Raw genomic sequence first — 104,062 nt, forward strand, 5'->3', positions numbered from 1 at the left:
AGCTAGTAGTGAAGACAGAAATCAGGGCTTCTTGATTTGTTTTTCCAGTGAGGGACCAGGAGGAAGCTTCTCTATTGTAGAGGGTTTAGGAGGGAGCTAGGATAAATGTACTGGAAGTGATGAAAGCCAGTCAAGGTGCATGCATCAGAAAGCCTCAGGGGTGCCTGCACTGGAATGCAACCAACATCTGTTGGTTCCATCACTGGCAAACAAAACATATAACACACATCCATGCTTCCCATGCAATCAGTTGTAAATCATGGTTCAAGCAAATACTGGAGTTGATCTGGGTCCCACTTTTATTTTGACAGAAGTTGTGATGTCCAAGAGGTGTACCCAATAGACAACCTGATCAGAAAAAATACTAATCATTCAAATTCATTATAACTTAATAGAGGATTGAAGACTTAAGACATGGTTAGTTTCAGTTTGTGCTGCTTATTGGTTTCTCTCTTAATGCTTTATTTGATGAGCTGTTAACTTAGCTGCTGAACTGACTAGGCTTTACTAGCAGGCAAAACGTGTTGTGATGACCGGTACCGGTCCCACGCATCAGGCCTCCAGTGCGCCTCCACAGTCCAGAGCTTCCGGCGACAGTTCCCAGGCCGGAGCTTCCGGCAACAGTTCCCAGTCTGGAGCTTCCGGCGACAGTTCCCAGGCCGGAGCTTCCGGCGACAGTTCCCAGTCCGGAGCTTCCGGCGACAGTTCCCAGGCCGGAGCTTCCGGCGACAGTTCCCAGGCCGGAGCTTCCGGCGACAGTTCCCAGTCCGGAGCTTCCGGCGACAGTTCCCAGGCCGGAGCTTCCGGCGACAGTTCCCAGGCCGGAGCTTCCGGCGACAGTTCCCAGGCCGGAGCTTCCGGCGACAGTTCCCAGTCTGGAGCTTCCGGCGACAGTTCCCAGGCCGGAGCTTCCGGCGACAGTTCCCAGTCCGGAGCTTCCGGCGACAGTTCCCAGGCTGTTATGCCCTGACCATAGAAAGCTGTTTATTCTCTATGTTTGTTGGGGCGTGATAGTGACTATGGTGGGTCATCTAGGTGTTTTTGTATTTCTATGGTGGCCTGATATGGTTCCCAATCAGAGGCAGCTGTTTATTGTTGTCTCTGATTGGGGATCATATTTAGGTAGCAATTTCCCCATTGGTATTCGTGGGATCTTGTCTACATTTAATCAAAGTTGAGAGGACTCTGTCCTAAAGCACCATGATTTTGGACCAGTGGGCTTCTGTGTTACGTGGACATTCCAAAGTGAAGGGTTCCAGAGGACCTCCTGGGCGGAGGTGATGTCACTCTAGGAGAGATGTATAAAAAGAGGCAGGAGAGGAGACAGATCCCACTCTCTCTGACTCTCCAAACCCTGCTGCAGGAGCCTTCCCTGGTCCTACTTGAAGACGGGGCAGAATTTGGATAACCTGGTTGAACCACACCAGACTTCACACAGTGGCTCCAGACTTCACATACCTTTACTTGTCAGTTGCCGTAGAGAAGTCTAAGGGAAAATAAGAACATGCTGTGGATCCTGGTGTTGGTGATTTCTCTCAGTGTGAGCAGTGAGCTAGTAGCTGGTCAGAGAGGTATGTCTATAATCACTTTAGTATCTTTAGTGAGAACTTAATATATACTTGTAGGTCAAAAATGTTGGAGATTTGAAAGTCTGGTAACACCTTATAATAACAGTGACGTGAATAAGGCATTTATAAATTAATGATTATAAATTGTATAAATGATTACGAATTGTAGTGCTTATAAATGCTTATACATGTTTATAAATGTTTACAAATAATTATTTCTATACGTGAGTTATTATTAATAGTATATAAATAGTTTATTAATGCTAACTTATTGGAAGTTATTATAAAGTGTTACCACCTTTACAGATCAAATTATTTTGGGAGCCTGTGATAAATGTAAAATACATGTCTTGTCAATGTCACGTAAAATTATATTTGTCTAAAATGCTACGTTTATATGATAATCATCCCAATTGAATGTCACTGTTTTTATTAAGCATATTCCTTATTTTCAGCATTCATATTCAGCATTCATTTACACATCTGAAATGCTAAGTCCTATCATCTTCATGGCCAATGGGCTGATTCATTCAGCAGCTTATGCTGTTGAGCAACTTGTCAAATCACACTGGTAGTGTCATTGTAGTGTTCACACCATTATTTCTGGAGCCTGTTGCTAGGAATTCATACAGAAAACATGTCAGCTCCTAATGTGAAGACCACACTTCCCCTCCTCCATGCTCAAGAGATGTTGACACAACACAGATCCCTAAGGAGTTGTCCTAGGTCAAATAATATATCTAGTAGGTTCCTATTGGAGCAGCACAACAGTCCCCACATACCAGGTTATCCCAGCATCCTATTCATCTGGGACACTTCTTCCTGGGTAAGGCCCAGACCTCATGCCCTGTAAATCTAATATCCACAGGAGTCCATAATTAAGCCTTAAAGTGAGTGACCTTGCCATGATTCTTGCCAACAACTGTGAAACTTAACCAGACTCCAGTATAGTATCTGCTCTGTTCTTTCCAAGCTCCTATTCGATATCTTTCACATTGAAATTAGTTATCGATCCAAATTTGAGACAAATTGGTTTTGCAGCAGTAGGAAAAAGCATTTGGCACAAACCCCACGACATGTAAGTCTCTGTGTTTGAGTATGCATGTAATTCAGGCCAACGGATAGTCTTGGAATGCCAGCTCTTGTGGCAGGGGGATAGTAGCGCAGAGGCAGAGAGCCCACTCAGGTAGTAAAGATGATGAATGGGGAAGTGGATTATGTTGTTTTATAGAAGGACATCTGCATAGTTCATCCCCAACTCATTGCTCACTGATGACTTGAGTCCAACACAGATGTGCTTCCAAAACAATGTCACAAGAAGAGGAATGAGGTAGAAAAAAAGGTTTCTGAAAGGTTTCTTCAGCTGTCCCCACAGGATAACCCTTTTTGGTTCAAGGTAGAACCCTTTTTGGTTCCAGGTAGAACCCTTCTGGGTTCCATGTAGAACCCTCTGTAAAAATTATTCTATATGGAACCCAAAAGGGTTCTACCTTAAACCAAAAAAGCATTATTCAAATGGTTCTCCTATGGGAACAGCCGAAGAACCCCTTTAGGTTCTAGATAGCACTTTTCTTTTTTAAGAGTGTACGAGCAAGAGCTTTGTGATGTGACGAACATTCTGTTGCAACATGAGGAGGACTTCGGTGGGGTTGACATTAGTTTGAGTTGATCTTGGCATCCTATGATGATAACACCCCATTCACCTAAAATGTCTATTCTTACTATCAACTGACTCGTCCTTTGACTTTGGTTGAAACGTAGTATACTGGAACAGGAAGTATGTTCTGTCCATTGCCAATGTGTCGCTAATACAGTATTATGAAATATTTAATTTTCAGATGGAGAAATCCTCAATCAGATCAAGGGAACAAATCAAGCTCTGGCTGAGATCAAAGAACTGCTGAAACAACAGGTAAAGCCACTGTTTGGACGTACAGGGCAACTCTCTGTGAGGATTTCAGGTCCAGTATATGGTCCCATACAGTTTAATAATGTGAACTAATCGTGTATTTGTACCTCCATGCAGATCCAAGAGATTGTGTTCCTGAAGAACACAGTGATGGAGTGTGAAGCCTGTGGTGAGTAGCCTAGGCCAGCCAGCAGAAATAGATATGCCAGTTGGATGGCAGTAAATACTGTGGTGTAGCAGGCTAAAGCTCCTTCAGGCACATAAAACAGTTACTGTATTTTGAATACAGTACATACATTAATAAGTACATATTTAATATATAATTATGTATACATTCCACATAGAACATTTCACCAATATATCAACAGCATGATTGCTATCTCTATTATATGTAAATATGGTACATTTATCATATTATTGGCTTTCATGTACTTTTGAATATATACAGTACATAAATCAACATATTCATATTTAATGGAAAATGTAAACAACTAGAAAATGCCATGTTTTTTTATTTTATTTATTTTTACCAGATAAGTCGACAGAACAAATTCTCATTTACAGCAACTACCTGGGGAATAGTTACAGGGGAGAGGAGGGGGGATGAATGAGCCAATTAAGTTTCATTGCCTCCAGTAGATGGAGACATTGTATGGGAGAGCGCTACAATTCAGAACATTAATTCAGGTGGTCTACTTGGCTGATGGATGACTTATCACCCCCCCTAGGCATGCAAGGTCCCTCTCGCCCCTCCTGTGACCCTAACCCCTGCCACCCGGGGGTAAAGTGCATTGAAACGGCTGGCGGCATCAAGTGTGGCCCCTGCCCCGAGGGCATGGTGGGCAACAGTACCCGATGCATGGATGTGGACGAGGTAGGACACTTGAGCAAACACCCCCACCTCCCCCCAAAAAACAAATTCACCTAGTATTCTGTAGTGGGCCTAAATTGAAACACGATCATGTACTCATAGTATGTGTTATTGTGTATTGCACAAGTTATTGTGTACGTTGGTTTTAAATCAACTGTTAAAGTGTCTGATTTCATGATATCTCAATGGCAAATTCTAATATCTATTGAAGAGTCACATTTCGAACATATTAATACACTCTCTCTCCTCTGCTCCTGTGTAGTGTGTGGTGAAGCCTTGCCACATGGGTGTGCGCTGCATAAACACGTCCCCAGGTTTCCGCTGTGGCCCCTGTCCAACTGGCTACACTGGCCCTCAGGTGCAGGGAGTAAGCCTCTCCTACGCCACTAAAAACAAACAGGTAGGCATTTTGGCTCAAGCAAAAAGCTTATGAGCTTGGCATTGGCAACATGTAAGGTTTTGTTTGAAGATATATGCATTATGGCTTTCTTTTTTTGTATTTGAATTGTACTCAGGTCTGCAAGGACATCAATGAGTGCGAAGGACCCAAGAATGGAGGTTGTGTGGAAAATTCCAATTGTGTAAACACACCTGTAAGTATAAATAATAACCAATCAATGCCACTCAATACTGTATATTTGAAAATCCAGAGGTCTTTCCTCTGAGGTCTTGAGGAACTAAGTTTACAATGTGGTGGCGGTGTTTGTTGTTGTCAGGGCTCGTTTAGGTGTGGCCTCTGTAAGGCAGGCTATGTTGGGGATCAGCGCAAGGGCTGTAAGCCTGAGAGAGCATGTGGTAATGGCCAGCCCAACCCCTGCCATGCCAGCGGAGAGTGTATTGTCCAACGAGATGGGAAAATAGAGTGTCAGGTAATGGGATACGATTATGTTGCAATGGATCAATATGAATATGAATACAACCTAAATGTATACTGCTCCTTTTAATACATGTTGTCTATAGCATTCTGTTGGATGCAGATTGCCCTTTATTGATTCTGCTGAAATGGAATTGAATGTTAATTGACATTTCATGTACAGTCCATAACTCTGTCTTTATCCTGATTCACAGTGTGGGGTGGGATGGGCTGGCAATGGCTACTTCTGCGGATCTGATATTGACATTGATGGCTTCCCTGATGAGAAACAGGAATGTGCCGAGAGGAACTGTGCCAAGGTAATACACTATTATCACCTTGAAAAGACAAAGGAAAACTGTGACTATACTATTTCAAACAGACAGAAAAATCTAAAGCAGAAAAATTAAGTCACAGTCATGTGCTTTATATAGGATAACTGTCAAACGGTACCCAACTCTGGCCAAGAGGACGCAGACAAGGATGGTATAGGAGACGCCTGCGATGAGGATGCAGATGGGGATGGAATCTTAAATACACAGGTTACTGGTCTCTCTCTCGCTCATGCTTACTACAAGTATTTACACCCTATTTTGTATCTTAGTGTAAAGACAGGCTCTGATAAGACTCTGATGCCTCTATGGTAGGACAACTGTGTGCTGGTACCAAACGTCAACCAAAGAAACGTGGACGAAGACGACTTTGGAGACGCCTGTGACAACTGCCGTATGATCAAAAACAACGACCAGAAAGACACTGATATTGATAGACTGGGTGACGAATGTGACGAAGACATTGATGGCGACGGTCAGTATGCATGGACAGTATTTGACCGTGACAAGACTAATTCTACTATTGCTGTAATACATGTCAATTGACATATGACAAAGATAATATATCTTCCCTACTACAGGGATCCCCAATAACCTGGACAACTGCAAAAGGGTTCCCAATACTGACCAGAAGGATCGAGATGGGGACAAAGTCGGAGATGCCTGTGACAGTTGCCCTTACGTTCCCAACCCTGACCAGGTCTGGTTTCGTATTGGCTGTACTTGTACACATTCTAGTCATTACAACATGTTGTACGTAGCAGCACAACCAACTTTGGTTTGTTTGAATGATATTTATGTTTCCACAGTTGGATATGGACAACGACTTGATCGGAGACCCTTGTGACACCAATAAGGACAGGTATAGTAGTGTTACTAACTAGCTTTCTTTCCACCTCCCTGCCTTTAACCATTGTAGGCCTGTGCGTGTGGATCCAATCTATTGGTACTCCATTATTAAAAATTACCTTCCAAATATTATTTTATATGTTATGTAATGACTTTGGATCAACACTTAAACTTTCATAAACCCACAACAGTGAGAACTGTAAAATGGTCTCCAATGCTGAATCCTACCCCAGCCAAATCTCGGTATTGGTCTCCTTGTGTTTTTCTCTACTATTCTCAGTGATGGTGACGGTCACCAGGACTCTCAGGACAACTGCCCTGCGGTCATCAACAGCGCCCAGCTGGACACGGACAAGGATGGCCTGGGGGACGAGTGTGACAACGACGATGACAATGATGGTATTCCTGACCTTCTGCCCCCGGGACCGGACAACTGTCGCCTCATTCCCAACCCTCTGCAGGAGGACTCTGACGGTGAGTCTAGCCATCTTTCAGCCCAGTTTCAAAACAGTTCTTCAATATATCCGTGTCATTTTGATATTAATGTTATCCTGTGTCTTCAAAGTCACACATTTCTTTCGATTTTCTTGTTACAGGTGATGGGGTTGGGAATGTGTGCGAGAACGACTTTGACAACGACACCATCATCGACAGCATCGATGTGTGCCCGGAGAACGCTGAGGTTACTCTCACAGACTTCAGGGCCTACCAGACAGTGGTGCTGGACCCGGAGGGAGACGCACAGATAGATCCTAACTGGGTGGTGCTCGATCAGGTATTGATGCATGCATTAAATCTAATCTAAGTCAAAGGGTGTTACAGTATATACAAATAATTGCCAGGAGACATGTTAACTGCTTAAGTTCCATCATTTTATCTGATTCTCTTTCCACAGGGTAGAGAGATCGTCCAAACTATGAACAGTGACCCTGGACTGGCTGTTGGTAAGAACAGCAATCACACTGTGTCTCACGTTGGATTCATTCAATAAACCAATTTATGTACCTTTAGAAACACACCCTGACCCAAACTCACGCCATTCTCTCAAGGTTACACGGCTTTCAACGGCGTTGACTTCGAAGGGACGTTCCATGTGAATACGGTAACAGACGACGACTATGCAGGCTTCATCTTTGGCTACCAGGACTCTTCCTCCTTCTACGTAGTGATGTGGAAACAAGTTGAGCAGATCTACTGGCAGGCCAATCCGTTCCGAGCTGTGGCAGAACCAGGGATACAACTGAAGGTAAAACAAAATCCTATACGCACATACTATATATGACTTATCCAGTCGTAGTAAAAGTCAAGTTCATATACAAATTCATGCCAACACACCACAACTCGGTCAATAGTCTGGCCTACACACAACTCACCCTTTGTAGGGAATACCCATAGGGCCAGTTTCTTAGACCAAGATTAAGTCTACTCCTAGACTAAAAACCAGCTCAATGGAGAATAGATACATTTTCCAGTTTCTTCCCCCTTGAGCTGAACTATTAAAACACCTGCCCAGATTGATACATTGGAAGAGATCCACAGTTATGTAACATTGGTGCCTATGCAATTGTGTTGACAACTAGGCTGTAAAGTCCAACACGGGACCAGGGGAAAATCTACGTAACTCCCTGTGGCACACCGGAGACACCAGTGACCAGGTGAAGCTGCTGTGGAAAGATGCCCGCAACGTGGGCTGGAAGGACAAGACCTCCTACCGCTGGTTCTTGCAACACAGGCCCCAAGATGGATACATCAGGTAGTAGGCTGCTGTTAGACACAAGTCATAGGTGTTTGATGGCCTTTGGCGCAGTTTGACATTTATGACATGACATTGTCCTTTGATAATACACTCAATTTTAATTTGTGGCATTACGTGTACAACTGATTGAACTGACAACATTTTATAAGAACACATACTGTTGAACTTGAACAACACAAAATTATTTTCATGCATGTTTTCTCTTATCATATAATCCAAATGGTATTCTTTACCACAATAGGAAACATCTTCCAGTTCTAACATACAGTACCAGTCAAACGTTTGGACACACATACTCATTCAAGGATTTTTATTTATTTTTATTATTTTCTACATTGTAGAATAATAGTGAACACATCAAAACTATGAAATAACACATATGGAATCATATAACACATATGGAATCATATAACACATATGGAATCATATAACACATATGGAATCATATAACACATATGGAATCATATAACACATATGGAATCATATAACACATATGGAATCATATAACACATATGGAATCATATAACACATATGGAATCATATAACACACATGGAATCATATAACACATATGGAATCATATAACACATATGGAATCATATAACACATATGGAATCATATAACACATATGGAATCATATAACACACATGGAATCATATAACACATATGGAATCATATAACACATATGGAATCATATAACACACATGGAATCATATAACACATATGAAATCATATAACACACATGGAATCTCTGGTGACTATGGTTTCTCGTTCAAGGGCTGTCTGTAAATCCAAATGTTGTAACCCTCGATCTAGACTTGCCATTATCTTGCTGCTTCTATTGTCTGGAAATTGTCTAACCCAGGTCCTGACATTCTTACCCCTGTCGAATTAAGTAGTCAGAGTGGCCTGAAGTTTTTGCATATGAATGTAAGAAGTCTTCTGCCGAAGCTTGATTTGGTGGATGTATGGATAAAAACTGCCGACCCTGATGTATTTATGCTTTCTGAAACCTGGCTTAAAAAATCTATTACAGACAAAAATATTGGCATAAATGGTTACAATGTTTTTTGTACAGATGGTAAATCTATGGGTGTTGATGTTGCTGTATACGTAAAAGACAAGTTCCCTGTGGTTTTCTGATTTCTGTTACTAAACCTAAGCAATTTGAATATCTGTCTTTCAACCTAAACCTTGGTGCATCTTTAAATATTGTTCTATCTTGTTGTTCTAGACCTCCATCTGCTACTGTTGGCTCTCTGGATTGTATTTTCAAATTGTTATCACAGAATGTCAATTCTGAGTTTTTCCTGATGGGTGATCTGATTCAGGACTGGCTAACATCAACTCAAAATTCTATGCAATACCTATAATCTCACTCAGATTGTCAACAGTGTAACTTGGTTGAATATAAAATATCCTCTTTGATTTATTTGATCTTAACCAATACTCCTCATCGTTTTAATGCTTCTGGTATTTTTGCAAATGACAAGTGATCACTGTGCTATTGCCTGTGTGAGAGATGGCAAAATTCCTAAGAAATCTCCACGTGTCATTACGAAAAGAAACTGGAAGCGGTTTGACATTCAAAGTTTTTAACATGATGTATATAGCATTGAATGGAATGGAATTAATCCCTTATGTTGAACTAGCCATTTCTTACTTCCACAACACATTCCAGGATGTATGCACTAGGCATGCCCCTGAAAATAAAATCAGGAGTAAGGGCAGAGAGAACCCTTGGTTTACTAAGGAATTTACACAAATTATTGTTCTTTTCTTTTTTAGTCAGGTCGGTAAAATAAATATCAGTTACAGTCCCATCCTCATTTGCTTCAAACAGTACCAAAAATTAGAACAGGTCATGGTAGAAATAGTTTTAGTTACTTAGCTCCGTAGTCCTGGAATTCTCTCCAGAACATTTTAAAATTTGATGATCTAGTCTCATTGGTGAAGTTTAAACACTTGTTCGATGTTTATATCATAGAAGAGTGTAATTGTCTCTAATGTAGTTGTTGTACTGTATCTGTGTTTATAGTTTTGTTTAATGTTGTGTTAGTGTATGTAAGTTGTTTTGTCTGAAACATTGTTCCCCCTGCTGCTATTGGACCAGGTCTCTCTTAGAAAAGAGATGTTATCTCAATGAGAAAAACCTTTATAAAAAAAGGTCAAATAATACAATTTAAATGTAGTAACCAAAAAAGTGTTAAACAAATTAAAATATATTTTATATTTGAGATTCTTCAAAGTAGCCACCCTTTGCCTTGATGACAGCTTTGCACACTCTTGGCATTCTCTCAACTAGCTTCATGAGGAATTCTTTTCCAACAGTCTTGAAGGAGTTCCCACATATGCTGAGCACTTGTTGGCTGCTTTTCCTTCACTCTGCAGTCCAACTCATCCCAAACCATCTCAATTGGGTTGAGGTTGGCTGATTGTGGAGGCCAGGTCATCTGATTCAGCACTCCATCACTCTCCTTCTTGGTCAAATAGCCCTTACACAGCCTGGAGGTGTGTTTTGGGTCCTGTTGAAAAGCAAATAATAGTCCCACTAAGCGCAAACCAGATGTGATGTCCTATCGCTGCAGAATACTGTGGTAGCCATGCTGGTTAAGTGCGCCTTGAATTCTAAATTAATCACTGACAGTGTCAACAGCAAAGCACCCCCACACCATCACACCTCCTCCTCCATGCTTCACGGTGGGAACCACACATGCGGAGATCATCCGTTCACTTACTCTGCGTCTCACAAAGACACAACGGTTTGAACCAAAAATCTCAAATTTGGACTCATCAGACCAAAGGATAGATTTCCACCCGTCTAATGTTCATTGCTTGTGTTTATCTTGGCCCAAGCAAGTCTCTTGTTCTTATTGGTGTCCTTTAGTAGTGGTTTCTTTGCAGCAATTCAACCATAAAGGCTTGATTCATGCAGTCTCCTCTGAATAGTTGATGTTGAGATGTGTCTGCTACTTGAACTCCATTAAATATTTATTTAGGCTGCAATCTGAGGTGCAGTTAACTCTAATGAACTTATCCACTGCAGCAGAGGTAACTCTGGGTCTTCCTTTCCTGTGGAGGTCCTCATGAGAGCCAGTTTCATCATAGCGCTTGATGGTTTTTGCAACTGCACTTGAAGAAATGTTCAAAGTTCTTGAACTTTTCCGCATTGACTGACCTTCATTTCTTAAAATAATGAGGGACTGTTTTTTCTCTTTGCTTATTTGAGATGTTCTTGCCATAATATGGACTTGGTATTTTACCAAATAGGGCTATCTTCTGTATACCAGCCCTACCTTGTCACAACTGATTGGCTCAAATGCATTTGCCAGCAGCATACCACCCTGCATACCACTGCTGGCTTGCTTCTGAAGCAAGCCCTGGATGGGAGGCCAGATGCTGCTGGAAGTGGTGTTGGAGGGCCAGTAGGAGGCACTCTTTCCTCTGGTCTAAAAAAATATCCCAATGCCCCAGGGCAGTGATTGGGGACGCTGCCTTTTGGAAGGGATGTGAAACGGGTGTCCTGACTCTCTGAGGTCATTAAAGATCCCATGGCACTTATTGTAAGAGTAGGGGTGTTAACCCTGGTGTCCTGGCTAAATTCCCAATCTGGCCCTTAAACCATCACGGTCACCTAATAATCCCCAGTTTACAATTGGCTCATTCATCTCTCCCCTGTAACTATTCCCCAGGTCGTTGCTGTAAATGAGAACGTGTTCTCAGTCAACTTACCTGGTAAAATAACTGAGAAATAAAAATATTAAGAAGGAAAGAAATTCCACAAATTGCCTTTTAACAAGGCACATCTGTTAATTGAAATGCATTCCAGGTGACTAATTCATGAAGCTGGTTGAGAGAATGGCCAGAGTGTGCAAATGGTGGCTTCTTTGAAGAATATAAAATATATTTTGATTTGTTTAACACTCTTAGTTACTACATGATGCCGGCGCCGACAGAGATGGCCGCCTCGCTTCGCGTTCCTAGGAAACTATGCAGTTTTTTTTTTTTTTTTACGTGTTATTTCTTACATTAGTACCCCAGGTCATCTTAGGTTTCATTACATACAGTCGAGAAGAACTACTGAATATAAGATCAGCGTCAACTCACCATCAGTACGAACAAGAATATGATTTTCGCGACGCTGATCCTGTGTTCTGCCTTTCAACCAGGACAACGGAATGGATCCCATGCGGCAACCCAAAAAAACAACTCCGTAAAAGAGGGAAACGAGGCGGTCTTCTGGTCAGACTCCGGAGACGGGCACATCGTGCACCACTCCCTAGCATTCTTCTCGCCAATGTCCAGTCTCTTGACAACAAGGTTGATGAAATCCGAGCAAGGGTAGCATTCCAGAGGGACATCAGAGACTGTAACGTTCTTTGCGTCACGGAAACATGGCTCACTGGAGAGACGATATCGGAGGCGGTGCAGCCAGCGGGTTTCTCCACGCATCGCGCCGACAGAAACAAACATCTTTCTGGTAAGAAGAGGGGCGGGGGCGTATGCCTTATGGCTAAGGAGACATGGTGTGATCAAAGAAACATACAGGAACTCAAATCCTTCTGTTCACCTGATTTTGAATTCCTCACAATCAAATGTCAACCGCATTATCTACCAAGAGAGTTCTCTTCGATTATAATCACATCCGTATATATTCCCCCCCAAGCAGACACATCGATGGCTCTGAACGAACTTTACAAACTGAATTGGTCCACTCACACAGACAGCATCGTGAAGAAGGCGCAGCAGCGCCTCTTCAACCTCAGGAGGCTCAAGAAATTCGGCTTGTCACCAAAGCACTCACAAACTTCTACAGATGCACAATCGAGAGCATCCTGGCAGGCTGTATCACCGCCTGGTACGGCAACTGCTCCGCCCACAACCGCCCACAAGGCTCTCCAGAGTGTAGTGAGGTCTGCACAACGGATCACCGGGGGCAAACTACCTGCCCTCCAGGACACCTACACCACCCGATGTTACAGGAAGGCCATAAAGATCATCAAGGACAACAACCACCCGAGCCACTGCCTGTTCACCCCGCTATCATCCAGAAGGCGAGGTCAGTACAGGTGCATCAAAGCTGGGACAGAGAGACTGAAAAACAGCTTCTATCTCAAGGCCATCAGACTGTTAAACAGCCACCACTAACATTGAGTGGCTGCTGCCAACACACTGACACTGACTCAACTCCAGCCACTTTAATAATGGGAATTAATGGGAAATGATGTAAAATATATCACTAGCCACTTTAAACAATGCTACCTAATATAATGTTACATACCCTACATTATTCATCTCATATGCATACGTATATACTGTACTCTATATCATCTACTGCATCCTTATGTAACACATGTATCACTAGCCACTTTAACTTTGCCACTTTGTTTACATACTCATCTCATATGTATATACTGTACTCGATACCATCTACTGTATCTTGCCTATGCTGCTCTGTACCATCACTCATTCATATATCTTTATGTACATATTCTTTATCCCCTTACACTGTGTATAAGACAGTAGTTTTGGAATTGTTAGTTAGATTACTTGTTGGTTATTACTGCATTGTCGGAACTAGAAGCACATGCATTTTCCTACACTCGCATTAACATCTGCTAACCATGTGTATGTGACAAATAAAATTGGATTTGATTTGATTCCATACGTGTTATTTCATAGTTTTGAGGTCTTCACTATTTTTCTATTTTTTCATTGTAGAAAATAGTAAAAATTATGAAAAACCAGTAGGTGTCTCTAAACTTTTGACTGGTGCTGTAACTATTCTGGTTCGAGATGGTCATATTTTGGCTGCATTTACACAGACAGCCTAATTCTGATCTTTGCAGAATTATTGGGAAGATAATTGGTCTGCCTGTGTAAACGCAGCCTTTGTCATATTTTTGTGTTCCTTACTGGTCTCCCTATGTGTTTGTGTGTGCCATGTTCAGGGTGCGTTTCTATGAGGGTCCTCAGCTAGTGGCAGACACAGGCATCATCATAGACACCACCATGAGAGGAGGCAGACTGGGCGTCTTTTGCTTCTCTCAGGAGAACATCATCTGGGCTAACCTACGCTACCGCTGCAATGGTGAGCAGCACACTAATGCTGACCCCCCTTTAGAATACCCTTTTAACAAGCAGGAAGTAGAGGAGAATGAGGACCTTAGGGAATCAATTACGGAATGATTGCCTTGCAGCATCCCGATAATATAATTCCTGTATTGAGAAATGGATTAAACTGGTCTCTGGCTAAAGGGGAACTGCATTTACCTATATTTTGTGCCTGCTTCTATGCCTTCACATTAGCATGAAGTGATACTGTGGCCGCATTTATATAGACTCCATCTAAATGTCCTCTTGGCACACATACGACTAGTTTGAGGTTTTAGAGAGAAATACATTTGAGGCAATCAGCAGTTGAAACAATGAAGTGTTTTCCCCACCCCTTTTTCGGTTAACAGCTGAGGGATGGGACTAGAGGAATATAACCACTCCAAATTCATATACACCGCTATGGATGCAAGGACTGATATCCATGATATCAACATTATAGTTTCAAACATGGTTTGAGGCTATATAGTATGTTTACATTTACTTTGTTTATAAACAGAGTAAAACAGGCTTATATTTTGGTTTCTGATGCAGTACGATAGTTGAACTAAGCTTAAGTTCTAAGTTATATTCTTTAAGAATCAGTGGGTACATATCCTTAATTTATGAAAACAAATGGATGCAGCAACTGCAGAATGCCCCTTTAATTATATTGGTCTGTTGGTTGTGTGGTATTGTAAAGAAATTTGGACGTACTACAGACACCAACTAACTTACAGTATGACTCATTTACAGTAGGTTGGCCTATTGCCATGCACAGATTCCATATTGACTTATCTCGCCCGCTCCCTTTAGATACAATCCCTGGGGACTTCGATACATACCAAGCCCAACAGGTCCAGCTGCAGTTCTAACAGGGCACGCACATCTGCCCAAATGAAGACTGAGAAGACTACATCTACAACCCCAACATTCCGGAACACATCTCCCAGATGAACAGTACAGTGTTGCTTCTTAAATGGCACCCAATCTCCTATATACTGTACTACTTTTGACTAAAGACTATATAGGGAATAGGGTGCCATTTCACACCTACCCAGTGAGATTTCACTCAGCAAAATGGCGGCTGACATATTGATCACCACCAGCAATGACAGAGGATTTTCCTGTCTTACATTCGCTCCCCAATAATTCCAGTTCTCAGGGGACTTTTCTGTCTACCATTACTCTGTCACCAATATATAAATGTGAAAATGTATTTTTGTTTAATAATCAGGGTGTTGCCAGTAAATGTGTTACATTGTGAGGGGACCCTATGAAAATAAAAACATTTGATATGCATTAGATTACATGTGATCAATTATTACTGTTGAGTGCCCTATAAATAAATGTTTAACTACGCATCTTTATTTTGCTTTAACATATGCTAGAAGACTTACTTTTAAGTCAAAACAGTGAAGAAAAGTTATACTACTACTAACTAGACCGAAACTGTGATGAAATGTTCTACTAACTAGCCCGAAGCTGTGATGTAAAGTCCTACTACTAACTAGACTGAAACTGTGATGAAAAGTCCTACTACGAACGAGACTGAAACTGTGATGAAAAGTCCTACTACTAACTAGACTGAAACTGTGATGAAAAGTCCTACTACTAACTAGACTGAAACTGTTATGAAAAGTCCTACTACTAACTAGACTGAAACTGTTATGAAAAGTCCTACTACTAACTAGACTGAAACTGTTATGAAAAGTCCTACTACTAACTTGACTGAAACTGTTATGAAAAGCCCTACTACTAACTTGACTGAAACTGTTATGAAAAGTCCTACTACTAACTAGACTGAAACTGTTATGAAAAGTCATACTACTAACTAGACTGAAACTGTTATGAAAAGTCCTACTACTAACTAGACTGAAACTGTTATGAAAAGTCCTACTACTAACTTGACTGAAACTGTTATGAAAAGTCCTACTACTAACTAGACTGAAACTGTTATGAAAAGTCCTACTACTAACTAGACTGAAACTGTTATGAAAAGTCCTACTACTAACTAGACTGAAACGGTGTTGGAAAGTCACCCTATACTAACTAGACTGAAACTGTGATGGAAAGTCCTACTACTAACTAGACTGAAACTGTTATGAAAAGTCCTACTACTAACTAGACTGAAACTGTTATGAAAAGTCCTACTACTAACTTGACTGAAACTGTTATGAAAAGTCCTACTACTAACTTGACTGAAACTGTTATGAAAAGTCCTACTACTAACTAGACTGAAACTGTTATGAAAAGTCCTACTACTAACTAGACTGAAACGGTGTTGGAAAGTCACCCTATACTAACTAGACTGAAACTGTGATGGAAAGTCCTACTACTAACTAGACTGAAACTGTTATGAAAAGTCCTACTACTAACTAGACTGAAACTGTTATGAAAAGTCCTACTACTAACTAGACTGAAACTGTTATGAAAAGTCCTACTACTAACTAGACTGAAACTGTTATGAAAAGTCCTACTACTAACTTGACTGAAACTGTTATGAAAAGCCCTACTACTAACTTGACTGAAACTGTTATGAAAAGTCCTACTACTAACTAGACTGAAACTGTTATGAAAAGTCCTACTACTAACTAGACTGAAACGGTGTTGGAAAGTCACCCTATACTAACTAGACTGAAACTGTGATGGAAAGTCCTACTACTAACTAGACTGAAACTGTTATGAAAAGTCCTACTACTAACTAGACTGAAACTGTTATGAAAAGTCCTACTACTAACTAGACTGAAACTGTTATGAAAAGTCCTACTACTAACTAGACTGAAACGGTGTTGGAAAGTCACCCTATACTAACTAGACTGAAACTGTGATGGAAAGTCCTACTACTAACTAGACTGAAACTGTTATGAAAAGTCCTACTACTAACTAGACTGAAACTGTTATGAAAAGTCCTACTACTAACTTGACTGAAACTGTTATGAAAAGTCCTACTACTAACTTGACTGAAACTGTTATGAAAAGTCCTACTACTAACTAGACTGAAACTGTTATGAAAAGTCCTACTACTAACTTGACTGAAACTGTTATGAAAAGTCCTACTACTAACTTGACTGAAACTGTTATGAAAAGTCCTACTACTAACTAGACTGAAACTGTTATGAAAAGTCCTACTACTAACTAGACTGAAACTGTTATGAAAAGTCCTACTACTAACTTGACTGAAACTGTTATGAAAAGTCCTACTACTAACTAGACTGAAACTGTTATGAAAAGTCCTACTACTAACTAGACTGAAACTGTTATGAAAAGTCCTACTACTAACTTGACTGAAACTGTTATGAAAAGTCCTACTACTAACTAGACTGAAACTGTTATGAAAAGTCCTACTACTAACTAGACTGAAACTGTTATGAAAAGTCCTACTACTAACTTGACTGAAACTGTTATGAAAAGTCCTACTACTAACTAGACTGAAACTGTTATGAAAAGTCCTACTACTAACTAGACTGAAACTGTTATGAAAAGTCCTACTACTAACTAGACTGAAACTGTTATGAAAAGTCCTACTACTAACTTGACTGAAACTGTTATGAAAAGTCCTACTACTAACTAGACTGAAACTGTTATGAAAAGTCCTACTACTAACCAGACTGAAACTGTTATGAAAAGTCCTACTACTAACTTGACTGAAACTGTTATGAAAAGTCCTACTACTAACTTGACTGAAACTGTTATGAAAAGTCCTACTACTAACTAGACTGAAACTGTTATGAAAAGTCCTACTACTAACTAGACTGAAACTGTTATGAAAAGTCCTACTACTAACTAGACTGAAACTGTTATGAAAAGTCCTACTACTAACTAGACTGAAACTGTTATGAAAAGTCCTACTACTAACTAGACTGAAACTGTTATGAAAAGTCCTACTACTAACTAGACTGAAACGGTGTTGGAAAGTCACCCTATACTAACTAGACTGAAACTGTGATGGAAAGTCATCCTTCTACGAACTAGACTGAAACTGTGATGGAAAGTCATCCTTCTACGAACTAGACTGAAACTGTGATGGAAAGTCATCCTACTACTAACTAGACTGAAACTGTGACGCCTTGAGCAACTGCTTTGAATGCTGATAAAAAGTTAGGAACAGAAATCACGAACATGCACAGGTATTCCATTAAAACACATACAGAAATATAGTTTACAAAATAGTTTACAAAATATAGTTTACAAAATAGAAATAACAGAATAAGGACAATATATATATAGTTCAAATGTCACACATTTAGTAAACCTTGGTGAAAATTAGTTTTATTTGATATTGAGACTATGTACAGGAAAAAGATGCCATCCACATTCAAGTTTCATCTTACAAATGGGCCACATACGTAGTTTCACATAGCAACAAAGAAATACATCTCTGAATATGATTTACAGGACAATGGTTAAATATGTGATACCAAAGCTGACCAAGAAGAGATTTTCTTTACATTACTAACTGAAAATACTTTCCAAAAGTGTAATTTTAGTTTTTCCAACATCAACTGTCCTAGAGGCAATTATATGGATTCATACTAATGCATTTAAAGTATGGGTAACAAAACCAAATTCTTCATTCACTTGAGATTAAGTTCCTTTGCAATTGCTCAATGTTTACCTTATTAGTTGAGGGAATTTGTGGTGACAGGTCCTCAGGCAGTGACAGTATACTTAGTGAGAATCAAGATAACATTCTCACTTCAGTCAGTTGATTTCAATAACTACTGTCAACACAGGAGTCCACATCACCTTATTAGATTTCCACTTCCCATGCATATGCAGAGCAGTATGGTATATTGATCGACAATATATTGAGTGCTATTTTTTTTGTTAACACGATGGGAAAACAAGCTGCATTGGAATAAGCCCTTTCTGGTTTTGCTTCCCAAAATAAGGAATATGCTTCCAAGTCACATTTAAAATGACCGGCTTTACAAAAAGAAAAGAATATACGCTTTCTTCAAATTTGGGGTAAAACAGTCAGCATTGACAGAACAGTCACTGTTCACAAGGCAGGTGACCATAACTAAAGTGAGAAAGCAACAGAATAAGAACGAACACATACAATACAAACATGTTTGTTAAACCTTACATAGAATATGTCTTACTGTATGCAGTCACAGTAACTGATATGTGTTTAGAATTGATTTCAAAACATGCCTCAATTTATGTTAGCTAGCTTGCCATAGTTCATACGCATACTGCTGAAGTCAACATGATAGTGCTGAATCATTTTCAATAAACCCGTATCAGCAATAGGGACTACTTATAACATCTGTCATGTCATGCAACTGACAGTAAGCTCTCTTGACAGTCAAGTTTTACTGCAAAGAGAGTACAGTCAAATATATAGGCACTTTACAATTGAGTGCAATGGAGCAGAATGTTCTCTTTTCAAAATGGTTTGAATGGCTATTTTTTTTACCCTGTAGGCACCTGCAACTTACCACAGGTGAAAAATTACACAGTAAAAGAGAAATCACTTGCCTCCAACCAAATTCATTTGAATAATTCAGTCCATCAATTTTTTGACTTAAGTTAAAAATCTCAATTTCATTTTCTCTCTTGGTCATGTGCAGATGTAAATCAAACAAATACACTTAAACCAACAGTTTTTCCAATTTCAACTTATTTTTTAAAGATCGTAAACAGTGCCAAGTTTGACCGCTACTGTAAGCGGCATATTTAAGTAGCTAGTGAAACTGTTTTTTTTCTCCACTCTTGCCAGACCAGTAAAGTGACAGTTCACTCCAAAATCTAAATTTGTCCAAAGATGTTATATTGTGGTCTAATGTCAAGTGGAGTCCATGGCCCAAGCCTAATGTTCTGTAGCTCCAGCTATTCAGTGTGTGCCTCAGTCTTAAAGGAATGGAAAAGATGCACAACATCTTATTCCATCATTTTTCCCTTTCAGTTCACACTTGTAGCTCAGTAATTTGGGTGATCATTTGAAGACAAAAAGTTGCATCAAACTAATTACAACATGCATGCTATAAATCACATCAACTATTTGGCTTTTATCAACATTGTTTTGATTTGATTATTTGAGGAGAACGCAATGTGAATTTCCAATTCAATTGAACAACAAATGGATGGTAGTAAGAGATATTCAAGAAAAATGCTTTTGGCTTATGTCATTTGTTGAAACAGAAATTCCAAGACCTTAAACAAATACATTCTTTTTTCAGCAATGCGCTAGCATTATGCATACATGGAGGCAACACAGTCATCTGAAAAGTAACCATTTACATGAATCATTAGGAACAACTGACACATGCATCATTTTTGATGTGGTGTTCTCTGTTTTTACTACATTGTAGAGCGCAATTTAAATCAAAACTGTATAGAAAACGAGCATTTCGCTACACCCGCAATAACATCTGCTAAATATGTGTGACCAAACACTTGATTTGAAGGCCTTTTTCTGAGGGTCACTTCCATTTTTGTCATGCGGTCATTTTGTTTCAGCTATAGCCTATGTACAGGATATCAGAACGCACATTTTGGAAAATGTTCAGACAAACAAAAATGAAAAAAATAATTTGCAGCGAATTAATCTGGATGGCACTGTAGAAAGTAGCATACTGGAGTATTGCAGTTTGGCTCAAACAGTTTTTTATACAACGGTGCATTTCAACATATTCTAGTGATACAATGGTATGATTTCTCATTTCCGATTTGCGTAAGAATCAAATATTCTTTCTTTCTCAAATATATATTTGTACTTATCATTAACTCATAGTTGGGTAACTATGTCTCTTCCCACATTGGGATTTAGTTAAAAAGTAACATTAACATTTTCTGTATATACACACACACAGTACAGTAGAAACATGATCAAACATAGCTACAGTATAAAAATGTCAAATGTTGAGAAACAAAAAAATGTAATATTGTGTTCTTTATAAATGGTTGACACTTGACACTAAATGGTTGACACATTCTCAGCCCATATAAGGAAACATCCAATTTAGCCAATTTGCTCTTCACTTACTTCCATCTCGCTATATTAGTTTTCAAAACGGAAATGTCAGAATATGAAGATAGAGTAAAATAAAAAGTTAAAGTATTTCAGCTCTACAAGTTAGCATATAGGGGCGGCAGCGTAGTCTAGTGGTTAGAGCGTTGGACTAGTAACCGGAAGGTTGCGAGTTCAAACCCCCGAGCTGACAAGGTACAAATCTGTCGTTCTGCCCATGAACAGGCAGTTAACCCACTGCTCCCAGGCCGTCATTGAAAATAAGAATATGTTCTTAACTGACTTGCCGAGTTAAATAAAGGTAAAACATTTTTTTTTTAAATTGACAAAAGCTCTGCCCATTTGAACCTCTTTTGCAAAGTTCTACATGTGTTTTGGGACTCATTTTGCTAGGAGCATAACATGGAATGGTTCAAATAATTTTCTACCAGCCCCTAATCTGGAGGGAAGAACCAAATATGAATTCTAAGTAACATTGTTTTTTATCATGACAATTGTATTTGCTTTTGTAAGTTTCCCTTTAAGGAGAAGAAAGCCTCCCCATATTTGCACTCTCCATCACAAATTTGAAATCAACATTTCTTTTTTTTTTTTTTTTTTTTACAAAACACCTATAACTCATTTAGAAAGTGTACCAGTACAAAATACAGTACAGTGATTTGTCAAACTTTACACTACATAACCACAAATATTGTCACTGACTAGGATTTAAAAATCCTCTCAAATACAAGAAAATGTTAGAAGTTAAGAAAATACACTGTCACATTAGTTACACTTAAAAACAGTACAATACTCAATATGTAAGGCAAAATCAGGTGATCTCACAGTGACAAGTTCAACAGGTTTCTGAGGAGTTTGTATCCTTCAGATTTTCAGGAGGCATTCAATCTGGATTTACATGCAAAGGAGAATTATGGCCATCTAGTTTGGGTATTTGCATTTTCCATGTTTACATTGTCACATTTGCTTAAGCTTATAAGCATCTGTTGAATCCGTTTTTTATTAGTTAAGATACATTTAAAAACAGCATTGGCACAAGATGAAACCCAACGATTGCGGGCCCATGTAAGTGATGAAAACACAATTGCAGATCCTATCCTATATTTTAAGAGGCCTTATCTGATTATATCTAGTGAGATGTCGTTGCAACTGGCAACCGTAAGAGCAAACATGGGGAGGATTTGTACTCCTTAAGTTTAACAGAGCAGCTCAATACATAAATATGTAACTTAAATTAATAGATCCATAATCAGTGTAGTTTGCACAATACAGTTAGAGCATAGACATTGGCTTCAAACTCAAACACATTTTGAAATGCAACAAAAAACATTCAACTGAAGTAATAAATATTTCAATAAATAAAAATCTATCATACGCATAACGCAAACATTAACATTTGGTTGTCAATAAAAATAAAGCTTTGAGTGTGAAGTATAAAGCTTATATGGTTGGTAAGGAATGATAATAGGTATGGTGCAGCTCACCTTCCTAGTGGCTTTTTAAATGCATGTAGATTTGTAGAAAAATAAAAAACAAAATAAAAAGGAGATATACAATCTTTTATCAAGTGTGACACTGTGGGATATATGGTAAGAAATTAGAGATAGTTAACGCAGCAAGCTAGCAAAGCACTGACCAACCAACAATCTCATTGGAAATGACAATTCCATTCCTGACCTTAACAAGCCATTGCATGTCCTTCTCCACAATGGGTTTTGGTGGCTCATCATTTCAAAGGACTTGAGGGTGAGTGCGAGGTTGAATAGCTGAATGGCCATGCCTGGTTTCCCTTTCTTCCTAGGGTTCTTTTTTGTTGTTGGCCACTGACAGCATTCTGTATTACAGCCTATCCATCCTGAACGTGTCCTCAGTGGCAGTGTCGGCCAGAACCATGTCGGGGTCATTGAGCATGTGCAGTCCGTCCAGGGTGAGGGGGTCGATCTTCAGCTCGTCCAATGGGAACGGAGAGTCCGCGTCGAAGCTGACATCGCCGACGCCGGCCAGTGAGTTGGTTAACTCCTTAGAGAGGCTGGGTGGAGACTCGCCTGTCACTAAAACGCATCAATTAGGGAAACATTTGACATTCGTTAAATCAAAGCAGCGGCTAGTTAATTAACAGTATTACTTTAAGTAACAGTCTTCACCCCAAATGATCTGTAACAAGATAAACTAAATACAATTAATCTTACAAAACACGTTTTACTCATACTGGCCAAACTTCATAAAACTATTGACTAATCAAGCCAGGATGAACAAATAACTTTAATAGGTGTGTACAGTGCCCGATTAAGTTGAATTACATGACAGGCTCTCGAATCGACTCAGCTGCTGCTCGGTACCTGTGAGGATGATGTTTGGGATGTTGCCATGGCTACCGTAGCCCAACGGCTGCAGACTGCTCCCTGTGAGGCCCATCATAGCTGCTTGTGTGTAGTTGAGGGTGGAGCACTGGCTGTACAGGCTATTGGAGCTGATTGGGTTCTCAATCATATTGAACTGTTCGAGCTAAGCACGTGAAAAAAACAAAACATGTAATAGGTCAAGTTAGGGAATAGAACACAGATCAGGCACAAGTTGTAATATGTGGGGATGTAGTGGCTGTGAAATTCATGGCCTAGTTTGGTGTGGGTTAAGTCACCTGATGGGAGAGAGCATTGGTCTGCCTTGATGCTAGCTGCTGGTCGTAGAAAGAATCCCCAAATATACTGCCCACCACTGGAATGTGCTGAAAGAGACATTGGACATCTGATTAAAGTAAAACAAAAAAAGGGTTATGAAAACTAAGACTTTACAGTCGATGGGTAAAGCCTTTTCTTGGGTATCTGAGGGATATAAGGGAACATTACAGTCATGAGACATCACAAAAGGCATGAGGCAATTCACAAGCCATTCAATTACTGTTAGGTAAATGGCTGTTCATGATGGCACAAACACCAACATCTGATAACACTTCATAATGCCTATTCAGGCCCAAATTTACCATAGACACAGCATGATTAACAAGAGCCACATCCACATAAATGTTTCATCAGTAAGATGTGAACCCTAACATTATAAAAATATGGCGCAATAGGCCTTCATTGAGAATATAGAAATGTCACAATCGCCATCTTGTCATTTTTAGAGGTATGATATTGTAAGCTAGCAAAACAATGCTGTAGCACTAACGACAGCAAATAAATGCAAATGACTTTGGCTAGCTACAGTAGCTTACTTGGCTTCCTGTGGGGTGAGGTTATTTGGCTTCTGTAGTTTCTCTACTCGCAACCCCACTGCTGTTTCATGCCTTCAAAACTGACTAGGTCCAGTAATATTTACCATTTGACACTTTTTGTGATTTATCCACTTTCTAAGGATGTATTGATTGTCAAAGTTGGCCAATATAAAAACAAACTTTGGCATTCAGTAACAATAGAAGATTAAAAAAAACAGCACAATAAGTTGGTGGAAGATTACATTTTTACAGCTAGTTACAGTACATGGAATCAGACACTTTCAGAGGAACAGAACTAGAAAGAGGTCAAACCTATTTCCCAAACCTCTGGCACTTTTTTGTAAAATATGCTGGAAACAAGGCCACGTAAAACAGGAAACAACCAAAGCTGCTTTCAACGTGTTGAACTAACTAAAAATAATCAGAATTAAGGTTCTATGTAGGTGCTGCAAATACACAGGACATGCACTGAGTGTACAAAACATGAAGGACACCTGGCTCTTTCCATAAATTAGACTGACCAGGTGCATTCAGGTGAAAGCCACGATCCCTTATTGGTGTCACTTGTTAAATCCACTTCATAACAATGTAGAAGGATTTTTAAGCCTTGAGAATATTGAGACACGGATAGTGTATGTGCCATTCAAAAAGGGAGAATGGGTAAGACAAAATATTTAAGTGCCTTTGAACAGGGTATGGTAGAAGGTGCCAGGCGCACCAGTTTGTGTCAAGACCTGCAACATTGCTGGATTTTTCGCACTCAACAGTTTCCCATGTGTATCAAGAATGGTCCACCACCCAAAGGACATCCAGCCAACTTGACAACCGTGGGAAGCATAGGAGTAAACATGGGCCAGAATCCCCATGGAATGCTTGACACCTTGTAGAGGTGGGTGGTGCAACTCAATATTAGGAAGGTGTTCTTAATGTTTTACACACTCAGTGTATATTGGGTTCAAGCAAAAACACAAAAAGCTGCTCCGCGACAACACTCAAAGACCTGAGCCAATATGATAAGCAGACAGCGAGCAGTGGTCTGGAGGAGAGGAGATGGGGGTGTGATTGCTGACACCATGGAGGGGAGTGAAAGGCTGGGATGAGCAGCAGCTAGACCAATTACAGCCAATTTTTGGCAAAAAACCCTCCCCAACAAAGCATCTTGGTGGTTTCGCCCTTACTTGAGGCGAGCCGCCAGGGGAGAAGCCTTGATTGGAGACTGGGGAGGTTGGAGACTGATTGGCCGGAGAGCCAGTCTGATTGCGGTACTGTTGGAGGGAAGAGTGTTAACCGGTGCAGAGTTCCATAATCCTAGACACAGACTCTTGGGCCCTTTCTGAGTGCTCTAAGGTGGGCTCTTACACCATCTAAATCACAGACCAGTTCACTCCCCAAAAAAACAGCCACTGCTGAAGGGGACCAATGAAGCAAACTTTGTAGGAGCTAGAATTTCACTGGGTATTAACAGTCAAGGTATTGACAAGCAGGAAACGCAATCCAACAGAAAACTTGAGTAAAGAGACTGTACAGCTCTTAAAGTGCAACTGACACCATTTTAGCTACTTGGCAGATACTGTATGGAAAAAACAATTATCAGCCCAAAATATCAAATTCACCAACTTCATAAGGTTTTAAAAATAGGCTCTATTTGAGTCAAAACTCCATTGCTTATAGTCTGACATTGTTGGCAGAATAGATTAATGCCCCAATACATTGCTTGGTAGTCCACTAAATATTGCTGTTCGGTTGTAAATCACAGCTGGCAAGCTACATTATTTGCTGCTTGCCATTCAGTTGGCACTCACTCATAATTTTGGACGAAAATACAAAAAGTCTGGGAATCTCAAACCCATCAAACTCTACAAGGCAATGATCATGTCATAACGTGGCTAATAGGCTAGCTTAACTAATATGTATTAATTTAGCAAGCTAAAAAAAGCAGAGCCTTGTAGCTAGCTAGCTGCTGGGAGAATTTAATGTCATAGTCTGGATGAGTAGGCTGACAGGCTACACACAATTTAATTATTGTTTTCAATTGTACAAAATTCTACAAGGCTGCAGTGAAAATTCATTTGAATAACAGCGTAGAAGCCCTCTGATTTTAACGTTTCATTCCATTTGGATGAGTTGTGGGTTTACTCAACTGTTTAACAAGGTCTAAAAAGGCACAGCAGCATGCCAATCTGGCTGTATCTTTACTTCTGATATGGAGATGTCCTGTTGCAGATCCTCACTCTCCCAAGACGTACTATAATAATGTGGCCCCACATGCTCCTTGCTGGCCCAGTTATTCAGGAAAGCTTAAGGAGTGCACTGCCTCCAATCTGAGCCGCTATTCCTCATGCACCTAGAACCTAACACTTCAATATACCCAAAATATTTACCATTTCACTTAAGTTATGTGGCATAAACACAACTAATCACAATGTTCATCTGATTAGGCTACATGTATACATGCGCACATCTGTCCAAAATATAATTCCATTCAACCATTTCATGCGAGTAAAGTTCATGTCGGATAAAAAAGGTCAAGACATGAGAAAGCATGCAGTTTATTAGGCTACAGATGAAATATGATGAACTTCACTGGGTGGTGAAAGTGCAAGGTGATGAGCTTGATGCTCCTTTCAATAAATACTGAGGGTCTTATGTGACAATGATGCTTGGCTGCTGTTAGACAAATTATCTAGCCGGCTTTAACTGCATTGTATCTGCGAGCTGTTGGCTGGAGCACACGTGCAAATACCAGAATGGGCACATTCACTATACCTACGCAACATTTTGTGGTAAAACCATCAGTTCGTCAAGAGTTGAAAATGAGATGGAAACCCATTTAACTTGTATTCTTATTCAGTACATGGGAATCTAACCGCAAAAGTTGTGCACTATTTATTTAATAATTTAAAAAAAATGTAACTAGGCAAGTCAAGTTAAGAACAAATTTGTATTTACAATGACGGCCTACCAGGGAACAGTTAATGGTTAACTGCTTTGTTCAGGGGCAGAGTTTTACCTTGTCAGCTCAGGGATTCAATCATACAACCTTCCGGTTACTGGTCCAATGCTCTAACCACTAGGCAACCTGCTGCCCCAACATAATGGTTCACCAGCAGCACCAAACATCAACAGAATACTTGAAGCTACAGCCCAGCCAAAACAAGGTTGTAAGATCTCCCTCACACTCATTTGGAGGTCAAGCATCTCTGTGTCTAGCTACAGTATGTAATTCTATATGTATTTATGTAAAATAAAAAATAAAAAAGGGACTAGAATGGAAATAAGGCCAACTATTGTGCAATCCCAGTGATAAAAAAAAGAAATGTAATGGGTCTTTTTTTTAACTGTCAAATAAAAAGCTTTCAAACTGTCAAGCGGACATTTCACGAACAGAAAGAAACATCTGTTACATAAGACCAAAAAGTAGAATGACATTCGAAGACAGTCAAATCCAATTATATTTATTTGTCATATGAGCAGAATACAACAGGTGAAATGCTTACTTATAAAAGCCCTCACCCAACAATGCTTTAAGAAGTTAATAAAAATGGGTTAAGTAAAAAAAATTGTACAAGTAAAAAATTTAAAATAAAAGTAAACAATAATTAAAGAGCAGCAGTAAAATAACAGTAGCGAGGCTAAAGTCAGAAGATTACATAAACTAGTTTTAATGACTCCAACCAAAGTGTTTCAACCAATCCACAAATGTCTTGTTAAAAAAACTATAGTTTTGTTAAGTCAGTTAAGACATCTACTTTGTGCATGACAAGTAATTTTCCAACAATTGTTTACAGAGATTGTTTCACTGTATCACAATTCCAGTGGGTCAGAAGTTGACTGTGCCTTTAAACAGCTTGGAAAATTCCCAAAAAATATGTCATGGCTTTCTGATAGGCTAATTGACATCATTTGAGTCAATTGAAAGTGTACCTGTGGATGCATTTCAAGGCCTACCTTCAAACTCAGTGCCTCTCTGCTTGACATCACGGGAAAATCTGCCAAGACCTCAGAAAAAAATAAAAATAAAATAATAATAATAATAATCTGTAGACCTCCACAAGCCTGGTTCATCCTTGGGAAAAATTTCCAAACACCTGAAGGTACCACGTTCATCTGTACAAACAATAGTACACAAGTGTAAACACCATGTAAACACCACGAGGCCGTCATACCGCTCAGGAAGGAGACGCGTTCTGTCTCCTAGAGTTGAACGTACCGCGTTCTGTCTCCTAGAGTTGAACGTACCTTAGTGCGAAAAGTGCAAATCAATCTCAGAACAGCAGCAAAGGAACTTGTGAAGATGCTGGAGGAAACAGAAGTATCTATATCCACAGTTAAAGTCCTATATCAACATAACCTGAAAGGTCGCTCAGCAAGGAAGAAGCCACTGCTCCAAAACCGCCATAACAAAGCCAGACTACGGTTTGCAACTGCACATGGGGACAAAGATCATACTTTTTGGAGCAATGTCCTCTGGTCTGATGAAAGAAATTTAACTGTTTGGCCATAATGACCATCGTTATGGTTGGAGGAAAAAGGGGGAGGCTAGAAAGCCGAAGAACACCATCCCAATCGTGAAGCACGGGGGTGCTAGCATCATGTTGTAGGGGTGCTTTGCTGCAAGAGGGACTGGTGGACTTCACAAAATAGACGGCATCATGAGGATGGAAAATTATGTGGATATATTGAAGCAAAATCTCAAGTCAGTCAGGAAGTTAAAACTTGGTTGCAAATGAGTCTTCCAAATGGACAATCACCCCAAGCATACTTCCAAAGTTGTGGCAAAATGGCTTAAGGACAACAAAGTCAAGGTATTGGAGTGGCCATAACAAAGCCCGGACTTCAATCCTATAGAAAATGTGTGGGCAGAACTGAAAAGGCGTGTGCGAGCAAGGAGGCCTACAAACCTGACTCAGTTACCCCAGCTCTGTCAGGAGGAATGGGCCAAAATTCACCCAACATATTGTGGGAAGCATTATCACAAGCATTTCGCTACACTCGCATTAACATCTGGGGTAGTAGAAACTTAAGAACCCTCTTGGTCCTAGACTTGGCGCTCCGGTACTGCTTGCCATGCAGTAGCAGAGAGAACAGTCTACGACAAGGGTGGCTGGAGTCTGACAATTTAGGGATTTCCTCTGACACCACCTGGTATAGAGGTCCTGGATGGCAGGAAGCTTGGCCGTGCACAGTACCCTCTGTAATTGGAGGCCGAGCAGTTGCCATACCAGGCATTGATGCAAACACGACTGTCTTGATGTATTTGGACCATGATAGTTTGTTGGTGATGTGGACACCAAGGAACTTCAACCTCTCAACCTGCTCCACTACAGCCCCGTCGATGAGAATGGGGGCGTGCTCGGTCCCCTTTTTCCTGTCGTCCACAATTATCTCCTTTGTCTATATCACGTTGAGGGAGAGGTTGTTGTCCTGGCACCAAAATGGCCAGGTGTCTGACCTCCTCCCTATAGGCTGTCCCATCGTTGTCGGTGATCAGGCCTACCACTTTTGTGTCATCAGAAAACTTGGTGTTGGAGTCGTGCCTGGCCGTGCAGTCATGAGTGAACAGGGAGTACAAGAGCATACATCCCTGAGGGGCTCCAGTGTTAAGGATCAGCGTGGCAGACATGTTGTTACAAGAGGTTGACTGATTAATCAGGCATGGCTGATTACAAGTTTTCATAACAATCGGTAAACTGCCTTTTTGGGCGCCGATTTTGGCCAATTACATTAAAATCCACGAGGAAACTGCGTGACAGGCTCACCACCTGTTACATGAGTGCAGCGTCAAAAGGACCTTGTGGGTGCAAGGAGCCAAGGTAAGTTGCTAGCTAGCATTAAACTTATCGTATAAAAACCTCACATAATAACTAGTTAACTACACATGGTTTATATTACTAGGTTAACTTTTACTTTCTTCTCCAACACTGTTTTTACATTTAAACCAAATTGAACGAGTTTAATTTATTTGAGACTAAATAGATTTTATTTATTATATTAAGTTAAAATAACAAGGTTCATTCAGTATTGTTGTCATTGTCATTATTGCAATAAATAAAAATGAACAAATCGTTTAATGAAAAAAAAAACAATCAATTAAAATCGGTATCTGCTTTTTTGGTCCTCCAATAAAAATCGGTATCGGCGTTGAAAAAAAATCATAAATCGGGCAACCTCTAGTTGTAACCTACCCTTACCACCTGGGGGTGGCCCATCAGGAAGTTCAGGATCCAGTTGCAGAGGGAGGTGTTTAGTCCCAGGGTCCTTAGATCAGTGATGAGCTTTGAGGGCACTATGGTGTTGAACGCTGAGCTGTAGTCAATGAATAGCTTTTACAGGTGCTTTTACACCTGCATTGTTTGCCGTTTGGGGTTTTAGGCTGGGTTTCTGTACAGCACTTTGAGATATCAGCTGATGTACGAAGGGTTATATAAATACATTTGATTTGATTTGAATAGCATTCTCACATAGGTGTTCCTTTTGCCCAGGTGGGAAAGGGCAGTATTGAGTGCAAGAGAGATTCCGTCATCTGTGGATATGTTGGTGCGGTATGCAAATTGGAGTGGGTCTAGGGTTTCTGGGATAATGGTGTTGATGTGAGCCATGACAAGCCTTTCAAAGCACTTCATGGCTACAGACGTGAGTGCTACAGGTCAGTAGTCATTTAAACAGGTTACCTTTATGTCCTTAAGCACAAGGACTATGCTGGTCTGCTTAAAACATGTTGGTATTACAGACTCGTCAGGGAGAGACACTTGAGTTTTATTTATTTTACCAGGTAAGTTGACTGAGAACACGTTCTCATTTACAGCAACGACCTGGGGAATAGTTACAGGGGAGAGGGATGAATGAGACAATTTTAAACTGGGGATTATTAGGTGACCGTTAATGGTTTGAGGGCCAGATTGGGAATTTAGCCAGGACACCAGGGTTAACACCCCTACTCTTACAATAAGTGCCATGGGATCTTTAATGACCTCAGAGAGTCAGGACACCCGTTTCACATCCCTTCCAAAAGGCAGCGTCCCCAATCACTGCCCTGGGGCATTGGGATATTTTTTAGACCAGAGGAAAGTGTGCCTCCTACTGGCCCTCCAACACCACTTCCAGCAGCATCTGGTCTCCCATCCAGGTACTGACCAGGACCAACCCTGCTTAGCTTCAGAAGCAAGCCAGCAGTGGTATGAAGGGTGGTATGCTGCTGGCCGAGTTGGTCAGCGCATGCTTGGAGTACACGTCCCAGCAATCCGTCTAGCCCTGCAGCCTTGTGAATGCTGACCTGTTTAAAGGTCTTACTCACATTGGCTACGGAGAGCGTGATCACACAGCCGTACGGAACAGCTGATGCTCTCATGCATGTGTCAAGCCTTCAATACTAGGTAGGACTACAAGTTACTGTAGGGAGGGACGTATTTTCTGTTTGTCGAGATTGAGTCGATATATTCTGGTGTTGAAAACACCAACCATGATATTTAAGTGCCCAGAGTCAGTATGCTTTGTTTGATTGGTTGTGTGGTGCATTGGCACAGAAACATGTTGCTGGAAAAGTTGTTGCATGTATAAACTCAGCAAAAAAAGAAATGTCCTCTCACTGTCCACTGCATTTATTTATCAGCAAACTTAAGATGTGTAAATATTTTTATTAACATAACAAGACTCAAAAAACAAACTGAACAAGTTCCACAGACATGGAATGTGTCGTCAAAATCAAAACTTAAAGTCAATGCAGCTGGTGGCCCCACCAGATACTCAGTACTACAGTGCATCTCCTCCTCATGGACTGCACCAGATGTGCCAATTATTGCTGTGAGATGGTACCGCACTCTTCCACCAAGGCACCTGCAAGTTCCCGGACATTTCTGGGGGGGAATGGCCCTAGCCCTCTCCCGCCGATCCAATAGGTCCCAGGCGTGCTCAATGGGATTGAGATCAGGGCTCTTCGCTGCAGAACACTGACATTCCTGTCTTGCAGGAAATCACACACAGAACGAGCAGTATGGCTGGTGGCATTGTCATGCTGGAGAATGAGGATGAGCCTGCAGGAAGGGTACCACATGATGGAGGATGTCTTCCCTGTAACGCACAGCGTTGAGATTGCCTGTAATGACAAGCTCAGTCCGATGACGCTGTGACACAGCGACCACGACCATGACGGACCCTCCACCTCCAAATTGATCCCACTCCAGAGTACAAGCATCGGTGTAACGCTCATTCCTTCAACGATAAACGCGAATCCGACCATCACCCCTGGTGAGACAAAACTGCGACGAGCACTTTATGCCAGTCCTGTCTGGTCCAGCGACAGTGGGTTTGTACCCATAGGTGACGTTGTTGCCGGTGATGTCTGATGAGGACCTGCCTTACAACATGCCTACAAACCCTCAGTCCAGCCTCTCTCAGCCTATTGTTAACAGTCTGAGCACTGGAGAGATTGTGCGTTCCTGGTGTAACTCGGGCAGTTGTTTCCATCCTTTACCTGTCCCGCAGGTGTTCGAATGTACCGATCCTGTGCAGGTGTTGTTACACGTGGTCTGCCACTGCCAGGACGATCAGCTGTCCGTCCTGTCTTAGGCGTCTCGCAGTACGGACATTGCAATTTATTGCCCTGGCCACATCTGCAGTCCTCATGCTACCTTGCAGCATGCCTAAGGCACATTCATGCAGATGAGCAGGGACCCTGGGCATCATTCTTTTGCTGATTTCCAGAGTCAGTCGAAAGGCCTCTTTAGTGTCCTAAGTTTTTATAACTGTGACTTAAATTGCCTACTGTCTGTAAGCCGTTAGTGTCTTCACGACATTTACACAGGTGCACGTTCATTAATTGTTTATGGTTCATTGAACAAGCATGGGAAACAGTGTTTAAATCTTTTTACAATGAAGATCTGTGCAATTTAGATTTTCACAAATTATCTTTGAAAGACAGGGTCGTTTCAAATCTTCGTGGCATCAACTGTGCCACAAGAGCATGTTGGTTGAATTGGCAAAGTCGATATCCACAGGGTCGCTACAGTTAGTTATTTGTGGTCGTAAATATTATTTTGGAGTTAATCTATATGAGGGGGTAGGGTGTGTAATTTATTTTACAGTACAAGGGAAGTGTGATGTGAGAAATATTTTTTACCTTTTGGAGTGCATTTTTTATGATACCTTGAGTTGGACCAAACTGTCCCTAACATGTGTTGAAGTGGTTGTTGTTGTAGCTGTTGGTGATGTGTATACAGTAGGCAACTGAGGGAGAGATGTTCCCAGAAAGTAAGACGAGACCAGTGGTATTTACAGGAAACCATTCAGGTGTATTGTGGCTTTTGCGACTGCTTTCTAATTTTTCTAGCATTCAAAGTGAATTGCAGAGGCTAGTATGGCAATGGCCTATTTGCATATAGGGCTACTGTAGATATGATTGGTCATGGCGCACACCGGTTTGTGTAGACTGGACAAGATTGACAAGCTTTTATTTACTGCAATGTATTAATTGTCCAAACGCATGACCGCTTTCCTACTCTTATTACTAGAAAAGTATTTTTGAATGTATGAAAACACCTTGAAGTATAAAAAAAGGTAATAAAATAAAATAAATATTTGGGCTTACTGCTATTAGCCCATGCAAACACACTGAATAACAGATTCACTACATGGAGGGGTTGATTAAGGAAGACATCCTCTTCTGCAAACCAGAATAACATGAGAGGATATTTTTAGAGTACTGGACCGCTTTGTGACATCAAATGGACTTGTGGTCAAGATGTGTTTGTATCTGGACTGATGGCACTAAAGCCATGACAGGGAGACACAGTGGAGTGGTAACGCGCGTGCAAGTAGTTGCTCCCGACACCACTTGTGTACACTGCAGCTTCTACAGAGGCTCTTGCTGCCAAGGGAATGCCTGATAGCTTGAAAGATGTTTTGGACACAACAATGAAAAAGCAAGGCCCCTGAACTCGTGTATTTTCTGCATTATGCAATGATATGGGCAGTGACCATGTAACGCTTTTACAACATGCAGAAGTGCGCTGCTTATCAGGGGGCAAAGTATTAACATGTTTTTTTATTGATAAACAAACTTAAAGCTCTTTACTGACCATAATTTTCACTTGTCTGACCACTTGCATGATGACGAGTTTCTCACACGACTGGCCTATCTGGGTGATGTTTTTTCTCATCCGAATAATCAGAATCTAGGATTACAGGGACTCTCCGCAACTATATTCAATGTGCGGGACAAAACTGAGGCTATGATTAAGAAGTTGGAGCTCTTTTCTGTCTGGATTAACAAGGACAACACACAGTTCTTTCCATCATTGTTTGATTTGTGGGAAAATTAACAAGCTTACAGAAAATGTCAAATGTGATATAGCGAAGCACCTGAGTGAGTTGGGTAAGCATTTACCCAGGTATTTTCCCAAAACGGATTACACAAAAAACTGAATTCGTTATCCCTTTCATGCCCTGCCTCCAGTCCAAGTCAACAAGAGAGCCTCATCGAAATTGCATTCTGTGAAAATGTAATTTAAAATCAGAAGCCACTGCCAGATTTCTGGATTGGGCTGAGCTCAGAGCATCCTGCCTTGGCAAATCGTGCTGTTAAGACACTGATGCCCTTTGCAACCACGTACCTATGTGAGAGTAGATTCTCGGCCCTCACTAGCATGAAAACTAAATACAGGCACAGACTGTGTGGGAAATTATTTAAGACGGAGACTCTCTCCAATACAACCCAACATTGCAGAGTTATGTGCATCCTTTCAAGCACACCCTTCTCATTAACCTGTGGGGAGTTATTCAAAAATCCTTGAACAAATAAGTTTTTATATGTAAGACATTAAATAAAGAGCAAATATAATAATAATTGATTTGTGCCCTGGTCCTATAAGAGCTCTTTGTCACTTCCCACAAGCCAGGTTGTGACAAAAACTCACTAATTCTTTGTTTAATAAATGTATTGTATAGTGTGCGTGTTGCAGGCTTACAATGATGGCAAAAAAAATAACATTTGAGAGTGTGCGGACCCTGGTGCTAGAGGGAGTACGCAGCTGTAGGTTGAATGTTTGAACGGGTACAGGACTATAAAAAAGTTTGGGATCCACTGATCTAGACAATTGTTCTAACTGAAACAGCAGTCTCAAAAATCATGAGAATTACTACTGGTAATGTCACCTCCCATACTCTTGTGGAAAAGGCTAATCTACTTACACTTAGCAACAATCTCACCTCCAATGTCACAAACAAAAGCGTTTCACCGTGTAGAGCACCATACAAAAAGTCCATGGTAAGTCTCATCAAAACAAGGACTACAACACTGGCTTTTTCTTGGATCTTGTCAGCTCAGTTTTCCACCGTGTCATTGGTCTACAGAACGTGCGACTCACCGAGTTGACGTTGACAGTCGTCGCGATCTGGCTGACTGGGGAGGACTGGGTGGCTGTGGAGGCAGTGGTGGTGGCCAGGGTAATTAGCCTGATACCCTGGGGCAGGGCTTGCTGCTGCAGGTCATTGAGCACTTGGGCCTGGGACTGCGCTGTCAGCTGGCTAAAGAAGGCGTACTGGGATAGCTGCTGCTCCAGAGTCAAGGCGTCCATCGCCATTGCCTGTTAACGATACAGGAAGAGAAAAAAGCTTGAACTTAACCTGAAAACGAGGAATTCAACACTTATAACAGGGTTACAGTAGCTAGCAAAATAACATAAGAATGTTTGGTAACTTTAAAACTGTAAATAATTTAAGAAAGCTTGCTAACTAACTTGGGTAACTGAGGTGAAACAATTACATCCAATTAGTTACCTACCGCACTGCTCTTTGCTGGCAAACGTAACACTGCCAAAACTGATGTTGGCTCAAGTAATACTTAAAATGCCTAAATGTTAGCATCATCTTCCCAAGTGTACTATAAAAAATAAAGTGGAAAAATATACATTACCTATATCTAGAATATAATACCAAGATGAAGACTGATGAAAATGAATGAATCACCTTTTACTGCGCATCCATTTCAATATACTACAAGAGTAGCTAAGTATCTTGTTTTCACCCAGCGACGCAAAGGCTTTAATACGTTATAGAAAGATTCTCAGTTCATAGACAAAACAAACATTAGATACTAGTGCTATGGGCAGAGAAAGGTTATCGTTTCATATTTTAAAGCATCGCACACTGAGCATTGTTTGGGATGTTATGCCTTCCTCGAGCAATTGAAAGCTCCAAATTACTCTGGAGTAGAGGTCGACCGACTAATCGTAATGGCCGATTAATTAGGGCCTATTTCAAGTTTTCATAACAATTGGAAATCAGTATTTTTGGAAACCAATTTTTTTTACACCTTTATTTAATCTTTATTTGACTAGGCAAGTCAGTTAAAACCACATTCTTATTTTCAATGACTGCCTAGGAACGGTGGATTAACTGCCTCGTTCAGGGGCAGAATGACATATTTTCACCTTGTCAGCACGGGGGATCCAATCTTGCAACCTTACAGCTAACTCGTCCAACGCTATAACCACCTGCCTCATTGCACTCCACAAGGAGACTGCCTGTTACGCAAATGCAGTAAGCCAAGGTAAGTTGCTAGCTAGCATTAAACTTGTCTTATAAAAACAATCAATCATAATCACTCGTTAATGACACATGGTTGATGATGTTACTAGATATTATCTAGCGTGTCCTGCGTTGCATATAATCTGACTGAGCATACAAGCATACAAGTATCTGACTGAGCGGTGGTAGGCAGCAGCAGGCTCGTAAGCATTCATTCAAACAGCACTTTCGTGCGTTTTGCCAGCAGCTCTTGTGCGTCAAGCATTGCGCAGTTTATGACTTCAAGCCTATCAACTCCCGAGATGAGGCTAGTGTAACCGGTGTGAAATGGCTAGCTAGTTAGCAGGGTGCGCGCTAATAGCGTTTCAAACGTCACTCGCTCTGAGACTTGCATGGGTAACGCTGCTTCAAGGGTGGCTGATGTCGTTGTGTTCCTGGTTCGAGCCCAGGGAGGAGCGAGGAGAGGGACGGAAGCTATACTATTACACTGACAATACTAAAGTGCCTATAAGAACATCCAATAGTCAAAGGTATAGGAAATACAAATGGTAGAGAGAGAGAAATAGTCCTATAAATACTATATTAACTACAACCTAAAACCTCTTACCTTGGAATATTTATATTTTTATTTATTTTATTTCACCTTTATTTAACCAGGTAGGCAAGTTCAGAACAAGTTCTCATTTACAATTAATATTGAAGTCTCATGTTAAAAGGAACCACCAGCTTTCATACGTGTCTCATGTTCTGCGCAAGGAACTTAAGTTAGCTTTTTTTACATGGCACATTTTGCACTTTTACTTTCTTCTCCAACACTTTGTTTTTGCATTATTTAAACCAAATTGAACATGTTTCATTATTTATTTGAGGGTAAATTGATTTTATTGATGTATTATATTAAAGTTAAAATAAGTGTTCATTCAGTATTGTTGTAATTGTCATTATTTCAACTACATTAAAAAAAAAATCTGCATCTGCTTTTTTTTGTCCTCCAATAACCGGTATCTGCGTTGAAAAATCATAATCGGTCGACCTCTTAGCTAGCTGAGTCATTCCAGGAAACAAGGCCAAACTACACCTGGTAGGCATCATTTGCTCATCTCACATAGGGATTTAGCCATGTATATAGGGCAGCAGGTAGAATAGCAGTTAGAGCATTGGTTCAGTAACCAAAAGGTTGCTAGATCAAATTCCCGAGCCAACAAGGTGAAAGGCAGACCCAACTCTCTGAAGGGTGTCTTAGGAAAAGTTGAGATGTGCAAAACACATTTTCAATTCACACATGGGTTTTGAAATAGGGCAAATATAAATCACCCACCAAATCATTATTATATACACTGAACAAAAATATGAACGCAACATGTAAAGTGTTGGTACCATGTTTTATGAGCTGAAATTAAAGTTCAAAAATCTTATTTCACTGAAATGTTTACATCCCTGTTAGTGAGCATTTCTTCTTTGCCAAGATAATCCATCCACCTGGGAGGTGTGGCATATCAAGAAAATGATTAACAGCATGATCCTGACACAGGTGCACCTTCTGCTGGGGAAAATGAAAGGCCACTAAAATGTGCCACACAACACAAAACCACAGATCTCTCAAGTTGAGGGAGAGTACAATTGGCATGCTGACTGCAGGAATGTCCACCAGAGCAGTTGCCAGAGAATTGAAATGTTAATTTCTCTACCATAAGCTGCCTCCAAATTCATTTTAGAGAATTTGGCAGTACGTCTAACCAGCCTTACAAATCGCAGTCCACATGTCCTGTATGGCGTTGTGTGGGCGAGTGATTTGCTGATGGCAACATGGTGAATAGAGTGCCCCATGGAAGCAGTGGGGTTATGGTATGGGCAGGCAAAAGCTATGGACAACGAACACAATTGCATTTCATCAATGGCAATTTAAATGCACAGAGATACCATGATGAGATCCTGAGGCCCATTGTCGTGCCATTCATCCGCTGCCATCAACTCATGTTTCAGCATGATAATGCACATCCCCATGTCGCAAGGATCTGTACACAATTCCTGGAGGCAGAAAATGTCCCAGTTCTTCCAAGACTTGCATATTCACCAGACGACATGTCACCCATTGACCATGTTTGGGAGGCAGTGTGTTGCAGTTCCCACCAACTTCACACAGCCATTGAATAGGAGTGGGACTATATTCAACAGGCCATAATCAACTACCTGATCAATTCTATGTGAAGGAGATGTGTCGCGCTGCATGATGCAAGTGGTGGACACAGGTACTTTTCTGATCTATGATGGTCAAAAGGTATGTATGACCAACAGATGCATATCTGTATTCCCAGTCATGTGAAATTCATAGATTAGGGCTTAAATTATTTAAATGTAATGTTAATTTTTAGTTCAGTATAAATTGAAAACACTACTACCAGTTCTCCTTTTGAAGTTTGTCGAGAAAATACATTTGTCTGCATAGCCGTTTAGCAAACTCCAGCACCTTTCTCTCTCAGAATTTACCTTGTTGATTAAACAATCTAATTAATCAAAATGTTACATCATGCTTTTGGCCCTTTAAAAACATCAGGCTAAAATCCCATTTTAGTTTCAGAGATTTACTGAATGTGATATATCTATGTTAAAAATGACTTGTTTACAACCTCTGTTAAAGTTCAATAATATCACTGCTGAATGCGACCGTAGAAAAAGCCTCTCACCTGGATGTTGAGAGGGGGCGATAGGGTGGGGGAGAGCTGCTGCGGTGACTGCTGTGGGTTGGCGTTTAGGGTTAGGGGGACCAGGGTGGACTGCCTGCGCTGGGCCGTCACGGTAGGCTGAGCGGTGGTTGGGATCCCTGCCAAGACAACAGGACAGGCATCAGTGGCTCTTCTCTGAAATACAGCAAAACTCATTCTGGGCATTGCTGTGCAATGTAACATTGGCAGGGGTTTTTCACAACTACATTGTACACAGATTTTCTAGTGATGTGTGCTGTATATGTTTATATGCATGCATCCACTCATATGCCAATCCCTAAGTAAGTACCAATCACTAAGTAATAAAGTACCTATCCATCGACCCATCTAGCTTTCAGTAGCTTGACAAATGGCGTTTCTAGTGAAACTTGACGCATAATCATTCTGTGAAATGTTTGCAGTAGTGAACAGGTTCACCTACTACCTCAGAATCTAGTCTGCATTTTAACTAAAGATCCTCAAGGAGCCATAAATAAATAAGTGGAGCCATCCATATTCCTGCCAGCTATCTGTGCATGTTATTTCAACAGCATCTTTTTCCAGATACAGGGGGGTGGGAAACAGTCTAGTCAAGACGTTCAAAGAGCTCCAGTGTCTGTAGGCAGTTTGATGCAATATTTTGCAGGGTAATGGGAAACACCTTACAAAGACAATATAGTTGTGTCACATGATTACCATTGTAATATCTGCATGGTGTACGTTAACAGGTTATTCTGCATGTAGACTATTGCCAAAGTTCGATTTTTGGATGTTATGTCCAAAAAAAATGGTTTCCTTGCTCAAATGGTAGAAATGGTGCTGCATGGAGTTCAGGAAGGTTTCGTACATAAACCACTAGTAAAACAGTGGATCACAAAATTAACTTTGATACAGAACTTGCTTTTTAATGAAAAACATGTAGAGATTATCCTTGGTTACATTATCAGAATTTCAAATAAATAAATAATATTTATATATACACTACCATTCATGTTTGGGGTCACTTAGAAATGTCCTTGTTTTTTGAAAGAAGAGCACATGTTTTGTCCATTAAAATTATATCAAATTGTTCAGAAATACAGTGTACACATTGTTAATGTTGTAATGACTATTGTAGCTGGAAACGGTTGATTTAATGGAATATTCGTGGGTTCGATTAAAGGCTCAAAATGGACAGAAACAAAGCTCTTTCCTCTGAAACTCGTCAGTCTATTCTAGTTCTGAAAAATGAAGGCTATTCCATGCGAGAAATTGCCAAGAAACTGAAGATCTCGTACAACACTCTGTACTGCTCCCTTCACAGAAGAGTGCAAACTGGCACTCACCAGAATAGAAAGAGTGGGAGGCACCGGTGCACAACTGTGCAAGAGGACAAGTACATTAGCGTGTCTAGTTTGAAAAAGACACCTTAAGCCCTCACCTGGCAGCTTCATTAAATAGTACACGCAAAACACCAGTCTCAATGTCAACAGTGAAGAGGCGACTCCGGGATGCTGGCCTTCAAGGCAGAGTTGCAAATAAAAATTGCAAAAAAAAGCCATACATCTCAGACTGGCAAATAAAAAGGAAAGATTAAGATGGGCACTGGACAGAGGAACATCCTGGAGTCGCCTCTTCACAGTTGACGTTGAGACTGGTATTTTACAGTACTATTTAATGAAGCTGATGCTCCAGATACTCAAATAGTCTAAAGAAAGACAGTTTTATTGCTTCTTTAATCAGCACAAGTTTTCAGCTGTGCTAACAATTGCAAAATGATTCTAATGATCAATTAGCCTTTAAAAAAAAAAAAACTTGAATTAGCTAACACAACGTGCCATTGGAACACAGGAGAGATGGTTGCTGATAATGGGCCTCTGTACACCTATGTAGATAATCCATAAAAATCATACATTTCCAACTACAATAGTCATTTACAACATTAACAATGTATCTCTGATCAATTTGATGTTATTTTAAAATGGACAAATATTTGTTTTGCTTTTCTTTCAAAAACAAGGACATTTCTAAGTGACCCCTAACTTTTGAATGCATATAGTAGTATATATAGTATATTTTTTAATATACATTACACACACAAAATGTGCCACATTAATTTTGCCATCAATGGCTTACCGTGGCTGGCAGCACTGATGCCTAGGAGGGTGAGGTTGGTTGTCAGGTTGCCCGTGCTGTTGGAGGTGCTAAGGGAAGGAAACACCAACGTTTCGCCCAGGTCCAGTGGAGTGGGCAGTGGTGGAGGGAACTGGATGTTGGTCAGATCGGGCAGGGAGCCTCCTGTGTTGAGCGTGGCCGGGATCAATGACGTGTTCACTTCCTGATCAGGTGATGGAAATATACTAGAGGGGAGAAAGAACAGGGATACACATGACCTAAAACAGCACATGTCAAAGGTAATCCATTCTGAATGATTTTTGCTTGTTTTCATGAATTATGACATTTTTCTATGCCTTGTGTGGAAATGTCAGTTCTGGTGTCATAGGTCCTCTCAGACAGACACACCTTTTTATTTATTTTACTAGGCAAGTCAGTTAAGAACAAATTCTTATTTTCAATGACGGCCTAGGAACAGTGGGTTAACTGCCTGTTCAGGGGCAGAATGACAGATTTGTACCTTGTCAGCTCGGGGATTCGAACTTGCAACCTTTCGGTTACTAGTCCAACGCTCTAACCACTAGGCTACCCTGCCTCCTTCACAGAGTAATCTTTGAACATAATTCTAAGCATGGCCTGGATAGTGATTTTTCTCACAGCACCTTTCTACAGTGTACCATATTTAGATTTATGAATGATAGGATGTGCAGTAAGTACTCACTTGATCCCGGGGACTTCACAAGACTTGGGTCTTGAGTCATTCTAAAAGGCAAAGCACACTCAGCATAAAAAAATATATATAAAAAAAAATGTGAGCAAGCACAGATATAACAACTAGGCTTCATGTTCGCTCCACTACCTTTTTGTTACCCCACTGTGTATCCTTGTCTGCGAGTGATTCAGACTCTTCAGTCCCAGGAACTGTAAGCAGCAGCACTGAATGATGAAAAATCAGGTAATGACCAACAATTGAAGGCAAATCAACCCACATTGCAATATTTTCAAAGTAGTACTTTTCCTGTAGTGAAATGAAGCTGCTTAATGGTTTTAGACACTTAAAACATCAGGCACAGCTCAATGGCAGGTAGCTAGATGCTTCCCGTTTTCAGAACACCACACAAATGTGTGTCACCACAATATTGTTGATCCGTTTTCCATGCATTCTTGAGTAAAATCAATTACAAATCAAAATACTACACCAACATTTCCCTCATCAGAAAGCAGTGGTTGGTTGTACACAAGGTGATAGTGACACAAAGAGAATATTTGCTCCAACATGGACAAAACCTGTTAGCTAGTGGAACCTGGGATGGAAGTTAAGCATTTTTCTAGCCAGGGTCCAAAATCTATGCCATGCGATATTTGAAGACATGTTACCAGCTGGCGGGCTAGATGGGCACATTTTCTAATAGCCCGGTCTAAAAAGTAATAGTCAGGGCGCAGCGGTCTAAGGCAGTTGGGCACAGCGTGTCATTACCGGGAGTCCCATAGGGTGGTTCACAATTATATATTTTTTTAACCTTTATTTAACTAGGCAAGTCAGTTTAGAACAAATTCTTATTTTCAATGACAGCCTAGGAAGTGGGTTAACTGCCTGTTTAGGGGCAGAACGACAGATTTGTACCTTGTCAGCTTGGGGGTTTGAACTTGCAACCACTAGGCTACCCTGCCGCCCCAGCGTCGTCCGGGTTAGGGCATTACTTGGCTCATCGTGCTCTAGTGACTCCTTGTGGTGGGCCTGGTGCCTGCAAGCTGACTCTGGTCGTCAGTTGAACGGTGTTTCCTCCGACACAGCTGGCTTCCGGGTTAAGCGTGCGGGGTGTTAAGAAGCGTGGTTTGGCAGGTCATGTTTCGGAGGACGCATGACTCGACCTTCGCCTCTCCAGAGCCGGTTGGGGAGGGATACTTTATATAATTTTTTACATTTTTTTTAAATAACCATAATAACCAGGATTAATTTCCATCCCTGATTGGAACCCAACCCACTCATGTAATACATGATCGAGAAGACTGTGGCTTACCCTTTTGAGGACATGTGGATTCTAGGGATGCACGATACAGTTGAAGTCAGAAGTTTACATACACCGTAGCCAAATAAATGTAAACATTTCACAATTCCTGACATTTAATCCAAGTAAAGAATATCCTATTTTAGGTCAGTTAGGATCACCACTATTTTATGAATGGGAAATGTCAGAATAAAAGTAGAGAGAATTATTAATTACAGCTTTTATTTCTTTCATCACATTCCCAGTGGGTCAGAAGTTTACATACTAATTGAGTGTATTTGGTAGCAGTGCCTTTAAAAATGGTTTAACTTGGGTCAAACGTTTTGGGTAGCTTCCCACAATAAGTTGAGTGAATTTTGGCCCATTCCTCCTGACAGAGCTGGGGTAACCGAGTCAGGTTTGTAGGCCTCCTTTGCTCGCGCACGCTTTTTCAGTTCTGCCCACACATTCTATAGGATTGAAGTCCAGGCTTTGTGATGGCCACTCCAATACCTTGACTGTTGTCGTCCTTAAGCCATTTTGCCACAACTTTGGAATTATGTTTGGGGTCATTGTCCATTTGGAAGACCCATTTGCGACCAAGCTTTGACTGATGTCTTGAGATATTGCTTCAATATATCCACATAATTTCCATCCTCATGATGCCATCCATTTTGTGAAGTGCACCAGTCCCTCCTGCAGCAAAGCACCCCCACAACATGATGCTGCCACCCCCGTGCTTCACGGTTGGGGTGGTGTTCTTCAGCTTGCAAGCATCCCCCTTTTTCCTCCAAACATAATGGTCATTATAGCCAAACAGTTAAATTTCTTTCATCAGACCAGAGGACATTGCTCCAAAAAGTACAATCTTTGTCTCCATGTGCAAACCATAGTCAGGCTTTTTTATGCCGGTTTTAGAGCAGTGGCTTCTTCCTTGCTGAGCGTACTTTTCGGTTATGTCGATATAGGACTCGCTTTACTGTGGATATAGGTATTTTGTACCCGTTTCCTCCAGCATCGTCACAAGGTCCTTTGCTGTTGTCCTGCTCACTTTTCGCACCAAAGTACATTAATCTCTAGGAGACAGAACGCGTCTCCTTCTTGAGCGGTATGATGGCTGTGTGGTCCCATGGTGTTTATACTTGCATACTATTATTTGTACAGATGAACATGGTACCTTCAGGCGTTTGGAAATTGCTCCGAAGGGTGAACCGGACTTGTGGAGGTCTATAATTCCCCCCCCGAGGTCTTGACTGTTTTCTTTTGATGTCAAGCAAAGAGGCACTAAGTTTGAAGGGAAGCCATGAAATAAATCCACAGGTACACCTCCAATTGACTCAAATTATGTCAATCAGCCTATCACAAGCTTCTAAAGCCATGACATTCTCTGGAATTTTCCAAACTGTTTAAAGGCAGTCAACTTAGTGTATGTAAACTTCTGACCCACGGGAATTGTGATACAGTGAATTATAAGTGAAATAATCTTTCTGTAAACAATTGTTGGAAAAATTACTTTTGTCATGCACAAAGTAGATGTCCTAACCGACTTGCCAAAACTATAGTCTGTTAACAAGAAACTTCTGTAGTGGTTGAAAAACGAATTAATGACTCCAACCTAAGTGTATGTAAACTGCCGACTTCAAATGTATATCGGAATTGTCCGATATTATCTAAAAATGCCAACATCGGTATCGGCTGATGTCTAGTTTAATGCCCGATGTGTAAAACCGATGTCAAAGCTGACCTGCATACCTATATAATGAAGGTACATGACGGCATATACATTTTTGCGCTATGCGTACAACACAGCATTCCTAAAACTAGCCCACAATGTCTGCTGTGTGGATCGAGGAGTCAACAAGTCAAGCAGTCATTTGTAAGAGTAAGAAAATTTCAGCGAGACAACTCAAAGGTGAAATCCATTAAAGCCAAGATAATGGTATTCACTGTCCTTGACAATCAACTGTTCTCTGTCATGGGTGATGTTGGCTTTCGCTGACCGGTTAACACTACCAAGTGTGCCATTTTTCCCGATGTTGCTCTACCGGAGTCACACAGTAATAGCATAAATGCTATTAGCTTCACGACATACACACATACAATGGAACGCCGTTTGGGTCTTTCCGTGTAAAAAAAAAAAGACAGTAGCATTGTCAAAGTCGTACAAAAAAAGTTGATGTGTTTACAATACCACGCTGTTAATAAAGTATCATTTGTTCGACCGAAACTTCTGGGGTAGCTAGCTTTAGCTTGGTACCTAGCTAGCACCAATACAACCAGCCTGAAAACAATGACCAGTAGAAACTACAGTCATATGAATTATTCTTAACAATGATTTAGGAATCATTGTGAGTAAATATTAGCCACTTGTTGTTCGCCAATTGAAACTGAACTTCAGTTAATTAAAATAAATAGCTAGCCAGCTAATTTAACCCTGTTGCTCAAAGCAAATAATGTTATAAGCAGCTAGATAAAGCTATATGGCTAGTGATGCTCGACCAGACAGTGTTATATGTTGTGAAGCTAGCCACAATAAGGATTAGGCACAATGGTGGGTTTTGCAGTTAGCCTTCAAAATAAAAGTATGTGATTGACAGTGATACAAATAGTAGAATTATGCCACACTTATTTTGAAGGCTAACCGCAAAGTCCACTATTGTGGCTAGCTTCACATAGATAGGTCCGACAACCATTAAATCAAATAAACTGCATTAGGATTATTTTAGATGACACCTAGCGATGTAGTTAGCTAGCTAACTATATAGCTACTGAAACAGACAATGTTTTTGGGGAAGAATATTGTTTGCATCCATGAGCTTGCTATTTGTATGTATATATATATATATATTTCTTTTTTTACCAGCATCATAGCATAAATATCGATGAATCGTTATGACATATGAAATACGAGTGATCGTGTAATCAATGTGTAAAATTAATAAAGGCGTTAAATTATTGTGGCATGCAGTATTTAAGTCCTGATCGGTCAACAAACTTATTTGACACCTCGAATAAAAGTGTTAAATAGTATATTTGACATGCAAAGACCCAAACAGAGTTCCATAGAAATCCTGGTTGAGAATGAAACTACTGAACAAATATACAATGAAACAGCACAGCAAGTAAGTGAAAGAAATAGGTTTTGATTATGTTTTACTGGTAATGGGGACATACGTAAATGCTAACAAAATTACTTTTTTGGTCAGTGTGGTGTGTGTAACCTTTTATTTAACTACGCAAATCAGTTAAGAATAAACTCTTATTTACAATGACGGTCTACGCTGGGCCAATTGTGCGGTGCCTTATTAGACTCCCAATCACGGCAGGATGTGATACAGCCTGGATTCAAACCAGACTGTAGTGACGCCTCTTGCACAGATGCAGTGCCTTTGACCGCTGCGTCCATGTGTGTGTGTTTTAACAAGTACTTGAATGCTTACAAGGCCACTAAAATTTTAAATACCAGTATTGTTTTTTTGTCAAGGAAAATATTGGATATCGGTATCAGCGAAAAATGTAATTTCGGTGCATCACTAGTAGATTCATGCATAAATAAAGTGGCACAGGCCTGAATAAATAGAAGCTGTTCCGTGTCCATTTAACCTGGATCCTCCATTACCTTGTTTAGGCTGGAGCTCTTGTGAACCCCCTGTAAATGAGTCCTGGGGCACAGGGTTCATGGCACTCTGGTGTAGGGCTGAGTCGGAGTTCGTCCTGTGGCATTAGAATGAAGAGAAAGATAAACAAAATCTCTGTGGCCCCTATTCCCCAACCACATATGTGCCATGTTATTTTTCAGACTGGGTCAAATCAATTGAAGTTGTTAAATTAAGCATGCAATTAAACAAATATATACAGTGGGGGCAAAAAAGTATTTAGTCAGCCACCCATTGTGCAAGTTCTCCCACTTAAAGATGAGAGAGGCCTGTAATTTATCATAGGTACCCTTCAACTATGACAGACAAAATGAGGGGGAAAAAATCCAGAAAATCACATTATAGGATTTATGAATTTTTTGCAAATTACGTTGGAAAATAAGTATTTGGTCAAAAACAAAAAAGTTTCTCAATACTTTGTTATATACCCTTTGTTGGCAATGACAGAAGTCAAACATTTTCTGTAAGTCTTCACAAGGTTCTCACACACTGTTGCTGGTATTTTGGCCCATTCCTCCATGCAGATCTCCTCTAGAGCAGTGATGTTTTGGGGCTGTTGCTGAGCAACACAGACTTTTAACTCCCTCCAAAGATTTTCTATGGGGTTGAGATCTGGAGACTGTCTAGGCCACTCCAGGACCTTGAAATGCTTCTTACGAAGCCGCCACTCCGTTGCCCGGGCGGTGTGTTTGGGATCATTGCCATGCTGAAAGACCCAGCCACGTTTCATCTTCAATGCCCTTGCTGATGGAAGGAGGTTTTCACTCAAAATCTCACGATACATGGCCCCATTCATTCTTTCCTTTACACGGATCAGTCGTCCTAGTCCCTTTGCAGAAAAACAGCCCCAAAGCATGATGTTTCCACAACCATGCTTCACAGTAGGTATGGTGTTCTTTGGATGCAACTCAGCATTCTTTGTCCTCCTAACACGAGTTTTTACCAAAAAGTTCTATTTTGGTTTGATCTGACCATATGACATTCTCCCAATCTTCTTCTGGATCATCCAAATGCTCTCTAGCAAACTTCTGATGGGCCTGGACATGTGCTGGCTTAAGCAGGGGGACACGTCTGGCACTGCAGGATTTGAGTCCCTGGCGGCGTAGTGTGTTACTGATGGTAGGCTTTGTTACTTTTGTCCCAGCTCTCTGCAGGTCATTCACTAGGTCCCCCCGTGTGGTTCTGGGATTTTTGCTCACCGTTCTTGTGATCATTTTGACCCCACGGGGTGAGATCTTGCATGTAGCCCCAGATCGAGGGAGATTATCAGTGGTCTTGTATGTCTTCCATTTCCTAATAATTGCTCCCACAGTTGATTTCTTCAAACCAAGCTGCTTACCTATTGCAGATTCAGTCTTCCCAGCCTGGTGCAGGTCTACAATTTTGTTTCTGGTGTCCTTCGACAGCTCTTTGGTCTTGGCCATAGTGGAGTTTGGAGTGTGACTGTTTGAGGTTGTGGACAGGTGATCAGTATAAAATACACAAGTTCAAACAGGTGCCATTAATACAGGTAAAGAGTGGAGGAGAGAGGAGCCTCTTAAAGAAGAAGTTAGTCTGTGAGAGCCAGAAATCTTGCTTGTTTGTAGGTGATAAATACTTATTTTCCACCATAATTTGCATATATTTTAATCCTACAATGTGATTTTCAAGATTTTCTCCCCTCATTTTGTCTGTCATAGTTGAAGTGTACCTATGATGAAAATTACAGGCCTCATCTTTTTAAGTGAGAGAACCTGCACAATTGGTGGCTGACTAAATACTTTTTTGCCCCACTGTACATAGGCATTGCATATCCTGTGCTTTTCCTGAATGTAGATGAAATTGCTCCCAACCCTAGTTTTTCCGAATATGAAGTCGTCGTTAATGGCCTACCTCCTCCAACTGGTATCCGGTGGGGGTGAGAGGTACACTGAGCCATAGGGGCAGCTGTCAATGTGAATCTCAGTTAAGGACACAAAAAATACATATAAAAATAGCTGTGAAATATAAATCTTATGTAAATCTATATTTGAATGGTCAAGTTAACTGTCAGTATTCATTGACTAAAGTGCAAAGTCTACCTAAGAATTTTCTAACAATGACAACACGCTGTTTTTATACTTGGTCCCACCTGAGCCGAGTCAGAGAGGAAGAGGCGAAGCGAGAGGGTTTACTCCACCAAAGAGTTCAAAGTGTCAATTTGGTTTAAAAAAATCTAATTGCTAATTTGCTAAGTAAGGCATATTGGATCAAATCTGAGTTTTGTAATGGTTAGGTTGTTACGAATGAACTGATGTGGAATTTTGGCAACTTTGGAAAAAGAAAAAAACTACTTTATATTGGAGTTCTGCCTGTTGTTCATGTGCATATCTGCCCTTTCATTGGCTAGAATGGTCCCACCTGACATCGCTTTACATCTTTGAGGACATGCATTTCCATTGTTAGTGCAGTCACAACTATCTTGTCAATATAATAGATCATCTTTGGCTGAGTGCCGAAGAAGGATATCTGGCGGCCATGTTTGTCCACAGAGAGGGGCCGGCGGTTCGGGGAGGTGATTCGGTTCCGATCGCGGTAAACGCGGTCTACCAGTCCGTGGTGCCTGGTCGACCGACTGCTGTCCAAGGTGGAATTCTGGACAGGAAATGCAAAAATCAACCATATGAGAAACATTTGTCTGTTGAAACATACATACAAAAAAATAATAAAATTTCAAATGTCTTTGTATAATATGGTGCAAATGTATTCATTTAAAAATGGGTCACGCTATGGGCCCTCAAACACATTCTCAAGTTAACAAACATATTTCAAAAATGGAATGCCATGATATAGAAAGCAATGACATAGGCTACTTGTGTCTTTTTAAAGGCCAGTGTAGTCTAAAATGTGATTTTCCCGTTAAATAAAAATACACTATAAAAACGCAACCATTTCAAGAGTAACAGATCATACAAGGAAATCCGTCCATTTAAATGAATTAGTCCTTAATATATGGATCTCACATGAATGGGAATACATATGCATCTGTTGGTCACTTTTTTTTTTTAAAGGGCGCTGATCAGACAACCGGTCAGTATCTGGTGTGACCATTTGCCTCCTGCAGCGCAACATCTCCTTCACATACAGTTGATCAGGCTGTTGATTGTGACCTGTGGAATGTTGTCCCACTCCTCTTCAATGGCTGTGCAAAGTTGCTGGATATCACTCAAAACTTGAGACATCTGTGGCATTGTGTGACAAAACTGCACATTTTAGAGTGGCCTTTAATTGTCCCCAGCACAAGGTGCACCTGCGTAATGATCATGCTGTTTAATCAGCTTCTTGAAATTCCACACCCATCAGGTGGATGCATTTTCTTGGCTCACTAACAGTGATGTAAACAAATTTGTGCAAAAAACTTTTGTGAAAAGCTTTTTGTGCTACGGAACATTTCTGGGATCTTTTATTTCGGCTTGCTTTACATGTTGCGTTTATATATATTTTTCCAGTACATTTCTACACTATGATGTTGAAAAAAAAAAGGCGGGAAAAAAGGGAAAATTATGATAATGCCCTTTTAAAAAGAACACCTGCAATCTCTGCCTGTTTTGGTAGGATGGAGTTTTGGCCTGCCTGGTGACATCACCAAGTGGTAAATTTGTTAATAGACCAATAAGAGAGTTCCAAACCTCTCTTCTCCTCCGCCCCACACACACACTCTGACCACTCCCAGACAGTCATTTAAAACAATCAGAGTAAGGTACTTAAATTGTTAGCCAGAAATAATTTGATATGGAGATAAAAACTGCTTCATTAATTCAAGATGGGGAGAGGGTGTCTGATTCTCAATGTTAGCTTCCTTCTGAGATGGTTGGTCCCAGAGAATTCAGTGTATCGATACACCAGGACAAGTCTTCAAAATTGTATAATACTAAAGTGTCTTGTAATGTTAACAGGAATCCAATTCAAGGTAACGTGAGAGTAAAACAGCCCATCATGGAAGCAATCAGACTACATTTCCCTCAGGTGAGACTGATTTGCATCATTAAACAAAAATGTTTTTTTTTTTTCTTTAAACCAACTGATAGAGAAGCTGAGAGCTCACCTGAAAAGGCAGGTCAATGTTGCTATTTCCAATCTGATTGACATTGGGCAGTGAGCCTCCATAGTACTGTCCACGATTCTGCCCTAGTTGCAAATACTGGGTCTTCTGTAACTGCAACTGTGCAAAGTAAAATTGCATGAATGAATGATTAAACTGATAGGCCTATATGAAAAAAAAATCACATTCCAAAACAGTTGATATACAAGTTACAGTGCTAAAGATAGAATGGACCACATCTAAAACATTTTTTTTTAAAGAACAAATGAGATAAGACATAGGTTAGCCAGCAGATCCAACACCTTATTCTTGCTTAAAGCTGCACTAGAGGGTCAGACAGACCGTTTGCTTAAATTAAGACACCGCGGAACCAGCGCAAGATTTGGCTCAGAATACATACCTCAATCCAGGGATGAATTCCAAATTGGCTGCTGTGGCATCTGCTACCTAGCATGAGGACGAAAAGGTCAGTTTTCGGAAAAACTAGCAGTCATTAAATCTTCTCGGTATAACATTTGGGATAATGGGACAATTGAGTACAACGCATTTCTTATCCCTCGCGCCGGTGCTGCAGTGTCTTAATTTAAAGGGAAACTTCAGGATTTTGGCAATGAATCACTTTATCTACATCCCCAGAGTCAGATGAACTCAGGGATACCATTTGTATATCTCTGTGTGCAGTTTTAAGCTCACTATCTAACTGATGTAAGACCAATACTGGAAGTATTTGGTAACTGCGAGCATGCTCCTTTTGAAGATACTCTTCAAAAGGAGGTAGGGTTTCAGATGTCAAAATATGGGCAGGACTCCACTGTCCTAACTTTTGGGGGAAGCTTGTTCCACCATTGGGTTCAAGAGGGGGCCAAGAGACCAGAGGTGGCGGAACAGAGTGCTGCTCCGTAGGCAAGCACCAGGGTCTTGAAGATGCTTTGAACTTCGACGGGAAGCCAGTGGAGTGTGCGGACGAGCGGGGAGACATGGGAAGGTTGAACACCAGGGGGGCTGCGGCATTCTGGATAAATTGCAGGGATTTGATGACAAGAAGGGAGCCCAGCCAACAAAGAGTTGCAGTCGTCTAGACAGGAGATTAAATGTGTCTGGATTAGGAACTGCGCCGTGTGAGGTAAGGTCATACTTTACTGATGTTGTAGAGCATGAAACCGCAGGAGCAAGTCACTGCTTTGATGTTTGCAGAGAATGGCAGATTGTCTAGGGTTACACCAAGGTTCTTTGCACTCTGGGAGAGGGTCACCGTGGAGTTGTCAACCCGTGATAGAGGTCTTGGAGCGGACAGACCTTTCCAGGGAGGAAGACCAGCTCTGTTTTGTTGAGGTTGAGCTTGAGGTGGTTGGCTGACATCCCCTCAAAGTAGGAAGAAGAATAGTTGAGTGTCTTCTGCATAGCAATGATAGGAGAGACCATGTGAGGATATCACAGAGCCGAGTGACTTGGTGTAAAGCGAAAAGAGCAGGACCTAGAAACGTGCCCTGGGGGACACCAGTAATGAAAACATGTGGTGCAGACACAGATCCTCTCCACACTACCTCGTAGGAGCGACCTGCCAGGTAGGATGCAATCCAGGAGTGTGCAGAGCCCGAGACGCCCAACCGTGAGAGGGAGGACTGGAGGATCTGATGGTTCAGTGTGTCCAAGGCAGTGGATATATCTAGGAGAATGAGAACAGATGAGTCAGCTTTGGAAGAACGGAGAGCCTCTGACACAGAGGAGAGCAGTCTCAGTTGAGTGAGCCGCCTTGAAGCCTGACTGGTTAGGGTCAAGTAGATCGGTCCTTCTGTAGCTCAGTTGGTAGAGCATGGCGCTTGTAACGCCAGGGTAGTGGGTTCGATTCCCGGGACCACCCATACGTAGAATGTATGCACACATGACTGTAAGTCGCTTTGGATAAAAGCGTCTGCTAAATGGCATATTATTATTTATATATCGTTCTGAGCGAGATAACGAGAGAGGTCATAGACAGCATACTCAAGTATTTTGGAAAGACAATAACTTAGGGATACTGGTCTATAGTTTCACAGAGGGGTCGAGTGTTGGTTTCTTGAGGGGAGCGACTCTAGCCATCTTGAAGTCTTAGGGGATGCAGTCAGTGGTCAGCTGATGAGAGAAGTGAGGAATGGGAGAAGGTCTCCAGAGTTGGTCTGGAGAAGGGAGTCAAGTGGGCAGGTTGTGGGGTGGCCCGACATCACTAGTGAGAGGAGCGGATGTCATCACCTTTTTTTCAAAGGTGTTTACAAAGTAATCGCAGAGAGGGAGGAGGATTAAAGGAGGTAGAAAGTGGAGAAGAATTTCACAGGTTTGGAGGCAGAAGCTTGAAATTTAGTGATAAAAAGCAGCTTTAGCAGTGGATAAAGAGGAAGATCGAGAGCAGGGAGTGGAAGGATGTTAGGTCCTCCGGAAGTTTTGTTTTCCTCCATTTCCGCTCAGCTACCCGAAGCCCTGTTAGCACGCAATGAGTCACTCAGCCACAGAGCGGGAGGTCAGCTGTGAGGAAAGGGGACAGTGAGAGTCAAAGGATGCAGAAAGGGATGGTAGTAGGGTTGAAGAGGCAAAAAGTCAGGAGATAGGAGGGAGCAGGATTTAGAAGGGGAAAGAGTAGTGGGAGAGAGAGCACACGTGAAGACTGCAGCTGCGAATAACCATCTGGATAGGGGCTGAGTGGGAAAGGTTATCAAGGTGTCAATCTCATTGAGGAACTCTCCAAAGGCACTTGGTAGGCAATAGGCTAACATGAGCCGCAAATTGTTTATATCTTAATCAATTCGGTATCAAGTTTGTGCAAGGTCAGTACTATGTCCCAAGTCAAGTGGACAAAGTCAGTAGGCCTAGGCTTAATAGCTGGAAGCTGTGTCAATCTCATAAGGAAAGAAGATGTCGCTAGATTTGTCAAACATTGTTTGTTTGTTTTTTTTATATAAAATAGGCATATTTTAAAACCACAACATAAATCTATCCTGTTCTCCTAAACCATTCCTTTATTATATTCACAACTGGTAGGTTCACCACCATACTCCTTTCAATAATTACTTAATGATTTAGTTCACCAATTGCTTTAATGAATTGCATGAAGGATGGATTAAACAAAGGCCTGATTTGATGGGGATGAATAAACAGGCTAACATGAACATTTGATACAAACCAGACTGATTATTGACAGTAACCAACTTTGCATTACACATAATGAACATCTTCAAGACAAGGAAGTAACTCCCATGTTCTCCATCTCTGCCTTCAAGGCTTCGAAGTTTCAAATCTGTCAAACCTCAGCATGCATATACACGTAAATGCTGCGGGATTATTGGTGCTGTCAAAGATGGTTTGGTACTTTGTAAATATGCAAACCCATTGCATGGCGTGCAAAACTGAATTGTAAATTGTCAAAATGGCTTGTCAACATTAGCTTTAACGTTGTATGCATAGCAAGTGACGCTTTAGTTTACAGGTAAACAATTAAAACGTTAGTCAGTGCCAAACGCACCAGTTTGAGTCGAACTGGTAAACATGTTCAGTCTTCATTGCAATTTCTAGCGGTTAAATCTCTAACTAACTTACTACACTGAATCTTTTGATGTATGGGAATAGGACCAGGTGCTTGCTAGCAATAACCTAGCTAGTTTTACCTGGGCTTGCCTGGGTGCCTACCATAGCAAACATCAAAGACAGCTCACGGGATGGTTGCGGTTAACAAATTATAAATGCTGGCAAAGTAACGCCCCAATCAATGATTATCAGAATACAAATATTTAGCTTTAATTGCGAGGGCAGTCAATCGACCACTTATGTTTGCCACTACCAGCTGGCTAAAAACAACTTGTAATAAAAACGTGCTGCAGTTAACGTTAGCTAGCTAACCTTAGGTTACTGACAGTACAGCAGTAGCTAGCTAGCCTAGCAGCAGAATTAATAAACAAAACAAGGCACTTACCCGTGCAGCTCTAGTAATGTTTAGGTCTTTCATCACCTCTTCAAAAGCCGCAGTCTCTTCCGCCTGTTTCTGATTATGTAAAGCGATTTTCTCGCTAAATTTACGTGGATTGTTTGAACTCGCCATCTTCTGCTCTTCTTCTCAATGGGACCTTACGCACAACGCTTGGATACGATGGTTTTGTCGTCATTACGCGCGTACATGTTTCTATTGCATTTCGTGGAATACAAATGAGCATTGTCACATAATTAAATCAGGAATGAACTTGTGTAGTAGGCCTATTTGATTTGTATTACGTGCTCTAAAATGTCAATGACATTTGTTTAAAGGGATAGTTCACTTAAAAACGATGTACATGTCAGCACGACATCTGTCAAGTTTAAGATAGAGCATTTCAGTACCGAGCAAAAACTGTGATATCCGATTTTTCATAGGAAAGGTTGATAAAAGGAAAACAATATATTTCTTGAAGTTAAGTTTAATTAAAATAAACTTAACATCTGAACACCACAATGACCTGGGTACTGAACAAGGTACTGTATCACCAGAGGATAACCCACCTGTCTGGAGCAGCACAGTATACTTAGACATTCAAAGTTCTTGACATTTTCCCGATTGACTGATAATGGATTGTTATTTCTCTTTGCTTATTTGATCTGTTCTTGTCATAATATGGACCTGGTATTTTATCAAATAGGGCTATATTCTGTATACCACCCCTACATTGTCACAAATGCATGAAGAAAGAAATTCCACAAATTATCAAGGCACATCTGTTCATTGAAATGCATTCCAGGTGACTACCTCGTGAAGCTGGTTGAGAGAATGCAAAGCTGTCAAGGCAAAGGGTGGCTACTTTGAAGAATCTCAAATAGAAAATATATTTTGATTTGTTCAACACATTCTTGGTTACATGATTACATGGGTTATTTCATAGTTTTGATGTTTTCACTATTATTCTAATGTAGAAAAGAGTACAAATAAAAACCCTGGAATGTGTAGATGTGTCAAATTTTGACTGGCACTGTATATTTTTTTTGCAAAAAGCAAGATATTGCTCTACCAAAGTTTAAATACCTGTAGTGGATAGATCACATCCTTGGAACTGTATCAAGGTCATGATGTACAGAGCAGAACTGAAATATACCAAATGTATCAGTTACCCAGATACAGTACACCTATAATTGACAGGAAAGTCAATATTGGGATTCATGTCTTTCAGGTCATGACCTTTGTGACATTTAACAATGGAGTTGCACAGTATTTTGCAGTGTATGTATGTATGTATAAATGCAGTGTTTGGTCAAGTAGCACCTCCATATAATCCATACATGAATTATTAATCTTCGTCTCCTGTAAATCGTCTGACATACTTTTAAAACATGAAGCTCTGGAGCAAGGGGTTCTCTCTATACCTTATTCAAATGAATGTTCTGTAAAACATCTACTGAAATGACAATTATACCGATTACCAATCACAAAATATTTGCACAATCTTCATTTCACATCTGTATTACAGTGCTGTATAGAACTCATAAGATGAAACATTGTGTGGCCTTGCATTTCAGTTTCACTGATAGAAAATAAAAACTGAACTATGATTGGGTATAAGGATTAACTGGTCTTCAATTTACATTACATTTTGTAGGTCTTTGTAAAATGATGCATTCCACCATTGAGACAACACTTGAATACCTTTTTCAGTTCACGTAACACCTTTAATTAAATGTTATACATTTGGATACAGAAAAGTCTACATTCTCATTGGATTACAGTGAATTCCACTTATAATGCACTTAATAGATAACTATGTGCTTCTGAGTTGGACAGACAAAACATCACAAAAACCCTGTTCCTAAGACAAACAGGTGACATTTTCAGAACCAAACATTTTTCAACGAGTGCCATGTTGTGCTTCCAAATAAAATTCAGCTCGTCTCAGCATTACCAACAGTCTAAAATCAGTAAAAGCCACATCAGTTTTGCATACAATACTGAAATCCTCACAAATAGGCTACTCCTCATAAAACAAAAATGCTACCATCTGCACTGTACCAAAATAAGAAATACACTAGGGAAAATAATCACATATCACTGCTTGTGTGCTGTGCTGTTCTTTCCATCTATGCCTTTACTTTGACCCTTACGTGAAGTTCAGCCCCTTGCGACCAGCTCTTTGAGATTCACAGTTCTGTGAAAGCTGTATGCTTGTCTAGGTAAAATTCATTACCATAGTGCTCATACTGATGCTGTCCTTTTATGTAGGAGCTTGGAGAAAGAACGTGGCACCAAAATATATCTGACCACTTGACCAATTTCCCCCACAACTAAACACTGCAGATGGACAAGACAAAAGCACTTCATTCTGATCTACAGTATATTGATTATACACAGTATAAGAGACTTCAGAATATTCAGGAAGCCTACCTAATACCTACCAAAGGAGCACTAAACACAGATGTTCTCACACACTTACACAAAGGAGTTGAAAAAAATGATTACAGTGGCATAAGAGACATATTAGCTTGTCAGTTTGGAATACACATTTCATTATGATGACTGTGTGTAAACGTCTCCAGTCAATTGAACAGCCTAATGAGCACATCACCATACACAGCAAAAACAGATGTTCTGAAATAAACATAAAACATGAATATACTCAATTAAATAATCAAAACATGCTTCCTTGATGCATGGCACAAATTTAAAAACTATCCTGCAAATCAGTTAATAGGTTGACTTTGGGTAGTGTTTTAAGTATTGCTTAAAATACCCTAAAAGCGAGTTTGTCCCGGAAAGCTAACACTTATTTTCCATTAAAACTGCTCATTACAATGCAGCACATGGACCTCAACCATAGGATGGAAAATGAAGTAATACACTGTATATTATAGCAAAATAGTATTCCTATTTCCACTTATTCCCTCAAACACACACACCCACCCACCCACATTACATCAAATTTACCACTAATATTTCAATAGTTTATGTAATGTGCCATGTTTGTATTAATTTGACAGCTCAACAGTAAGAATGCACGGAATCAAATTGTCAGTCTCTTTGGGCCGAAGGATTACCGTTGCGTGGTGGTTTGTGGAAGTATGATCGGCGTACACGCAATTCCTGCAAAAGACTCAGGAAAGTGCAAATCCCTCTCCCATTCATCAGTCTCTGTGTTGTACACTTGCACAATGCTTGTGACATTATTTAGATGCCAATTGTACCCTCCAACGATATAGATCTTTTTATCCAACAAGCAGCAGCCTGCCTCAGATTGCCCTGTTCGCATGGGGCTAACAGTGGTCCACTGGTCATTCTCTGGAATATAATACTCAACTGCCAGGACGTCAAAGCAGCGATCCACATGGTCCATGCGACCGCCCAGGCAGTAAACACGGTCTTTGGCACTGATCATAGCATGAAGCACTCTGGGCTCGTTCATAGGCGATTTGAAATCCCATTGGTCAGACGTGGGGTCGTAACAGTGCAGGGTTTTCTTATCATCCACTGAGACACCATAACCCCCTGAGATGTAGAGCTTGTCGCCACAGGGAGTTCCTGCATGGCCCCAGATTCTGCGTTTTAGTGGTTCCACGTAGGTCCACTCGTTTTTCTTAGGACAGTAGCACTCTACGGACGACAGACTTCCAGATCGGTTGCGCCCCCCAGTGGCGTAGAGTTGTCCTTGAAGAGCGTTGAGGTGGAACTGAATACGCCCCTCCTGCATTGGCTGGATACGCAGCCATTTGCTCAGGTGTGGGTCGTAACGGAAGCAGATGTCCACTGCCCCTTCACCGCTGCGGTATTGCAGGTGCTGCCCGCCGACTACGTACACAAAGTTGTCCAGCACTGATACACAGGCGTGGCTGGATCCTGTCTCCATCTCCGTTAGTTCCTTGAACTGACGCGCTGCAATGTCTGGGAGATAGAACACCTTACTGCTCACAGTGCGATCGTTGTCAGTGTAGGGTGTCCCGCCAAAGGTAATTAGCGAAACCACGTCGGAGCGGATCACCGTCCGCGGGGACTGCATCTTGTGCTGACGGAATGGGAGGATCTGGTAGTTGAAGGCCTCCAGGAGGTACTGCCTGCACAACACATCCTCCACCATGATGTCCACCGTCTGCACGCTGTCCACCAGCTCCGAGGAGGGCATGAGGGGGAATCGCACGTGGCAGAGGACCTCGTTTACACCGGCTCGGCGGGCCTCATCGTGCTGTAGCCAGCGGATGGCAGCGTGGAATAGGTCAATCTCGCTGCAGTTCTTCAGCTTGTTGCTCTGTAGGAAGAAGACCAGGCGCTCCATGGGGATGTGCAGGAAGTCTTCCTCCTCTGCAATCTGCAGGAAGTGGCGGAAGGTGAAGGTGTCCACAGACTCCTTGAGGGAGGTCAGGTTGAAGGTGGTGGCCATCTGGCCGATGTTCAGGCAGGTCTCTACGCTCATAGCCGACTTGAGGAATTCTTCGCAGAGGTCAACGACTGGGACCATCTGTAGAAAGACTGCTGCTCCCAGTACGTCTTGAATGCAGTCCAGGTCAAGCGTGACCTCTGCGCTGTAGGCAAAGTCAATTATGTGTTTCAGGCCGCGGGCAGACAAGCCCTTCAGCTCAATGATTTCCTGGTTTGACTCCCTCATGCCTCCAGTGAACATGGCTCTGTAAGGCAAGTGAGAAAGTCATTTAAACAACTGTCATTATGTTAAACTTGCTTTATTGATTTCCTCCCATTCAAAACAACATTCATCCTAGGTAAATTAGACAATGAACAACAACTCCTCTCTACTTGCCATGTAACATCAGGATGAGAACATCAGATTATAAATTTAAACATATGTGACCTACCGGCTCGATCTTACATAGCAACATTTAAAAAAAATATGTAAATATTTTTTTTACATCGGATAAAAGTAGAGACTCACAGCTAGAAAATTGTACATCTTACACTATAGTTGATGAACAATGGGAAAGTAATTCTGCTTTGGAAGTTGATAAACTTGTAACCTCACTTTTGAGAAAATGTTTTGGTACCTACTGGAGAGCTCTTCTTTGTCTACACCCATTCAGCGTCGTTTACACACTATCCACATGTGAGGCTATGTACTAAACAACCAAAGATTTCAAGACTATAGGCTGGTTTATACTACGAGTGGGTTCGTACATTTTTATCTGGAGCACCAGAGTGTGCTCTGGGCGTTCGTAAACTCAGAGCATTGTCAGATTGTCCTTTCGTAAATTCAGAGCGTTTCGCTCTCGGAATGTTCAGAGTGCACACTGGACGCTCTGGCCGAGGAGTATGGTTGATCCGAGCGTTCTGGCCTAACAACAGCAGTCAAGCACCCAAGCTAACGTTGGCTAGCTACTTCCAGACACAGCTCACTGACCATTTTACTCGCCCTAGCAGAGCTGGTATGGCTGTTTTTATGTTATCCAGAGCGTTGGTGACTGCAACTATGCTGCTGGCAACAATTTAGTTACGCTTTTTTTTTTGCTAACGTTTACTGACACAGGACATATTCAACGGGTGTTGAGCTTTCGTAAATTTGTCAGTTAGTATGCGCTGTGGCACACTCAGACGAGACTGCACGGAAATCGGAGTAGATAAAGTGAATTTACCAGCTACGTCTATTGACAGTTGTCACAGTGACATCATGAACACTCCTTAAATGGTTACTTGCATAACTAAACAATGAACCATAATCCCAACTCATAACGTTACAATTCCCTGCATGAATCTGCAGGTAGCGGACCAACAAGGTTCAATGTTAGCTAGCTAACTAACATTAGGCTATAACTAGCCATGCAAATGGCTCTGAGATATGAATAATATTACTACACAGATCATAGATGTAACGCTAGCTAGCCAGCCAGCTAACGTTAGCTAGCTAACAGTACACTAACTTGAAATTAAAACTTTGACAAAATTAGAAACATGTAATGTCTGAAAATATAGCTAGCTAGACTATCTTACCGGTATACATGGATGGACGCTTCTCCCTCTCTGTCACAGATGCCATAGTTGCCCTTAGTTTGAAGATGTAATCCGGAGACAGCCTTCTGTGTGTTCTCTTTTGAACTCCGTCTGCATATTTGCAATCAAATGCCAGATTTTTCTCCATCTCCATATTTGCAATCAAATGTCAGATTCTTTTCCATCTCCTTAGCTATCCTACTCTTAATTCCACTGATTTCAAAACTCGGTCCTCCAGAAAGTGGAGAGCAACACTTATGCAGCTCTACTACGAGATATCTTTTTTTTTTAAAAGCTGTGCTAGAAAGGATTACCTACACATACTGACCAGCTCATGATATAGACAGAAGCCCGCTCGCTACATGGCAGACCAATCAGAACTCTTCTCTTGGCATGTCCAGCCCACTCATCATCTCAACCAATCTTGGCTAGCGATTAGGTTGCTGTCTTTTTCCGTGGCTAAACTAACTAGGCTCCTAACTTAATTTTATTCGTATTTACAGATGGCATACATGTTTGTTATTAAGGTACAATGAAAGTTCACATGTTCAAGAAGGCATTTCTGCCAAAAAACACAATTAGATTTTTTTTTAAATTAAGTTTACGTTCAAATTACGCTCCTGTGAAGTAGTGACACGCGGCATATGCCTAGTTTCCTGAAACAAGTTACATATTCACATTATACACCTGTAATGTTATTATATCCCTACCTATCAGTTCCACATACTTCAACAATTACTCAGTTCTCTCTACCATACCTCATCTGACTAAGCTTTTGATGTATCAATTATTTCACACCAAAGACTAATTTACCAACACAGTCTCTCAACACTCTTTCCTTCACCTCTACATCTGTATGATGATTTGATTTGTATATCTGACTTGACCTGGGTCTCTCTTTCCAGGTCAGTGCATCTCTACAGTCAAAAAAATACATCCAGTGTCCAGTTGTCTCAAATCAGTGCAGAGGAAAGGAGATGAAGAGCAGAAGCCATGTCGGAGAGACAGCGTCAGTCTCACCTGAAGTAGTCACTGCAGGAGGCCAGCACTGCCTTGTGAACCTGGAAGCGCTCCTCATTGATGGCCAGCACCACATCCAGGAGCTGCCCCTGGGCTCGCAGGACCGACAAGCCCTGTAGGAGAGTGGCGCTATGGCTTGGGGCTGAGAACGTGCAACGCAGGGAGCTATTCTTGTTAGCCATACTGCAAGAGAAAAGGCCCATCACTGTCAGTGTATCAGAATAGGATATTTTAGAAAAAATGTAAGTTAGACTCAGCGAAATTACATTGCCACGAGCAGCACCGCCGATATTGAGATGAGCAAGATACAAGACTTTGCTCTCACACAGTCACACAAAGCATCTGCGTATGTGCACTGGTTCGCTTCACACTGTTCACAGCATGGTAGCCAGGGCACCAAAACAATGGAGAAGTTGAGCCTCGCCGCGCTTCAACGCTCTTAGTTGTTGCAGAAATTGATCCACTATGCTGTTTACTTTTTGCATCTATGCCATATCGCTGAGTCTACCTTTAAGCTTCTAGGATGCTTGTCAGAGTTTACTGATGTTGTTGTAGCATCAGTGACAATAATGAGCTCTTGCTCTCCTGCACTTTTTCCATTTGTTTTTCCCAGCAGCTGCATCATTACCCTCCTCCCAACTCTTTTCTCTTGAAATTATTCAGCTGCTTCATGGGGAAAAAAAGCTTTATTTTCTATTCAGAGCACACAACCTGTGATAATGATGATATCCCTTAAACACGGAAGAACATCTTTAATTGTTCACCACTGTCAGGCCACTTTAATGTCACTAGATTTTGAGTGAGGATATGACCGTCTCCATGGATCAAAGCCACCACTGAAAAGTTGTTTACATATATTTGTAAGATGTTTCCAATGTATTTTTAAGATGTATCATCTAAATGGAGCGGATTAAATTCAATAAGCCTAGCCATAAAATATGCTTATTTGATGCTGACAAGATAGGGACTAGTATGTCGCCCATTCATAGATGCCAGCGACCATTAGCATCTATTCATGAAGGTATCTTTTGGCTGGGGGAGTTTTAAGAGCCCCGATGCTCGTTCTGAACGTTAACATGCATCACTTGCGCTACGGTTTTGGAAACATAAGTAGTCTTTCATATCAGTGAGAATTCATTTTCAAAAAACAAAAGGTTACATTTCTACACACCTTTATAGGGTTAGTGTTCCCACACGGCCATATCTCCATGTTACAGTGCTTGTTTTACGGAAGACAGAGGCGACAACCTGTGCTAATTAGCTATCTAGCCTGCTGGAATACCTGTGTGTAACATGCTGAAAACACCACCCACGTTACCTGCGCTGCAAAATAAATGTACACATACATGTTATTCAATCATTGCACCCACACTGATCACAAGCATCTGCGTAGCCAGGCGCTAAAATAGAACTCACTGCAAGTCCCGCCTCTCCCATCTCATTGTTTTTAGGAGCATATACCCTCGTGGGTGATTGAAAGATTAACTGAAGTCCACACTCCAGTCAGTTGTGGTAATGCACCTTATAGTTGATTGCAAACCGCCATTTAAAGTCCAAAGAAGAGGCCTGAAGGAGGAGAGATTACTAGAAACAAACTCATTTGAACCTTTTATCTATGGATTAATTGTCAGAGTAGAGGACCTTGTGCATTTCAGGTAAAATAACAACCCAATGTTTATATACCAGGACAAATTAGTTAGCAACAGCAAACTAGCTAGCTAAATTGCCAAATGTTTAATGCTTTTCGACCTGGCCCCAAATTAATATAGTTGGTTCAGACTTTGTTTTGACATTTCAACCTGGGTGTCCTGATTGTGTGTGGTGTGGATGGACAAAAATCAACATGCACGTGTTTAGCAGTCTGGTCAGCATGTGAGCATAACTGGAGAGGAAGTGTTGCAGAAATGTAGTTAGTCAGCTGGAGACACAGCAGTATGGATCTGACCTGCTACAGTAAGTGTGTATTTTTTTATTTGAATGATTATTTCTCACTGATATGAAAGATACCTTTACAAAAAAGATTGCAGTTTTGAAACTGCAGTAGAAGTGCAATAACTGCATTAGACTGTGGTTACACTGCAAAATTACTGCTTCCGAAAAAACGGTGTTATTTTGGAATTAAGTATTTGCAGAATACTGGTGTTATACTGTACTCAGACAGCACTCTTTTTCATACGAGTAAGTTCGATATGTTTCGAAAACCGTCTCGCAATCTATGAATCTTGACGTTTCTAAACGTTATAACAAAGCGTCTGGATTGTAGTTCACATGGTCCCATTGGTAACGTTAAAGGGTGCTGAGAACCCTTGAGACAGTTAGTGTCTTGGTTCTCGAAAGTAAGGGACTATGCACCGTGTTGCACCTGCTAGATTCAACTTTAACTATGAATGTAAATGTTACGAGAGATTGACAAACATATTCCCAACATTACATCTTACTCGATACCTTGTAATTGGAAACATTTACAGCCTTCCATTGTAGACTACAATGGATACAATGTACAGTGAATTAATCCATCTGCAACGATGTGAATATTAATGCAAAAAAAATGACCAGTGTCCTCAATGTCCTGATGATCCAAGCGAATGCCTCATATTTATCTAATTCATTCCGTATCCCTAGCTGCCCTTTGGTCAAAATACAGTTTTCCCATATAGATTTCCCCACTACATTGTCATCCTCACCTGTTCTGTGGACGATTCGAGGCGAAATCCCCACCATCTGACTCCGCCATCTTCTAGCACCGTGCTGTATGCAAAGGGAATTATTCGTAAATGTAGCAGTGGGTCAAAGGCATTACTGCCCCGTTCATGACTAAATAAACTCATCAATCAATCCTATCGACCTCTAACTATTGAATAACATATGGTGCCTTCCCCCGTGCTGAAAGATGTTGACCTCTGCACCAGATAGAAATGTCGTTTCGTGCGCTGTGTACGACTTCAGTTTGTCGGGTTTGTGCTGAGCCCATGCGCTGCTTCTGTTCACCGCTAGGATGCGCTGAGATTACAATACCGGTCATTTCAATCACTTTGGGACATCTTTCACATAACTGGTGTATTTTGTCAACTCTAAGTACAAAACTCTAAACAGTTGTAATATCCACTATATTATGTTCAGAACCTTTGATTGTGCATTCATTGAGGGTTCACACATTTTTCACCGCTGAGTCAATCATGCAAAATCAGTTTTCTGTGAAATACCACGACAACATTTTGTTTTGTCACCAATACATCAGATAATGATAGACTCACAATTTAGTCATTTTCACTACCATTTAATCCAATATAAAAATACAAGATACACATTTCAAAACTGTTGTTTTTGGAGTGCTGAATATAATAAATAGTAGAGAGTAAATATATTGTTCCATACAGTTTTGAACTATAACTTGACATGCACAATGTTGTATAATTTGTATCCAATGGCAGGTTGGGCGCATGTTGAGAAAAATGTCAGTCGTACATTTGAATTATCCTTATACAGCACATACGTAGGACAAATCATCAGACATTGGAGTATTGTAAAGCAGTTGGCAACTGTAAAAACGTAGCATGTGTTGAATGCCATTTCAGCCCCATGCAACATTGTACAAGATCACTTTTTTACGTGACTTGTCAACTGATACTGTATCGCCGTCTCTCTGCTTAGTGTATCAATGCAATTCAGGTAAGTGGGATAGGTATTTCAGCAGTGCATTGTACACTACAATACAATTACAAAATGGTTGCACATTTCTGACCTTTATTTCACTCATTCGTCTTTTGACCAAACAGATCAGCGCTAAAAAAAATCGTATGTGAATAGAGCTGATTGGTCAAATGACCAATTAGTTTTAAAAAAAATCTGAATTTGGCTGCCTGTGTATACACAGCCTTAGTGACTCTTGAAGAGCACTGGCTGACGGAGAGAGATGACATGTACATGAGATGCATTTCTGTTGTTTGTGGCTTTCCATCAGTTTGTTTGTGAACGAGGTAAAAGTAAAGTACATAGTCGTCCATCTCTAAAAATCAAAACCAGACATTATCTTCAGTTCAAGAGATATACTGTATATCTTGGTCTATCACAGTAAGACGAACACAGACATTTCTTATTCTTAAGAAATATATACTTTTCGTGAAGTTCCCCCTTACTTTGTCTGATAGATTTGAGTGTTTCCTCCACTGTTCCATTCATAATTTTTGATATATTCACTTTGGCTGGTTGTGTTTCTCCGTCTGTTAGCTTGTACCATTCCAGACAGGAATTTTTAAGGCGAGGGGTATAATTGTGTGGGATGAGTTTGTCATCAGGCCAAGCTAATTGGAAATGAAATAACAAAATGTTGATTTAAGGAATGAACATTATTGTGTAGAAATAAATTAAGCAAAGAACACACACACAAACGCACACATATACTTACACTTCCTGGGATATGTAAGATGTTTTGCTGGGACAAGGATATGTGTCTGCGATGACTTTCCCACCTTATTAAAGGCAAAAATGTAACCACTGACAGCAGAGTAAGTCACATAAACACTAAACTCAGTGGTAGTGATATTGGTGTGGTTCTTTCGCTTTAGTTGGCAAGGCCAAATATGGAGAGAGAGGTTGTAATTCACCTGTCCCACAGAGACTGGATAAGGTGGTGTCTGGAAGACACGGGTACAAATTAAGTTATGCAGCTGTTTACAACACAATTTGAGCCTAATCGTAATCAGCAGGTTCTAGAATGTTGTTTAATTTTCAACGCTGTGTAACATTCTGTAACTTACACCCCAAGTCAGATTGAGGAGTCGGGTACCATTGTTAAAATCCTCCACTGTCCACTTAACCTCTGTGGGATTTTGGATTTCTGCAACAAAATTACAGTTACAACCAGAAATGGTAAGCCATGAAAATGTCTCTATCTTGGGGCAGAGTCAGTCAATTCAAAATTCAGACAATATAGAAGATTAAAATGAAATTCATGAATTGAAGAACTGGACATTATTTCCAATCATCATCTACTATAGTAGGCCTATCTACAGTATATATGTAAGAACAGAATTGACTGATTTCAAATAGTATTGCACTTAAACCTGATGAGTTGGACTGTAGGTGGCTGCAGCGAGTGTTACAGTGACTCTTGAAGAGCACTGGCTGACGGAGAGAGATGATGTATTATGTCAAATTGATACATTTGAGGTAAAAATATAGAAATGTACAGTGTTCAGCAGTTATCAAACTATATACGTTAACTAAGCACTACATAATTTTGGTTCAGTAGTTATCAGTTTTGAGCAGTTTGATTAAATTATAGTTCATCTTATTGTTAACAAATGACAAGAAAATCATATCAAATGTAAAGTGAATATTGCATTTTGAAAAGCAGATACTTAATGAATATGTATACACATTTGTAGTGATTTGGTGCAGTGGACAAGTGAACCAATGACTTAGTGAATTTATTTGCTGTACTCAATTGAAAATGTGCTTAGAGTTTTGAAATGAGCCATTTTGATGATTTGTTTAGATTTTCATGCTTAGAGTTGTGAAATGTACAACATACTAAATTGCACCAAACCCACTGGGCAAAGACGTCATTTCAACGTCTACTCCACATTGTTTCAACGTAAATGTATTGAAATTATATGGAAACAAATTGATTCAACTATTGTGCGCCCAGTGTGAAATGATTGAAAAAAACTGTAATAATATCAGCCTATTGCAGCTTAAGCCTACTATCACTAATGACAATAGTGATACATCAATAGGGTCTCCTGATGTTTATCAGGTAGAAATGTAGTATGAAACCCAATTATGATTTTCATGAAGTGAATGCACCACCCATGCATGGGCAGCAGTTGTAGGCCAAGTTGTTGAGGTAAAACAGTAGGCATCATATAATTTCTTGTTGTTTCAATGTAGCCTAGGCCTCACTCCCACTTCTCAATCACCACTCCCTCACCTTCCTTACCCACCTTGACCAAAGATGAGTGGCTCTAAAACTATTTCTGCAGGCCCTATGTTAAAAAAAAAAAATACTTAGAGACAAAACCATAGGGAAGATTTTTATTTTTTTAAACATTTTAATTACCCCTTTTTCGTGGTATCCAATTGTTAGTATCTTGTCTCATCGATACACCTCCCGTACGGGCTCAGGAGAGACGAAGGTTGAAAGTCATGCGTCCTCCGATAAACAACCCAACCAAGCCGCACTGCTTCTTAACACAGCGTGCATCCAACCCGGAAGCCAGCCGCACCAATGTATTGGAGGAAAACATCGTGCACCTGGCAACCTTGGTTAGCGCGCACTGCGCACGGCCCGCCACAGAAGTCGCTGGTGCGTGATGAGACAAGGATATCCCTACCGGCCAAGCCCTCCATAACCCGGACGACGTGCCAATTGTGCATCGCCCCACGGACCTCCCGGTCGCGGCCGGTTACGACAGAGCCTGGGCGCGAATCCAGAGTCTGGTGGCACAGCTGGCGCTGCAGTACAGCACCCTTAACCACTGCGCCACCTGGGAGTATTGAATATTATTTAATGTGTTTCAACATTAATGACAATACATTTGTTCAAATAACTTGTTCTCACCAGTTGCTTAAGTCAGATGGTTTTTGGGATCCCCAACTCCATGCTGGTTCATTTTGTGATTGATGGTAGACATCGTACAGGCTCAGAATGCCCACTCCGCAAACAGATTGTCTTTCTATATCGTTGAATGAGCTGGATCATTGTGATGAAATCATTAAGAAATCAGGCTTTGACAGAATATACATTTTGACAAGTGTATAGGCCTGTCCTATGTGTTCAAACTCTGGTACTTTAGAAAAAATTTAATTAGGTATCATATGAACAGTCATTGCAAATATTCTGTGAAATTGTTTAGTCTTTGTATTCATGTGTTCTGACACTGTCTAAAATATCTACACATGATACATGATTGTTACGCAGAGTGGAACTCAAGAGCAGACTCAGATGAGGAGACTAGGATGAAGTAACCAAGGTATTTATTGAAACACGGGGGTGAGTGCAGGTCAGGGGAAGCTCGGGCGGGTTTCTGGAAACCAGGTGCGGAGGCTGAAGCGAGAGGGGTTGAAACAGGGTAAGCAGTTCCGGAGGGGAATCCAAGGGAGTAGTAGAGTGGGGAATCCAGGACAGAGTAGCAGGATGACGAGACGTGGGACTGGAGACAGGGACCAGAGTCAGAGCGGGCGGAACTGTAGCGGAGAGGAAAATAGCGTCAGGCAAGGAAAACAGGCCCAACAGGATCGGAATAGTAACAAATGGCTAGAAGCGTAGACTGACTGAGCAGAGATTACGATCTGGCAGTGTGGAAGTGGCAGGTGCTGAGTATTTGTAGAGGTCTTGATTATGGAACAGGTTGCAGCTGGTGGGGATCTGCTCTGACTCCAGCACACCTGTCTCCACCCACACAATCACACACACACAGAGAGAGAGAGAGAGAGGGGGACTGGGGGAGTGGCGGCAGGTCAAGGAGACACAGGATGAGCAGTAGAGGGCGTTGCAGGAGCAGATGTGACAATGGTTACATTCTTCTGACATTGCTCTTTTCTTTGTCACATTTATATTCTAGTATGATACGGCAGTGTCCCTTCTCCCTCAGGAGGCTGAAACGATTTGGCAGGGCCCCTAAGATCCTTAGGAACTTTTACAGCTGCACCATCTGTCTGGTATGGCAACTGCACTGCCTTCAACCGAAAAGCCCTACAGAGGGTGGTGGGGATGGTCACACAGGGGGTGGGTTCACAGCCATCCAGCACGTACATGCTAGGGGGTGTCTGAGAAAGACCAGAAAAATTTCCAAAGACTCCAGCCCACTGAGACATGGACTGTTCTCCATGCTCCTGTCCGGCAGGCTGTACCAGTGCATCAAAGCTCAAACCAACAGACACCCAAATGGCTTCTATCCCCTGGTCATAACACTAAATGATTATTGATTAGACTTATTACTGGCACTACACTGCTGTTCATTGACTATTGATTGCCATGACCATTAGTATCTATCTATTTATCCTGCTACTGGTCACTATTACGCCTGTTTACATGTATACAGTATATACCATAGGTATTTTACCATAAGTATTTATATATTCCTGCTACCAGTCACTTTTCAGCCCTGTTTACATGTATATCCATCCACCTATTACTCTTACACTGACACTCACCCACACGTAGACACACTCACCCACACACTCACACTTACATAGACACTCACCCACATACTCACGTAGACACACTCACCCACACACTCACACTTACATAGACACTCGCCCACACACTCATGTAGACACACTTACATAGACACTCGCCCACACACTCATGTAGACACACTTACATAGACATTTACCCACACACTCACACTTACATAGACACTCGCCCACACACTCATGTAGACACATTCACCCACACACTCACACTTACATAGACACTCTCACCACCACGCAGGCACCCACTCACCACTTATGCTGCTATGCTGTTTACTATTGTTATTATTATTAATGCTGTTACCAGTCACTTTCTCCTAATGGCTGCCTACATATTTACATCTACCTCAATACTCAGTCTGCTAAATGACTTAAATGTAATGTAAATGTACTCCAGTATCCCTGCACACTGACCCTGTATATGGCTTCCCTCTTTTTCTCGTGGTTTTTATATATTTGATTATTACCTATCCTGTCCTTTTTTGTATTGAATACTGCACTGTTGGGTAGGGTGTGCAAGTTGTGCATTTCACTACTGTACATGTGACAAAATAAACTTTAACTTGATAGGCACTGTGTATGTGGACAGGTTGCTATCAAGCCTGAAAAAAGTGAATTAACAGAACTTTGTTACATTTTGTTCACCACACAACTATGTCCATCTGAACACATCCAGACATCCACAATCAAAACCCAGTAAACATTTATTTCAAAATCATTTCTGATCTTGTTGTGGTTCAAGTTTGCAATTTGTTAATACTATGGGTACCTTTAGTGGCAATGAATATACCAGTAGTTCAAATATATTACGCGTTGTCATAACATTAATGATTGTGATGCTTTTTGCTTTAACTTCTGTGAACATTGTGGTTAGATCCCATTATGATTCAATGTACCATGTTTATGGTTCATAATAGTAACCCAAATCTGACCAGAATCTGTCCCACAATAGACAGTGTGTGTATACACACTATCATCTTCATCTGATGTGTGGTTAAATACACAGGTCTACAAGATTAAATATGCTATTTGGATGTTCTTTTAAGACACCTATTCATTCTGAGACACATGTCATTCTCTGAATTCAGAATTCACGCCTTAAAGAAAATACAAATATTTTGTCATCAGTATGTCATCAGAAACATTTTATTTTCCATTGCCTAAGTAGGTTGAGATGAAACACTAACAACCATAAACATGAATGAGTCAGCAATATTGTCACCCTGGTAATGTACATACAGAGGTTGGTTTTAGGCCAGTGTTCTGTGTCTCACCACTTCCTGTCTAGCCTACTGAGTAAAAGTTCTAACAAGGGAAGTTCACACTTCAGTTTCACTTGTTGTCTACTACCCCTGTATGATTTTTACTTACTCACTTTAGAAGGTTTACTTTTACTCACTATAGAAGGCCTTTAAATATAACATTATAATGATAAAAGTAATTATTATTCAGTACTATTCCAAGGCATTTCTACATTGTAGAAGACAACACAAATCAACACAGTCCTTATTGCTAACAAGGTATATCTATAACATAAAATAAAATACAAAAAATACTTTTTCAAGCCGCTCACGTCAATGCAAACTATTTATATCTACAGTAATAATCTGTCAATGAATTAGCCTGGTCATTTGAACAGGCAAAGTGCTAAACGGCCCAGCCAGGCCACCGTCACAGGCCCTAGCAGTATTGGTAACACTTTACTTAAAGTCTGTAGATATAATTCTTTATAAGTTGTTATGAACATGTATGAACCTTTTATAATGTGTTAAACCTGGTCGTTCGAGCCCTGAATGCTGATTGGCTGAAAACCACAGGTATGACACAAAATTACTTGTTTACTGTTCTACTTATCTTAGTAACCAGTTTATAATAGCAATAAGGCACCTCAGGGGTTTATGGTATATGGCCAATGTACCATGGCTAAGGGTGCTGTGTTATGCCTAAGAACAGCTCTTAGCCATGGTATTGGCCATATACCACATCCCCTCGGGCCTTATTACGTAATTATATTATGTCATGTTTCTCAACTGACTCAAAATGGCTGTTATTTACTCAGGATCAATAGGAAACTACAATACACCATGTTAAGGGGGTCTTGCATGCTTAAGTTATGACAAGTCTTATAATGCACCATAATGCATTTTAATTACAGTCTTTAAGTAAGTGCTACCGCCAGTGATGTCTACAGTGGCGTCCCGACATCCTCGGTGGAGTCTGCCTTCATATCAAAGACCAGACCGTTCCTATACATCAGCATGGTGACTTCACAGTCAATCTCTCCTTGGTTTGGATCGGCGGTTTCTAAACTTAACACCTGGCCCTTAAAATCAGAGGTCAGTGGGTCACTGACTCCATCTGGTGTGCTGGAGTCTCCAAGGCTCTTCTCGTTCTCGTCTTCACACACCTCCAGGAGAGTGGCTTCCTCAGGGTTGGGATCTTGGCTGCTCTTGTCATGTAGCTGCAGCTCATGCACCTCTTCCTTAATCTCATACATGTCCTGTTGAGACCAAGTCATTCCAATTCAAGACCAAATCCTGACTTGAGATGCCCCAAGTTCACCAGAACTCTGGCTACACAGGTTCGAAGGGACTCGAACAGTCAGGCAAATGTCTCAATGATAACAGTATCAGTACATGCCTTGGACAAAGGTTCAAGTTAGTTACGCTTTACAAGTATAACTCACCAGTTAGGCATTATTTAAATGTAAGAAAGTTTACCTCATTCACATTAGTTTCTATACCAGCTGTTAAATATATTTTGGGGTGCAATATTGTTTGTTGAATGCATGGAAAGTTTGTGGCGACTGAGTGCAGAAGGCAGTTTCTCCTCAGATTGTGCTTTGTTTGCTCAGCAGGTGCTTTCCTCCCACCAATTCACATAGACATAAGCACCTCTATGGCTGTAGTCACTAACCCTACCTTTTATGGTTACAGTCTGACAGGGCTCGAGTCATTGCAGTACCTTTTGCATCAATCGTGGCTATAGCATTACTCTATCATTTTAGATTTTATGTAAAAGAACAGAGCATGTCATGTGATAAGTGTCTACTTAAAATTCCGTTTTGTATCAATAATGTGATGCATATATTCTGACACTAGCACAGTCCAACCTTTTTTATATTTATGGAAAATGTGGAGTTCTGCACAGAAAAGTAAGAACACAATCCTACATATGTAAATTGTTAATTGGATCTTACCTGAGTACTCGCTCGATAGTTCTTAGACTCTGCGACCATAGGACGCGGTATTGGTGGGAAGATCTTGCTTTTATGTCTGAGAATTAGAATAAAGGTAAAGATGCTGTTTAATATGATGTGTGAAATCTTGTTGATGTTTTTATAAAATTAAAAATATTCATCCCGGGTAGACCAGGTTTTCTTGCTAGTCCTGAAGATGTGTTGTAAAAATATATATATCAGCTCACCTCTTGATGATAAATAAGCATATTGTTATTAATATTGCAATTAAAACCATTTTGCCAGCTATCTTCCAGCCTTATTGGAGAAGATAAAGAAGATAATTTTATTATTTTATGTTGGTGAGTTGTTAGTGTTAAGCATCTTGAATCTGTATGAACACATAATTCAGGCAGCATCCACATGTCAATCATTTGAATAGTAAAAATCGCGACTGAAATAAAATATAATCATAACATGAATGTATGTACTCTATTTCAAAATAGTTTGAATGGTTTGATTGTTCTCTGGTCTAGTATAGTCTGTGCCATTAAAAATCATTCCTATCTTCTTGATTCATACCAGTAATGGACTTGTGTTGAGGCTTTGTCAAGATATGGATAGATATATTTCGTCCTGAGCCTGCAGCTGTTGCTCCAGCAAGATAGATATTGTATTCGGACTCAGGTGTCAGGTTTTGAATAAGGTACTCTGTTTTTGATGCTGAAATGTTGTGACACTCTGATAAGAGACAGAAATGTGATATTAATATTTATAAGTCAAACGTTTGGACACACCTACACATTCAAGGGTTTTTATTTTTTTACTATTTTCTACATTGTAGAATAGTAGTGAAGACATCAACTATGAAATAACACATATGGAATCATGTAGTAACCAAAAGTGTTATACAAATCAAAATATATTTTATATTTGAGATTATTCAAAGGAGCCACCCTTTCCTTTGATGACAGCTTTGCACACTCTTGGCATTCTTTCAACCAGCTTCATGAGGTAGTCCGAGCAAATGCATTTCAATTAACAGGTGTGCCTTGTTAAAAGTTAATTTGTGGAATTTCTTTCCTTCTTTATGCGTTTGAGACAATCAGTTGTGTTGTGACAAGGTAGTGTTGGTATACAGAAGATAGCCCTATTTAGTAAAATACCAAATCTATATTATGGCAAGAACAGGTCAAATAAGAAAATTGAAATGACAGTCCATCATTATTTTAAGATATGAAGGTGAGTCAATTAGGAAAATGTCAAGAAGTTTGAACGTTTCTTCAAGTGCAGTCACAAAAACCAACATGCGCTATGATGAACCTGGCTCTCATGAGGACCGTCACAGGAAAGGAAGACCCAGAGTTACCTCTGCTGCAGAGGATAAGTTCATTAGAGTTAACTGCACCTCGGATTGCAGCCCAAATAAATGTTTCACAGAGTTCAAGTAGCAGACACATCTCAACATCAACTGTTCAGAGGAGACTGTGTGAATCAGGCCTTCATGGTTGAATTGTTGCAAATAAACAACTTTTAAAGGACACCAATAATAATAAGAAGAGACTTGCTTGGGCCAAGGAACACGAGCCATAGACATTAGACCGGTGGAAATTTGTCCTTTGGTCATATGAGTCCAAATTTGAGATTTTTGCTTCCAACCGTCGTGTCTTTGTGAGACGCAGAGTAGGTGAACGGACCTCCTCCGCATGTGTGGTTCGCACCGTGAAGCATGGAGGAGGAGGTGTGATGGTGTGGGGGTGCTTTGCTGGTGACACTGTCAGTGATGTATTTATAATTCAAGGCACACTTAACCAGCATGGCTACCACAGCAGTCTGCAGCGATACGCCTTCCCATCTGATTTACACTTAGTGGGACTATCATTTATTTTTCAACAGGACAATGACCCAACACACCTCCAAGCTTTGTAAGAGCTGTTTGACAAAGAAGGAGAGTGATGGAGTTCTGCATCAGATGACCTGGCCTCCACAATCACCAAACCTCAACCCAATTGAGATGGTTTGGGATGAGTTGGACCGCAGAGTGAAGGAAAAGCAGTCAACAAGTGCTCAGGAAATGTGGGAACTCCTTAAAGAGTGTTGGAAAAGCATTCCAAGTGAAGCTGGTTGAGAGAATGCCAAGAGAGTGCAAAACTGTCAAGACACAGGGTGGCTAATTTGCATAATCTAAAATACAACATATATTTTTAATTGTTTAACTTTTGTTTACTACGTGATTCCATATGTGTGTTATTTCATAGTTTTGATGTCTTTCACTATTATTCTACAATGTAGAAAATAGTAAAAAATAAAGAGAACCTTGAATGAGTAGATATGTCCAAACTTTTGACTGGTGCTGTAAATACTATTTTAATTAATTAATTACATAATTACACATGTTCACCACAGAGCATAAACTCATCTAGTTAGGAGGATAACTTTACTTTTTATTTCAACGTGGGCCCCATTATTTTGGCTTCTTGTGTAGCAGACTTCGTAGTGTGTAAGGAAGCCTTGCTGGTCTTGCACAGGTATAGGTTTCCAATGCAGCACTGCAGAGTTGGTTACTACATTAACAGTGAAATTCTCAGGTGCCTTACTAGCTGCTGAAAAAAGATATTCCTGTTAAATACTGTATACAGTATTTTGTAGTAAAGATCTACATCATCTAGCATTGCTGTGACAGTCAGATGTTTTTTATATGAACTTTGCTTACCACCCTCTTTTTGTACATGAGATGCATTTCTGTTGTTTGTGGCTTTCCATCAGTTTGTTTGTGAACGAGGTAAAAGTAACGTACATAGTCGTCCATCTCTAAAAATCAAAACCAGACATTATCTTCAGTTCAAGAGATATACTGTATATCTTGGTCTATCACAGTAAGACGAACACAGACATTTCTTATTCTTAAGAAATATATACTTTTCGTGAAGTTCCCCTTACTTTGTCTGATAGATTTGAGTGTTTCCTCCACTGTTCCATTCATAATTTTTGATATATTCACTTTGGCTGGTTGTGTTTCTCCGTCTGTTAGCTTGTACCATTCCAGACAGGAATTTTTAAGGCGAGGGGTATAATTGTGTGGGATGAGTTTGTCATCAGGCCAAGCTAATTGAAATGAAATAACAAAATGTTGATTTAAGGAATGAACATTATTGTGTAGAAATAAATTAAGCAAAGAACACACACACAAACGCACACATATACTTACACTTCCTGGGATATGTAAGATGTTTTGCTGGGACAAGGATATGTGTCTGCGATGACTTTCCCACCTTATTAAAGGCAAAAATGTAACCACTGACAGCAGAGTAAGTCACATAAACACTAAACTCAGTGGTAGTGATATTGGTGTGGTTCTTTCGCTTTAGTTGGCAAGGCCAAATATGGAGAGAGAGGTTGTAATTCACCTGTCCCACAGAGACTGGATAAGGTGGTGTCTGGAAGACACGGGTACAAATTAAGTTATGCAGCTGTTTACAACACAATTTGAGCCTAATCGTAATCAGCAGGTTCTAGAATGTTGTTTAATTTTCAACGCTGTGTAACATTCTGTAACTTACACCCCAAGTCAGATTGAGGAGTCGGGTACCATTGTTAAAATCCTCCACTGTCCACTTAACCTCTGTGGGATTTTGGATTTCTGCAACAAAATTACAGTTACAACCAGAAATGGTAAGCCATGAAAATGTCTCTATCTTGGGGCAGAGTCAGTCAATTCAAAATTCAGACAATATAGAAGATTAAAATGAAATTCATGAATTGAAGAACTGGACATTATTTCCAATCATCATCTACTATAGTAGGCCTATCTACAGTATATATGTAAGAACAGAATTGACTGATTTCAAATAGTATTGCACTTAAACCTGATGAGTTGGACTGTAGGTGGCTGCAGCGAGTGTTACAGTGACTCTTGAAGAGCACTGGCTGACGGAGAGAGATGATGTATTATGTCAAATTGATACATTTGAGGTAAAAATATAGAAATGTACAGTGTTCAGCAGTTATCAAACTATATACGTTAACTAAGCACTACATAATTTTGGTTCAGTAGTTATCAGTTTTGAGCAGTTTGATTAAATTATAGTTCATCTTATTGTTAACAAATGACAAGAAAATCATATCAAATGTAAAGTGAATATTGCATTTTGAAAAGCAGATACTTAATGAATATGTATACACATTTGTAGTGATTTGGTGCAGTGGACAAGTGAACCAATGACTTAGTGAATTTATTTGCTGTACTCAATTGAAAATGTGCTTAGAGTTTTGAAATGAGCCATTTTGATGATTTGTTTAGATTTTCATGCTTAGAGTTGTGAAATGTACAACATACTAAATTGCACCAAACCCACTGGGCAAAGACGTCATTTCAACGTCTACTCCACATTGTTTCAACGTAAATGTATTGAAATTATATGGAAACAAATTGATTCAACTATTGTGCGCCCAGTGTGAAATGATTGAAAAAAACTGTAATAATATCAGCCTATTGCAGCTTAAGCCTACTATCACTAATGACAATAGTGATACATCAATAGGGTCTCCTGATGTTTATCAGGTAGAAATGTAGTATGAAACCCAATTATGATTTTCATGAAGTGAATGCACCACCCATGCATGGGCAGCAGTTGTAGGCCAAGTTGTTGAGGTAAAACAGTAGGCATCATATAATTTCTTGTTGTTTCAATGTAGCCTAGGCCTCACTCCCACTTCTCAATCACCACTCCCTCACCTTCCTTACCCACCTTGACCAAAGATGAGTGGCTCTAAAACTATTTCTGCAGGCCCTATGTTAAAAAAAAAAATACTTAGAGACAAAACCATAGGGAAGATTTTTATTTTTTTAAACATTTTAATTACCCCTTTTTCGTGGTATCCAATTGTTAGTATCTTGTCTCATCGATACACCTCCCGCACGGGCTCAGGAGAGACGAAGGTTGAAAGTCATGCGTCCTCCGATAAACAACCCAACCAAGCCGCACTGCTTCTTAACACAGCGTGCATCCAACCCGGAAGCCAGCCGCACCAATGTATTGGAGGAAAACATCGTGCACCTGGCAACCTTGGTTAGCGCGCACTGCGCACGGCCCGCCACAGAAGTCGCTGGTGCGTGATGAGACAAGGATATCCCTACCGGCCAAGCCCTCCATAACCCGGACGACGTGCCAATTGTGCATCGCCCCACGGACCTCCCGGTCGCGGCCGGTTACGACAGAGCCTGGGCGCGAATCCAGAGTCTGGTGGCACAGCTGGCGCTGCAGTACAGCACCCTTAACCACTGCGCCACCTGGGAGTATTGAATATTATTTAATGTGTTTCAACATTAATGACAATACATTTGTTCAAATAACTTGTTCTCACCAGTTGCTTAAGTCAGATGGTTTTTGGGATCCCCAACTCCATGCTGGTTCATTTTGTGATTGATGGTAGACATCGTACAGGCTCAGAATGCCCACTCCGCAAACAGATTGTCTTTCTATATCGTTGAATGAGCTGGATCATTGTGATGAAATCATTAAGAAATCAGGCTTTGACAGAATATACATTTTGACAAGTGTATAGGCCTGTCCTATGTGTTCAAACTCTGGTACTTTAGAAAAAATTTAATTAGGTATCATATGAACAGTCATTGCAAATATTCTGTGAAATTGTTTAGTCTTTGTATTCATGTGTTCTGACACTGTCTAAAATATCTACACATGATACATGATTGTTACGCAGAGTGGAACTCAAGAGCAGACTCAGATGAGGAGACTAGGATGAAGTAACCAAGGTATTTATTGAAACACGGGGGTGAGTGCAGGTCAGGGGAAGCTCGGGCGGGTTTCTGGAAACCAGGTGCGGAGGCTGAAGCGAGAGGGGTTGAAACAGGGTAAGCAGTTCCGGAGGGGAATCCAAGGGAGTAGTAGAGTGGGGAATCCAGGACAGAGTAGCAGGATGACGAGACGTGGGACTGGAGACAGGGACCAGAGTCAGAGCGGGCGGAACTGTAGCGGAGAGGAAAATAGCGTCAGGCAAGGAAAACAGGCCCAACAGGATCGGAATAGTAACAAATGGCTAGAAGCGTAGACTGACTGAGCAGAGATTACGATCTGGCAGTGTGGAAGTGGCAGGTGCTGAGTATTTGTAGAGGTCTTGATTATGGAACAGGTTGCAGCTGGTGGGGATCTGCTCTGACTCCAGCACACCTGTCTCCACCCACACAATCACACACACACAGAGAGAGAGAGAGAGAGAGGGGGACTGGGGGAGTGGCGGCAGGTCAAGGAGACACAGGATGAGCAGTAGAGGGCGTTGCAGGAGCAGATGTGACAATGGTTACATTCTTCTGACATTGCTCTTTTCTTTGTCACATTTATATTCTAGTATGATACGGCAGTGTCCCTTCTCCCTCAGGAGGCTGAAACGATTTGGCAGGGCCCCTAAGATCCTTAGGAACTTTTACAGCTGCACCATCTGTCTGGTATGGCAACTGCACTGCCTTCAACCGAAAAGCCCTACAGAGGGTGGTGGGGATGGTCACACAGGGGGTGGGTTCACAGCCATCCAGCACGTACATGCTAGGGGTGTCTGAGAAAGACCAGAAAAATTTCCAAAGACTCCAGCCCACTGAGACATGGACTGTTCTCCATGCTCCTGTCCGGCAGGCTGTACCAGTGCATCAAAGCTCAAACCAACAGACACCCAAATGGCTTCTATCCCCTGGTCATAACACTAAATGATTATTGATTAGACTTATTACTGGCACTACACTGCTGTTCATTGACTATTGATTGCCATGACCATTAGTATCTATCTATTTATCCTGCTACTGGTCACTATTACGCCTGTTTACATGTATACAGTATATACCATAGGTATTTTACCATAAGTATTTATATATTCCTGCTACCAGTCACTTTTCAGCCCTGTTTACATGTATATCCATCCACCTATTACTCTTACACTGACACTCACCCACACGTAGACACACTCACCCACACACTCACACTTACATAGACACTCACCCACATACTCACGTAGACACACTCACCCACACACTCACACTTACATAGACACTCGCCCACACACTCATGTAGACACACTTACATAGACACTCGCCCACACACTCATGTAGACACACTTACATAGACATTTACCCACACACTCACACTTACATAGACACTCGCCCACACACTCATGTAGACACATTCACCCACACACTCACACTTACATAGACACTCTCACCACCACGCAGGCACCCACTCACCACTTATGCTGCTATGCTGTTTACTATTGTTATTATTATTAATGCTGTTACCAGTCACTTTCTCCTAATGGCTGCCTACATATTTACATCTACCTCAATACTCAGTCTGCTAAATGACTTAAATGTAATGTAAATGTACTCCAGTATCCCTGCACACTGACCCTGTATATGGCTTCCTCTCTTTTTTCTCGTGGTTTTTATATATTTGATTATTACCTATCCTGTCCTTTTTTGTATTGAATACTGCACTGTTGGGTAGGGTGTGCAAGTTGTGCATTTCACTACTGTACATGTGACAAAATAAACTTTAACTTGATAGGCACTGTGTATGTGGACAGGTTGCTATCAAGCCTGAAAAAAGTGAATTAACAGAACTTTGTTACATTTTGTTCACCACACAACTATGTCCATCTGAACACATCCAGACATCCACAATCAAAACCCAGTAAACATTTATTTCAAAATCATTTCTGATCTTGTTGTGGTTCAAGTTTGCAATTTGTTAATACTATGGGTACCTTTAGTGGCAATGAATATACCAGTAGTTCAAATATATTACGCGTTGTCATAACATTAATGATTGTGATGCTTTTGCTTTAACTTCTGTGAACATTGTGGTTAGATCCCATTATGATTCAATGTACCATGTTTATGGTTCATAATAGTAACCCAAATCTGACCAGAATCTGTCCCACAATAGACAGTGTGTGTATACACACTATCATCTTCATCTGATGTGTGGTTAAATACACAGGTCTACAAGATTAAATATGCTATTTGGATGTTCTTTTAAGACACCTATTCATCTTCTGAGACACATGTCATTCTCTGAATTCAGAATTCACGCCTTAAAGAAAATACAAATATTTTGTCATCAGTATGTCATCAGAAACATTTTATTTTCCATTGCCTAAGTAGGTTGAGATGAAACACTAACAACCATAAACATGAATGAGTCAGCAATATTGTCACCCTGGTAATGTACATACAGAGGTTGGTTTTAGGCCAGTGTTCTGTGTCTCACCACTTCCTGTCTAGCCTACTGAGTAAAAGTTCTAACAAGGGAAGTTCACACTTCAGTTTCACTTGTTGTCTACTACCCCTGTATGATTTTTACTTACTCACTTTAGAAGGTTTACTTTTACTCACTATAGAAGGCCTTTAAATATAACATTATAATGATAAAAGTAATTATTATTCAGTACTATTCCAAGGCATTTCTACATTGTAGAAGACAACACAAATCAACACAGTCCTTATTGCTAACAAGGTATATCTATAACATAAAATAAAATACAAAAAATACTTTTTCAAGCCGCTCACGTCAATGCAAACTATTTATATCTACAGTAATAATCTGTCAATGAATTAGCCTGGTCATTTGAACAGGCAAAGTGCTAAACGGCCCAGCCAGGCCACCGTCACAGGCCCTAGCAGTATTGGTAACACTTTACTTAAAGTCTGTAGATATAATTCTTTATAAGTTGTTATGAACATGTATGAACCTTTTATAATGTGTTAAACCTGGTCGTTCGAGCCCTGAATGCTGATTGGCTGAAAACCACAGGTATGACACAAAATTACTTGTTTACTGTTCTACTTATCTTAGTAACCAGTTTATAATAGCAATAAGGCACCTCAGGGGTTTATGGTATATGGCCAATGTACCATGGCTAAGGGTGCTGTGTTATGCCTAAGAACAGCTCTTAGCCATGGTATTGGCCATATACCACATCCCCTCGGGCCTTATTACGTAATTATATTATGTCATGTTTCTCAACTGACTCAAAATGGCTGTTATTTACTCAGGATCAATAGGAAACTACAATACACCATGTTAAGGGGGTCTTGCATGCTTAAGTTATGACAAGTCTTATAATGCACCATAATGCATTTTAATTACAGTCTTTAAGTAAGTGCTACCGCCAGTGATGTCTACAGTGGCGTCCCGACATCCTCGGTGGAGTCTGCCTTCATATCAAAGACCAGACCGTTCCTATACATCAGCATGGTGACTTCACAGTCAATCTCTCCTTGGTTTGGATCGGCGGTTTCTAAACTTAACACCTGGCCCTTAAAATCAGAGGTCAGTGGGTCACTGACTCCATCTGGTGTGCTGGAGTCTCCAAGGCTCTTCTCGTTCTCGTCTTCACACACCTCCAGGAGAGTGGCTTCCTCAGGGTTGGGATCTTGGCTGCTCTTGTCATGTAGCTGCAGCTCATGCACCTCTTCCTTAATCTCATACATGTCCTGTTGAGACCAAGTCATTCCAATTCAAGACCAAATCCTGACTTGAGATGCCCCAAGTTCACCAGAACTCTGGCTACACAGGTTCGAAGGGACTCGAACAGTCAGGCAAATGTCTCAATGATAACAGTATCAGTACATGCCTTGGACAAAGGTTCAAGTTAGTTACGCTTTACAAGTATAACTCACCAGTTAGGCATTATTTAAATGTAAGAAAGTTTACCTCATTCACATTAGTTTCTATACCAGCTGTTAAATATATTTTGGGGTGCAATATTGTTTGTTGAATGCATGGAAAGTTTGTGGCGACTGAGTGCAGAAGGCAGTTTCTCCTCAGATTGTGCTTTGTTTGCTCAGCAGGTGCTTTCCTCCCACCAATTCACATAGACATAAGCACCTCTATGGCTGTAGTCACTAACCCTACCTTTTATGGTTACAGTCTGACAGGGCTCGAGTCATTGCAGTACCTTTTGCATCAATCGTGGCTATAGCATTACTCTATCATTTTAGATTTTATGTAAAAGAACAGAGCATGTCATGTGATAAGTGTCTACTTAAAATTCCGTTTTGTATCAATAATGTGATGCATATATTCTGACACTAGCACAGTCCAACCTTTTTTATATTTATGGAAAATGTGGAGTTCTGCACAGAAAAGTAAGAACACAATCCTACATATGTAAATTGTTAATTGATCTTACCTGAGTACTCGCTCGATAGTTCTTAGACTCTGCGACCATAGGACGTGGTATTGGTGGGAAGATCTTGCTTTTATGTCTGAGAATTAGAATAAAGGTAAAGATGCTGTTTAATATGATGTGTGAAATCTTGTTGATGTTTTTATAAAATTAAAAATATTCATCCCGGGTAGACCAGGTTTTCTTGCTAGTCCTGAAGATGTGTTGTAAAAATATATATATCAGCTCACCTCTTGATGATAAATAAGCATATTGTTATTAATATTGCAATTAAAACCATTTTGCCAGCTATCTTCCAGCCTTATTGGAGAAGATAAAGAAGATAATTTTATTATTTTATGTTGGTGAGTTGTTAGTGTTAAGCATCTTGAATCTGTATGAACACATAATTCAGGCAGCATCCACATGTCAATCATTTGAATAGTAAAAATCGCGACTGAAATAAAATATAATCATAACATGAATGTATGTACTCTATTTCAAAATAGTTTGAATGGTTTGATTGTTCTCTGGTCTAGTATAGTCTGTGCCATTAAAAATCATTCCTATCTTCTTGATTCATACCAGTAATGGACTTGTGTTGAGGCTTTGTCAAGATATGGATAGATATATTTCGTCCTGAGCCTGCAGCTGTTGCTCCAGCAAGATAGATATTGTATTCGGACTCAGGTGTCAGGTTTTGAATAAGGTACTCTGTTTTTGATGCTGAAATGTTGTGACACTCTGATAAGAGACAGAAATGTGATATTAATATTTATAAGTCAAACGTTTGGACACACCTACACATTCAAGGGTTTTTATTTTTTTACTATTTTCTACATTGTAGAATAGTAGTGAAGACATCAACTATGAAATAACACATATGGAATCATGTAGTAACCAAAAGTGTTATACAAATCAAAATATATTTTATATTTGAGATTATTCAAAGGAGCCACCCTTTCCTTTGATGACAGCTTTGCACACTCTTGGCATTCTTTCAACCAGCTTCATGAGGTAGTCCGAGCAAATGCATTTCAATTAACAGGTGTGCCTTGTTAAAAGTTAATTTGTGGAATTTCTTTCCTTCTTTATGCGTTTGAGACAATCAGTTGTGTTGTGACAAGGTAGTGTTGGTATACAGAAGATAGCCCTATTTAGTAAAATACCAAATCTATATTATGGCAAGAACAGGTCAAATAAGAAAATTGAAATGACAGTCCATCATTATTTTAAGATATGAAGGTGAGTCAATTAGGAAAATGTCAAGAAGTTTGAACGTTTCTTCAAGTGCAGTCACAAAAACCAACATGCGCTATGATGAACCTGGCTCTCATGAGGACCGTCACAGGAAAGGAAGACCCAGAGTTACCTCTGCTGCAGAGGATAAGTTCATTAGAGTTAACTGCACCTCGGATTGCAGCCCAAATAAATGTTTCACAGAGTTCAAGTAGCAGACACATCTCAACATCAACTGTTCAGAGGAGACTGTGTGAATCAGGCCTTCATGGTTGAATTGTTGCAAATAAACAACTTTTAAAGGACACCAATAATAATAAGAAGAGACTTGCTTGGGCCAAGGAACACGAGCCATAGACATTAGACCGGTGGAAATTTGTCCTTTGGTCATATGAGTCCAAATTTGAGATTTTTGCTTCCAACCGTCGTGTCTTTGTGAGACGCAGAGTAGGTGAACGGACCTCCTCCGCATGTGTGGTTCGCACCGTGAAGCATGGAGGAGGAGGTGTGATGGTGTGGGGGTGCTTTGCTGGTGACACTGTCAGTGATGTATTTATAATTCAAGGCACACTTAACCAGCATGGCTACCACAGCAGTCTGCAGCGATACGCCTTCCCATCTGATTTACACTTAGTGGGACTATCATTTATTTTTCAACAGGACAATGACCCAACACACCTCCAAGCTTTGTAAGAGCTGTTTGACAAAGAAGGAGAGTGATGGAGTTCTGCATCAGATGACCTGGCCTCCACAATCACCAAACCTCAACCCAATTGAGATGGTTTGGGATGAGTTGGACCGCAGAGTGAAGGAAAAGCAGTCAACAAGTGCTCAGGAAATGTGGGAACTCCTTAAAGAGTGTTGGAAAAGCATTCCAAGTGAAGCTGGTTGAGAGAATGCCAAGAGAGTGCAAAACTGTCAAGACACAGGGTGGCTAATTTGCATAATCTAAAATACAACATATATTTTTAATTGTTTAACTTTTGTTTACTACGTGATTCCATATGTGTGTTATTTCATAGTTTTGATGTCTTTCACTATTATTCTACAATGTAGAAAATAGTAAAAAATAAAGAGAACCTTGAATGAGTAGATATGTCCAAACTTTTGACTGGTGCTGTAAATACTATTTTAATTAATTAATTACATAATTACACATGTTCACCACAGAGCATAAACTCATCTAGTTAGGAGGATAACTTTACTTTTTATTTCAACGTGGGCCCCATTATTTTGGCTTCTTGTGTAGCAGACTTCGTAGTGTGTAAGGAAGCCTTGCTGGTCTTGCACAGGTATAGGTTTCCAATGCAGCACTGCAGAGTTGGTTACTACATTAACAGTGAAATTCTCAGGTGCCTTACTAGCTGCTGAAAAAAAGATATTCCTGTTAAATACTGTATACAGTATTTTGTAGTAAAGATCTACATCATCTAGCATTGCTGTGACAGTCAGATGTTTTTTATATGAACTTTGCTTACCACCCTCTTTTTTGTACATGAGATGCATTTCTGTTGTTTGTGGCTTTCCATCAGTTTGTTTGTGAACGAGGTAAAAGTAACGTACATAGTCGTCCATCTCTAAAAATCAAAACCAGACATTATCTTCAGTTCAAGAGATATACTGTATATCTTGGTCTATCACAGTAAGACGAACACAGACATTTCTTATTCTTAAGAAATATATACTTTTCGTGAAGTTCCCCCTTACTTTGTCTGATAGATTTGAGTGTTTCCTCCACTGTTCCATTCATAATTTTTGATATATTCACTTTGGCTGGTTGTGTTTCTCCGTCTGTTAGCTTGTACCATTCCAGACAGGAATTTTTAAGGCGAGGGGTATAATTGTGTGGGATGAGTTTGTCATCAGGCCAAGCTAATTGGAAATGAAATAACAAAATGTTGATTTAAGGAATGAACATTATTGTGTAGAAATAAATTAAGCAAAGAACACACACACAAACGCACACATATACTTACACTTCCTGGGATATGTAAGATGTTTTGCTGGGACAAGGATATGTGTCTGCGATGACTTTCCCACCTTATTAAAGGCAAAAATGTAACCACTGACAGCAGAGTAAGTCACATAAACACTAAACTCAGTGGTAGTGATATTGGTGTGGTTCTTTCGCTTTAGTTGGCAAGGCCAAATATGGAGAGAGAGGTTGTAATTCACCTGTCCCACAGAGACTGGATAAGGTGGTGTCTGGAAGACACGGGTACAAATTAAGTTATGCAGCTGTTTACAACACAATTTGAGCCTAATCGTAATCAGCAGGTTCTAGAATGTTGTTTAATTTTCAACGCTGTGTAACATTCTGTAACTTACACCCCAAGTCAGATTGAGGAGTCGGGTACCATTGTTAAAATCCTCCACTGTCCACTTAACCTCTGTGGGATTTTGGATTTCTGCAACAAAATTACAGTTACAACCAGAAATGGTAAGCCATGAAAATGTCTCTATCTTGGGGCAGAGTCAGTCAATTCAAAATTCAGACAATATAGAAGATTAAAATGAAATTCATGAATTGAAGAACTGGACATTATTTCCAATCATCATCTACTATAGTAGGCCTATCTACAGTATATATGTAAGAACAGAATTGACTGATTTCAAATAGTATTGCACTTAAACCTGATGAGTTGGACTGTAGGCGGCTGCAGCGAGTGTTACAGTGAAATATCCATTGCTCACCAGTGGGAACGTCCAAGATTGGAGTCCAGTCGCTCCACAGGGGACGTTTGACATGCTTGGACTTTTGTCTGACCTGCAGTTGGTACATGTATTGGTTCTGGAGATTCTCCAGAGTGACCATGGCTGTACAAACAAACACAGGTTTACAGTCTCACTCTAGTGATAGTTTTGCACTGTTTCGAACACTCAGGCTGAATTTGATTCAGACCCAAACAAACATTACAATGTGTTGTCGCTCTACTGCATTTCGGATATGCCAGAAAGGGCTGCTTATTTCTCAAAAGAGCTTAGTGAATCTGAAAGTAGTTCACCTTGTTTGACTTCTGTTTCAGTTGTGTTCTAGACCAACAGAGAAAATGTAGAATGAATTAAGGCAAAAATACTAATCATCAGAAAATAAGAAAACAATGAATGGAAGCATTGTTGCAAGGAAAAGAAGAGACGTTACCCATATCCCGGAGGTTTTCTCTAATCTTCTGAACTTGACCTCTAATACAACATCTTCTGGCATGTGATTTTTCACTTCTGTGACAAAAGTGTCCTTTAAGAATTGTTTGCATTTTTTTACGACTACATTTTTATTTGACTCATAGCCTCTTTTCTCTTCTGTTACTTGAAATGTAACACATCTCATCTGATATCTTATAAACTCTTGAATCTTGGAAAATGTTCACTTTGGTGCATGGCCTTTATTACCTTCCTTGTTAACCCAGCTGAGGGTAAGATTACTTGAGGATCTTGACATAGACATATTTTGGGGCGCTTCATACTTAACTGCAGGGAAATAACAAAACGTTATATCTTAACAAGGATTACAATATGACTCTTGGGATTAAAATCATACCATGGTTATTCATGTGAAGTCCTTTGTGGATTCTTAATAATAATAGTACTTTTTATTTGGAAGATGCCTTTCAGGACACTCAATGACATCTTACATTAAAAGTAGGCCTACATAGAATCTAGTGCAGTACATCAAATCATAAAATCAAGTGCATCAATCAATAGTGCAATTAAAAGGACCAGATGAAACAGGACAGATCAAATAGGGCTACTGGAAAGACATGGCGGGTAGGAAAGTCAATCAGGCACCCAAGGCTATCTGGAAGATGTGTTTTGAGTTTAATGTTTTGACTGTCTGCATTTTGTATTACTTAGCCTGTATTTTACATAGAAAAACAGAATCTTGTTAATAAAAAAAGTTTTTTTTACCACTTTCATTCAGTCGAACAGAGATACTGAATGACTGGCAGCTCCAGTTGCCCATATAAGCAACCACCCATAGATCCACGGGCACTTTTTCGAGCACTTTATCGTCATTCACAAAGATATAGCTCTGCTGATTTTTGCCCAATGATTTTTTATTTTCCGTAGAATTGGAGCGCCTGAAAACATTAAGGATGACAGCAACATTTGGTACACACACACTAAACAGATATCAAATCAATAAAATGTATTAATAAAGCCTTTTTTTTACATCAGCCGATTTCACAAAGTGCTATACAGAAACCCAGCCTAAAACCCCAAACAGCAAGCAATGCAGATGTAGAAGCATGGTAGGTAGGAAAAACTCCCTAGAATGGCAGGAACCTAGGAAGAAACCAGGCTCTGAGGAGTGGCCAGTCCTCTTCTGGCTGTGCTGGGTGGAGATTATAACAGTACATGGCCAAGATGTTCAAACATTCATAGATGACCAGCAGGGTCAAATAAGAATATATGCATTTCAGAAACAGAAAAGGATGAATAGTTTATTGATTGGGGATATACTACAGTTTATTGTGCCTTGTGCTTGAGGATTAACTGTCTTCACACTGTCAGCCTTGCTTTATCTACCAGTCCACATAACGTGCACACACACTCACATTTCACAACACTTGTCATAGCATAAAGTAACTAAGTCAGAGGTCTCTGACATACAGTGCATTCGGAAAGTATTCAGACCCCTAGACTTTTTCCACGTTGTTACACTACAGCCTTATTCTAAAATGGATTAAATTGTTATATTTCATCAATCTATGCACAACACCCCATAATGACAAAGCAAAAACAGGTTTTTAGAAATTTATAAATAAAAAACAAAAATATCACTACTTTGTTGGAGCACCTTTGGCAGCGATTACAGCATCAAATATTCTTGGGTATGATGCTACAAGCTTGGCACAACTGTATTTAGGGAGTTTCTCCCATTCTTCACTGCAGATACTCTCAATCTTTGTCAGGTTGGATGGAGAGTTTCGCTTCACAGCTATGTTCAGGTATCTCTAGAGATTTTCAAGTCCTGGCTCTGGCTGGGCCACTAAAGGACATTCAGAGACTTGTCCCAAAGCCACTCCTACGTTGTCTTAGCTGTATGCTTAGGGTTGTTGTCCTGTTGGAAGGTGAACCTTCACCCCAGTCATGAGCAGGTTTTCATCAAGGATCTCTCCGTTAATCTTTTCCTCAATCCTAACTAGTCTCCCAGTCCCTGCCGCTGAAAAACATCCCCACAGCATGATGCTGCCACCAACATGCTTCACCATGGGGATGGTGCTATGTTTCCTCCAGACTTGACACTTTGCATTCAGGTCAAAGAGTTCATTCTTGGTTTCATCAGACCAGAGAATCTTGTTTCTCATGGTCTGAGAGTCCTTTAGGTGCCTTTTGGCAAACTCCAAGTAAGCAGTCATGTGCCTTTTACTGAGAAGTGGCTTCAGCCTGGCCACTCTACCATAAAGGCCTGATTAGTAGAGTGCTGCAGAGTTGTTCTTCTGGAAGGTTCCCATCTCCACAGAGGAACTCTGGAGCTCTGTCCGATTGACCATTGGGTTCTTGGTCAACTCCCTGACTAAGACTCTTCTCCCCAAATGTTCCGTTTTGCCGGGCGGCCAGCTCTAGGAAGAGTCTTGGTGGTTCCAAACTTCTTCCATTTAAGAATGATGGAGGCCACAAAATCCTGTATGGAGAATTCCTTCGACCTCATGGCTTGGTTTTTGCTCTGACATGCACTATCAACTGTGGGACCTTTATATAGACAGGTGTGTGCCTTCCCAAATCATGTCCAATCAATTGAATTTACCATAGGTGGACTCCAAGTTGTAGAAACATCTCAATGATGATCAATGAAAACAGGATGCACCTGAGCTCAATTTCAAGTCTCATAGCAAAGGGTCTGAATACTTATGTAAATAAGGTTTCTGTTTTAAATTTTCATAAATTTGCTAACATAATTTTTTTTTTTTTAAATCACTTTGTCATCATAGGGTATTGTGTGTAGATTGGTGTGGACAAACATGATTTAATACATTTTCGAATAAGGCTGTAACGTAACAAAATGTGGAAAAAGTCAAGGGGTCTGAATATTTCCGAATGCACTGTAATAGCAAACTGGATCCTGCCAGGTTCATGGAGGCATACTAATAACACGCTGAGTTTGAGGTCTCTGTCTGTGTGACTTATGGAAAGTGTACAAACATGCATAGCTAACTTACTTGTAAAAAAGCTCATAGGTGGCATTTTGCATAGACCCAGACTTCGTCCATTCACATGTATAGGTGGTAGCTTTTTCAGTTTTCTTGTAGCATTGAGGACTAGAAAGATATTTACTAGTTGTCCCTTTATTAAGAAATGTAAAAAGAGTGTTTAAATGAAGAGAGAAATTATGAGTTGCTGTCCTTTTCAGTAGTATGTCTTCAACTTATTTGCTCTCACCAAAGAGGGTCGAGTTGAACTGAATATCCCCTCCGTAATTATTGGGACAGGCAAGCATGTTTTGTTATTTTGGGGTCTGTATTTCAGCACTTTGTATTTGAAATTATACAATGACTGAGGTTAATAACCAGAAGGGGATTAGGGTTCCAATTTGGGAACACCCCCCACGTTCAGCTGGTAGGTGGCGCATGGGACGCAAAAATATTCCTACAAATATTTAACCTCCACACATTAACAAGTCCAATGGCTCAAATGAAAGATAAACACCTTGTTTATCTACCCAGCAAGTCAGATTTCTAAAATGTTTTACGGCGAAAACATAGCACATATTTATGTCAAACCACCACCGAAGACACAGCTAATTTGCATAGCCAAGTTGAAAAAAATATGCAATCAACAAATGCAGGATTAAAAGAAAAATAATTTCACTAACCTTTTGAAATCTTCATCAGATGACAGTAATATAACATGTTACACAGTACATTTATGTTTTTTTCAATAATATGCTATATATATCCATAAATCTCTGTTTACAATGATGCATCGTTCAAAAAATGCTACTCAAATGTCCTGAGAAATGACGATAGCTCCGGCAGATAACGTCAGCTAACAAGGAATATACATCATAAACTTTGACTAAATATGCATGTTCTACATATATATAGGAAGATATACTTCTTGTGAATGCAATCGCTGTGTTACATTTATTTTTAACGTTACAGGTTTCGTTCACTAGGCTATACTATGAGTCGGCGCTCAAAAAGTAGCATTATGGCTCCTCTATCTTGGAGTCCACAGAAACCCAAATTTACCACATAAATATTCCCTTACCTTTGCTGTTCTTCCATCAGAAGACCTGGAAGGAATTATACTTACCAAAAACAGCATTTAGTTTTGCAGTCTGTGTCTTTCAGTTCTCAAACACGACACATTTCGGTTGAAATGCAGCCAAGTCAAGTGGATGCGCACCAAAACGTTGAAATTACATATTATATGTCGACTAAACTTGTCAAACTAAGTTCATAATCAAGCTTTAACATGTTATAAAGGTGTACAGCAATTGTGAGGACGAACAGAAACACAGGCACCGTTTAATCGATCTTGGAAAAAAGACAGGACTGGAGCAGAGCGCGCATGAGAGTAACCTGTTTTTTCACGTGACCGAAAGGTTTCAGCCCGCCAAAACTCTCGTGAGCCCGCGATCCTCACAATGAGAAGCCCCATTGGAAGCAGACATCGCGCTGAAGACAAAGAGACTGTTCCCAGACCTGTAGGTGCTTGGGAAGGGTGGGGGCGATGACGTCAAAGTTGGGCCAACTTTTCTGATGACAAGAGAGAGTTTGGGAGAATGACTGCCCTGAGAGTTATGCTTTACATACAGACATAATTTAAACGGTTTTAGAAGCTTTAGAGTGTTTTCTATTCAATAATATTTTTTATTTGCATATATTAGCAACTTTTGACAAAAAAAAATTCTGTTTACTATGGGCACGCAATTACTCCAGAGGGGGCAGTAAAACAGCCCTATCCCCAACATTAAAGTGCAGATTGTCAGCTTTAATTTGAGGGTATTTTGATTGATATTGTGTGAACTGTTTAGAAATTACAGAACTTTTTGGACATAGACCCCCAATAGAAATGAATGGTAAAAATAATCTGAAACACAACCAAAACAAACAGCAAATGCATCCAACAGGTTTGTAGAGTCAGACTATGTACAAAAAGTTATGTAATTTCTTAACGGTTCACACGATATGGATGAAAATACCCTCAAATTAAAGCTGGCTGACTGCACTTTAACCTCAGTCATTGTTTGATTTCAAATCCAAACTTTTGAAGTAAAGACCCAAAAGAAGAAAAAATGCTTCACTGTCCAAAAATTATGGAGGGCACTGTATATTATGAGTGGAATATGCTATTAATCATTATATCACATTAGATGTTACTTTGCATAAGCATCCCCAAATTAGTATTTCAAAAATGAGATAGAAATATAATGTAACTATCAGTGTGAAATAAATTCTACACATATTTCATCTGTAGTTCTGTACAGATCATTTACAGTAGCAGCGCTGTCACAAGCTAACCAAAAGCTTCCGCATTGTCACACCTTGATCACAGTAAATGCATTTTACCGTTCTCTTATGGTTTTGGCAGTACGACAAGGGTATCACTACAGAGATAAGCTGAAAAGAACTGATGCTGAGCCAAGAGCCACTGAAAGCCGCTGAGTAGAGAGAAATATAATAATACCTTGAGCTATTACCATAGCAAGAACCAGAAACCCTGGCAGGAACCAGTGTTCCTTTGCCTCCATCACCTCAACAACCCCCTGAGAGAGTTAGTGTGTAAAGTGTCCAAACAGGTGGTTATCCAGGGTTGATCCGTCTGCGTATAGCCAAGGAGACGTGGGTTTGCTGGACTGTTAACACTGTTCCATGCAGATGTCCTCAAACCTGTTTCAGTTACTCTTCTTGTAAATGAAACTGTGGGGAGAGAAATGTCAGCATACTCTTGTTTTTTGTCAGGTAGAAAGGCAGAGCAAGCAGCCTCTCAACCATAAACCACAGTGTTGGGGGAGGGGACTGTTCTGACTGTTGGGGGATTAATGTGCCACATTGGCTTATCGTTACAGAGAGGATGTTGGCCACTGCGAACTCCTGGGGTGACCGAAAATAACATACCTTCCCACACAGTAGCATCATCTATTTTCACACTGCTCCTGAAACAACCAGCTCAGGCTTTGATGGACACTTTCATATCAAAAGCATCACTCATCACAGAGGTTAAGAAGCATTTCTTTACAATGGTTTGCTCAACCAATCTGAATGAAGCCACTTTGGGAGGTCCTTCTGGGAATCAGCTGAAGGTGAGGTCAATTTTGAGGCTAAAGATTGAAACTTATCCTCTCTTATATCCTCAAATTTGATTCCCATTTTCAGTTTCCCTGAAATGAATGCATTTCTTTACCATTGCCTTATTCACATCATACCTAAAAAATGTACCTATTAAATGTGTGTTATATTTCCATACGCAAATTGCCCTTAAAGAGGAACTCCACTCCAGGTCTATCGTAAGCTATGGTGCTCCTCACCAGAAGTATTATTTATTTTGTGCATTTTATTTGCTGTACAATGCTTTAGCCAACACAATAAAAAATGACAATTCACACAAATGTAAGATGTTACAGAGATTCATTCCCATCCTTCTACTTATTCGGAGCTAGCGGGGTTGATTCTTGAATGGATGTAAAGCCAGTGTAATGTGATTGTTGGATGTTGCTGTGTCTTTGATACACTATGGTTCTCTAAACTTTGAGAACCATGGCTTGTAAATGTGTTAGAGTACATTGTTTGCATGTTATTTCAAGTTGTCTATATTGACGTCAATTACATTTCAAGTAATGACGTTATTTCAACTAGAGTTCAATCTGTCTGACAATACGGTATTTCAGCCTGTTAGTAAGGACATTTACTGAAGTTTGTGAAATATGCTGAATTTATTAATGTAAAAGTTCTTTAAAACTTCTTAGGGATCGGTGTCCCGTTAACGGGACAGTTGTAAATCATGCAGCGCCTTATCACGATCACAGATTTTAGAGAAACAACAAATGTTGGTACATATAAGTGTCTTATATCGGCTGAAAGCTTAAATTCTTGTTAATGTAACTGCACTGTCCAATTTACAGTAGCTATTACTGCCGAAAAATGCCATGCTACTGTTTGAGGAGAGCTCCTAACAACAACACTTTTTTCACCACGATAGGTTTGATCAATTCACCTCTGAAGATGAAATGTGAACTTACATTATTAAATATTACTCTGATTTATCATCCAAAGGGTCCCAGTGTCGTTTAGATAAAATCCTTTTTCATATCCTAAAAAAGGTCCATATAGCATGCACAATCTATTTTGTATTTCCACTCGTTCAATTTGCATAGAAAGGAATCTGTGAAAATCCAACCCTAAACGTTGTTTCAAACAGTCAAATCACATTCATATGTATTCGTAACCAGACTTTACTATATCATTAGGGGTGTAGTATATTTTATAGGACACCAAATTTGGTCAGAGAACAACGCCTTCATGGCACGCCGATGCCACAGGCATTCTTCACTTGATCGACTCTAACTTTGTCAAATAAGCACCAATCGGGGTCAAACAAAGCTAGCTAGATAGCCAATGAGCTAGGCTTTACGGGAGTATCCGGAAAACATTTACATTTAAGTCATTTAGCAGACGCTCTTATCCAGAGCGACTTACAAACCTGTATCTGTCGCATAATGTAGCTGCTAACCTTGTGTGACAGCATGCCTTTTCCTTTTGGACAAATATTACAAGAATATGGAGAGTTATGAAGTTATTAAAACTGGTTGTTTTGCAAATGTTGAACTTATAATATGACTACTAATACTGAAAAAGCTAAATCAAAGTCCAAGTATACAGATTTGATGATATTCTTGCAGAAAAATTTGATACGGATGCAAATGTCTCCTTGCCCAAATGTACCTGGGTGACTTCACACTAAATGTCATGTAGTTTAGCTTATACTTCAAGTGTCACGTTCTGACCTTTTATTTCCTTTGTTTTGTCATTATTTAGTATGGTCAGGGCGTGAGTTGGGGTAGGCAGTCTGTTTGTTTTTCTATGATTTGGGTATTTCTATGTTTCAGCCTAGTATGGTTCTCAATCAGAGGCAGGTGTCATTAGTTGTCTCTGATTGAGAATCATACTTAGGTTGCCTGGGTTTCACTGTGTGTTTGTGGGTGATTGTTCCTGTCTCTGTGTTTGCACCAGATAGGGCTGTTTTAGGTTTTCACGTTTCTTGTTCATGTATAGTTTTCTTCATTAAAGAACCATGAATAGAAACCACGCTGCATTTTGGTCCGCCTCTCCTTCAAGTCAAGAAAACCGTTACATCAAGTTATCCATCTGAAATGTTGCACTTACACTGCTGCCATCTTGTGGACACCATCGGAATTAGAACCAGGGTGATGGCTAGAACTGGGACCTTTCTGTTGCATTTCGAAGATGGTCGTAGAAAAAAGTGGGTTTTTTCAGTGTATTTTCTACTACCAGATCTATTGTGTTATATTCTTCTACATTCAACTCACATTTCCACAAACTTCAAAGTGTTTTCTTTCAAATGGTACCATATCCTTGCTTCAGGACCTGAGCTACAGGCAGTTAGATATGGGTATGTCATTTTAGGCGAAATTTGAAAAAAATGGAGTGATCCCAAATTAAGCAGTATACAGCAAGTGCTTAGTTAGTTAGTTCTCCTCACTGAGGAGAGGCAAACCTGCCTACGAAGAGGGTGGACTTGGTCTTGTTGTATCTGATGTTATCCTAAAAAGGTGTACTACTTCATGAGAACTTCCGCACCTCAGCGAGGCCATACTACTGTACATATGCGGTAGCTTCAGTTCCCTTCTCGTTCACCTCCACAACTACCTTGTGGATCACAGAGAGTGATTTTTGTTTCCATTCATCCCAGACAGGTCTGCCTTGTCCCGGTCAAACACGTCTGTCATGCACAGTTGAGTCAGATGCTTCCTCAGTTGGTAGTCCTCCTCAACTTTAAACTTAAGAAGTTTGACGATGACCTTGGTGTCGGCCATATTTCTCCTGTCCGTCCACTGATTTGATTTTCTCTGGCGTCAGCTCTCTTTCCAGCTTTGACACAAAGATGGAAGAGACCACTTAGACTAGAACAGGTTTAATTGCTGTAACTGCTACAATTATATTGACACACTTCATTTAAACTTCCGGTAAACTCTATAGCAGTCCCTCCAGGCTTCTGTGATTTTGCAACCTCATAAGTCAATGCAAAATCAACCAATCAGAGAGTATCATGCGAGAGCTTGCAATTTTGACCAATCCCCACACTTTTAGTGCATAAAAGGGTCCAATCAAAAGCAGGTTCGTAATGTTGACCAATTACTGCACTGAAAAATGGCCCAATCCAACCACGTGTCAACAAAGTTGATGGCTGACAGGCAGTACAATGAACAGAAATCAATCTCATTTGCCAACAAAAATAACAGCTAAAGACCGTGCGAAACTATTTCCAATCAGCAGTCAATGTCAGGACAGTTCCCACACAGCGGCAGATCACCATGACTGAATTGGTAGCAGGGAAGACTGTAGCAAGCGCTGAAAGAATCAAGGTGTGTGGCATTTTACTCAAACTTTTACTCCGCTAACCTTGGCTTTAGTAGGGTGGTCGGCACTCTTCTCTCCCCAGTCTGTCTATGGAGAACGTTGCTCAAAGCACTGAGTGCAATTGGTCAGAATTGCCGTTTTAAGCTCTGTAAAACTTAATACGGATCACAAAAGCACACTCCTTCTGGATATTTTTGAAATTGTAATAGTGTTTTAAATGTACATATCAACCACAATATTCTATTTTTACGTATTCAGTATATCACAATCGCAAGTATTTTGAAGTCAATTTATTCTAAATAAATATCTATCCTCAAATTGAAAGCGATTGATCAGTGTGAGTGGGAATGGGAGGTGCATCTCGTGTTGATAGCAAGCCCCAAGCCCGATGGAGAGGTGTGAGTGGATTATGACAGAGCTGTTTGTTCAGGAAAATAACAATATTGAGCACTTTAGATGTTTCTAATTGTTTTCGTATCATGTATTCTGCTTAAAATCGTCCTAAAAATCAGCATGGCACTGACAGAAATGGTTGCCTCACTTCAAGTTATTAATAAATTATGCAGTATTTAGTTTATGAATTATTTCTTACATTGTTACCCCAGGAAATCTTAAGTCTTATTACATACAGCCCGGGAATAACTATTGGATATAAGAGCAATGTCAACATACCAACATTATGACCAAGAATACGACTTTCCCGAAGTGGACTCTCTGTGTGGACCACCACCCCGTACAATGGAGCTAATTCCAGTAGGCGATCTAAAACAACGACGTCGCAGGAGGGGAAGACTAAGCCGGCCACCTGGCCAGGCTCCATAGACATGCACATCGCACACCACTCCCGAGTATACTACTTGCCAATGTCCAGTCTCTTGACAACAAGGTATACAAAATTCGAGCAAGGGTTGCCTTCCAGAGAATTATGGACAATATTCAATCAATCCCTATCCCAGTCTGTTGTCCCCACGTGCGTCAAGATGGCTACCATTGATCCTATACCCAAGAAGGAAAAGATAACTAAACTAAATGACTACCACCCCGTAGCACTTACTTCTGTCATTATGAAGTGCTTTGAGAGACTTGTCAAGGATCATATCACCTCCATCTTACCAGCCACCCTAGACCCACTTCAGTTTGCATACCACCCCAACAAGTCCACATACGACGCAATCGCCATCACACTGCACACTACCCTATCCCATCTGGACAAAAGGAATACCTATGTAAGAATGCTGTTCTTTGACTACAGCTCAGCATTCAACACCAAAGTGCCCTCCAAGCTCATCATCAAGCTGGAGGCCCTGGGTCTCAACCCCGCCCTGTGCAATTGGGTCCTGGACTTTCTGACGGGCCACGCCCAGGTGGTGAAGGTAGGAAACAACATCTCCACTTCGCCAACCCTCAACACTGAGGCCCCACAAGGGTGCGTGCCCAGCCCCCCTACTCCCTGTTCACCCACAACTGCGTGGCCATGCACGACTCCAACTCAATCATCAAGTTTGCAGATGACACAACAGTAGTGGGCTTGATTACCAACAACGACGAGACAGCCTTCAGGGAGGAGGTGAGGGCACTCTGAGTGTGGTGTCAGGAAAACAACATCTCACTCAACATCAGCAAAACAAAGGAGATGATCGTGGACTTCAGAAAACAGCAGAGGGAGCACCCCCCTATCCACATTGAAGGGACAGCAGTGGAGAATGTAGAAAGTTTTAATTTCCTCTGCGTACACACCACAGACAAACTGAAATGGTCCACTCACACAGACCGTGTGGTGAAGAAAGCGCAACAGCGCCTCTTCAACCTCAGAAGGCTGAAGAAATGTGTCTTGTCACCCAAAACCCTGAAACATTTTTACAAATGCACAATCAAGAGCATCCTGTCGGGCTGTTTCACAGCCTGGTACGGCAACTGCACCGCCCTCAACCGCAAGGCTCTCCAGAGGGTGGTGCTGTCTGCAAAACGCATCACCTGGGGCAAACTACCTGCCCTCCATGACACCTACAGCACCCAAAATCACAGGAAGGCCAAAAAGATCATCAAGAACATCAAACACCCGAGCCAACGTCTATTCACCCAGCTACCATCCAGAAGGCGAGGTCAGTACAGGTGCATCAAAGCTGGGACCGAGAGACTGAAAAACAGCTTCTATCTCAAGGCCATCAGACTGCTAAACAGCAATCCCTACCTCAGAGGCTGAGGCCTACATTGAGACCCAATCAAATCCACTTTAATAAATTGATCACTAGTCACTTTATACAATGCACTCTAAATAATGCCACTTTAATAATGTTTACACATCGTACATTACTCATCACATGTATATACTGTATTTTATACCATCTATTGCACCTTGCCTATGCCTCTCAGCCATCGCTCATCCATATACTTACATGTACATATTCTCATTCACCCCTTTTAGATTTGTGTGTATTAGGTAGCTGTTGGGGAATTTTTAGATTACTTGTTAGATATTACTGCACTGTCAGAACTAGAAGCACAAGCATTTCGCTACACTCGCATTAACATCTGATAACCATGTGTTTGTGACATAACATGTGATTTTATGACTTTGTATTTCTTTATATGAAATTAATGTAAAAAAAACATTGTAAAATGTATTGCAGAATTTCAGATTCTCCCCCAAAATCAAGCATTTTTGTCCGGAGAAAACAAAATCCGGAGGGACTGCTATAGATGTTGTAAGGCTCTATACCTTCAGTGTAAAGTCTGTAACTTGGTTGTACTTGGAGGTTCAGTAGTGGTTCAGTTATGAGCTGGACTCTAGATGGAAGTTTATGGCAGTATATATAGGCTCACTGGAAAGTGCTGTACATTTAGGAGGGGTCAGTGGCCTTGTCAGACAGTAGGACAAACATGCTAGTCTCTGTAGTAGGGGAGCGCTAAAACCTTTAGCTGATACTCAGGGTTATAGCTGTAGGGAAATATATTTAACACCTCGCACATCATCTCAACTGGTCTTCTTTCATTCTGAATCCACAGGAGAGATGAAATTAGTTGGGTTTCCAGTTATGATACAGTAAATTTGAAATGCTAATATGCATGATTTCAGATGTTTATTCTCTTTTCAAATGCTACTCAAAGGGAAAACACTCACTCACATGATTGATTTTAAATAGCTGTTGTGACGTGCAAGCATTTTCGATTTCATGTAAAAGTTGGTTTAAAGTTGAGAGCATTCACAAGAACCAGTCTGGTCATTTTGTGGACAGCTTCTGGTTTCACAAGTTCTTTCTTTTCATCTGTGGAAAAACAAAACAAATGTGGAACCACACCACAATGGGGAAAAAAAGATGAACACTTCTTAATTTCACCTCTAAATACTGATGATAATGTACTTTAAAATATTCCTTTAATTGTTTCTACACTGAAAAAACACCCGTGTAAAATCAACTCCGACAGAGTTGCATATGGTAACACTACCTCAAATAACATGGTCCCATTCCAGAGTGCAAAATTCCCAAGTTGATTCAACTTGAACTCGTGTTGATCCTGTTTAACTCTTTGCTTTCCTTTAACATCCAATGTTAGTTTCTGTTAACACTTACTCTAACAGTGTTGGTGCCTTACTTGCATTACTTACACTGGTGCCTTACTTGCATATTTCCCAATGTGGCTTCACAGTGAATGTTAGAGTATAAAAATTCATAACAGTTACTGAAAAGCATTTAGAAATACATTACACAGGTTTCCCTGTGTGGTCTTACCTTCTGCTGCTCCACCCAGGCGATATCTGTTTCCGGCATTGCTCTGCAGCTCCCAAGAAGTCCACCGCCATCAGGTCTGCATAGTAGAACTTCAGAGTAGAAGCTTAGAACTCCCACAGTAGAGTTTACAGCCAAGTTAATCTAACTCAATCTCCACAACATCACAGAAGTAGATGTATTCGATTATAACAAGCTCAGGGCTGTCATCAGGCAATTTGGTAACTATCGTGATTCCCTTCAAATTATTTGAACTTTTTCAGTCCATCTGAAATGACAGACAGTTCAGAAATACTCACAGGGAGTAAGTTGAAAGTCTTCTCCCCATACAGACGGTTAGCAAGTTTCAGGAGGTAAGAGGCAGAGCGTTGGTTGATCTCTCCATTGAGTGTTTTAGAATCACTGTGCACATATTTGATCTTGATGAAATACAGGAGACAGTAATTGAAGAAGACAGTAATACCTTGAGCCATGTTTGAACTGAATGCATTCATGCTAGATACTGAATAGTTCTGAATAGTTAACCTAAATTACAACATTAATTAGATGATTCCTTAGCTTGAAATCAGTCCATGGGCCATGATAAACAATGAGAGCGAATGGGGTGTTTCGTCAGATCACCTGTGTGTGTGTGTGTGTGTGTGTGTGTGTGTGTGTGTGTGTGTGTGTGTGTGTGTGTGTGTGTGTGTGTGTGTGTGTGTGTGTGTGTGTGTGTGTGTGTGTGTGTGTGTGTGTGTGTGTGTGTGTGTACACGTGTTCCATCTGAGCAGGAGAGTTTTCTTCCTTTGGCACCCAGATGGGCCATGGCAAGAGCTGAACTACTGCTAGAGAAGCAGATGTTCCTACTGGAGTTGGATAGGCCCAAAGGGAGAGAAGCAGATGTTCCTACTGGAGTTGGATAGGCCCAGGGGGGACAGAAGCAGATGTTCATTCTGGCATTGGATAGGCCCAGGGGGGACAGAAGCAGATGTTCATTCTGGCATTGGATAGGCCCAGGGGGGACAGAAGCAGATGTTAATTCTGGCGTTTGATAGGCCCAGAGGGGAGAGAAGCAGATGTTCCTACTGGAGTTTGATAGGCCCAGAGGGGAGAGAAGCAGATGTTCCTACTGGAGTTGGATAGGCCCAGGAGGGACAGAAGCAGATGTTAATTCTGGCGTTTGATAGGCCCAGAGGGGAGAGAAGCAGATGTTCCTACTGGAGTTGGATAGGCCCAGAGGGGAGAGAAGCAGATGTTCCTACTGGAGTTGGATAGGCCCAGGAGGGACAGAAGCAGATGTTCATTCTGGCATTGGATAGGCCCAGGGGGGACAGAAGCAGATGTTAATTCTGGCGTTTGATAGGCCCAGAGGGGAGAGAAGCAGATGTTCCTACTGGAGTTGGATAGGCCCAGAGGGGAGAGAAGCAGCTGTTCCTACTGGAAGTTGATAGGCCCAGAGGGGAGAGAAGCAGATGTTCCTACTGGAGGTTGATAGGCCCAGAGGGGAGAGAAGCAGATGTTCCTACTGGAGGTTGATAGGCCCAGAGGGGACAGAGAAGATGTTCCTTCTGGCGTTGGATAGGCCCAGAGGGGAGAGAAGCAGATGTTCCTACTGGAGGTTGATAGGCCCAGAGGGGACAGAGAAGATGTTCCTTCTGGCGTTGGATAGGCCCAGAGGGGAGAGAAGCAGATGTTCATTCTGGCGTTGGATAGGCCCAGAGGGGACAGAGAAGATGTTCCTTCTGGAGTTGGATAGGCCCAGAGGGGAGAGAAGCAGATGTTCCTATTGGAGGTTGATAGGCCCAGAGGGGAGAGAAGCAGATGTTCCTACTGGAGGTTGATAGGCCCAGAGGGGAGAGAAGCAGATGTTCCTACTGGAGTAAGAAAGTCCAAAGCAAACGCTATGTTTGAGCTACTGACAGTGGCTATGGCTGACTGGTGTTTTTAACAGGATGGGTATATGAAATGACAATTATGATGCTAAAGCATTACAAAAAAATACTAAAATCTTTCTCCATCCACCAAGGCCAAGAAAGTATGGAATCAGTCCTCCCGACACCTACTTAGCTCCCAAAATCCCTAAACATTTTACAGTAATTCTGTTGCTTCATGACAAAACAAAACACACCCGCTGTTGAGGGAGAGAGCGAGAGTCCTTTTTCTAGTGAAATGTACATACATAGTACAAACATTATTTGACAGAAACCAACACACACCTAATACCATAAAACACAATTTACCAGACAACACCACAGAGAAGAACAGAGGCAAGTGCCAAGGACAGTACTGATATGATTACCCTAAAGTAGATACTGACAGACAGACACACAGACAGACACGAAGTACACACAAATGAGTCAGTATTACTCAACAAAGAGGAGTCAAAGTCAGGATGGTTCCAGGAAATATCCCAGATAGCCAAACCCCCCTGGAACTGCTTGGGTGAAAAATATATATCATTTCTATCATTGGTTTTGACAAGGATTTCATTCTGGTGGTATAATCTGTTTATACTAGACTATGTAAACATTATATCTAAAGAATGACAAACTGCAGTTTGTTGAAGGGTGCTAAAGTTGATATTGCATCATAGACCATCTGAGTAAATCTAGACTCCTCTCAATTGGATTCAAATAGTCTGGCAGTTTGA

The 104,062-nt window shown here is 40.6% G+C and overlaps 4 protein-coding genes across 21 annotated transcripts; 1 reads left to right on the forward strand and 3 right to left on the reverse strand.

The window, feature by feature from the left end:
- The first annotated feature begins 1,346 nt into the window (after window positions 1–1,346).
- On the forward strand, window positions 1,347–15,525 carry comp (cartilage oligomeric matrix protein). 2 transcript variants are annotated; one of them, XR_008075580.1, is made up of 20 exons: window positions 1,347–1,571; window positions 3,407–3,480; window positions 3,595–3,646; window positions 4,206–4,351; window positions 4,611–4,748; window positions 4,864–4,941; window positions 5,065–5,217; window positions 5,417–5,521; window positions 5,636–5,743; window positions 5,849–6,008; window positions 6,115–6,233; window positions 6,343–6,395; window positions 6,663–6,856; window positions 6,979–7,157; window positions 7,278–7,326; window positions 7,432–7,628; window positions 7,963–8,135; window positions 14,088–14,227; window positions 15,046–15,196; window positions 15,268–15,525. XR_008075580.1 is itself a non-coding variant. In XM_052475168.1 (19 exons), the coding sequence occupies exons 1-19, from the start codon at window positions 1,505–1,507 to the stop codon at window positions 15,102–15,104; spliced, it is 2,244 nt and encodes a 747-aa protein (XP_052331128.1). In that variant the 5' UTR covers window positions 1,347–1,504; the 3' UTR covers window positions 15,105–15,525. The 2 variants fall into 2 exon arrangements, 1 of the variants encoding a protein (XP_052331128.1); XM_052475168.1 differs by having other exon boundaries at window positions 15,046–15,525.
- A 2,960-nt stretch (window positions 15,526–18,485) lies between these two features.
- LOC118401461 (CREB-regulated transcription coactivator 1-like) lies at window positions 18,486–55,611 on the reverse strand. The gene is made up of 13 exons (XM_052475169.1): window positions 55,385–55,611; window positions 51,448–51,564; window positions 49,870–49,997; window positions 49,257–49,316; window positions 47,348–47,442; window positions 42,600–42,676; window positions 42,462–42,502; window positions 41,762–41,985; window positions 39,629–39,765; window positions 35,783–36,001; window positions 23,847–23,933; window positions 23,548–23,713; window positions 18,486–23,259 (listed from the first exon to the last, which is right to left on the reverse strand). The coding sequence occupies exons 1-13, from the start codon at window positions 55,508–55,510 to the stop codon at window positions 23,048–23,050; spliced, it is 1,689 nt and encodes a 562-aa protein (XP_052331129.1). The 5' UTR covers window positions 55,511–55,611; the 3' UTR covers window positions 18,486–23,047.
- Window positions 55,612–57,076: 1,465 nt separating this feature from the next.
- klhl26 (kelch-like family member 26) lies at window positions 57,077–65,366 on the reverse strand. Of its 3 annotated transcripts, XM_035798975.2 has the most exons (3): window positions 65,056–65,366; window positions 62,372–62,554; window positions 57,077–60,039 (listed from the first exon to the last, which is right to left on the reverse strand). In XM_035798975.2, the coding sequence occupies exons 1-3, from the start codon at window positions 65,103–65,105 to the stop codon at window positions 58,458–58,460; spliced, it is 1,815 nt and encodes a 604-aa protein (XP_035654868.1). In that variant the 5' UTR covers window positions 65,106–65,366; the 3' UTR covers window positions 57,077–58,457. The 3 variants fall into 3 exon arrangements, with proteins under 3 accessions (XP_035654868.1, XP_035654869.1, XP_035654870.1); XM_035798976.2 differs by lacking the exon at window positions 62,372–62,554; XM_035798977.2 differs by lacking the exons at window positions 62,372–62,554; window positions 65,056–65,366 and adding an exon at window positions 61,352–62,316.
- Window positions 65,367–71,695: 6,329 nt separating this feature from the next.
- LOC118401463 (interleukin-6 receptor subunit beta-like) lies at window positions 71,696–94,058 on the reverse strand. Of its 15 annotated transcripts, none has more exons than XM_052475175.1 (16): window positions 93,795–94,058; window positions 91,322–91,445; window positions 89,067–89,239; window positions 88,551–88,628; window positions 88,303–88,379; window positions 88,166–88,193; window positions 87,855–87,977; window positions 87,489–87,568; window positions 87,137–87,365; window positions 86,868–87,032; window positions 86,639–86,737; window positions 76,187–76,345; window positions 74,328–74,486; window positions 73,994–74,063; window positions 73,767–73,842; window positions 71,696–73,067 (listed from the first exon to the last, which is right to left on the reverse strand). In XM_052475175.1, the coding sequence occupies exons 1-16, from the start codon at window positions 93,856–93,858 to the stop codon at window positions 72,753–72,755; spliced, it is 2,019 nt and encodes a 672-aa protein (XP_052331135.1). In that variant the 5' UTR covers window positions 93,859–94,058; the 3' UTR covers window positions 71,696–72,752. The 15 variants fall into 15 exon arrangements, with proteins under 15 accessions (XP_052331135.1, XP_052331130.1, XP_052331132.1 ...); XM_052475170.1 differs by having other exon boundaries at window positions 76,187–76,348; XM_052475172.1 differs by lacking the exon at window positions 76,187–76,345 and adding an exon at window positions 86,366–86,527.
- Window positions 94,059–104,062: the final 10,004 nt, after the last annotated feature.

The sequence above is a fragment of the Oncorhynchus keta genome, chromosome 22 (genome assembly GCF_023373465.1).
Source record: "Oncorhynchus keta strain PuntledgeMale-10-30-2019 chromosome 22, Oket_V2, whole genome shotgun sequence".
Lineage (NCBI taxonomy): Eukaryota > Metazoa > Chordata > Actinopteri > Salmoniformes > Salmonidae > Oncorhynchus > Oncorhynchus keta.

Excerpts from the sequence above, each read along its gene's own strand:
- LOC118401461 (XM_052475169.1), bottom strand. The coding sequence starts at position 55,510 with ATGGCGAGTTCAAACAATCCACGTAAATTTAGCGAGAAAATCGCTTTA. Across the intron at positions 42,503-42,599 it reads CACAGTGGGGTAACAAAAAG|AATGACTCAAGACCCAAGTC; the intron begins GTAGTGGAGCGA and ends TTTGCCTTTTAG. Across the intron at positions 23,714-23,846 it reads CCAATGCTCTCTCCCATCAG|CTCGAACAGTTCAATATGAT; the intron begins GTGACTTAACCC and ends TCACGTGCTTAG.
- comp (XM_052475168.1), top strand. The coding sequence starts at position 1,505 with ATGCTGTGGATCCTGGTGTTGGTGATTTCTCTCAGTGTGAGCAGTGAG. Across the intron at positions 3,481-3,594 it reads AAGAACTGCTGAAACAACAG|ATCCAAGAGATTGTGTTCCT; the intron begins GTAAAGCCACTG and ends ACCTCCATGCAG. Across the intron at positions 14,228-15,045 it reads CCTACGCTACCGCTGCAATG|ATACAATCCCTGGGGACTTC; the intron begins GTGAGCAGCACA and ends CGCTCCCTTTAG.
- LOC118401463 (XM_052475170.1), bottom strand. The coding sequence starts at position 93,858 with ATGGAGGCAAAGGAACACTGGTTCCTGCCAGGGTTTCTGGTTCTTGCT. Across the intron at positions 87,366-87,488 it reads TCCTCAATCTGACTTGGGGT|ACACCACCTTATCCAGTCTC; the intron begins GTAAGTTACAGA and ends CGTGTCTTCCAG. Across the intron at positions 74,064-74,327 it reads TCAACACAAGTCCATTACTG|GCTGGAAGATAGCTGGCAAA; the intron begins GTATGAATCAAG and ends TTCTCCAATAAG.
- klhl26 (XM_035798975.2), bottom strand. The coding sequence starts at position 65,105 with ATGGCGGAGTCAGATGGTGGGGATTTCGCCTCGAATCGTCCACAGAAC. Across the intron at positions 62,555-65,055 it reads TCGAATCGTCCACAGAACAG|TATGGCTAACAAGAATAGCT; the intron begins GTGAGGATGACA and ends TTTCTCTTGCAG. Across the intron at positions 60,040-62,371 it reads TCCTGCAGTGACTACTTCAG|AGCCATGTTCACTGGAGGCA; the intron begins GTGAGACTGACG and ends CTTGCCTTACAG.